Raw genomic sequence first — 144,179 nt, forward strand, 5'->3', positions numbered from 1 at the left:
ATGTCTGCCTTGTAACACTTTTCATTTGTCTCTTACCAGTTTCCCTACATGGCTTAAAGTGGAGGACAAGAAGAAATCCACCTAATTTGCGGCAAAGGAGGTTTTGGATCAATATGAAGGAAGATTGGGACTGCTGCCTTCGGTGATGGAGGGGCGGTGGACTCTTGTCCACTGGAAGCTCTGGAAAGCAGATGTGATGAACATCTGTCAGGCCTGGTCTCCCAGCCCTGAACCAGTCCTGCGTTCCTATGGTTAAGAGAGCAGCTGTGGATCTCACAGCTGCACCGAGGACATGTGTCTCTTGAAGACCCAGAGGCTATTGACTATTTTATAAAACCTACAGCTGGATTTTATTGAAAAGGACAACATTTCCCATCTCTCCCTGCTCAGAGGCAAACAAGTCATGTTGCATCTGTGCTTTGGTCAAAAAGAAAAGCTTCTGCTACTCAAGACTGATTGTATTCACCTAGAAACTCTTCAAAGGCATGTCCATAAGTGTACCTTTCCTCTAGGTACCTCTGGTTGCCATTTCAAGGGTGTTGTGGTTTAACCCAGCAGGCAGCTAAACACCACACAACTGTTCACTCACTCCCTCGCCCCCCCAGAGGGAGGGAGGAGACAATTAGGAAAAAAAAAGGAAAAAAAAAAGTAAAATTTGTGGGTTGAGATAAAGTCAGTTTAATAGGACAGAAAAGGAAGGGGAAATTAATAAGAATAAGGATGAGAAAATAAGAATGAGAAAATAAGAATGAGAAAATAAGAATGAGAAAATAAGAATGAGAAAATAAGAATGAGAATAATAAAAAAAGAATATACAAAAGAAGTGATACACAATGCAATTTCTCACCACCCACCGACCGAGGCCCAGCCAGTTCCTGAGCAGTGGTTAGCTCCCCAGCCAACTCCCCTCAGTTTATAGACTGAGCATGATGTCATATGGTATGGGATAGCCCTTTGGCCTGTTTGGGTCAGCTGTCCTGGCTGTGCCCCCTCCCAGCTTCTTGCTGGCAGGCCATGAGAAGCTGAAAAGTCCTTGACTAGTGTAAGCACTACTTAGCAACAACTAAAACATCAGTGTGTTATCAACAATGTTCTCACACTAAATCCAAAACACAGCACTATACTAGCTACTAGGAAAAAAAACCTAACTCTATCCCAGCCAAAACCAGGACAAAGGGCAATGAAGAAAAGTGGATATTTTGCACGCCCCACTGATCTCACACAGGACAGCTGTAGAGCTGGAGCAATTCAGCTCAACCAGCATTTTCACTGGCTGAACTAGTCATGCCAAAGCTTGTGCCGGGCTTCCCAACAGTGGAGAAAAATTGAAGGTGGCTGCCCCAAGAAGGAGGGGCAGGTCTGGAGCCCTAAGGCCTTATCATGCCTGTCACAGGAGAGAAAAAGGGAGGGAGAAAGAATGGCAAGTGACAATCCCCACAGCTTTCACCTTCCCATACCTCCTGTCCCATCCCTTCAGAGGTGGCAGACCCAGGACAGAAAAAATGCACAGTGGGTCCTCAGCCATTTTGCTGTAATCAGGTGTTGCCCTCCATAACTAGCCCTAGAACAAGCCTAGAGTTGCACTTGTCTTACTTTGCTGTGTCGGTGAATTATGAATTATTTCCATTACACTTTGATAAAATCCTCCTGGCACATTTGCATAAGCAGAGCCCAACTGCAGGTTACAGCATCGAGCACACCAGCTGCGGGAGCTGGGAACTAATTCACCAAAACCAAGTGCTGCAAATACCATGATTCCCTGCATATGATGTGGTGCCTGGCTGAGTAGCCTTTGAATGCCGTATCACGCTCTGGAGGAATGGCATTTCTACACCGAGCTGTCAGCCTGTGCCTCATTGGTAGGGTGAGGTGGCCGCAAATGGGAAATCCTGGGAGCAGCAGATTTTCGGCGACCTGTGTCCTGAGGGGTGGCAAGAGCCCTGCCGTGCAGAAGAGACACCGCAGCTTTAACCTCACTGTAGAAATGAAGAATTCCTTTGTTTCCTGACCTGGCTCCTACTCTGCCTGTCCGAGTGCCTGTGATGGCTATTTCAGAATCCATGAATACAGATCACTGTCATTTTACCACTCTTAATGGCAAACCGTTCCCATGCTGCTAGGAGTGACGGGGTATAAAATCCCATAGAGCTGAGTCATTACAGCAACACAGATAAGGCCGTGAAGGCCATGTTCAAGTATCTAGTTAAGTGTATAGCACAAGAAAACAGCCTTTAGAAATATAAATCCCTGTATTCCTACAATTAACAAAAGCTTCATTTATGCCTTGGACTTTTACGGATCTGGCACTCCTTTAGTATTAATCCTTCCCTGTTTTTCCACATGAGCAAAATTCTCAAGAGGCTTTTTAAAAATGAGAGCAAACTGACTGAAGGAAGAACATCAGGCCAATCTCACTTGTTAAAAATAAGTTTTCTCTAGAACATGGAAAGTCTCAAATACTCCTATGCAATCCATTTTGGTATCTGAAGATGCTTGTTCATTCAGACCTAAGCATTTCAGTTTAATAAAAAGCTTGGCAGCACCCTAACATGATCTAATTTGATGGCATTTCTTTCCTGGTCTGCCAGCATGAAATTTAAAGAGGCTGGCGTCTCCATGGCTGTGCCTGCGGGTGACTGGGTATCTCAAGGGACTTGTCAGCAGGTGAAAAAAAATCATCGTATCTGCATCTCAGCTCATCACTGAGGTTAGAGTTATAGGAGGACCATTCAGTAGCTGTCACCAGCTGGAGGAGCACCAAAGATGTTGAAGGGATGGTTTGCAGGAGATTGCATGGGACTTGGACATCTTCAGTTCACTGTAAGCTAAGCTACCCCAGGAGATGCTAATTACTGTTTATGCAGCCTCTCAGCAAACTTGGCAGCCTGCTCTGAACTGATCCTGCAAGCTGGCAGCCCCTGACGGAGGCAGGGTAAGGCCAGTCTCAGTCGGTCACAGTGCTGCATGCGTCCCTTCCCTTTGAGACCACAGTGGTGCCTCTGCTCCTGTCTAGCCAAAAGCCACCAGCAACGGAGACAGTGGTTGCTGTGCATGGATTGTCATCCGCTCCTTTATATTTTGGAGCCCCACATGCTTGTTTCCCTCAGACTCTTGAGATTTTTGCAAACTGAGACCAAGAGGGACACTTGGAAGGAAAGATGTACCCTGTGTGACCTAGGCAGGGGAGTGAATTGCACTGCTTTCTCCTGAAACAACTGTCATTAGCTCTTTCCTTTCACTCCGTGGTCTTTTGCATATGGACTGCAGGGGCTTATTACCAAAAAGAAGGCATTTCTCATATCCAGCTAAGCCACCTTCAGCACATCTTTACACTCCACCCCAGCTGCATGCTTTCCCCCCATTATTCTTCTGGTATCAGCAAATGGAAAGGTTGAGGGATGACTGTGGCTGGACCTGACACGCAAGCCGGCTTATTTTAGCGGGTTGCTGTAATTCTGTGGTTCAACACAGGCAGCCAGACAGGGAGACAAAAAATGAATTCCCAAGAGTGCATTCAATTAGAGAGGTGGTTTTTTGACCTTTCACAGGCTTCATTAAAGCCCTATCACTTCTCCAGAAAAAACAACTTTGAAAACAGATGGGACTGAATGAAAAATTTATCCCTGCAATGCCACACAACCAAAAATCAACAGTCTTGAACGATCTCTGCTGAGTACCAGTGTGCAATTAAAAGGATGCTTATGAAGCCTTCATACTCTGAAGTACAATTACTTGCCTGTAACCTACTGGGAGCTGCCTCACAAGAGAAAAACCATACACTCTATTAACTCAGCTGGTATGGAGTTTTGCATGTAGACTATAGAGTGACTTAGGAAGGGGAGTTTATGGTGGTTGGCATTAATCAGTATGTGATGATACAAAGCAGGAAAAATACAGGCAAGAATTATTCCTTAGCAACAGCTTTATAAAATACCTAGGAAAACTCTGAGAAAAGGTAGGAAATTGGTTCGGGAAAGACCCGAAAATTTATTTCAGGGGCTTGAAATCTAAGAAGTGCTGGAGGAATAAGACAGTTGTCAGGTCAGTAGTGCAGGCTGGTACTCAGAAGAGGTGCCATTACTTACAAAAATTAAATACTCCTTAATAGGCACATGTGATCCTGCATTATTTTTTAGCCCATGTGTGAGTCTGCTTAAATCCCTTTTGGATCTAGCCTTGAGGCCCTTCTGATATCCAGAAGAGTTGTTTTCCAGCTTGTAGAGCTGGAATGTTTTATTGGAAGCACTCTGCATCCCACCTGCGTGGTGCTGTGTCTGTTACACACTCATGGCTGAGCAACGCTCTCCTGCGTGTATGTCATGACAAGCTGCCGTCACCAAAAGTCAGCTGTGGCCCATCTCTACTTCCTCCCTTTGAGATGAACTTAAATCGAGCAGTTCAGACAGGGAATAAATTTAGGTTAGGTTCCTTTAACTCATTTTATCTCTATTCCTATCATATGCTCTACTTAATACATTGTTTGTGTAATAAACTGTGGCAGAAAGAATTAAGGTAATTTGGACCTGCTCTGCAGACAAAACTTTCTCTAAGCTACTTGAAATGTGAGAGTGAAAGTGGTCAGAGTCTGTTGCATTCCAGGTAACTACAGAAGAGCTTTTGGATGTCAGAGCAGGACCAAAATGTGGGTTTACTCCTTGTGGAAGTCAGTGTAATCATACTGCTATAAAACCAGGTGAATACTGTGCAGTCAGGTCTCACTGAGCAAGCTCAGAAGTTCAGTGCTTCATTGCATAGGTCATTCCTGTGCTAGGACTTGGCTGTCCACCTATCCTTACACGAAATAATTTGACCTTTGGCCACAAAAGGAGCATACATCTCTGTAACAGCTTCACATACAGAGAGAATGGCGAGTGCACGTGTTTAACTGTCTGGAGAATATATGAATTAATTTCCTTGTACCCAGCTGCTTGTTTTATTTCCCTGCAAATATTCTTTTGGAGTCATTAGTGCCCATATGACGGAAGGTTCAGCTAACAGTGTGACTAAATTGAGCTTCATCTGGAATGAGACTAAAAGTGGTTGTTTTATTATGCCAGCCACAGCCTATTTCTGCTGGGTGAGATGCGTTTACCAATTCTTCTGTCATGACCAACATTAGATCACGCAGTCCCATAACTCTTGACATTTTCAGCTGTGTATATTTCTAAATGTCAATTCTAAATATAAATAAATAAATAAGCCCAAGACCATGCCTTCCTATGGAAAAAGACACTTCTTAACATTTGGATTTTTAAAGATCTTCATTTAATGTGTGAGCATTTTAAAATCATTCCCTGACCTAAGACTTTCTCTGTGTACTGTTACAAATAGTTCCTAAACAAATTTTAACAGTAATATTTTTAGGGAGGAAAAGAGAATAGGGTTTAGAATTGATCCTAGCTCCTTCTTCTACTGCTTATACGTGGCCAGTCACACCGAATGGACACGAGCTCAACTGTACGTAAAAACAGTCACTGCGTCCTGATGGGGAACGGCAGGGAAGAGGGAAGGAGGAGTATTTGAACCTGCTCGTGCCAGGCTGACGCTTGCAAAAGGAGGCTCCTTAAGCTTATAATAATTTCCTGCTGCTTCTTAATATCACCCTGTAGTCTATCTTTTAAAAGGAAACAAACAACAATAACAAACCTAAGTTCATAATTGACAACATCAGTGAAATCTGCTCCTCCGGAGATGCCACAGGCATGTGCTCCCTTCCCCAGCTCGGCAAGTGCTCAGAGACTTTCTGCCTCTCTTACCTGGTGGCGTGTTGCTGGCCGGGGGCTGCCCGGGCGTGCGGCGCGCTCCTGTCCGTCTCACGCAGCTGGTTCACACGAAGAAGAGATCAGGAGGGAGTCTGCCGAAGCCAGTGAGGTCCCCCCTCGCCGGGGGGAGAGGTACAGCCGTCGGTGCTTTGTGTCGTACCCCAAACTAAATTCCCAAGACCTTCCTCAACAAGCGTGTCTCTGGTCTCATGAGTTTACCCCAAGGAGAAAAATCTGCAGCTGGACAGAGCAGCCCTAGGAGGAGACCCTTGCTATCCTCAATGGATCCATGTTGAGGCTTGGCACTTTTCAAAACTTTTTCCAGCATGTTCCTTGTTAGGCCTTTGTGTGTCAGAAACCATCCAGCAGACACGAAACTTGAAGAGAGGCATTGAAAGACGTACCCAAGGCTTTAGAGTGTATCATCAGGCCAGTATTAAAATTTACACTAAGTGACTTCCTATGCCATCCCCATTTCTTTTCAGAGCGCTATACGTTACAGTGTAAGAAGGGACACCAGCCACCACAGAGCAAGAAAAGGAAGCTGCTTCTTGTTAGCTGAAATTTAGCAATTGAAACTGGGAGAAGATGGAAGGAGTTCCCAGAAGAAATGTGAATTGCCTCTGGTGAGACCCAATCCCCCTCAGCTGCAGGGCAGTTCCCACTGGGGTAGGCAATGTACCCTCGCCCACAGCTGAAGCTCATTGCAGTGGCATGCACTTCTGCAGGCTTTAGAAACTCTAGCTAAGTCTCCTCTCTTTGAGGAAAGCACGTGTAGCCAGTAGAGATCCAAAGTTATTTAAAGAAACACTATATAAAGAGGAGGAAAACATTTATTCTGTGCATCTAGCCATCCAGCTTCTTCTGTTTACATTAGCCAAGACTTTGGGGAAATACCTAAAAATGGAGGTTTATAACTGCATTAAGTCCAACCGTGTACCAGTGAGCAGCATAAAGTTATTAACACTTCATACCAGTGTTTCCCCTCCTTCGCGTGCTTCTTCCACATGATCCAGAAGCTTTGGGACAATCACTATAATTCAGTTTTTCAAAGAGATGACAGGTTACATGGCAATGATATTATACTTCTTATTAAATCTCTGAAACTGGCACATTGCTTGCTGTTGATTCATTTAGTAACCCTTGTCTTGAACTGAAACAGATGGAATTAGCACAAATATGGTGTTGTTGAGGTTCAGCACTTGGCAAACAAAGGTGCTTTGTTGCTAGGAGAGCAATTTCTACCAGCACATTTTTAAAACAGAAATCAATGTTTTATCCTTTGCATGTTGTGATCCAATGTCATGTGTCTCTAGAAATCCACTTCTCTCCTCAGAGCAAAAAAATCCGCCCTGGAGTCCAAACTTTCCTGTCTGCTCGGGAGCCATGAGAATACAGCATACAGGAAAAAGTGAGGCTCATCCAGAAACCAGCCATTCCTCAATGTTAAGAGCTGGATATCGATTGTCTCCCTGCTGAAACACCTCTGCAAAAATGAGCATAAGTTGTTAGTGAGGAATCCAATCCCTGTGCCTCTGATCCGTGGGTGTCTTGCTGGGATTAACTATTGGCCCATAATCAAATGTGGCCAACAAAATGTACTTGTGAGAAGAACTGGAAGAAGTCGTATTACTCCACTCTGGGCCATTTGGAAAATGACCGTGAAAAATGCACAGATCAAATCTGATTATGCTCTCCAGAGCTGAGCACAATGAAGGTGCTTACAGGACATGACGGAGGCAGGAAAGTGCTTGCTATGCACCAGCTATGTTGAGAAGAAATCACGTTAAACAGACATACCCATGTATGAGATTTACCTCAGAAACTGGGGATCCAACTCCAATACTGCCACCAAAGGCCATGTGGTTATGCAGCACTGAGAGAGTGTATGTGAGCACCGCGGCAGGCTGCGTAAACAACACTGCTTCATGATAAATGACTGTCACTAGGAGGCAAAGCCCGTCACTCAAACACTTGCTGAAACAAGTCCTGCTGACAGGTAACAACATATCTGTCAGAAAATTAAAAACAGAAGGAAAGATCAGCTCCCATAACAGCCATGCAATAATGCCCAAGGAGCGGTGCAAGCCTGCAGAGCTGAGGTGTTCGCTGGCCATGGCAGGTGGAGGTGCAGAGCATCTCACTGAACCGGGTTTCAGCATCAGCCACAGCTCGGCGCGGGAAGCCCCCACTGCCCGGCTCACCGGGGCTGGCTTTGCTCCCCTGCGCACCCCTGCCCCAGGAGCACCTCAGCAGCCAGCAAATTGAAACTGGGGGCAACCTTTTGCTGCCCCTCAAAGTACATCCCTCATCTCTGTTTTCTGGGAATATTAACAAGGTAGCTGTTCAGATGGAGACCTGCAACAAAACCTGTTTGCAGGGGCAGGCAAAACCAGGGCCCAGGGGTTTGCTCCAGGCCTGCCTGGTATGGGGCATCTCCAGCCCACAGTGCCACTGCTGGGCATGCAAAGAGAGGGCTCATGGTTTTAACGCGTGGACAGAAGGTTACCCACCGAAGCGGAACAAGGCAGGTGTGAAAAGGGTTTGTTTCCAGAAGTGTGGTCTGTTCCTGGTCTGCAGGATGGCTGGCACTTCCGATCCAAGGCACCTCTGTGAATGGCCAGGAGTGCCAGCCCAGGGACCCCTGCGAGCCTCAGGGGCACCAACAGGACACCTCAGAAACAGCCACCCTGTCACTTGCACAAGTTCTGTGTGGGACAGCAGTGAAATCCTGGCTGCCTTGTACTGCCCGGTTTGTGCATGATGCTGCCTGTTAAATGCCTTGCCAAGTGAGACAGCTCGTAAGCCCCTTTCCACACGCCCTCTGTCTCCCCGACTCCCAGTTCATCTGCATTCTTTGAAGTCCCAGGAGCTTGAGCAGCATTAACTCTGCACCTGGCAGCTCAGCCAGCGCCTTTCATCTCAAAGCCCCCATGGATCCACTTGCTACGAAAGTGCAGGAGCTGTAATGGAAAGAGCTTGCTGGGGGCTAGGACCCCACAGGGATGTTTCCATTACACTGTTACAATACAAAAGGCCCAAAAGAAAAAAGCAAAATTAGGCACCCTGCACGAGCCTGGTAGACGCGTTGGAGGTCTCTGCAGGCTCTCTGGTGAGCAGTAACTATTCAATGCATTTGCAGTTGTTATTGATGAGTTCAGTGTGCCTGAGCAAACCAACCAACAACAGGGCTCAGCACTGAGATTGCCAGAGCCCGATTCAACAAAGAAATCTGGAGAATCCCTTAAAATGTCGTCATGCCCAGCAAAATACGACCCTAGTCCCATGGGAAAGGAGCAGAAACCAGCACTTCCCATGCTAAAACAAGCAACAAGACCAGTAGCCCACCGACACACCATGAAAGCTGCAGGTGCTTGCAGCATCTGACGGCAGAGCAGACCCCCCTGCTCAGCTCTGCCTACCACCCCATGCCTCGGTACTGCCCCGGCTGTTTTTCTGTTGGCTTTTGAGGCAAGGCAGCCACAAACTTGGCACAGACCTGCTTCATTTTGCCACCCCAGAGCAGAGTGAAGCACAGCTTGACAGTTGGCCCTGCATGCGAAATTACCTTTTCTGCTCTGATAACCTGCTTCAAACAGAATCAAAACTTGTCTTTCCTGTGAGGAGTTCTCATTTATCAAATTCATCTCAAGGCAAGGAAACCCCATGAGGTGCTCGACATATAAACACATTGATATCAACACGCAGTCATATATGCCCTGATATTTCAAAGCTGCTCTCTGAGACTGTATCCAAGATGTCACAAGTTTTGTAAAAGAAAGTTGGCTCCATTTTGCTGAGACATCTTTGCTGTCATGAAGTTGCACAGTTTGAGGCTCTGAGACAGCAGAGTACTTAATCACTTCCCTAAGTCGAAGTACCTGTGTAGTGCTGTGCTGAGCCTTGGTAGGTGGCTTCACTGAGCTGAAACTGTTTTCTGCACTTGGAAAGGCTCCTGGCTGTTGCTTGCTTAGCAGCACGAGTCTTCTCTGCTGTGGATCTGCACCCGTGTAATTCAGTCAGATTTAAAAACAAAGGTGATTTGAAAATGTACTTGGACTGACGTGCCATTTGACTGACCTGGCTGTGCAGGCAGGGCCATTGGCCATGGTACGACCAGCGCCCTGCTGCTGCTGCACGCCCTGGGCTGGGGCTGTGCTGGCAGGAGAGTGGACCAGGCAGGGAGGGAGATGGTGTCTGGCACCACCTGGGGAAGGGAGTAGGGGAAAGCATTATGGGGGGTGGGGGAAGGAAGAGACATGTGGACCTCCGTGGGAGGACAAGGAGGTGCCTGGAGCCAGCGAGGAGAGAAGAAGTAGAAGAAAGTCACAATTGAGACACTGTGGGAGAAGAGAGGGTGTCTGAGAAAGGGAGGTCAATTTGGCAGCCAATATAAAGACCCTTTCTTTCCCTATCCAATTACTGGCTGCTTCTACAGTCCAAAATTAACTACTGTAGTCCAAGACAATTACAGGCTTCATTAAAGCCATGGGAGAACGAGCTGTCAGACTGAAGAGCTGTCAAGCCCTTTCGTCTAAGGAAAAGAGTGGGAGGCTCAGGCTTGTGCAAGCCATGCTGCAGGCAGCCTCAGCAAACAGGCAGGGTTTTTCTCTGGTGATGGGCTGGGGGTGCGTATTGGAAAGGCAAAGCCAGGAGGATCTGTGCCCAACATGGGTGGGACCTCAAGCTTGACAACTGCCAGGCCATCAGGTTTGGGAACAGCTGAGTTGGCAGGCACTGCTGCTGCCCCTGCCTCCTTGGGAGATGGGGCTGCCATACTTCCCTAGGGATGCATGGCGAGGTCATGTTAGATAGCCTCCATTTGTATAACTGGTTCTCACCCTAATGGAAACTGTCCTCCAAGTGACTTCCTCCAGTCACAGCAGCTGGAAAGTGTTGCTGGCTGGGCAATGCAAGGCAATGCCCTTTAGATGCGTTTCAGCCTACAAGAATAGCTTTATGTTCCTTGGGGTGGGGAGGGGAAGGCAGGATTGATCACATACATACGCTATGCCAAGAATAACTGAGATGTGCAAATAGATGGCTCTGCATGTTGGCATGAACACACTCCGGTTCAGCCAGTCTCACATCAGCCAGAAGTTGGTACCATGGCCTGCACCTGCCAGATAAGACATTCAACAGCGTGTACTCAGCACAGTATCTCTGATCGCCCAGGGTGCAAAGGTCTCCTTGCAACCAGACTGCAAGTCACCAGTTCCATCTCCTCCATCTTCCCAGAATTTGGCCTGCATATACTTCCTCTTCTCTGGGACATGGAATGGGATTTGAAGACTATTTAATGCTTAAAAAATCCGTGCAGCCGTGTTCTACTTAACAGACAAGTTTTACATGGAAAATGTGTTGTTTTTTCCATTATGTTAACTTCTCACAGCTCTGCCTGCCAGTTGTAGCTCCTTGCTTTCAAGCTACTGATGAGCTTCAGCATCTGTTCTTCTGGGCATCCAGGCCATTTGCAGATTCTTTAAAAGCAAAAGCCATGAAATGCTCTTTTTGTAAAATGACTGGATGTCTTCCAGGGTTGGAGTCAATTAGTGAAACGGGCCCTCAATGTATTGCTGACATGATGTTGCAAGAAGAGTAGGTTGAGGGCTTGTCCATTCACTCTAAGGCTACCACAGCCTTCCTCTGTGCTAACCCGAACAGCAGAGTTCCCCAGGCGCTGGGAAGGGAGTGGAGAAGTCAGTCCTTCTAGTAAATGGCAAGTTGGAAAAATAGTTTTGAATACTGCTGACAGCCTAGCTGCTCTTTAAACCTGCATTAGAACAAAGTCTCCTGACGTGGAAAACAAATCAAACTTTTAACAAGGCAAAACTGCAAGCAAAACCTCTGGATAAAACCCCGACGGCATTTCGAGCTGGTAACGCTAGAACCTTACATTTTATGGCCAGAAAGAAAAGTATTCAACAGCTGTCTGGGAACTGAGCCAAAGTTTTGTGACAAAGATTGTCACTCCGTCGCTATCCAGCCAAGTTTTGCCCATGGAGCTTTTCAATGGTATTGCTTTCAGTCTTTAGTGACTCCCACACAGGAAAGAGCATGTCTTATCCATTGCTGTTAATATCCAGGTAGGCAGGAGAGCCCGCAATGAGAGATTACCTATTGCTAAGCTTCTCCAAACGAAGGCTCAGCATTTCTTCTGGACAGCAGAGTTGAAGGTTTTCCCAAGCAATGCACAGAGCCCTGCACTTTCACCGCTGCTGAGGTGTTGTGGGGCATGCCATTTTTTCATACTAATGACAAGTCCGGGAAAGGCACAATATGATGCCTAAATGTGACTGCGAAGCAGTTTTCAGTGACTGCAAAGCAGTTTTCATTTCATTGTTTGCTGTGGCAGTGTTGCCTGTTCGTCCTGGGCCACAGTCACTTCAGGGACACAAGGAAATGGAAACTAGTATGCTGGGAATGGGGACATAATCCTAAGGTTTATCAGGGCCCCCTTCCCATTCCTGCGCAGATCCCGCTTGAGAAAGCCAAGGTAGGAGAGATGGCAGGGCAACTCGTGTCTGTGTAACCACCTTCTTGACACCGCTGGCACAGCGGCAGTGTGCACATGGCATAAACTGGTCAAGTCCTACCTCAATGAAGTGAATGTGCATCAAAATGGGAAATGAATGGGAAATGAATAGGAATGCATCAAAGCACTTCTCAGTGTATCTATCCCTTGGCCTGGATGTGAATCCATTAATCAAGCTCTTTTTTGTTCTTCTTTTTTTCCCTTTTCATCAAGTTAGTCTTCCACAGACATTTTGTCTCTCTCCATTTTTCCCCTTTTAATCGCGCTAGTGACAACAGCACTAAGATAAATGTGTTTACAGACTAGAACTGGGCTGGTACCTCAAATTTCTCTCCGCTGCAGACAATGGCATGACTTCACCCACTGGCCACACAGCAGAGGGCCGAGGGGCTGCCAGCCAGCGACGTCAGGCAGTGTGGAGGCAGCAGCAGCTCCCGCTTCACTTCTGGCACCCGGAGAGCTCGAATGCAGCAAGGGACACAGATGCAGCATGCCTCTGGCAAGAAGAAAACCATGGGGAGCAGGTGGGGACAGGCTATGCCTGTGTGTGTCTCCACCCCCCAGTTCATCCAGCTGGGGGGACTCTGGGCAGGTTCAGGTGCACGTGGCAAATTTGCACCATACCTGGGCAGCCACAGCCTGGCACGCGTGCACACACATAGGCATGTCATACCCTGCCCCGGGGCACTTTAATGTGGAGTAAAGTCTTGCTCCTGGTCCCTGCAGGACAGCCCTGCCAACTATTTCTGACCTCTGAAGTGAAGAAAGGGAAACAAAACCCCTTCTGAACAGACCGATGCAGCAGGCAGCTCGGTGAGCATCAGTAACACAGATTTGTTTCCTCAAGGTTTCAAACTTAGAGATGGCAGAAGGGCAACTCCAGTTGTTTTACAAACAGTTTCCTTGTAACTCTGGAGCAAGGGGAAATGCCCATCTCTATTTTAACTTCATAAATTCTCTGCTGTTGCATGGACTGAGGACACTGATGGTACCTTTGATCTTGCCTTCTGCTTTCCTGAGGCACGTGGTCATTTTTTTGGCTTCTGGTTTCACCTGCTGAAGGCTTGGAGTTTGCTGTAAGGTGTTGGGCAGTACGCTGTGGCTGCCAGCATACGGCACGTGGGGTCTGCCAGCCCTCCCAGCACAAGCATCTCAGCCACCAGCTGGCCCCAGGGACAGGACCCAGCAGCCCAGGTGGTCTTTTCCTGACCCAGTGTTGCCTAATTGTCCAAGCTAACAGCAGATGTGGGTTTCACTGATTCAGGATGCCCCAGAGGTTTACCAAGGCAAATGAAGTTGAGTATTCCCAGTTTGGGAAAAAGAAGAAAATTTTATAAAGGGCATTGTTTTTATCCCACAGCTTTCCTTAGAAATGTCCTCTAAAGCAATTTCACATTTCAAGTAGTTTAGGAACACCCAGATTTCATCTCTTTGTTTTTAGACTCTTCTGCCCCACTGGGGGAATATGATGAAGGCTGGTTTGCATTCAGCCAAACTCAGACAGCTGAGGCAAGGGTTTTTGTTGCCTCCAGTAGATCTCCCCTTTTGCTCTTCTACCTATTTCTAAGAAAATCTCAATGACAGATGATCTTGGGACAATTTTTTGCTTGGCTTTTCCCTGCTGGTTTTGTGATCATTTGTAGCCATGCCATATGTGTGGACTGGCAGTCTTATTTCACCTCCTTCATTTAGAGTGAATTGCCACCTCAGGAGCATGTCGCTGATAGTTGGTCCCCTCACGTACCTGGCTTTTTGAATCTCTGTCTCTTCCTGGAGCAGAGTCTTCACTCTTGCAGTGCCTACTGCTTGGACAGGGCTAGGCCAAATGCACGTTTTAATGGATATCACACAAATGCAGAAGATAAACCATATTAAATTATCAAATGGGTCACTGTGTACTCTTTCCAACACTAGATCTAATGCTGAATGGGGTGTGTGAAAATATGAAACAACCACAGAGAGCAGAAACGAAAAGTTCCTTGCAGAGGTATACTAATAAGAAGGCCAAATCTAAGATGCAGCTTTGCACATCCTTCTCTCTCAACTTCCCTTACAAGCTTTTAAATAATAAGAGAAACACCTGAGGTTTCACCTGATAAACTTCAGCTTGTCCTAGGGATTTAAAGTGGTCACAGACTGCGTGGTAGAGGGACAGAACAGAACACAATTAAATGAGGTATTAAGAAAAAGATTTTTTTATACACTGTTGTTTCCCCACAGAAAAGCTATTGCAAATGAGGAATAAAGAAAAAGTGAAACTTTGCACAAATAGGTGAAGAAACAAATCTAAGGGAAACAGGTGCCTGGAGTCAAAGAGCCTTTCACAGGGCTGCATGGCTTTTCATAGATCTTCCACCCACCAACATGCAGAATCATCATCTCCACCCACGAGGGCAGCTAAAAGTGTTTATAAGCCATTTCAGTATTAGGGAACACAGAGCTCTCATGCAGAAGAGGTCAGATCCCAGCATGAAAATCCTTGATAGCACACTGTGATGAAAGTGAGTATCTATATAAAAATGTGCATAATTCCAAATTGTTGTACATGTCAACAAATTATAGACACCCTGCTGACAATGTCTTTCCGGTGCCCCTGTAACAAAATCTAATTTGTAATTCAAAAGAGCACTGTCATTTCCAGTCCGATCTCCTCCAAGTTTTCTTTTCATATCCAAAGCATAAAGTCAGAAGGATTTCAGTCTGGGAAAGCTGAGTTTCTTTTATTTTGTGTACTTGACTTTCTCATCTTTGCTATTGAGACCCAAATCCTAACTGCTTTGCAAATGGAGATTCTTGCATCATTAAAACAAGTGGGACCCATAACTTAGTGAACTGAACAATGCTGTTTCTAATGTGAATGCCACAAAAAATGAGAGGTGAAGACCAATATTCAAAAGTGCTTAAGTAAGTGACTTAGTGATGTCAGCTTCACAGGAAAAAGCTTTAAGTAACTGCTGACAAATGTTCCTCATGACAGAAAATATTTTTAATGGGTATGACCATAGTGTAAGTTTGAGCAAGACCTTTCCTTGCTCTGCATTTAAAAAGTAAAGGACAGATATAAGTAATATACTGCACAAACCCAGCAGCTTGTGCCTAATATTCTAGGAGTAGCTGCTTGATTTGTCAATGACTTTGAGTACTAACCAGGTTAGAAAGAGATTAAGCTACAGACGTTTGGAGAAAAGAACTGAAACCTTGCAGTCTGCTCCATAGGCCTGATCTGCACACTAAGGCGCTCCATTTAGACTAAACGAGACCAAGACTGTAATTCCCAGCTCAGTCTCTTACATCGGTTTAAAACTGGCTCGTGTCAGTTTGAGTCCGGTAAAATTCCTGGCAGCCATGTAAGAAAATAGCCATGCAAAACACTGTGTGGGTTTAACTAAACTTGACTAATATCATTGGCCTGTCTTACAACAGGTTTTTTGTAGTCAATTGACAGCTCTTCAAATCAGACATCATAGAGGATGGATGTGGACTTAGTGAGAAGGCACCATATTTCATCAGGGATGACTCTTCCCCCAAGATTCACTAAATATTAACAAAATCCCAGCTTGTCGTTATTGTCCTATTTTCTGTACTACTTCCTTGGCACCGGCATGTATTTTACAGTTATGTCAAGACCCTGCTTTGACATCAGTGAGCCTTCAGAAAGATCCAGCCTGGCCAATGAAAGGCCCCTAAATAATACAGTGCTTTGAAGGGGAATGAGCAGTTCAGGGTAGTTGGAGTTTAGTGCAGATGAGCTGGTCAAAAGAGCAGTAATGAACTTGTCTGCTGTGTCTTTGCATCCTGTAATTACAACACTTTCCAGGAACTGCAGACTTTTGCAGGGACCTTTGCACAGAAAACACTGACGTCTGCATACTGGCCTCTGCTTTTGGGGAAAGGGCTGACGGGACCGAAGTGGAGTATGTTTGCCCACAGCCTATGGGGAAGGGGGAGACATCTCAGCTAGCTTCACCTCAGCTGAGCCCAGCATCTGCAAAGCAGTCAATGGGGACCTTTGTGCTTCAATGGCTGTACTATTTCTGGTACTCAGGTCATCTTGTTCAAGGCAAGCTTATGTATCTCTGTACCATACTGTGGTCCATGTAGCTGTTCCCCTGGAAATCTAATTTCCTGACTTAGGAGAACAAAAATGGAAGCCAGACTAAAAGTTTTTTGAGATTTACTCCCTGGCTATATTTAGTTCTGCATTAGCTTTGCAAAAATTCAAATTTCAATTACACTCCACCATCCCCCCAAGGAAAAGAAATCAAACCAGAACCTTAAACTATCCTTTGAAATTTCTGTCCCATTCAAGGGTTTGGCAGGGCTTGTGAAATGTAACAGTTTCCCAGTGGGGCATAGCTCACTCATTACTACCTTCTCCTCTAGGACTGTGGAAGGTTTAAAAGGATCAGGGAAGTCCAATCAATATAAAGAATTTTTTGTTATTTTTCCAGCGTTAATTTCCTGTTCTCCTTTCATGTGAAAACCTACCTGGACAAAGCACAGTGCATGATTGGCCTGGTGTGCCTTTCCACATTATTGTAAAATATCAGACCAGAAGCTATTCAAGAAGGATTAGTACCAACCAAAACGAAAGGTTTACCATGGAGACCATCCAATAGAAATTTCCTTTTTCTCACCACAATATTATATGGGATTAAAATAATATTCATCAGCAGTTTTGTAAATGTTTTTCACTGACATTGCAACTGATGTTTTCTCTTACTATTTTAAACATCTTGATCGATTACCAAGCACAATAAGTTCCTCATAATCCCATCTGTGTTATAAGAAGGAAGGTGTTTTACCAAGGTTTGGAAATTTCTGTTTGCCGCAGCCATCTGTTTGACATAGCCTTCCCAACTTTTGGAGCCACAGTGGTTCATTTTCTTCTTCCCTGGCAGGCCGCCTGGTCATAACTGAGGTTTTTTTGCTCATTACCCCGTTGGTGCATGTGAGGACTAATACCGCTTCTACAGATTTGTGAAAAATCGAGGTTTGGAAAGTAATGAAAGAAGAGTGAGGCTCTGCCTAAGGCTGCAGTACAGTTTGTGCCCTGCGCAGCCCTCCTGCAGCAGGCAGTTGACACGCAAGGAGCCTTCCCTGCCTTGTTCATCCTGGGCAGTGCTGTTCTCTGCAAACCATCCCTTCAGCATGGGCAGTAGCGTGTTGCTCATGGTGAACAAGAATGCCAGAACTGATCCTGTAACGGGTGCAAAGCTCAACAGGTATCTATCTGTTTTGCAAGGTCTGGAGAACAGTCACTAACTTTGAATTATAACTGGTGATTGCATGCTATAAAATGGAGTGAACAGCAAAAACATCCTCACTGTATAACACTGGCCCTCTTGCCCCTCAACTCTGGTTCTTACCTGTCTGTCCAGGACCCCTGAGCTCTCCTGGGCATTTGCACTTGCACCCTAGTCTCCTAACATTTGCACCTAACACCCTGTGCAGGGTCTAGCCAGTCCAGCCTACCGATTTTTTACACTGTCTCCCAAATCCACACAGGGCTGGTCATCATAAAGCTGCTCCATACTTGACAGCAAAGAAAACAACTCTTAGATAAAGGGTTTTTACCTTATCTAAGTCACAAGTCACAAGCCACAGTGAGCTCAGCACGCTCTACCTTCTCCCAAGTAAAAAGTGGTGCCAAAGGGTGAATGATACTATTTGGGATCCAGGATTTCCTTCACTTACTCTGATCCTTTATTGCATGGATAATGCCCATACCAGTGACATAGCTTTAAGGATATGTTGTGTGAGGAGAGATGGTGGTATTGAGGCATCAAGGTAGTCTTGCTTGTCCTCTGGAAACTCTGTCAAGAGACTCCTGTCTTATTTCTGGGTCAGATGCCCCAAGTTGGATGGTATGAACCACCTCTCCCTTGCCCAAGAAACCCTGGGTTCTCCTCCTGCAATATTCCTGTGTAATTCCTCTGCCAGCTGCTGCTGGTTGCAGCTAAGACCTGGCTCAAATCTGTCTTTAAATTAAGCTGTGACTTTAAGTCCTGACCCAGTATTCATGGCCTCGCTATATACAATCCCAGTGTCCTCTTTCTAGGCATTAAGGTCCCATGAGACCTAAATCCTGGCACAAAAGGACTTTGCATTGTGGAAAAGAGAGCATGGACTGACCTACTAAAATGAAGCACCGCTCTTAATGAATAACAGCTTAAGCAGCCTTCCAGAATAACTTTGAGAGCCTGTTCTCCATATACTGCACTGAATGTGCAGAAATCCACATCAATTGCCACCACACCACCTCCTACTGCCACATCCACTGCAATTCCTGTTCCTAGTTTTGTGCTAACAGGTAACACAGTTGAGGTATCATCTCTTCTAGACCTCGGGAAACACTTGTTCATCCTTGAGGTTTGGATAAAACTGCAAGGAGAAGAAAATGTGATGTTAACTGGGATGTGACCACCAAATCCATGAGTGGTGTATTGTTTTCTGGTGTTATATATAGAAATATGACCTCAAGCGGTTGACCGGTAGCTGTAAACCAGAAGAATGGGGAAAATGCTCAGGGATGTCATAAGAGCTGTGCAAAAGCAGTGAAGAAGGTTGTTGTGATTAGGTGTAGTCATAAACAGCCCGGAACTGAGCAGAACCCCTCTCTACTAACTATAATCACCTTCTCAAAGAGAAGTGGCTTTGACTTTCATTTCTTTTCAGCTGCTTCTGGAGATACTTTTCCCCTTCGCGGCCTCACCGCCCTCTGTTACTTTGGTCAGTTTTCCAAACCACATTTCTCATATGAAAATAAGATGATTTGATCTATAAATATGAATCTTGAGAGGCATGGAGCAAACAAACAGGCTGATAATATATCATAAACACAGGCATGTATGAGTTCAGACAGCATGGAAACAGCCAAAGACAAATGTAAACCAGCCTTGGCTCCTGGTCTGGCCTAGGGAACCACGCTGGATCCAGCACTTGGCATCCAAAGTGCTGTGTGTCTGCAAACAGGATACTGGACAGCAGGCTGCAAGCTGAGGTCAGACCAGTCTTGCTACGAGCTGATTTAAAACCACGACGTGTTGTTATGGCCCTGTGCCCCAGGCTGACATCCTGCTATCCAGCGACACCAGGCACTGAGATTGACTAACCACGGCCATGTTTAAGCCTTCACGTCTTGACTTCCCTCTTCCCTGTCTTTCCCCAAGCCTGCTGCGCACCATCCAGTTGGTTGGAGGGACTCAGGGAAGCTGGCCATGTGCTGAACAGGCAAAAATCTTCACCTGAAGGTTTTGTATTCACTGATACCCTGTTTCCTGGAGCTCAGGAGCAGGAAGGCTGTGAGTAGCTACGTCACCTACTGCTATCAGGGAGAGCTGGCCATGTGTCGACTGGCCACCGATGCCCCAGGGTCTCTGGGCCACGAGGCACATTTAGTCTCTCTGTGCCTGGTGCGTGCAGCCAAAATGAGCCAAAATGTGGGTTCCCTGTGCCCTGGCTGAGAGAAGCTCCCGCCACACCCCTGTGGGCTTACCAGCCTTATGAAGGGGCTGCTCGGAGCCAGGAGCAGCCCAAGCATCCTCCCGGCCTGGGCAACACGAGGCTCCCCTGTGCTGCAGGTAGGCAGCTCTGGGATGGGGTCTCACCAAGGTCCGTGGGACAGGCTGAGTGGGACATGGCTGGGGTCTCTCCAAGGTCCGTGGGGCAGGCTGGGCGGGACGTGGCTGGGGTCTCGCTGAGGTCCGTGGGGCAGGCTGGGCAGGACATGGCTGGGGTCTCGCCGAGGTCTGTGGGGCAGGCTGGGCGGGACGTGGCTGGGGTCTCGCCGAGGTCCGTGGGGCAGGCTGGGCGGGACGTGGCTGGGGTCTCGCCGAGGTCCGTGGGGCAGGCTGGGCGGGACGTGCAGCCACTGCACCAGCAGGAGTGCGTTACTGCTGCCATCACTGGGGCCAGGCCACTTCATGCTCAGCATCTGACTGAAATCCGAAAGCCCTGTGCGTCAGGCATGCTCAGGGGTTGGTTTTTTGACTCTGTTCCTTTCTTTTTAATCCAAATACCACAGGGTTAGTAAAGTATCGACTTACTTACTCAGCACGCAGGGGCTGCTGCTGTAAAAACAACCTGACGTTGCTGAGCCTCTGCAGGGCTGTTGTCAAAATGTTTGATGCGACAGTGTGAAATGTCCTGGCCAGACCAGCCCACATGTCTGCTCGGTGTCCAGCTGGGCTGCACCCCGAGCCCTGCCACGTGCTGTGCCCCTCTCGGCAGGCACAAGCCTGCCTGCCGCCCTGCCCGGCCAGGGGCAGACACTCCGGCTTTGCCTCTGCCCTGCCTGAGCTGCAAGGCGAAGGTGTCGCGCCCCCCACCCCAGCCCCACAAGGCCTGTGCTCCTTTCTCATCCAGCTTGAAATCTGATAACCTGTTTGTTATTTTGTGATGCACATCATTATGTTGCCTATTAGCGGCTTACTGTCTCTGCAATCACTGTTAAGGCACAGCTGCCATGTGCTGTGCCACGTGCCCTGCACAGCCTACCTGCCTCCTGCCCATGCGGGAGCTGATCCAAAAGCCCCTGCCGAGTCTACATGGAAGTCAGGGATTTTTTTGAATCTTCTTTGTCTCTTCCTTGTGTACCTTTTGCCTTTTTTGCTGACTCTATGTTGTGTCCCTTCCAGCCACATCGCCATTAACAGGTGACTCTGCTGCCTCTCTCTTGATGTTTCTGCTCAATGATGTTACACATCTCTGGTAGTCTACCAGTCTCTACAGTTCTGTGGCAAATAAATGGCAGGAGCAACAGGGGCGATGTTTCCTGGAGAAAACTAGTCTTTTTGCCATGTCAAATAAATAATAGTGCAAAATAATTCCGTTATCAATCAACTCACAGACAAAAGAAGGCATGTAAGTTCATATGGCTGCACCAACTTCAGCACAGTTACGCCAGTTTACCACAGGTGAAGAAAATCAGTCCCCATAACCAATTGATCTGAGGCCCCAAGGTGGATCTGGATTTCAGACTTTCCATACATACAGTGTATAGTGCATAGAGGGTCAGGTATCCCAAGAATGGATCCCAAACTGCCAGTAAGTCAAGCAAGGCATCCTTCAAGGGCAGTGTTTGCAATGTTCACTTTCCAGACCTAGACAGTCTCCTACCACTGAGCACTGTAAGAGCTCATAAGTATCAGTTCTTTTCTATGCGTAGGTCCTTCTGCTTTGAAAGACTGGAGTGGGGCTGAAAGACTTACTAAATAAGATGACAAGCAAGAAGAGACAGAAGCAACTGAATAAACAAAGAGTAGAAAGGTTTAGAGGAATACACAGAGGAAATAGGAGCTCAGGGCCAATCACAAGATCAGAGAAGAAACTCGGATATTTGTGCAAAGAAAGATAAGCATAATAAAGAATGTCAGAGCAAAAAGTAAAAGAGAGAAAGAATATTTTGAGGAGCTATAAGACATACAGAATACCTCTTGATCCATCCTACGTCTATGTATTTAACAACTATAAGTGATCATTAGGAGCAGTGCATCCACTGCAGGGAAAGGGAGAAAGCACAGCAATTCTTTCCATGCAAAAATGTGCTGGCCTTTTCCCTGTGGAGCTTCTTTCTAAGTGCCTGAAGTAGTCTGTTTGGAAGAGGTGCTTCTCTGTGGCCACATCAAGAGAATGTGAAAGGGCATGATATTATTTCCATTTACCAGCATCAGCAACATGCATATGCCTGGCTTCACCTCTGCTGCCCAGAGGGAGGGATGGGAGCCAGGTTTACCCTACATCTCTGTGCATCAGACTATATGATTAAGGCAGACCAGTTACACTGGACATCTGAAGGAGCAAGGTGGCTAGCTCTCCTCCCTTCTTCCAGCTTGAGTAAGATGATACTCACAGCTGGGTCAGGCTTCAGGACAACTTCAGTGTGAGACAAATTTATGAGAGAGGTTTGAATGCATGCTGTGCTTCTGGCTTCCCACCACATTCTCCTGGATGTTGAAATATTTATGGGGAAAAGAGTCTTACGGGTTGAAAGAAAGAGATAATGAGCTACAAAACTGCTGATTACTATAAGGACTCATCCTCCTTTGGCTGACTTGAGTTTCTCCCATTAACTTGCAGAGATAGGCTTAGTTCTTCTGGCATGGAAATGTCTGCAGTCCAAGATTTCACTTGTTTGATGAAATGGGAATAAACACCTCTGAGCCAGTAGCTCTTGATGAGATTCATTCTGTCATTATTTTCCTTTCCAGTTCAGAAGGGTGGGGTATTGTGATAAAGACTGGAATGCTTAGGCTTGCTTTCCAAGTCACAGAACTTTACAGACTTAACATGCCATACCTTAATTTTTTTTTTTTTTTTTTTTTTTTTTTTTTTTTTTTTTTTTGTGGCAGGAAAATATTCCTTTGATTGATAGCAGAACTCAGGCTCCATCAAAGTTCAAGCCATAAATTCCCTGTGGCAGCCAAAACCACTGAGTATGGGAGCCCGGCTTGGAAGGATTTAGAGGAGAGAGGTTCTGGGAACTCAGATCTGGGGTACCTGGAAGGTGCTGGGAATGTGATGCAACTCAGCTGAGGGCTTTCAAGCTGTCATGAATCGTGCTCCAGAGGAGGAGAGCTGGAGAATCATTGTTTCTGATAGGCAGGTGGATAAAACCGATGAAACTGTTTTAAATATCAGTCTGAGATGCAATCCTAAAGCTAAGGAATCCTGTCTTAGGATCAGTTCAGAAAGTCTTTCATATCATTAAAATCCATCAGGTGGCTACTTTTCCCTAGGAACCGAGAACCTTTCCATGGCAGCTCCACATGGTCCTGCAGGCTGCTGGACCATCCCTTGCCAATTTTCTCTCAAATTATGCAGTGGCAGGACACGTGAGCAGAGAGCAGAGAAGCCCCTGTCTATACATGGAGTCAATGTCCAGGTCATGGCTGAAAGGGACAGGAGGCAACACTCATCTTTTAAGAAGGGCTGATGTGGTCAGAAGCAAACTGGAATGAAAGAGGACTGTTGAGGACCATAAGTACCTCCAGCTGTCTCTGCTGACACACAGCCGCTTTAGGTCAAAGCCCCACTTGCACATACCTTCTGCATGGCCTGGGAGACCACTTGGGTAGCGGGTGTGCGTCCTTTCGGGGCTGGCCTCTGCAGAAACAGCCAGCACCAGCCTGGTCACTGGAGCCATGCCATGGGCAAACCCCTGCCACTCCCTGCCTCTAGCCATCCTCACGCCTCGCCAAGGAGCTGCCGCTGCACAGAGCTCTCACACCTGTGCAGTGTCCCGGTGCGAAGAGAAAAGTTTGGGGATAGTTGGAATATTTGGACGCTCCAGCATCCCAAGGATTCACTTTCTAACATTTGAAATGGCATTTCCTTTTGAAAGGTTTGGTAAGTTATTTGAGAAGCAAAAACAATTGGAAACATTTTTAAAAGGTCAAAATCAAAATAAACATTTGGAAAATAGAGAATCTGCTCACCCAGTCTGAAATATTCATTTCCTTTGGATTTGCTGTGCATAACTTTATTTTTTCCAGGGCTTCAACATTTCTTCTTTTCTGGTTAGAAAAGAATGTCAGATCCTGACAGTCCTTGTGGGGCTGGAGGAGCCTCTCCCACTTGGCCCTTCTGTGCATGCATCATTCATGTGAGAAATGGGCCCTTGGACCGTAAACCAGCTGAGCAATTTTCTTCCAAAAGGAAACCACCACCAGAGTAGAAAAAGATGTCGGGAACAAAAGTTATTGTTTAATGTGATAAAGGAAATCAGTGTTGAAAACAGCTTCCACTGTATCCCATTTCCTACAGCTTTGTCATTCAAAAACAAAGATCCCCCTCTCTTTCCTCCTCAGGCTTGACCTAAAGCTTATCTTTCTCCCAGCTATGTGTCACTTGAATTCTGCGAATTTTACACTCCCTGTAGTTTCTCTGACTTTGCTTGTCAGGTCCACAGGGCAGGGATACATTTATTACCCACTTTCCAAAGCACAGCGGGCTACTGCTCCCTGATGCAGGCACTATACCAGTACAGATAATAAATAAAGAGGAACGTGCCAAGCCATACAAGAATTGTAACTTTGAAGTTTTCTCTCTTTCTGTTTTTCTCATTGTAATTTTAACGTAGTTATTTAGAAGTCAACGTATTTCACCCTTGCTGCTCACTAAATATTCTCAGATCAGCAGAGAGGTAGAGCTGCTCAACACGCTTAAAGCAAGAAGGAGAAATTGTTTGCCAAACAGATGTAGAACATTATTACTAATTTCTTGTTTTTCATCATTCCTCTCCCAGTCAAGAAAAAAATCAAATAATTGAAGTCTGAAACTGGTAACAAACCTTACGGCATTTGGATTCTGAAATAAAAGACAAATCCAGTGTCTGCAGTCATCCTGCAATTTGTCCTTCAGCCTTCACGTGTTTGTTGTCCTTGGCATTATCTTAAAAATGTCTCTATTTCAAAAGTTATCTTCTGACAAGTGGGGATTTCTAAGGAATTGGCAGTGCCCTCTCTCTGACCCTGTGAAGGCAACAGCATGAGATGGCTGGGACATCTCTAGGTTTCACTCACAGGGCTATCGGTGAGTACAGGCTCACTTACCCTGCATTTATTCTCACTGTGCATCTGATATCCTAAATGCAATGAAAAAGCTTTGCTCCCACTATAGTGCAGGTTTCCAAATTCCCAGTGATGCTCCCTGCGCACTAGTGGTGCTGCCAGGCAGAACTTCAGCTTCTCAGACCACTTGTTCTCTGCTAATATTATGAGACTTTCTGAATCCGTGCCACATAGTAGGGTTTCAGAGCTGGGCCAAATGGCCAGCGTCCCTCCCCAGAGGCAGGCATCCTGTGTCCGCCACCCTGACAGTTCAAAGGGCCCTACAAGCTATTGGCTTTGCTCAGAATGCATGAACTCTTCTAAAATAATAAACATGAGTGTCTTTCTGCATGGCCAGCCTCTGGCACCCCAAGCCATTCACTTTGAATTGCCAAGCTCTGATCCCCAAGCACGGAGGCTACGACCTTACCTGATTCAGAGGTGATGGCTAAGATTAAAAATGGACTGAAGGGAAGCCAGCTGCAGGCTGTGCAGTGATCTCGCAGCAGCCGCTAAGAGAGGCCATGCCCAGGTTAGCTCCCAATTCCTGAGGCTGCATCCTGGGCCTTTCCCCAGCTGTGGAAAGGGGCTGAGGGAAAGGTGTCCCAGAAGAGCTACCTTCTCCATGTAGTCTGCATTGCTCCAGGCCTGGATCAGGACCAGATATAGAAAGAGTTTGACCTCCGGTCTCCCCAGAAGGCACTCATCTCACCTACCTTGAGCCATGTGTTACACTGCTGCCTAAAAGTAATATTGTGCAACATAACCTCCCTGCACGGGGCAATAGAAAGCATCAGGAAATCTTAGGATAAGAGCCATCTGACCAACTTAGGCATCTACAGTGGGATTTATCTCCAGATATGGGCACCTAAATGTTTGTGTCCCTATATACGTGCCTGTGGTAACATTTAAAGCCTTGAGTGAAGAACTACCCCATGGAGCCAGCAGAGCCTACAGAGCCATGCAGTTCACCTTCATTCCCTTGCCTAAACATAGGTGTCTAAGGGTAGGCACCCTGCAGGGCTGGCAGGTGCCACACAAGACCTATGGGTGATGCACAGCCTTCCAGGATCATGTCTAGGGACCACACAAGATACGTTATTGCATCTCAGGGAGATGCCTGTGTTTAGGCAACTGAGTCCCACCACTAGAGAGCATGTAAGCACCAACACTCAGGTGTTTGCCTAGAGCTAGATCCCTTCCCCGCTTCAGGATGGGCCGAGTCTTTCCATACACGTGCCTATTTCTCTTCTTTGACTGCACGGGAAATCCGCCCAGCTGGGCAGGTGTCGGCAGCTGGGCTGCAGATGCTGGAGACCCCCCATCTAGGGGCATGCCACAACCACCACTACACCAGGTGAGCATTGAGGGGCTCTTCACATTTGTGTGAAAAAATCCTTTGGAAGTATTGACTTCTTTCCAATGAAATGTTTTAACAATTTGGGGTGAGAAGAAGGAGGGAAATTATTTTATTTGTTCTGAAATAAATATCAGGTTGACAGATTTCTTCAACACCGGCTAGCATGCATTTCTTGCCTATTTCAGGTTTGAAGCCTATTGAGAACTTTGTGGCTGCACACTGATCCCTCACAGTGATGCTAAAGGCAAGCAGTGCTCCAGGATGAAATCTTGTCCAGCTAAAAATGATGGAAAGTCTTCTACGAACTTCAGTAAGGGCAAGATTTTGGCCCTAATTTTTGTGGTCAAAGTATTTCCATGGGCTTTATTTCTTCCCCAGCACAGGATCCCCAGCTGAGGTAGATCAAGCCACCACAGGGAAAATTAGACAAGTAGCTCTGAGATCTCAAAGTGAGGCAGAAATACCCTCAAATGCCATGCACTTACATGGGGATGCTACAAGGGGATTTGAAAGCAGCAGAGCAATGAAGAGCCGGACGAGGCTGTCAGGAGCAGAAGTGGTTTGGGAGGAGGTCAGAGTAAGGCAAGGTGAAGACTTTTCTTTGAACTGCATGAAACTGCAGCTTGAAACTGGGTGAAAGTTCAGGGCTGTGCTGCTTTTATCCAAACCAGATTTTCTAGCTTCACTCTCTGTGTGCAGGAATATTTTTTAGTTATTATTTCCCAGCTTTCTTGTTGCTGTATGTAATCACTCTGAGGAATGTTTAGCTATTTTCAAAACTCTGAGCTTCATAACTGAGGTGGCTTTGTCTGCACCAACAAGCAGTGCAGCACAGTTGGAGCAGATGTGCGGAGTGGGTCAGTGCTGAGGACCCGCCTCACACTACTCATCACCTTGGGGTTTTCTGCTGCCCAGCTCCAGCCTGGACCTGGTGCCCACAAGGAGGTGGCACATGCTAGAAGCACTCCCAGGAACCACTCTCACCCTGGTTTCACCTGGCAGGAGCCCAGTTTGAGCTCCCTGAGGCCAGGCTGCACTACAAATCCTTGCAGGTTGTGCATGGGGAAGGCATGATACTTCAAAAGCATGCTCCTGCTCCAGCTAAGTGCTGGTGTCAGCACAGCCCCACGTAGCTGTAAGGCAGGGACAGCAGAATAGCTCCCGTCTTTGCCCCCGTCAGAGCAGACTGAACCACGGTGCTCCTAGCTACAGCGATGCCGTTCGAGAAGTGCTGGTGCGTCACCAGATGGGAAACGAGCCTACAAGGTCAGATGTGGCTGCTGTCAAGACATCAACTGTAGGCAGCTCCAACTATTTTTCCCACAAGCCACAGCAAACCATGCTGATACAACCCATCCAGAGCACCTGGGGGTACAGAAATGAGTGTGTAGGAAGTGGTTAATAAACACTGGGCTGGCCTTATTAAGAAAGGGAGAGGGAGAGGGAGAAAGCTCCTTTCCAGTCACCTCCCCCTAACAGGTGCTAACAAGCTGGGCTAAAATGCACGAGCTTAGCTTGTGCTCAGGTGCTGACAGCTACCTGTTGGGATGTGAGTAACACCTGCCGGGCTGTTTGCAGTTCATCCAGCCTTGTAAAAACATAAATCACTTAACCTCTGGACTGCGTTTGAAGGGAGTCACTAGTTCAGGCTCATTTTAATTGTCATTTATATCATTATTCCTGCTTGGAGGAGCCGGCAGCAAAGAGAGAAAGCACTGAAACCCCCTCCTTTCCGTGATCACTGACCCACCTCTAGCCCTACGAGGGTGACAGATGCAGTTAGCACAGTGCAACACCGAGCTGCTCTGGAAGAGCACAGTGCTGCCCAGATGCAGCACTGTCAGCTCTTAAGGGCAAATCTGTCCTCTTTGAGGGCAATCCTTGCAGTGCTTGGTGCTCAGCTTGCCGTGTAACTGCTGGAATCAAGGCAGCAGAAGTCTACCAGAGCTATTCTATTTCTTGGGCCCAGCTTTTGTGATCTCAGAGGAAACCTTGTGAGCGCAAAATGCTCCAACTGAAGAATGGAAATGAAGAAATCTGCTGTTTAAAAAAACACTTAATTTTGTCTTTGGGGTGAGAAGTACAGTGTCACACTTGGTGATTTTGTGTGAGTTGCAATTAAACAGCACACTAAGGCTAAGGGCTAGCTAAAAATGTCTCTCTTTCCAACCTCTCCCCTAAATTAAGTCAGTATCTCCCATGTGCTTGTTGCCTCCTTGTCCAGGAATGGATTCTCATCCCTGACAAGAGTTCAAAATATTAATCTTGAATGACACAAAACCTTATCCTGGATCCATGAAAACATAACTCCTGGGCTTAAGTGGGAAATTTCTTGAATGCAAAACAAATATTTCATGATCTGATCCTGCAAATGCCCATGAGTCAATAAATCTATGGAAGTTGCTCATGCACATAAGTGTTTGCAGAACTGGGTCCCCAAAAAGGATCTTTTTAGCAATGATCAGCAAAATCCCTGCTGGTTAGGGGTCCAGGGCAGAGATTTGGATGCTTATTATACTTATGTAAACCTTCTGGATCGGCAACACTTGGCTGCAAATACAAGGAGTAAGACAGTGGAAAGAATTGTAGCACTTCTACTATTAGTCAGACTCCCGAAGAGCAGAGAGCATCATGGAGAAGAAAAAACACTGGAAATGAAATTAACCAAACTTTGCTGAAATGGCAATAAAAGCTTGTTGCAAATAGAAAGAATATGATACATTACCAGAAACAGCTAGCCTTTCCAGGTCCATTCCAGCGGATTTGTAACTTGAATCTTCTTGTTTTATGAAATGCAACATGTCACCGCTCCAGGCCCCTGATCACACTAAAGCTGCTGTCAATGTCCTGCTGGCTGGTGGCATCTGTCCTCTCAGGCCTCCAGGATGCTGTGGGCAGCTGACCTTGAGCTGGTACAGATGTTTCACAGACAGCACCATGACAGTAAGTGTCATGAAGGAGTACAAAACATTGATGAAGGAATACAAACATTTTCCTTTGGCTCTCACTGACTTCATAAAGCCAGCATTTCACCACATCTCTGAATTTCTGTATCAGTTTCACATTTTGCAATAGTGGATACAGCTCCAGTATGACCAGGGACTCCATACAGTCATGCATCTGGGGACGTGACCCACTTGCAAGGGAGCATGGGGGGCCCACAGGGCAGTGCTTTCGAGGAAACCTAGAGGGGCGTTACAGGTTCCTTAAGCCCCAGCAAACTCATGGCTGGTGTTGTGTGCATTAGTCATATGGGTGTAGGAAAATGGAGGAGCAGTTAAAGATTCAGGCTGAGAGCACCATGGACTTTGTTCTGGTGCTGGGTGGGAGGAGGTGCCTGCCCAGCAAGGTCTTAGTGTATGGCTGGGAATTGGATTTAGCTGTGTGGATCAGATAAATAGCCATTTCCTCTACTTTCATCCCTTGAAGTTTTAGTAGTTAGCAGTTTAAAAATTAATTAGTTTTTGTGGTTCAATGTATTTTAGTTATTTTTTAAACTGGTTTCTGAATCCCTCTGTTGCTGTCGTCCTCAGCTCATGATGGGAGACAAAGCTCAAGTACTGAGGCTGAAAGCTATTTAGTCTGGTCCAAATTCTGCTCTCATGTCCACTGGGATAAAATTAGTGACTAATTTAAGTGTGAGCAATGTCTGGGCTGTTCTCTCTGCCCTTTCTGTCCAAAGGCAGCAGAGAAGGCCAGCAGGTCCATGGGCTGCATGAGCAGGAACACAGCCAGCAGATCGCGGGAAGTGATTGCTCCTTCTACTCAGCACTTTATAGACCATATCCAGAATACTGTGTCCGTTTTTGGGTGCCGTAATACTAGGAAGACATCAATAAACTGGAGAAATTTCAGCAGAGGGCCACCGGTATGGTCAGGGCTGAAGCACTTGCCTTGTGAGGAGAGGCTGAGGGAGCTGGGCCTGCTCAGCCTGGAGAAGAGATGGTTTTGGTGAGACCTGACAGCAGCCCCTGGTACCTACAGGGAGGGCATCCTCCATTGAGGATGGAGCTAGGTTCTTCACAGTGGTGCACAGTGGGAGGATGAGAGACAATGGGTGTAAGTTGAAATAAAAGAGGTTCAGTTTGGATATAAGTAGAAGCTTTTTCAATCTGAGGACAGTCTGGGAGGTGAACAGGTTGCCCAGAGATGCTGTGCAGTCCAAAGCAGGTTGAGGACAGAGTGCATTCCTTCAATGGGCCAAGAGACTGATGGGCTGACAGGCAGACATGTTGCTAAAGGCTTGGACCCAGGTGGAGTCCTTCACTCCACGTCTGTGCAGTGCCTGTACACTGAGGCAATGCCTTTCTCAGGAACAGCAGTGAAACCTTTATTAGCACTACTTTTGTTACTACTATTTTTGGGGCAGGGGTGTGTCATTCTGAATTAGGCTGGATAATTAATTAAAGATTATGAAAAGCCAGCTGCTTCCACTGTGTCTCTAATGAGTGGGGTAAATAAGCAAACACTGTCCAGCTCTGTGTCTACACCAATTACATGTCTGCGCAACTTCACCTAAGCTTCAGTGGAAGGCAAAAGGAAGGTACCATGAGCCATTTGCATCTGATCACAAGCCCATACTTGACATATGGCACATACATACATCACATACATCAGTGGTTTTGTTGTTCCTTTTGCAGATATTTCTTACCTGGCGCTTGCATGATACATGCCTTCTCCCCCCGTGGGAACAAAGTCTTCTGACACAGACCTGAGCGCAGAGTAACACAAGCTTTGGTCCAGCAAATAGTTACAGAGTAAACAAAATATTGCCTTCTGTGCACAAAATGTGTTGGTTTTTTTTTTTCCTATGAATTGAATATAATTCCATATCAGAAAATACTTTATAGACTAAGGTTTTAAAATTAGCCTGGTCCATATGATTCTGGGAAGCAGGAGTAATACTGATTACTAGGGGAATGATGACAGCAGAGCCTTCTGGTCTAATTTGTGGAGGAGGGCGTGGGTGACCAGGTTGGCCAGGGAACAGCGACAACCTGTCTTATGGTCCCCAGCCATCTGACTTCCCTCCATGCTCATGCTGTTACATTACTGGATATCGTTAAGGGACCTGGCCTGCCAAAGTGCTTGGGCCTGTTTGGCTCTCAGCAAGGAAAATGTTCCTCGCCCCTGCTCTGAAGGAAACATCACATTTCAAAAGTTTTCAGATAGCTCAGCATTTCCCTGTCAGAAGATGCTGAACTCAGATCATGTCTGTGGTAACCAGTGGATTCATAGTGAGAGTTAACAGAGAAGGGGAAGCTGGGGCTCAGCTGGTGGTCGCTGTGCTCCATGAAGCTCTAAAGAGCTTGTAATAGTACCTCAAAGTGCCAAATAGGGTATTCAATGTGGGTCTAGGTTTCAATGGCGTTCTAGTTTCTGCATTGTATTTATAAAGTGGAAAATGAGCTACAGTTGTAGAAACTGCTTATTTCAGAAAACTTACCTGTGGCATCCAGGAGGCAAGGGAGATCTGGACCTGGAATAGGATGTCTCAGTTGCGAAGGGAAGTGATTGGGCTTGAAAAGCACAGTGTTACAGCTGCCCTGTACCAGTCTGTGTTGTACTGACAGTACAGAGCAGACACAAATTCATCCTGGCCAGCCACGGTCTGGATGCAACGTGTAGCTACCTGCCTTGGAAATGTTCTGGCTCTGTTAGGTCTTCAGGTTTTCCACTCTTGGCCCTTTCTTTTTCTTCATATGTTTGAGAAGACTCTTTAAAACATGGGTGAGGGAGTAGTGCTCTGGCAGTGGCGTTAATAGGAGCTGTGAATTTTGGAATGCCTTCTCAGCACAGGCCAAACAGTGAAACCGCTGAAACCCCAAACCAAGCTGATGACTTTTCATTTCTTGAGGGATTTCTGTCCCTGTCCCCAACATCCTGGAAATGGCAAGGCTTAGGAATGTAACATTTTTTTTTCAGTTTAAGATTTCCAGGGACTTTTGCAGTGTTCTTTAGAAAAAAAATTGTTCTGCCACTTCAGCGCTTTGAAAGGTTTATTGGGGGGAGGGGGAAGACCAAATACTGGCGTATCAATAATGTGTGGATTACAAAAAGGGTAAATATAAATTGCGCTAAGTATTTTTTCTTATCTCCAGCTCACTGTACTTTTGTCTTCTTTCCAGCTCAGCAGAACTTTTAGCCAGCTCAGATGTTTCCTCAGAGACCCATAAAAGCTCTACAGCCCAGAGCAAGCCTCATAAAATAAGTAAAACCTCCCAGTGTGAAGTTCTGCCTCCCTCCCACTCAGCAATTAACTCTTCTTCCTCCCACTTACATAGAAGTTGGCTTCCCACACACTGAATGCCAAGTTTTCTGCTACTCTTCTTTCATACCTACCTCAAGACAAGGGGAAGGGATTTTTAACCATCCTGTCCTTGGGCTCTGCTGGGTCCTTCTCATCTCCAGGTCTCTTCTGGCACAGCTGCAGTCCGCTATGGGCCTGTCTCAGTTTTCTTGGCCATCAAAGGACACTCAAATGTACTCACTTTCAACCATTTCTTATATGGGAATGTGCCTTACCCATACCTATATGCCTTCATCTCTCTTACTACCACCTATGCTACCAACTTAGAAAGAAACAAACACTCTGGCTGCTGAAAACAAAGTTCCAGTGAAGGTCTTGGCATTTAGCAGCTCTTTTACCTTGCGTCAGGAGCACTGAAAGGTTACAGAGAGTAAAACAAAGCCCCATGGTCTCTGGTAACTCCCACATCTCCCTGCGACACAACCCCAGCACTGTCCTAGCTCACATCCCTCCTTCTCTGTTGATGGTAGATCTGCAAAAGGTCTCTTTGAACATCCATACTAGCTGCCTTAATTTGTTTTTTGCCCCTTTTATTTTCTGGAGGATGAGAAATCACTTCTTCTCTCCATTTCCTTCTCCTGCAACTCTAGATTATACTTACTCACTGTCTGAGCCTGTTTGCTCAGAAACTCTGGAAGTACAGTGCAGTTTGTTTTAAAGACCATTTGCAAGAGCAAAAATATCGAATGTTGGTAACTGTGCCAACATTTATTATATAGAGTTCCCCCTGTAGCTAGTTCATAAGAAGTATTCAGCATGCGACATTGCAAAAAGCTTGTGACTAATTGACTGACTGTTTTCAGAAACAGCGAAGTCTCTTCTAAAGCTGGCTTCCAGCCCCTCTACAGCTGCCCAGCTCCTGCTAGTTTCACAGGGACAAACTGGATAAGCAAAGACATGTGTCTGAATGTGGCCTATTTAATCTCTATATAAAAAGCTGAAAGCTCTGGAAGAAAAGTCTAAGCAAGCAAGACATGTTCAGATGTGGATGCACCATTCCTTGAGATGCTTTCTGGAGTTCAAGAGTGGGTTAAGCAGTCCATGTTGACACAGCCAACAACTGGAGCATCCGTACAGCAAGGGAGTCAAATGTAAACCTGGCACTGGTCTGTTGGCTTCTCTGTGGTTATTCCAGACATTAAGACCCTCATTTCCTACCTAAGTGGAAGAATTTTAATTCAGCTGGGGTTTGACTGTCTCTGTCGAACCACGTCTGCGTGTTCTGGCATGTATTATTTCCCATTAGATCTACTCAGATCTTGGAGGAGAACCACTTCCCAGTTCAACATCATAAAACACAAAGCAACCTAACAGTAGCCAAATAAACATTTCTCATAAAATCAGGAAACAGCAATAATACGCATGTAAAGAAAGCCGCATTTGCTATGCAACTGGAACAGATTCCTAGAATGGGGGAAATGGCACTGTTCACTCTTTCTAAAATACTAAGTTTTCTATAGTGACTTCTGACCCTAAAAGTAATGAGCCTTATAGGCGAGGCACAACAGAGACATCTCTGCTGACACACCGCGTGGGCATATTGTCACGGCTGCTCTGCCCTCCTGGCAGCACACAGAGGCAGAAACTGCAACATGATCCCAAATACAAGCATTTAGTTTATTGCATCTGTAAACAGTTAGCTGTCCAATTTTATATACCAATTCAAATTCAAGACCACTAAATGTTCTTCTCCTGAGGCTTACAACTGATGTGAAACCATAACTTGACCCCAACCCAGTACTGAGGCAATCAACTACTGCTAATTAATGGCATTTTTTATAGGAAACCTCAGCTTTCAGAAGGCAGATTTTGCACTTTCAAGAAGTGAAAAGGTTTTCTACTGCAATCTAGGGAAGGAGGTGGGGATTAATCAGCTGGTCTGGAGCCTCCAACTCCAGCCTGTTTCCTTGCAGCTGTTAGCAGCTGGCTAACACACACCCTGGGTATCCAAAGGACGGAGGAACCTATGATTCTGGCTGTTAGTTGAGGCCCTGAAAAAGGACTACAGACCCCTGTGTGTGAAAAGTGTGGATCCTATACCAAAGTGGCTTTTTACAAAGTTTTTCAGGCTCAGTGACAACAACAGAAAGAAAAGGTGGTGGAAAAGACACAAGATTGAAAACAAGGCCCCATACTGAGGAGCTTTCCCCATAACTGGGCTTCCCAAACAATGCGCAAGCCTCCCAGGAGCAGTGAAACTCAGAGAAACCCATGACCAGATTTTCACCCATGCTGAGAGACCCCCAGGATGTCCGAGTCCAGCCCTGTGAAGCATCAGGAGTCAGTGGGGATTCCAGAAGGTCCCTTTTATACTCCTGTAATTGCATAAAGCAACATTAAGACAAGGATAATATTTACCAGCGGGTTCTCTTATACAGGAAAACCCTCAGAGATGGCTCCATTGAGAGTCTTGCAGTCTCCTTTCCTGCTATTCCTTGGCAGGGTGAGATCCAAGAGGACCAATACAGCCTTAATTTGGTGTACTGCTGTTGAATGAAATGCCAGGTGTTGAACGTAAGAAGACCTCAGGTTTAGTTGCATGCCAAAAACATATATTATCATCATAAAGGGACAAATGAGGGACACATGGCAAAGTCAGCAAAAAAACAGAGGATAACTGGGTATCATACTGATTCTTGCCTTTTTTTCTGTTTGGAAAACAAATGTGTTGTGTTTGAGGTTGCTGACAGCAGCTGATAGCTATAGAAAAATTAATGCATACTGTGCAGAAGCACACAATAACGGTGCCAACAACTAAAGCCTTGAATGGAGAGAGGCAAATTAGGCAACACAACAGCTATAAAAATCCCAGTATTCTATACGCTGTGATTAATCCCCATTACAACATTTTTACCTCCCAACTGATACATGACACGAGTATTTAAAGAAAATGTTTTTCACAACCCTGAAGCTCTTCTTTGGAGCTGTGACCCCTCAGGTGCACAGAACGTTTGCATAAATGAAAATTTGGATGACAAGAATGGAAAACTGCAATTAGGCACCAGGATGACAGGAACGCCCCTCAGCACAGAGAAACTAGACTCTTGTTTTCAGTAGCTTGCTTTTGCTGATGATAGAGCAAAGATCCCTGAACCAAACATGCTTGCACTGGCAGACCGTGGTTCAGCCCTCCCTTTTTGCAAAGGAAGCCAAGGCCTGGGAATCTCAGAAGTTTGAAGGATCACAAGAAGTGCATCACATCTTGATCGCTCAGCTGAACTGACCCCAAGCTGTTCAGGGTCACTGGCAGTAGCAAGGGACATCATTGTGCAACCTCTTGAGAGTGCCGTGGCAGGTGGACCAGTGAAAGATTTCCAAATGTTTTCAGAATTTTCCAAGTTCTTGCAACTCGCACATGGGTTTCCCATGGAGTAAGTCACTCTCCCACTGCTGGCACTTAGCAAATCTTTCCCTTGTCTGAGGAGGATGTTTTTCCTCCCACTGCTGGGATTCTAAAGCAGGTCCAGTAACCTTGCAAAGTCTGCAGAAGTGCATTGTGGTGGGTCTTCAGCATGACAGCAACCCTGTGCCCTCACTCTGTCCTGGGATACAAAGTCTTGGGCAAAATGCGTAAGCATCATAACTCTTCTAATACATACATAATCCACTTGTTAGAAACATTAGTGGATCACTAAGACTCACTAAGAATTTGCTATATAGTACCATGTGTTGTATATCTACTCTATACTTCAGTGCCATACATTTTTCTCCTCAGATGCAATTCAAATCATCCTTATAAAGCCTTTTGTCTCTATATCTTATATGATGGCTTTTTGAAGCAATCCTGTTTTCAGTACAAATTAATCAAATGTGATGTGATATAATGTATCAATTGATGTATACATTATTATAATATCCTCCAGATATACACAAGAATTCAATAACTGTATGAAAAAATGGCATCTCAGTTACTCTGGACAGCATGTTTTTTCTTGTTTATGAATCCTTGGACTTTTAAAGAAAACCAGTCCAAGCAGATTTCCCAGCACATGTGATTCCAGAATAATTTTCGGAAGAAGATTTCAAAAGGGAGAAACCAAAGCAGATTTTTGTTTGGAACAAAAGATCTTAAAGCATATTTCTAGCAGGAAAGCTGAAAATCCAGAAAAGTAATATAACTTAAAATGTAAAATGATAGCTGCAACAGCAGTAAAGGCAACTGGGAAATGACTGGTCAGTTATAAGAAGCTCTGACCTAACCTAGACCATTTCTGTGCAAAAAGCAAGTTCCCCATCACTTTGAAAGTCATGCCGTGTTTGTTGGAAAGATCAGTTTTGAGTCTGTGCAGACAGAAGACAAGTAGAGTACCTGGCAGGAGGCGTGGTGGGCTGCAGCACGACCACGGACGCTCTGTGCAGGAGCCCAGGCTGATGCAGTACAGCAGACAAGCTTACCAGTGTGCAGTTTTGAAAGGTAAACATTCAGAGCAGGAAAGTACCAAAAAATGAACTGCAGAGATAATAATAACCCATAGTGCTACTTGAAATTAATGGACGAGTCACCATTCTGGTTAGTAACCTCTCTGTTGTGTTTAGGCTATGCTGCCTAAAGCCAGTGTTGACAATACCATTCCTTTTGTAGGTCTTTTTTTTTCTCACATTCAGGGAGAGGAAATGGTAACATATTCACAGCTTGGAACCCTTTTCTCTTGTTTGTTCACTGCTGATTAGCAGCATAAACTAAACACGACCTCAGCTGACTTCTATTTACATACTCTGCTGTTTGGGTAGAGAACACAAAAACATAGTGTATCTGCCCCTTGCAGCCTGTGGATCTCTCTCATCTGTATGCTGGTGCCTTTAGGCAGCTCTGCCTGTACAGGTGACCATGTCACACAGATTTCGGCTCTCACCCTGCCCTTTCCTGGGGGATGGGACTCCCAGCATCTGCCCAAGGAGGTCTGGTGGGATGAGGGGTGCAGCTCTGCAGATGGCCTCTGCCTTTCTCAAGCCTGTCCCAACCAAAAAGGAGGGCAGCCAGCACCCTCTGAGGAGCCATCTGGAGCAGCCCCTTCCCTCCTCTCTGCAGCCGATCTATGAATACCCACCTTCCAAGGCTGGCCAAAATGATCCTCACCACTCAGCGTGATGGCACGTGTAGCCTGGGGGAAGGAGGTGACTCAGTAGTGCCTGAGTCTGGCCCATGAGCTTGCCGCAAGCAAGAGACATGATGCCAGCACTCCTGCTCAGTAGGGGCACCCATGGGCAGCATAAGAAAGGCTCATACAGAAGTTTTGCAGCCTGGGCCAGGCAGGACAGGGGACAGCATGAAGGCAGAGATGCTGGGTGAGCTGGAGGAGTGGAGAAGATTCGATCTGAGGTCTACTCCTGTCTTTTATTGCCTCCATTTCATTCCCTCATGATGCTACTGATCACAGGGAAGGGAGAAATGCTGCTGCTGGGTGTTTTGGGGGGACTTACAGAGTTGTGGCATTAACATCTGCTCTGTTTATGCAGGAGAGAAATGTGTGGGCAAGGCAGATGAAACATCTGCTAGAAGACATCGAGTGGGACAAGACGGATCATGCTCACAGGTGCCAGGAGGGAACACCAACCTCTGAGTGCTCCATTGTGAAGCATTTTTGAACATAACTTAGACCATACTTTCAGGACACAGTCAACTTCACTCAACTCCAAGAAAGATTCTCCAATTACAGAAGGGAGAAGGTCAATGAAGGGAAAAAATGGATGTTAATGATGGAGAATCAGTGAAAGTTAATGGGGATATTATTAGCAGTTTAAATAAACACAGCCCATATTTTTAGTGGATGAAGAGGACCTGCAGCTCGCAGAATAAAGACCCCCCAGAAGGATGAAGTGTCAAAAACAATTAGGTGGGCAGAAACACTATTGCAATTGCATTCAAGAGTTTGAAAGCCTCCTGGAAATAGCCTGTAACGCTTTTACTCCTACTGCAAGATAAACTGGTTCTTGCTGCCCACAGTACTGCAGGGAAGATCACAGTGCCTGCAATTTTAGTAAAAGTATCTCCTGAGAAAGCACAGCAGGAGCACATTGTGTGTTTGCACTTTGTCTGTTTCTACTTAGAACCTTCCAAAGCTTTAGACATAACAGACTGCAAGTTTTGCCTTGTGAGGAATGGGCTCGCTCTTAGAGATTCTCTCTAAGACCTGGGAATGGACTTTGCTGCTCCTGAACCAAAACTGTGCTCTCATTAAGACAATTTTCTTGCTATGTGTGTGCAATGCCGAATGTACGTGCCATCTGCACTCCTGCCACTCATCCCCTGCTGTAGCGGCCTGCTGCAAGTCCTGGCCAAATAGCATCTCCTGCCATCTAGAGGCTTTTCGCATAAGCATGAGGGTATCTCCAATGCTCATGTTTGACCTGATTCCCAGATGCAGCTGTGAGCTTGCACAAGTCACATTTGGAAAGCATGTGCAGGAACTACTCAGAGCAAGAAACCAAGGTCAGAAATTCTTCACGGGAGCCTAGGAAACTATGCTCCTTCCCTCTCTTGCCCTCATAGCCTCCCTCACTCCCTCATGCTTTCCTCTGGGACCCAGCTTGCAATGTCCATTTAGGAAAAAAAAAGGCATTTTTTTTTAACGAAGGTACTTATTTCCAAAAAAAGGTGATCCTTCTTCTTTATTCAGTGCTGGGAAAGGCCACAGCTGGAGTACTCTGTGTTCAGTTCTGGGCTCTCCAGGACAAGAGAGATAATGGAGAGAGTCCAACAAAGGGCCACGAAGATGGTGAAGGAACTGGAGCATCTCTGATATAAGGAAAGGCTAAGAGAGCTGGGACTTTTCAGCCTGGAGAAGAGAAGGCTCAGTGGGATCTTATCCCTGATGCGGGGAGTAAAGATGGAGCCAGGCTCTTCTCAATGGTGTCCAGTGATAGGCCAGAAGTCAACTGGCACAAACTGAAATACAGGAAATCCCATTTAAACAAAAGTATTTCTTATTGTGTGATGGTGGTTAAACATTGGCACAGGTTGCTGAGAGAGACTGTGGAGTTTCCATCCTCGGAGATATTTAAAACGTGAGAGGACATGGTCCTGAGTAATCTGCTGTAGCTGACCCTGCTTTCAGCAGAGAGGATTGGACTAGATGAACCTCAGAGGTCCCTTCCCACCTCAGCCATTCTGTGAGTCTATGATCATTTCTGTCCAGTAATAAATCCACTGTGAAAATTTTCTGGATTTTGCGCTTTGCTTCTGTGAAATTTTGGTTATGGTTTTGTCTGGCTGCATGATGTAGTGGTTGATATTATTCGTAGACTTGTACATTTCTTCAGGTTGGAAGGAACCTTTGGAAGTCAGGTCCAACACACTGCTCGAAGCAAGGCCAACATCAAAGCTAGATCAAGTTGCTCATGGCCCTCTCCAGGTTGGTTATGGGCACCTTCACGGATGGAGTTTCCCCCACCTCTCTGGGCTGCTGTCCCTGTGCTTGATCACCCCCATGATAAAAATATTTTCCTAATACTTCATTGGAATTTCCCATGTTGCAGTTTGTGTTCATTCCCCTTCATCCTTTCACTGTGTGTCACTCAGAAAATTGTGGTTCCATCTTCTTTACAGTCCCATTAGGCTGTTGAAGATCAATTCAATCCACCACCAGCCAAGCCTTCCCTCCCCAAGGGTGAACAAACCCAGTGCTTAGCCTCTCTTTGTATGTCCTGTGCACCAGCCCGAACCATTGTGGTCACCCTCTCCTTGATCCGCTCCAGTTTGCCTTGTACTGGAGGGCCAATGGTACTCCACGTGCAGGCTCACCTGTGCTGAAGAGAGAAGTACATCACTGAGCCCACTGACTGTGTCCTTGCTAACACAGCTCAGTCTGTGGCTGACTTCATTGCTGCAAATACATGCTTCTTTGGTGTGTGCCATGTGGAGGTTCCCCCAGCTCTTCTTCTGCTGGTCAGGCTGTGTTTGGAGCTGGGTGACACAACTGGCACTGAGGAGTTATGGCAACTGTTAGCACCTGAGGACCTGGCCCCCAGGCTGTTGTCATAGCCTTTAACACTTGACATCCTGATGTTGACACCATGATTCTCGCACTCAGCTATGATTATGGTGTTACTCTGCTCTGAGTGCTCATTCTCACCAGGGCCGTACTTTTCACCGACTGTTGTGGTGCAGCTGGCACAGCAATGATGTGGCACAAGTCCTGCGGGAGCGCTTCCTGCTTTATGGGACACAGAAGCACGATGAGAAAGGCAGCAGCAGTACAAGGCATGGCTTTGTTTTCAGATGTTACCAGCTAAGGGCCCTCAGGCAGACTGGCAGCTCTCCAGGGGTGGGATTTTTTAGACATCCACGGATGCCAGCCTTGCCTCAGGAAGTAGAGCCAGGCTGCTGCAGCGTTGACCTCATTCCCTTCTGCATTTACCTCATTCTTTTCTGCCAGAGGAAGACAGCTTTTCACATGAATAACATCCATCTGCTTGTTGAGAAAAAAGGACATGGGTTTTGGGGACAGAAAACCGCATAGTCTCTTGTAGGGGGGAACCACAAGGAGTGTTTCACATTGTTCAGTGGGTTGGGTTACCTCCCGCAAAGGCCTTCAGTTATCTTTCCAAGTGACGCCCAGTGCTTCCTTCATCACCAAAGAGCTCTTCTGTTCACATCCCAGGTCCACATGCTGGGCTTTGGCTGCCCCCGAGAGCCCTTGGCATTTCTCACATGCTGGATGCTGGCAGTTGTTCCTGCTGCCTTTGAGGCAGAAATCCCAATTCTCACAAAAATATGGTACAGTGATCAGAGATTAGCATCTGGAACTGACCAGGGCCAGACAATGCTTCGAGCGACTTCTTCACATGTCTTTTCCTCCCCGCCCCTTCCCCTGTTGTGATTTTCTCCCTTTCTTTTCCAGCTTTATACAATTACCCACTGGGCAGGGCCCTGGCATCTCTCTACCCCGGAGAGACTTGGACCAGAGGCAATGCAGGCACAAGCCTGAATTTTCTTTCTGTGGGGATCCTCCCTCTTCTCCATCCTGTTCCCTCAAGGATCATTCAGACAAGAAGACAGGGTTGGTGCAACACCCCTCAGAGCCTCTGAAGGGACATGGCATTTTCTGAGCTGGCGCCGAGAGCTTGGAGACCAGATGCAGATATGGCTTTGCCAGCAAGAGGGGCATGGGAGAAGAGCTGACGGAGGGAAAGACCTGTCCCTCTCCCATTAGCACCATCTGGAGCCATACGATGTCGCCTGGCACACAGTGCAGTCACAAAGCTGTACAGCTGTTTCGATGGGGACAGCGTTTACCTCTGAGCAGGCACGCTGCTTCTCCGATGGTGGCACAGCAGGTCCAGTGTGTTGTGGGGACAGCAGGAAGGGGGGAAGGAAAAGGAAGGGTGGCCTGGTGGTCAGGGCACTGCCAGGGCCTTGGAGAGAGGATCTGGATGGGAAGTGGCTTTCCCGACCCACATGGCTTTAGTTACCTCTTTAATCCCACCACCTCTTAGATATAAACAAAGAGCAGCATGCAAAAATAATATCACCTCTTCGAGAAACTACCTACTATCACAATAATGTGCTACCCTGTGCGTGGGGCAAAGGATGCAAATGTGTTGATCGGATCACCTCACGCAGCACAGAGGACTTATCCAGACCTCAAAGTGAAGGGAACAGACTGTATACCACTGCATTTCATGTGTTTCCCCGTTGTGTCCTACTGCTGCCTCTGCCTCTGCTGGTTTCTCCTCAAAGATTTACACTGGAGGGGAAGACTGTGCCGTGCCCTCCACCCCTGCCCCCAGCACCCCACAGTTCCTCCCCAGAGGAAGCTGCAGAAAAAACGACGGCCTCAGCTCCTCACCCATGATGACATCCCTGAATGGGACTGTCCCACCCCGAGGGTATTTCCAGCAGGGAATGAAGGAACCATACCTTTGCAGATGAACGAATCAAAACCCACCTGTGGTCTCTGCAGGTAAAAACGCAGAATCTGTTCAGAATGGACCCCCAAGTCTTCTTCTGCAAAGCTCTTTTCTAGACAGTCACCCCAGCCTGTATTGCTGCAAGGGGCTATTCCATCCCACGTGCAGGACTTCTCACTTCCCTTTGCTGAACTGCGTGAGGGTCCTGGCAGCTCATTTCTCCAGCCCATCCAAGTCCCTTTGATCGGCAGCTCTGCCCTCCAGCACATCAACCACTCCCCAGCCCCAGTTTAGTATCAGCTGCAAGCTTGCTGATGGTGCACTCCATCTCTGCACTCCATCCATGCACTACATCCCGTTGCCCAGGTCATTAGACAGTATTGGCCCCAGTATTGGCCCCTGGGGGTGGCACTTGCAACCAGCTGTCATTTGGACATTGCACTATTTTTGATCACAACACTTTGAGCCTCATGTCTCAGCTAATTCACCTTAAAGTCCAACTATCTAAGCCATATCCCACTACACTGCCTACAAGCACACCATGGGAGACTATGCCAATGACATCCACTTTTCTCCCCTTGTGCACAGAGCCAGTCATCTCAACAAATATGATCAGGCTGGTCAGGCATGATTTGCCCTTGGTAACTCCACACTAGCTGCTAACCACCTTCATAAGGGAACACCACACTCACATGTTTGTTAGAAAAAGTTGACACCAACTTAGAAAAAGTTGACACCTACTCTTCTCCCAGGCAAGACTTTTTGAAAGCTAATAATTTGTCACTTTGTCAGATTACTTGACACAGATGACCAGAAAGGATGAAATAGAAATGGAACCATGTATCATAGGTTTATTAGGGAAAAAAGTTATACTTCAAGACCATATATTTGGCACTGTACTGAAGCAAAAATATGTGAGAACAATTAAAATGTTAAAACCCAAATCACCATGAAAAATAATATGCTCTTTTAATCACTTTAGTTCCTTTTTTTCATCCCCATACAATTTACAATAACTACAGGAAGCACTGAAAAGGTGTTAGACCTACACTACATGTAAGCTAGAATGAGAGTGAGACGGACCAGAGGCCGGATCCGTCCCCCAGGTATGCTGCTACTCTCCCAGGCTGTCAGAACAGTGGAGTCTTATTAACGTGAGCAAAGGCTGTTGAGATGCTACCATGAAATGATAAGACCATGAAAGCTACTGAGTAAACCATTAATGTTAGATTGCCCAGAAGGACTAATAAAATCCTACCTTATTGCAAGCTTCCAAATGCCTGCTAAAAAAAAATCATCATTGTACCTTTCATCCATGTCAGCTTTTGCTTTCTGATCTGAACGGAAGAGATTTCGGTAGTATTTTAAATGAACTGTATCCCAGTTTGTCCCCAGGATGGATCAAAGTCAAAGGAGTTTCACAGAATCATAGAATGCTATGGGATGAAGGGACCTTTAAAGGTCATCTGGTCCATCCTCCCTGCAATTGGCGGGGGGGGGGGGGGAATGATGTTTCCTGCTAGGTGACTCTTGTAGTGGTGGCTTGGGCTTCTTTTTGGAGGGCGTATAAGTTAAAAGCCATTTCTAATTTGCAAGTTACTCATCCCATGCCTCTGCACAGTGAAGTGAAAGACACTGACAAGGAATAAATAACATACCAAGTAAGATGAGAATGGATTGAAGAAAAGTCGCACTAAAACTTTTAGATAGTAAAGGACAGAAAGTTTAACTCATGCTGATAAACTGCTGAATATGTGATTTTCCTGGACTATACAGTGCCACTCTAACATGGATAGAGGGGTAGATTCCATTGAACATCCAGTCCAAAGGCTGCCAAGGAAGTGGGACACAGGTCTTTGATCAATAATTCAAATGTTAGATCAACAGTACTCACAAGAAGGATACAGCTCTTTCCTTGGTTAATATATTGTGCATAGCAATATCTCAAAGAATTAACAGCACCTTTTACATAAAAGTTCCAAACATATTTATCTAGTGAACAAGAAAAACTCAGCATCTCTAAGCAGTACTTCTGCAGATGTACAGTACTGTATTTATATAGATATAGATATATATATATCTCTCAAAGTGAATTTACACTGTGACCTGGTGATTAGTCCAGCAGCGGGCAAACACACAGGGTAAGTCTTCAGGCGAATGTATTGCCTTTGGTGGGTGGCTGGTTACGTGGCATGATTGCATAGGGGAGCCCTGGCGGGCAGCAAAGGACAGTTTAGCATCCCATTAAGCAAGCACAGCATGCTTAGGTCGTTCCTGCAAGATATAAGAAACTTCCAAATTTTCATGGCTAATACAGTTCTAGTTTTCACAGGTCGCGCACATTGCAACCGCCTCTCCGTGCCTTAAAGACCCAGAGGAGGAAGGTAAGACATCAAACTTATATCCTGTCCCTGCTTCCAAGCAGAAATCAAGCAGCACCACAGATTTAGGCTGGTAAAGTGGGGACCATATTTGGCTTCACAGGGGTTTCTTGAGCAGCTGGTCTTCACTGGTTTGCCTCACTTCTATTTTTTTTTCTTTTCCAAATCAATTGCTCACAGTCCTCTGGTAGAAATCATTTGAAAAGCATGGTCTGCCTAAGACAGGAAAGCAGACTGCTACCATTTCCCTGGGATGGGCACGCCACACTCATACCAGCCCACATAGTAGTAGGGTGTTGTGTGTCCAATGCGTCCAAATGATACAGGCTCCTGGCGGTACTGGCGGTAATACCCTGTCGGGAGAAAAATGCCCGTTTGCATTTCAAAACAAAGACACAGTAATTTAATAAAAGTAACAGACGCAGCAAGAGTCAATCCTACAGCCCAAATGGAAACTTAGAAGCTGTCTGGTAGGGAGTTTTGTCAAAAGGGTATTTGCTAGCCCTGGTGTTTGGCTGAGGTCTTTCTTGAATGATTTAGCTGTGGTCCTTTATATTTCTTGTAGTTTTGATTGGGTTTACTGTTCAAAATCTCTTGAACTATTGTGTAATGCTGTGGTCTGCCAAAGCACTTCTGCATTTCACTCCAAAAGGTGGCTATATGTCAGCTGTGTTTATGAAGTTTGCAAGTCAGTTTAAATATACAAAGGACTCTGGGGCAAAAAATACCATAAAATTGTATTATCTCATAGGGCTCAAGAGACTATCAACAAACATCAGCTTTTCCCAAAACAAAAAGGTATCATTTCATGCAGTAAATATGGAGTTAAGCCCTTTCTCCCCCTTTTTCTTCATCTGCAGAAAGAATGTGACTGCTTAAAGCATTAGGAGAGGTGCAGCATTCTTCTCCGCATAGCTTGTGCACTGGAACATCTGAAACACTCAGGTCTTCTGCCAATAATATAATTTCTGTATGCTCCCTATCTCTGTCTCCTAAACCTAGTAATACACATCTGGATTAATCATCCCTCTTTGGAACTGAGAAATGCAGTACTTCCCAGTGATATATAAATATCGGTGACTATTTCAGTTTCTTCCTGGTAACGCCACCATGAAAAGAATATCAACAAACAACTTAATATGGAAACCATTAAAGCCAACTGAATAATTTAAATCAATTGACTTATTGAAAAGATTGGCTGACTTTCATGACTGGGTTCGTTTCACGGAGCAAGCCATCACCCTCTTGGCTATGTGAGCTGAGCAGTTTACTCAGAGGAACTCCTTCAAGGTGAGAATTTTCACTCAGAGGGAGATACCTACCAGGCCAGAATAAAAGTCCTGCAGTCTGACCTTAAGTCACTAGACATACTCCTATGTGGTTTGCATTGAAAGAACTGGTCAAAAATCATTTGCCAAAGCCATATTTGCAAAGATGCAGCTGGTCCTTTGTGGCATGTGGAAAAGTTTGCACCTCTGTTCAATGAGGCATGTCTTATAATTGGGAGAATGGTTTCATAGACTTACATAATCTTTTTCTTTCTGTTTTTGCGTTTTGTTCCTGTAAATTATTCGCATCGTATGCCCCTCTCTTTCTTTCTGTCCCTCTCTCTCTCAACACCTACATGTCCTTCTGGGACTTTCATAACCTGTTCAGCTAGGCCTGAGTACAAGACCATCAGTCTCATCACCGGCTGCATCAGCAGGACTCCTCAGAGAGCTGCCAGCAGCCAGGGACAAAGGGCCCCACTCTGTGCCCCGCTCCCTACCCCTTAAAGCTACAGACGGGACGACAGGCACCTGGCCAGCGCCCCCCTCCCACACTGCTGTACCTCGGATGGTGGGCAGGGCTTCAACGTATGACTGAGGTCCCGTTCTTCCGTCCAGGTGTGAATCCACAAACTGGCAGTGGTCCTCGCCCCTTCCCCAGCTATCCCCGATGCTGTAGAAGGTGTCTGAAGGGTGATACAGACAGGTTATTTGACTCAGAGTTATTTTTGTTTGGGATTCTCTTTACCACCAGAAAAATAGATGTGGAAGAAAGCAGGAGAAGTACTACAGTGACAAACACAGTAATACCAATGAACAAACAGTGGCTGAGAAGAGGGAAAACGCTACCTTCGCAGTACGGAAGGAGAAATTACGGAAAAGAGAAATGGGTTATAGCTCAGTAAGGAATATTCTCCATTCTGCAAGTTCATGGACACTGCACCACAGGTAACAGGTGGAGGGAATTTCAACCAAACCAGTCATTTCAATACCTCATGAGAAAGTAAAAAACACTCCATTTGTCAATACCATCAGTTTGACTGCAGTCTCAAATGCAAACTAAAAACTGTGGAGCTCTCTCTCTAGCAGATGAGGTGGGTCCTGCTGCCGTGATTGTTTCTTATCGCATATTCAAACACTGCCTTTAAACTATACGAATGCATTGCAATAAAAATAACGCATCGGCATGATCTGAAAAGCCACTGACATAATCTCAATACCCCAGATCAACAATATGGAAAGTTTTCTTCGTTATTTCTCAGCAAATACAGCCGTGTAAGAGTAACCTTAACCCTTAGGAGTACTGCTCACCCAGTCACTGTAATACCAGTCTTTCCTCCACCATTCCCCATTTCGATCTGCCCTGGGGCACTCTAGGGTTTATTGGTCTGTCTGACTGCATGCAGCTGGGGCTCACCCGCCTACGGAGCAAGCGTGGGACATCCCAGGGAGATGTGTGGGGAGCAGAACTTTGTTTTCACAGTACAAAGCACATTGCTTTCTCAGGATACAAAACCACACAGGCTTTTCAAGGGAAACTTCCTCCTGTCCAATGCCTAAAGAGCTCTGCTTGAAAGCTAATGCCAGGGCGTGAGCGTAACGCTAAAGCAGGGCAGTTTGGCTATCACATCAGACCTTCTCAAGAGAAGGATGCCCAGACAGCCATCACACAATTCTTTCACAGACGAGGTGAAGGAAGTGAGAAGATGGAGATGACAAATCATCATATATCAGGAAATTAATCTTGGTGCCTACCTTTCAGGTCATCGCTGAGGTAAATCTTGTATCTTAAGGAGTTGCAAAGAACCACTCCTACAAACTTGCGGTACCAAGTTCGTTTCACGTACTGCTTGCCGCTGCAGTCTGAATAGGTGGGGTCGTATTTAAAAGTGAACGGGATCCAGATAGGCTCACCACCTTGCAGAAAAAAAAAAAATCAACATTAAGGACAGACTTCAGCATTTCAGTCGGAGTTTTGCTGAGGTTAACATCTGACAATATGTCTTACAAGAGATGCTGCAGCAGATTAATGCATGACTTTTCTACATCCAGAAATACTACTTCAAGAACAAATATTACAAAAAAAATTAAAAAGCAAGGGACTTGATTAAATCCCTTCTAGGCAGTGGACAATAATAACTGTTAAAAAGATAAAAAAATTTGCTTTCACGTACTGAACCACAGTTTTAAGTAAACAAATAGTCTCACTGTTTTTAGCAAGACATTCTCTCTACCTAGTGATACTCCGTTTCTTTTCTGATCTTAGGTCTGACAGTGACACTGTCTAAATACAGTCACTTGCATTTTAACACTAAGTACAAAACTTAATCCTTTTGCTAAAAAACAGATGTTAAAAATTCTGCAGTAACAGTCTGTGATGTGAATTAAAGCCTATTCTTGCTATTTGGTTAAAAAGATCAAATCAGAAACGTACTTTTCTGTTTTGTTTTCCCACATTTCATCAAAACAGATGAGGTTCCAATAACAGACAAGCGAGACCTTTCTGGGGAACTCTGTCCAGAGCACTGCTGCAGAGAAGACTGCTTAACTGTATTGCAAAAGACTAAATAGTCCTACTGGCTTGCCTAACTGTTTGCTTTATACTAACCAAAACAACATTAATTTCTTTTGAAATTGCTGTTGTAGTAACGTATATAATAATTACACAAAAAGCTTCCAATGTGATAATTGGTATTTTTCTCTCTAGCTACAGCACAAAGACCTGTGTTTACTGTGCTATTTTGAGGTGGTTTACAAATGAGACTGAAATTTTTTTTTGTTAGTCATTCTTCCTCCCTCTCACTAGGCACATGGACCAAGTCCTGCAAACACTTACATGTGAGAAACAGCCACTGATCAGCAATCCTCAGAACTCCACCGGTTTGGACTCAAACATAACTGGACTGACTTCATGCAATTAGTCACATGGTGAAAGGATTGCAGGATTTTGGCCATAGCTTTCTCTAGAATAAAGCAATAAACTGTCTGTTTCTTGAATGCAGTTTTATTGCTGTGAATAGTCTGCTTTTGTCCATCACTTTTGCCCACCTCCAAAAATCCTGAAGGATGAACTTAGCACGTCCTGTAAGAGCTGCGCTGGAGGGTCAGAAGCTCTTAATTCCACAGGTTCCCAGAGCTCTGCCACCTCTTTTTGGTCTATCTTATCTCTACCACTGCAGCTACACAAAAATATTTTCTCTTTGTCCAGTCGAAGCAGAAACTACAAGTGAAAAAGCCATCACCTTCCAAAACCTCCTTTCCATGAACAGACCCACAAAATAACTGACAGCAAAAAACCTGAAGGTGACCGGGGACACGGGAAGGCCACCACTCTCAGAGGCCTCCCGCACTGACCGCCAGAGACATAGTGTGCTTGTGCTCTCCAATACCTGTGCATCATCAGAGACATCTGAGAGGACATGGAAAAAACAGACTAACAAGGTACCAAGACCTAGACAGGAGACTTGGCATTGGACGTGACACTGGACATTGTTTTCATGAACAATGTCATCAAAAACCCTGAGAACCAATCGTTTGAACTGCTTGGGAAAGCTGACAGAGCGTAATAACGATGATGAGGTCTTTTTTCCTGCATCTCTTCCAAGAGCACGTGCTGCCTGGGTTACCCTACCAATGTACGTGTCAGCAAGGTTGGTCCCAGCACCAGGAAACCGCTTCTTCTGATTAGGGGCTGAACTGGCTTACTGCAAATTTGGAAATGCAAAGCAAGCTCAACAGCTTCGTGGCATATTATTCAGGTCAGTAACAAATCCTTGAATTTTTTAGTATTTATAAGGGCATGATCTTTACAAGATTTCTTTTCAAAGATCAGAATAAGGGGTCCTAAGACAGAAAAGGTTTTGTGAATTAGCACAATGAATTACTAACTGTTCCTGCTTAAAACTGTAACTCAAACTGTGTGTTAATACGCTTCTAACACCTATATTGTAACTGTTTTGCACAGGTTTTATGCACTTCATGAAAGAAACAGCAGAATAAGACTTACCAGGTGGTCTGACAATGAGGAGGGGATTATCTAAAAGAATGAAACAAATAAAAAAATTAGTATTTTACTCCAAATCTTGTTTTATAATATGAAACATACAGTGCCACTCAAGAGAATGTCAGTTGCAGAGTAACTGCTTTTAGCTACATTACAAAGGTGGGATTTACATGTCTCCTCAATTTGCAGAGCTAATGAGTGTTTGTTATTCCACTGTTTTTCTCAGTTGATGAAACTTGCCACAGGATTGTATATTTATTCTGATACTGTAAAAACTCTACTGAAATTAGTACCAACGTTCAAAGCCAGCTTTGAAATAGATTTCCTCTTCTCAGAAGGTCCTCAGAGCAGGAGGACGGTTTCACCGTAGGCTTCTGAATATATAGTGTAAGCTACACCTGCAGGCCTGCCTTCCAAAGCGAAGTGTAACCTACCTCTTGTATGCAAATCTCAGTCTCTGACATCCATCATGTTTAGTACAGTTGTTTAGTGGTATTCATAAATATGTGAAATTTATCACTTTAACTCTTTTTGTCATAGTGATAGAATTTTTGCAGGAGCCCCCTGGGCAGTGCAGGGTGCAAAATTCCAGGGAGTTTTTACAGTTTGATGAAAGGGAACAAAGGTTTTCTGTTCTCTTCAGTGGGTTACCAGGGGTAAGATCGAACATTTTCAATAAGCTGCTTGATCCTATGACGGCATTCTTTATTGAATATGCTCATCAGATCAAATCTTTCAATTGCACTAGAAGAGCACTCTGAACAAACAATTTCTGTCTCTTCTGACCTACTCCATCACTGTAACTATACCATCTGGCTTTAGATTTAGCAACTGCTTTTGTACTTGTGCCAGCTGGAAAGCCACCTTTGGCCACATGACAAACGAAAGATCAGTGCTGCAAATAAAACTTTAAATTTGGTGGATTTAACCTGTTAAATAAAGCTCACAAGGTAGCTGATTTTGGATAGGGAAACTAGGCATTCAGGCCCATATACTGGCAGCCAGCTAATCAGCAAAATTCCCTGCAAGATACAGCATGCCATATTTGTTAAACATTATCCTTGGATTTACACTTGAGCTTCTTGCTCCTTTAAAAAATACCTGAATATGTTATGCAGGAACATTTACTTATCTTGCATTTTTGCCTCCCTTCTGTGAAGACTTACTTCCATGGTTCTTAATGAAGCTTCTGAAGCGAGCACTACTGGGTGAAGTCAAATGAGCAAAGGCAGAGACTGCATAAACCCCATGTCGTCAAAAAGGCAAAATTTGCAAGAGACAATAGACCTTTCGCTCAAGTAAAGACTGAAAAATTTGTCCTTCGTTACTCAGTGGAGTCATTGGCCTCTGGCTCAATGGAAGAAGAAGAAGAAGAAATGGGTAAAAATAGCTCATTTAACGTACTATTTTTAGAAGGGGGTGTTGCTCTTGAATGCACTATTAGCCCTGTGAAAGAGCAGCACGCCTTGTCAAAAAAAGAACGGAGAACTTTGCCCGTCTGATGGAACAATTGTTTCCTATATTTCTTCCAGAGACAACCGCTTCCATCTGTTCAGCTGTTCACCATTAGGAAACTAATTCAGTAAATGTTTGGTCAATCTATCAAAGACATTAAACTTCCCATTGCTTCTGTATTGTTGAACATTAGTAGTCTTTTGTATTTTAAATTCAACTTTCTGTTCCCCTGAAGCTCACTTTAATGTCACTTATATTTTCATAGTGGCATTAGGAGTGCATATTATTTTCCTAGCTTTACTGAAAACAAATAATTAACCTAAAAAAAAAAATCTCAAAGCAGCAAGTTCAGGATAATCACCATTATTACTGTGCTGGTTTCAGTCATCGCCCTGCCACATCCGTTATTAGGAATTCAGTTTTGAGATGAAAATAAAAAGCAAAGCATACCAGATTCTGTGATAAATGAGACTGAAGAGCTAACAGGTCCATAACCAAAGGGATTCTTTGCTTGGACTTTAAAATAATATCTGAAACAAAAAGAGAGGGAAAATAAGATTAAAACATTGATTCCACTGCAATGGCTAAATTCTAAATAATACTAAAACAGGGTGAGAATCAAACCAGCAGAATTCCACTGAGTTCAGGTGACTTTTGCATTAAATGGAGGTGGATACTGAGCCAGGGTATGAGCTGGCTGTTACAGACAAATTTCTCCTTTTTGCAATTGCTCCCGTGCACATTTTTGGATCATTTATTTATATCATCCCCCTTCCAAAAACCACACACATCTATATCCACTTTATATGAAACAACCAATATCAATAGACTAAAAGTTGCAAGGAAATTAAATTCTGATCTCAGCAACAGTTTTAAAACAGATTAACTCCTATGAAAGCAGTGGTGTAAACTGCAAAATAAAACTGGATCAGATTTATATGAGATCAGAAGCTAAGCTTTTGACCTTTCTGTAAAAACTCTAGCAGCATTAAGATCACAATACTTGAGTAACATGAGAAAGCTTCACATGTTGCCTTATTGATTCCCCCAAAGTATTTAAATCACATGCTTAACTCGAAGCACATGATTCGCCACTAGAACTCCATTCTTTGCTCCATAGAAGCAAAATTATTCTCACCCTTAGAGAAGAATATATGTAAGCACATTTTTAGTTCATTCCCGAATACAATGATTTTTAGTTGATGCCTACCCTGACATTTTTCCCCAGATTATTGTTTTCTTCTTTCCCTTTTATCTTTATATCCAGTCCAGCAGAAACCAATTAGAATGGAAGATTACTGTAAAAATTTCCAGCACAGCATTTTTAAAGTGCCTGAGTCTAGGTTTTCCTTTCTTGCCTGCTTGCTCAATTTCATTCTTGTAAAGAAATTAATTAAAAAAAAAAAAAAAATTACTGGACCTCTGTAATACCCACATAGCATTTGGATCTTGATGTACCCTCTCATCCAAAACCAGACATCTCCAAAAGCTCCATACATGACCCACATAACAGGGCAAGTACTCACTGGTGGGGACAGTCGCCACTGAGCGCTGGTTTACCTCCTATGGCAATGTCCCATCCGAGTGGCAGGCCTGACGCTCCTCAGCTGGTGAAAGTGAGCCTGCCCCATTAAAAACATCAGGCTACTCTTGGCGGCAAAGCTCTCCCCCATCCTGCACAGAAACCTGCCAGTGCTGCTCCGCTTGCATGGCCCACGCTGGGCTGAGACAGCGTGGTTCATAGCAAAGGCGGTCTGACATCCCGGGAAGCTATTGCCACCTGCTGCAGTTTACGCACCAAGCGTGGACACCATCCACATTAAAAACTTCACTCCCCTGTCTTCCCTTCTGTCCACAAGAGATTACAGTAGCCCTTGCAATGTAGGTGTATAACGTGGCTTAATGCCACGTAAGATGCTCATGCTTTACAGCCTACCAGGCAGCAGGAAAATTCAACACAATCCTGTTGTGGGAACTTTGCTGTTTTCAGTCTGCCACTCAGTTTTTACAGTATGCACTTCCCTGTACCATCAGATGTATCTGTTCCTCAAGGACTTAGCCACAGAGCAGGGCCTGGAGGTTGCTTGTGAAAGGACTCTCTCTGGCCTAAGCACCAGCTAAGCACATACGAAACTATTCACAATGATAAACCAGAGGGGACCTGGTTGCCCTTTGACAAAGGTGAATATCTTTTTTCATTAAAAGGAATGCCGTTTTTCATGCAAAGTGAACTGCTTTGCCTCAAAATCAAACTGCTCTCTAGGAAAAGGCTGAAAAGATGTGCAAATAACATCCACTTCTTCAGCAGAAGGGTGGCAGTCATGTGAACACTGGGTTTTGCTGTGAAGCAAGCTGGTTATCTCCAGGGCACATGCCAGGGCGTCTTCTTGTTCACTCTGTAAAAATTACAGGCAGGTCCTCTAGGTGAGATCAACGTGGAAGCTACAGGAACTGAAATATTCTGGGCTTCATCCGTGGCACAAGCTTTACCTCCCATCTGTGCCAGACCTGGAGCACGTGCATGGTCAGACTCTCTGCAGGACACGTTCCCACCCCTGCACGGGGGACGTGGCCCCTGTCCCTGCTGCGTCCCACAGCTGACACCAGAAACCGGCTCCACTCCTGCTTTTTGCAGCCAGTTCTGCCTGTAATTAATGACTATATGATGCTCACAAATGACTCGCGGCTTTCTTTTAAAAGACACACACACTGTGGCAAAAAGAAACCACGTTAAATAGCAAAATGTAGCAAGGCTGTGCTTTTCACTCATGCCTAGCACAATCCTCTTGCTGGCAGAAATATTTGTCTGTGGTTTTAACTATTGACCTTGATTTCTTGACCGCAGCTTCTGAGTGTTTAGCATGGATGGAGAAAGAGGAAAGGGGAGGCAAAGTGCCTCCCATGTGCTCCTCAACTTCTGGCCACCCGAGCAGAGCACGACAGCCTGAGCACTGCTTTAATCCCCCGAGTTGCCAATACTCTCATGGGACACTTGCATCCATCCACAACTCCTTCACCCACTGGCACCTTCTCCACCCGGATCAGGGCAGGGGCCGGCGGCACAAGGCTAAGCACAGGGATGGGACACAGAGCAGCAATTCCTCACACTGGCTCCCAAAACGGCCGCAACACAGCACCAAGCTGTACTGACTTAGCCCAGTGCTTGGTGTAACTACTTCAGAAGAGTGGGAGAAAAATGTTTTCCAGCCCACATCTTTTCCGTAATGCTTCAAAGCATAGTGAAAACACCTGTACGGATGCCTGACTTCCCACTGCTGCAAGAGGTATAAGGAGATACCACCTTTGCAACACAGTGGCACCTTCTGAGCAACCCTTTTGATGCACTTAATACGTGTGTATTAATGCTAGCTTCAAAACATTCCCATGAGATACATAAGTGCGATGATCCACATCTGAAATAGGAGAGAGCAGCCCAAGAGCCTCGTGCACCTATTTAAGTGGGGAAAAACATGCAGTTTTGTATCTAATGCGTAATGCAGGAACAGATTAGCTACACAGTCAGGGCAACTGTGCATTCAGGTGTCCTGTTACGTACATAGAGTGTACATGTGTCTGGGACACATGATTGTTCAAGTTGCTTGCCTGACTGTCCAGAAAAAACAGCAATCAAGTTATGAGTGTTTTTTTCTTCGCTACATTGGAAAATTAATTCCTAAGCTTTTATATACACAAGAAGCCTCTAGCCGTGCCAGAAAGAGAGCCAGGTCTCATGACTTGCTGACCTGTGATTTAAACATAGACGATGCTATGATTGCTGTATTAAGAATGTCAATAAAATAATGCAGTAAGTATATATTTCTTTCTCAGACATGACAAATAAAAAAGAAATTGCCAAAGCCTTTCTAGGTCCAGGCATCTGACATTTTCATTAGTCAGAATCCTTCAGTGGATGAATTTGCCAGGAAAGCTCAAATCAGTGTAACTCAACTGTTCTTCATCACATAAATACATGAACAAAATTTGTAATATATAAGTTGATTGTGCTTTGATTACACTTTGCTTAGGCAGAATTGCAATGAATTGTTACCAATAGGCACAGAAGAATCACAACTGTAACAGATGCAATACTGTTCATTGTTCATTTTCAATACAGACAAGAAAAAAGCTTTTCCTCCTAAGAATAAACCTCCTTTGAGATTTCATATACCACTTCTATTGACGTGTCAAGAAAGGACATAGTAAACTGTAAAGGCGCAATGAGGATGTAATATTTTTATTCATTTAGACTATATGACTAATCGTATCACCATACCTGTCACTCGGAACAAAATGATTTTATGGCTTAATTCAAGGTGTCTCCCTTCTGTTGGAATTAAATAGCCAGCACTTGCAGCCACAAAGTGAAATAATCACTCAGCATGCTAATTAGGGAAGCAGCTGTTTTTAAAACAAATTAGTTAGCTGTAAAATCCTTTTTCCAGCCTCTCCGAAGGCATGCCTGCCTGGACCCCCAGCCCCGTGCCCCGTCAGGTGGCAGGCTGAGATGGCGGGATGCCAGCCAGCCGGGGGACACACAGCGGCACCATTCGCACGTGCTGCAGGTGGCAGGGCGGGAGCCATAGCACCGTGACCGCGTGCCAGCCACGGGACGGTGGGATGGCTGCTGCGGACCTCCATCGGCACTGGGCGAGAGCCAGGGTGGATGCACAGAGGATACACGCAGAGCACGTGGCTGCTGCCCATGGGAGGGGAACTGGCATGCCTGGCCTGGTGTCCGGGAGGGAGAAGCAGGTGCTGCCCGGGGAAGGGGAGGGGATGAGTCGACGTGACAGCACCCCACAGACCCACTGCTCAGCAGGATCGGTAGATGAGGGGGAAAAGAGGCTGGGAGGGGGTCGGGAAGGACTTGGCAGTGATAGGTTAACAGTTGGACTCGATGATCTTAAAGGTCTTTTCTAACCTTAATGATTAATCTTAATGAAACCCTCCTCCTACAACTGCACCATGCCTCCAGAAGAAAAACACGTAAATCAGCTGCCTGCAGGTTCACAAGCTAGCACGAAGTGTCTCCCTCCATCAAAAATGGCCTAGCACTACATCCATCATGAATATTTACAACAAATATTATAATAAGACACTAGAGCAGAGCTGGAAGAGGAGCTTCCTACACAGCTGAGGTGAGGTGGGCATGTGCCACACAGGTCTACCACTTGCCCAGGACAAGGGTTTCATTGACATCTTACCTCTTTTGTGTTGCTCTGGTGATACACAGCAGCCAGCTGTGGCTGATGTTGCTTGTTGGACACACTGCAGTTTTGCTTTGACGGAGATAAAGGAAACAGAAATTTTTGGTGCATCTGGCCCCCAGAGCCAGAAGATGAGGCTCTGTTTGCAGTTGTGACCCCTGAGTAAATGTTTGAGAGCCTGCTATGAAATGCTCTGTACGACACTGGAATTGGTAGCAGGCACTGTGGGATCAAAATGTCCCTGGAGGGAACTAAAACAGAAGGGACAGACGTTCTAGCAGGGCCAATAGTGATAGAACAAGGGGTAATGGTTTTAAACTAAAAGAGGGTAGATCCAGAGATATAAGGAAGAAATTTTTTACAATGAGTGTGGTGAAACACTGGAACGGGTTGCCCAGAGAGGTGGTAGATGCCCCATCCTTGGAAACATTCAAGGACAGGCTGGATGGGGCTCTGGGCAACCTGATCTAGTTGAAGATGTCCCTGGTCATTGCAGGGGGGATGGACTAGCTGACCTTTAAAGGTCCCTTCCATCCCAAAGCATTCTATGAAAACCAAGTGGAGAGGGAAGAAGATTTGATGAGACATGGAGATACGGTGGTAAAGGACGGTGTTTTAAATCATTAGACTATCTAGCTGCTCCCATCAGGCACGGACACAGCTTTCCAGCAAAAAGTCAGAAAAAAGCCTAACCATGCTCAAGAAGGAGACTGAAATGTTTATGATGAGGATTATAATGTTTCTGACTGCAGGAAACTGGATTTAGTGGTTGAGTGGGTGCTGTCCAGTCCTTTGCATCAGTCTTCTGTGATGGCTGAGAATTAAGGTTAGGGAAGGGACATTGTCAAGACTGCTGTTTTTAAGACTTAATAAGGTTTAAAGTAGTTTTAGTGTTTATATTAGCATGTCACAAGGAAGCAGCTCCTGTGCCCACTGAAGCTGACCAGAGTTTCATTAATGGAAAAACTTCCACTTCTCAAATGGAGGTTAGACCAGGCGTCGGAAGAAAATTTATGACACGAGTTAAACATAGACTTCCGTTTTGTTTGTAAAATCTAAACACCAGGCAGACGTTTTCCAGGATATGTTGACAGCTTCAAATCTTCCCTGGGGCTGACTTCTGCCAAGATGCCAACCCGTTTCTGATATGCTGCACATGCCGCAAGATTGCACCACCAATAGCCCCTCATGGGACGCCCAGCAGTCCATAGCATCTGCATACAGTAAATCCAACTTAATCAGAGATTTCTCACAAAATGCACTAACAATGCAAACACAAAATTTTTAGACTAACTTCAGATTTCACAGCACATTTTCTTAGTTAGGCATGGGGTCTTTTCCCAGTGGTTAGGAAGTTATTTTTGAGACAAAAACTATGCAATCAATTCAGTCTGTGGATTTGGAGAATGTAAATGAGATTGGCTGATACACACAATTTCTCTGTTGTAAAGAACCCTTCTTCTCCACCACAGACCCCACATGAAGCCTTTATTGCCTCCACAGAGCATACAACAGAGGCCAATGGATTATACCATTCTTCAGTAGGATGGGGAAATAATAGGCTTAAAACAAACAGCACTTGCTTGAACCTCCCTACTTTGAAACAGAACCTTAATATTTGACATGAGAGTTACTAGGTTCATGGAGATGCATGAACCTATAACCTTGCTGTTCCTATAAAACTCCATTCAAGTACAGCCAAATTGTGACCTTCTGAAGCCTGGAGTTAATGTACATCTCAGCAGATGTATCACAGGTTGACAGCTCAATTCCCACCAATTCCCCGGCACCAAGCATGGCTGGGACAGCAGCTGCAGGGCTCCTGGGGGCTTTCACTGCAACCGCTCTTTCTGGTGACCTGGAGCCTTTGAAATGTTGGGCACAAGAAGCAGAGAGCTATCGCTGGCCTTCCATACTGTCCTTGGGGCAGCAGGAGAGGGAGAGTTGACTGAAAGACAGTGAAGAAGCGAGGAGCTGCAGCTGGAAGGCGGAAATGGCAGAGAAGCAAGAGATGGAGGAGCCCGGCTGGGGGAAGCTGGGGCATACGGGCAGTGCCTCCCTGGCCTGCGTGAGGGACAGGGTGAGAGTGGAAGAGCAAAAACTGGTGAAGGGGAAAAGGGCGGGGGATGTACAGGAGTCTGGGATGTGGAGGTAGGAACTGGGACTAGTGGCAGGAGGAGAGAGATTTAGGGAAAGGGTGTCCTCAAGTCACTAGGACATGGACATACAAAGGCAGGAGGGTCTGTAACTGCTTTCCTCACTGTCCAGGAACAGAGTTTAGGAGATCTCAGACCTCTTCCATCTTGTTATAACGGGTGAAAACTACAGATAACCTGTGCCCCATACCTCCCTCCATATATTTGTAACAATGATGTTTTATAACAAGAGCACTACCAGATGAAGAGCATACAATTGCAGCTCTCTACTGTGTGAGTAATATTGCTTTAACACACCATGAACCACTCTAAAGGACTTGCACTGTGGTCTAGATTATTAATCTTCAGGTTGCCTTTTTTTATCTCTTGGATACGTAAGAAAAAGCCTCATGAAGTGTGTGACTGACAGCACTGTAGACAGAACAAGAGAGGATAAGATGGCACAAAGTTTTTGCTGTAACGTCTTATTTCTGTTTTAACTCTTTGGGTGTCCTGTGTGTGCTTCTCCTGCCTCTCCATACACCTTTTGCTTGTTAATTTCCCTTGTCTTTGAAGCTGCAGGTGTCCTCTGGTGGATGTGTCCCTGGTGCACCTGCCTAAGGAACTGCTGCTGAAGTTGCTCTGGTGCTGCCTCTCCCAAAGAGAGGCCACGTCCTCAGAACTCTTCGGTCGGAGGGAAATCTCCAGGGAGGAGACAGGGGAGCAGCACCCCCCTCTTAACACATAGTGTGATTTCTTGGTGCTTGGATGTTTCAGGGCCAGCAGGAGCAGCAGCAGGGGCAAGGCATATGTGAGTCTATGCTAAAGTCAGGGCTGTGCGGAGAAGCACTGTAATGTGGTCAGAAAAAATATGCCTGGTCATATTTAAGGCTGAAAAGCTACACTGCACTGACTTGTCATAATTTATTTATTTTACCTGATTTTATTGTTTAATCTATTAAGATTTTAGCTCAAGGCTATGCTCAAACAATTCTCTGTTTTGTAGGTTGAGGTGCTCAATCAACTGCTTTTAACCCACAGAACCTTCCCTTTGTCTATAAATCATCTTGGACAGAAAAGATACTTCAGGTGACACCATTTCTCTCTTCTGTGTTGCCCTTGCACAAACCCTGTGTGCCTGTCCTAGGAGTGGATGCTCTGATCTGTAGCTCCTCATCAAGTGGGGCATGCTAGTCCCAGCCCACAATCCCATGTTACCACATACGTGAGCAACACTCTGCCACCTGTGTCTAAGAGACTGTAGTCATCAGCATGTGAAGAGCAATCGCCTAGCCCAAGGCAGCACCAAAAGTATTCCAGCCTCAGAATTTGAGAGAAAAGCATGAGAGACACTGAGCATCTGTCAAAAGAAGTAATTTTAATGTAGTCCCTTTGTGACCATTTACTTCCCACCCAATTGCTAGGAATTATTCCAATATCACGCAAAGCATGCATTCTTGTTCTGCCATTTCAGTGAGAATTTTTGCAAGCTCCTGCCAAACTGACTTCTGAGCAACTGCCACGGCTTCATTATACACCACCAAGCCTTCTCTTCCAGCACAACTCGTGAACAGACAGTGAAAACAGACCAGAGAGTGGCACCTTTCTCCACCAGCCCTTAGGTGTCAAATCTTGGCCACACCAGTACGTGGGAATGGCCACATCACATCATACCAAGAGTATACTTCAGTATACTCTTCGCCCCTCCAATTTGATTCAGTTATGCATAAGACTAGAAAACACATTTTTAAAATAAGATTTTCTCTGTTACTGGCAAGTGTTTTTATATACACAAACATATATGCATGTACACACAGTCATATACTCCAGGGTTAATACGGTAAGGATATCACGTAAGTAGCTGTGTGATTTATAAAATGATTTGCTGTCAAACAGAATGAGTAAAATCTAGATCAGATGTAAACATTTATACTAAGGCCAAGAAAAACAATCGATAATTCTCAAAATTTGTTTTACTTCCCCAACAGAACTGAAAAAGAGTGGATCAAATCCTTACCGTGTGTTGGGCTTCAGGTTCTCAATTGGCAAATGAGTAGTCCCTGCAGTCCTGGTTGACCACTTATTCTTTAAAAAGTCATCATAGGATGCACTGTAAACCAGATAGCCTGTAAACAGGAAAGACAAATAATTGTGAGGGTTCTAAATAAATTTTAAATAAATAAATAAAAAGACAACTTACATAATCTTTCCAACAGGAATTTGAGATTCCGGAGAGACAAATGCAGCAAGTTGTTTTATTGTAAATTTATAATAATTAGTGTCTCTATTTCAAACAGATAAAGGTGGAGAGCAAAAGGAAGTGTTTTCAACACCATGTTCATTACTCCAAAGGCCTGGGTATCTTCTCAACGCAGAGCTCAGTGAAGGAAAAAATGAAGTTTAGGTCCTGCTGCTACTGAGGGAAAAATGTCTTTATAGGTTATGGAGGGCTTTTCCTAGCTAAAGTATTTCACGTGGGACACAGGACTAACACACAGACAGCTAATATGAGGGACAGGCTTCTACTTTTCACTGCAGAACAGCTGAGGCAACAGAACCTCTTGAGGAGAGGAAAATATTATTTGACCTTAAGACTGAATACAGCCTACTGTATTCAATAGGTAGAAAAAGTTACCAGTCTTGATGTTAGTTGTGGTAGATTTTATGGGTTAAAAGGAGTGGAAGCATCTTTGAATATGAAAGTGATTCGATGCCTAACTCTCCTGGAAAATCCCAGGCTACAAGAATTTCCTGTCATTAGCTAATAATGATGGAGCATTACATCAGGGGATGGTACCCAGGTGCGAATTTTGATTTAAAACACAGTGATAAAAAAAGATGACAGAGGTAACCCATTCACCATTTTAAGTGACTGTGCAGAAACTAATAGAGTTAGAAATACCAGGGGGTTTTGGGGGGAAAAAAAAATGTTATGCAAACTGCACTCGGTAAGGTACTGGATGAACAGCCTTGAAGAATGAAGGGACAGACCCCACAGAGCCTGTTCAAGTGCCACCTTCTCCCTTCCCAACCATCATCGCTGCCTCGGCTCTGCCAGCTCCCACCCCTCTGGCACGGCTGTCAGCTGCAGAGCTGGGCGAGGCTCCTCAAAAACTGGACGTTAGCACCAAAGCAGTGGCCTTTTCCAATGCTTACTTCAGATCTTTTGGGTCCACTGAGAAACAAGAGTTGATTAATTTCTAAAATACTTTGGTTATTTACTCTAGTGTTTTTCCAGCAACTTTTGGGATTTATTCTTGAAGTCAGTTGGGCTTCTCTCTGGCTCTTAAAAGGTTTAAAGACATTAAAGGAGATCTAATTTAATACATTTGTTTAACATATTCCCCATCCTTGAACCTCACTTGTCAGACTGATATCTGAGCAAAAGGTAAGCATAGCCTGGGCCACAGACTCCACTGGAGATAACAGACTCTGATACATTCTTTTCCTACCAAAAAAGCAGACTAGAAGACCGCCAAGCCAGAAGCCCCTCTACAGGCAGACTGCTCCTGTAGCCACGCTCACAGCCAGGCAGGACCCAGGCCGGCTCCGGCCACGCGGTCGCCTTTGCTCAGAGTGGGCTGAAGCAAAGCCTGAAAGATGCTCCCAAGGCTTGGGAGGTGCCTGCGGTGGAGCTGAGGGCACTACCTGGGGGCAGAAGTGCTCAGTCACAGCTACCATCCAGGCAAGAAGCGGTGCCTTCAGAACCACCGGCACAAAATCGGTACCAAAATCTTGAGATATCTGGACCAACATGGGCTGGTCGGTCTGGCACTGAGGGACGACAGAGGGACCTTTCTCACTTATCAGAAAACAGCTCACCTCCCTCAGAAAATTGCAGAGTGAGAACTTCATGAGCCGTTGGCTCAGTTTAAGGTAAAAATGGTCATTTAAGAAAACCTCTCCCTTCCCTACTACCCCATCAGGAGAGCAACCCTCAGGAGAGTACCTGTTACCATGTCTCCTCGAGCAGGTTTGGCCCAGTCCACGATGACAAAGGAGTGACAACCTTCAACTGCCACGACAGTGATGTTGTGAGGGGCTTTCAGGGGACGCAGATCTTTCTCTCTGAGGTCATTAGGGATGATTTCATCGAGGCTCTCCACTTGGAAGTGCTCCAGGGCCTCTGTCAAGGAGCAGGGGGCTGCTGGATCCTTATTGAGGTAGGTCACATAAGGAGCTGGAGGAGACAGGGAAGGGTGGCGTTTAGTTAGCAGTTTGTAGGTACCACAGAGTAGCACGCAGGCTGGCAACTTCCTGAAAAGAAGAGTCAAGTTTTGTGATGCACCTTAAAATTCCTCCCCTTCCAGCCCAGAGATGGTTCACTGCTGCCAACGAAGCATGGTTCGCAATCAATTTGATTGAGTAGGAGGAATGGGATGCCAATATTCAGGTCTACCCCACACTCACAACTGTACCCAATGATGCAAAGACAGAAGGATCGTCTTTGCTCGGAGAAGCAGAAGAGAGCGGTCTGACTGCAGGACCCTCTGCACGCTACCTCCAGCTGCTCTGGAAGGTGGGGTGAAAATGTCACCCAAACTCTCTGCCTTTCCACAGATCCCTGCCAGGGCCTTAGATCATCTAAGACTTTACGGGTCTAAGTGGTTGGTTCTTACACAAAACATCCTGAAGCTGGAGTGAAACAGCAGAGGGAACAAGAAGAGTAATTCCAAGGTGAAGTCCAACCAGGTTAACTGAAGGGATTATTGCTGTGGTCCCCTGGGTACTAAGGGATCAGGAGTCATGAGTCCCTACCTTCCAGGCACGTGCTCCCAACCTGTAACTTCTATTTTTAAAAGCTTTACGCTGACTGGAATTGCACTTCACTTCAGGAAAAGATTAAACCATCTTTTTATTGCCTTAAAAGTCACTGTAACATTCAAAGTAAGGACTATAAAACTTGCTTTGGAAATGTTTATTCAATTGCAATAATACAATTCATTGAAATGGTAATATTATTTCCCTAGTGCCTTGAAATGTTCATAAACCAACATTTCTTGGTTTATCTTATTGGATTTCATGCCCTAAAGGGATTTTTTCCAGATCTTGCAATGAAGTTAATTTTAGCCTCTCCAGCTAAATGAATCAAGAAGCACTGTCAGTGAGAGAGCCGAATAGAAACATCATGAAATTGTTTGGACAGGGAAACTGAAGATGCACTGGAAAAAGTCTTGGCATATATAAAAACAAATCTTTTACTCCAGCAGCAGAGCTCCACTCTAAGCCACGTGAAGCTTGTGGATATTGGAAGGCAAGGCAAGACATGAGTCAAAGCTGACTCTCCAACCCTTGAACTCCCATCTGAAATGCCAGGTGAGCCAGCAGCTGACCTGACCTCATTTCAAATGCCAGAGGTTTGTAAAAGGCTGCGGGGGGGTCACCAGTCTGGGGTGGAGGTTGGACTGTAGTGCCCTACCACCTCCAAATCTCTCTGGTCTGGCCCCCAGCTGCTTTTCTGACAAAGAGGCAGAGCAGCTCTGAAGTCAGAGCTGCAACCCCTACCTACACACTTGAATGGCTCAGGTACACAGGAGCCAGCCTCATGGCTCTTATCAATGTGTTGGGGGTTCCTTCACCAAGTTCCTTCTACAGAGCAAAGATACAAATAGCAAAGTCAAATTTATCTCTTTTGGGTTTACTTTTTCGAAAGTTCACATCCAAAATACTATTTATTCCTTGACTTTGAAGCACACCTTTGACATACGTGCTTGTGCAAGGAGGGTAAAATCATACCCCACGGTTGCGTGGGTCAGTGGAAAAGACTTAGGTCCCCCAAAGGAAGACTCACATCTACATGGAGACTTGCACTGATTGAACTACTGGTGTGAACTTAAAATGATGCAGTTGAGCTGAACCAAGCACCAGAGTAGATACTCTTGCTCTCTTACCAACTTCAGCTAAACCAAACACAATGCAGAATACAAAGCAGAGCACTTTTACACTGGAAGAGTACAAAGAGGTTTGCACTGCTTCAACAAAATCAGTGTGGGCCCACACGTAGACATGCAAGCATTGAAGCTACGAACAAAGTACTGCTGTTTGGGTTTCCCAGGTGGCAGTCCTTACAAGGACCACACGCTAGTCTGTGGGGTGTATTTGTGCAAAGGTCTCAGCTTAAGGGCTGACCTTGCTAGAACAAGAATTCTTTGCAGCACAAGTAGTAAGCTACATAAACCAAAGGACATCCTTACCAGTGAACCGTTTCTTCCCAGCAATATCATATTCTGACACAGGGCCGGTGCCAACAACACTAGTCTCTGGATAGACAACTTCCGATTCTGTCGTCGTAGAAGCAGTGGTGGTGGTGGCGACAGTGGTGGTGGTGGGTGGCAAAGTGCTCTCAAAAAACTCGTAGTCTTCAGAGGAAACATAAGATGAAAATGTTAGCTTGCTTCATGATATTTTGGCTTAACTATCAGAAGGGAAACATTTCTGTCACCAGCCACAGTCCCAAAAGAGTGCCATGCACCCTGCCCTAGCTGCTGCACACTCCTTACGGGCCTCTAAGTCAGGGTCGGTCACACCTCAGCCTTGCAAGGGTTTCTACCAAACTGATGGACAGCGATCACAAAGTCTTTGCCTTAGAATACTAGTGCTGGTGCTAATTTAGACCTTGCTCACACAGGTAAAAAGGATAACAATAAACAAATGTATTCATACAGCAATATCCTGAATGCGCTTCGTCTGTCATCTCCCATTACAACCCCTAAGAGAAGACAGCACAGTAATTGAATCCCTGGCCACAGCCCTCAGATGCCAAAGGAAGGAGATAAGGGAGTGAAAAAATAGCTTTTTAAGAAAACTCTGTGTTAGTATTCTAAAATGCTAGAGCTGGTTCATGCTGCTCTTAAACCTTGCTGCAATTTAAGAGGCGTGGAGTCTTGTACTTGCCATTCGTGGTCCCATTAGGGCTATGAGGGAAGGCAAACTGGCCCACATGAATCTCCTGATATTCAGTCCTCCTTGATATTCAGTCCTGTTAAATTCAGTGCTCTTTGAAAAGCTACTGCACTACCAGATTGACACACAAAATTAAGGGAAAGAAGCATTTGGCATCCCTGCCATGTCCTCCTACAGGCTGTGGGACTCAGCTCATGGCTTTGAGCGTTTTCTGCTTTAACTGCTAAAGAATTTGTTTTCTGCAGGTGACCTGCACCTAAGGGGAGGCCTGGCAAAAGACCTGTGAACTGAGGATACTCCACTTTCATGGGAATGTAAGGAACATGGGATGTAGGACTTGTGCAGTTTTTAGTTCATCTTCGCCTCCCCACATGCTAAGTGTTGGCCTCAGTATGACGTGATCAGAATAAAAAGCACAAAAGTCTATGGTATCTTCCTCTCAGCTGCTGCACTTTCTTTTTAAATGCTTTTCTGCTGTTGGTGGTGGTTTGACTTAAGATCCCAGCACTGCAACCACAAAGAAAAAAACCTTTTATTATTCTAGAGCCATAAATTCTACTAAAAAGCTTTGAGTTTAACAGACGTCTGTACTTATCCGCTTTAATATGCGGGGGTAGGAGCAGGAATCTGAGGATTAAAAGGAGCAGAACATCAGAAGTCAGTGATGGCAGAAAACGAATGCTACTTCCAGTAACTGAGAATTTGCATTCCCTATGCAAACTTATAACTAAATGCTGGGACTTGAGGCTTCCTCTTCAGCTAAGTTTTGTGTGTCCTGGATTATAATATCAAGATGGCATGAATATAACTCTGCAAAAATCTTTCCCTCTTTTCCTTTTATCTGATTTCAAATCTCTTTTATTTAAATTCCACGTGAATTCAGCAGATTACTTATTTTACATGTAGGTGACCTCATTCAGTATGAGCATGTTTTATAGTCTAAATGCAGACTACACATCAAAAAAAAAAGACAAAAAATATATTCACAGTGCTGTAGAGTGCTAAAAACTCACTAAGGTATTTCAAGTTTCCAGGACTCAGATGTTATTTGGATTTTCTATTTTAGAAGAGTTCATTGACTCTGACTGGGCTGGAGTTCGAAGTTGCACCAGAGAAAGTAAATCTAGGATTGAAGCGGTGACTGTATGACCCAGCTTGGAACACAATTTATTTCCATAATAGGTTCCTATTAGACTGCAGGACCGACAGAAAGGCACTTTCGTGTCCAGAAACAGTTGCCTTTGCACCCTTGCTCTTCATATGTGATACAGGACTCTGGAAAGCTTTTCCAGCTCACCATTGCTTGCTTAAGCTCCCAGTCACCAACCTGCCCCTCGAACCCAATTCCAGAGAAAGAAGACAGGGAAAAAAACAACCCCAAACATGCCCCTTGCAATAGACTTTTACAGTTAAACAGTACCATCATCATATATCACATATGCCTCTGGAGTTGCTGTCACATCCGAGTCCAGTCCTGAGAACGTATCTACTGAAGGAGAAAGAAAAAAAAGCTCTAAGAACTCAATGGTCTCATCCCTACCCACCTAGTAAAATACTTCTGGAATAAAGTTTAAAATAAAAATCTTTAGCCAGTTGATTTGTAAAGAAATAAGATAACTGCCTAGTTTCCAGATAACACAGTGACAGTCTGCTCAGCATATTTAGAATAACAGATGAGTAGCTAACTGCAGTAGCCAGGAGTTTTGCTGGGGGAAAATAGGTTCAGGGCTGCTACTCAAAATCCAGAGCAATGCACCTTCCAGGAGCTCTGCCCCAGGCCCCAGCAGCTCTGGAGCAAAGGCAGGCTGCCAGCAACCATGTAACGCTCGGGTTAGGATTGGACAACATTTTATAGTCTCAGGAGCAGCAAATGTGAGAAATTTATACACAAAAAAACAACCGAGCAATTCAAATAAACTGGAAACTTCTATTCAAATATTTTTGCAGGGGAATAAAAATCAAACAACCCAGAGAGCCATGACATTTACAGACTGTGTCTATGCTAGCAAGTAATGCATCCCAAAAGGAATGGATTTGTAGAATGAAGTAATTGGTGCTGGATTTTCTGGGGTTTTACTTTGCACTAGCTCTAGTCTGATCCTGTGGACTGAATGTCCATTACAGGGTGGGGCACACACGTGTCGTCCTGAAGCACTGCTGCTTTAGTTTCATCCAACAGGAATTCACTTTGTGCAAGCCAAGATTGCTCCATGATGCAAATGAAAGCATAACAAGATGATTGTGAGGTGCACATCAAAAACACTCTCCCAGTCCACCCCAAAAACCAATGCAAATGCACCCGCAGACTTCCCAGATGCCTGTCCCTACATATGATCTCAGTATCTCTGCAGGTCACGTATCCAGCACCAGATAAATCAACCATCAAGTACCTCATCTTGTGAATCCTGGAGGCTTCCCTGCAAGCTCTGAGAAATGCATTTCTCCACGTTATTCAGGGAAGCCAAAGAGTAGACAAAGCTCAGATTAGCTACGAAAAGTAATGTGAACAAAGCAAAAGCATTGTGCTGGAACCCACTGCCGGTACAATCAGAAGTCTTCAATGAAATGCAGGGGCTGGGGAGAGGCCAGTGTGTGAACAAAGACAAGAGAAAGACAGCTTTGACCTCAGGATACTACATAGAAACTGGTCATGCTCCTGTAACACTTGATATGAAAGCAACAGTGTTGTTTTTACTAAGCCAGTACTACGAACAATGTAAAATCGCAACTGCCAATGTCAAATAGTTCACAAATATAATCTGAATTATACATTTTCATTTTGCAGGTTTTTTTTACTTAGGACCAACCATTATTGTACAAAAGACTGATTTTTTTCTACTACAGTAAGTTTCTTTTAAATACACAGTAGTGATTTTAATGCCAGAATAAGCTTTGAAAACACAGGAAATGGGTTAATTCTTGTCACTTTCATATAGCAAAATCTGACAATTTCTCATGGTAGAGTTCTGCAGCCGCTCTTCAGGAGATCATCCACTTGGAGGCCACTTGACTTCTCTGAGGCTAGTCAGTGACAAAGTAGATCCTTTGCTGAATTCTGCAGATCTTCTCACCACAGCTGGCCAGCATCAACCAACGTCTACAATGTATGCACTTACCTTTGATTACATCCAAGTAAACAAGAGGCTCAGATATGCAGAAATTTGAAGTCCTTCACAGGCAGACTTCAACTCATTTACATCTATTAGCTAGTCAGCCTTTGGCCTACGTACAATCCAGCAAAACCAAATTTTATTTTCTATTTTTGTACTTGTTCAGTCTCTTCTACTTCACTGTCTGTGCTTCTTTAGCATCAGCTGTGGCATGGCGATGATAGGATTATTTCCCAAAGACCTCTCACTTTATAATTTTCTGTACATACACCAGCTGCAGTTCTCCAGCTTGCTCCATCACCACCCTTCACTGCAGCTCTTCAGTGAACCCTGCCTGTACCAAATGAGGCTAAGTCTTGCTACGACTGCTTGCCATAGTCTTTTGGCATCTGTAAGGACAGCGGACTGCGCAACCATCACTTGATTTTATCACACATAACATGTGGTTAAGACTCCAACTTTTTTTCTCCTGTGAGTTCATGAAAAAGTTTAGCTGATTTCACTGACAAATCATGCTTGTTTGGCCAAACTCCTTCTTGAAAGTTAAAGACTGCTGAATCTAGTGAAATGTTGACAATAAATTCTGCTGGGTCGAGCAAAAATCCTGCCAGAGAGTAAGCAAATTTGCCAAAGCTTAAGTAGAACGTTTGGCAGTGGGATTTGGCACTTGCAGTCCCCGGCTGTTTGTGAGTAAAGCACTTAGCAACAAATATCAAGCTTTGGCAGAAAAAGTATTTCATTACATGATCTGGAGTATTTTCCAGACTCAGACTAAAGGGAAAGACAACATAAAAATATGATTTGGAAATGGTCAAGGGAAAACTGCATTAAATGTTTTGATAGTTCAAGTAGTAGTTGTTTATCCCTCTTTATATAGACACTGCACTTGTTAAACAAAAACTGCCATCATTAAATAAATACCACAGAGGTGCTTTCTTTTCAAGCAAGTTCCTCTGTGGAACAGGTAGGTTGTTTTGTTGCGTTTGTCAAATGTGGACGCAGGTCACCAAGATGAAAAAAAAAAAAAAAAAAGGAGAAGATCAAGAAAATCCTAATAATTACTCTTCAGAGAAACTTTCATAATTGCCAGGTAGGGACTAATACTGCTCAAGCTGTAAGAAGCAGAAATCCAGCACCATCTTGTCCTTTCAGCCTCCTACTGTGATGTGTTTGCAGACATACTGTCGAAATGCCAGGCAGTTTAGGAGTGACTTAAGGGTCATTCTCACTGAACACCCAGCCTGTGTAAAAAACTAGGTTTCATTCATGCCTCTAACAAAGTTCAAGGATTCAGCAAGCCCATCTTGTAGAAGGCAAAAAACCCAAGCAGAATGTTTTTAAATGTTCATAAAATCACATTAAAATTCCCCATCCCACAACTCTGCTAAAAATAATACTGCAAAGCTTTTTGTTGTTAAGCTTCTAGAGCCTACTCTCACATTAACTGCAGGCATATTTCATGAACTCTTACTGTTGTTATAATACGCATTCTCAGAAGGGGTCCTTCAGGTATCAAATAGCACAGGCCAAAGAGAGGAAACATTACAGGATATAAGCAACATTTAAGGTAAGCAAAAGGAGCTGGTGGGAGCGGGAGGGACTCTACCAAAAATCACGGTCCCCTTTAGGCAACTTTGAAAATACCAGGGTGACCATATAAAACGGTATCTGTAACACTTTTGCAAATATAATTAAGAACAATGAAAGCACCAAGGGAAAATCAAAAATCTTCAAAGAAACATTTAACGATGATGGTAGTTTTTATATACATATGTTTGTGTGTGTACACATCCATGCATAGGCACATATGCAAGCACACTTCTATAAGTACACACTGTCAAACATGGGGCTAATTGTTAGATAAATATTAACCCTACAAACCATTGTAATTCCACCTTCACAACATCTCTGACTCATTACTTACCCAGGGTAGCTGGTAAGGGAATTTTCAGTCTTCTGCTTCAGAAATCCTTTCCAAAGATGTCATCCTTAGACTCACTGTGAGTTGCTGAAGCCACATCTTTCCATATCTTTGCACTCTTCAAAGCGATACTTCAGCTCCCTAGGTCATGGTTACATGACCTCTTGTAAATCTACTTTGGCTTCAGAGATACAGGTGTATAGGGGAAAAGTAAGGGGGTTTCATTACCCATTAAAACTGGCTGCTGCAGTTGGCAGACGTCTGACTGCCAACCTGTTGTTTAGGTTATGGCCATGGTGCTACTGCCCATTTGTAGACTGAGTTGGGGATTAGCTATAAATGGAAAGGATAAAGACTACCATGGTGCTCCCTGACCTGGTTTTGCCAAATAAGCAGCTAACTGGTTTGCAATGCAACATTCAGGCGATAAAAGGGTAAAACGTGGTAGGAACAGGCTCAACACCCAAAGACTCTCGTGCATTTATATCTGTTTACTTTGGATTTCAGTTTGGCACCACATCCTAAGCTTGTATAACTGCAACAGGGAAACAATGACATGCAGCGACACTGTTTTGTATTTTCAGATGAGAAAGAAATTAGTGTACAACTCTCTACCTTATCTGTGCAGAGCCAGGGTTGTGTTTCCCCAGCTTCATCTGTGCTGTGCCACATTCCTGCTAGACAATATCTATCTCTGAGGGCTGGCAAGAGAACAAGAATCTTATTTTGCAAAAGCTGGTTCCACCATGGCTCAAAAGAGAGACTTTTCAGAATTTATTGGGAGAAATGAACACAAAATAGACAAAATCTATAGTGCCTTCAGATCCTTCCCTAGCCTGAACTGGAGTGAGGACTTCCTTATATGTGAGTGCTTTGACCACAAAACTACTGCCTATACTTGTGCTCACGTGCATGAATACGTGTGACAAGACTGGATCCAACACAAGGTAAGAACTTTGCTGAAATCAACGTATTTCCATGAAAAACTTCAACTTTGGGGAAAGTCAACATTTTCGAATGAAAAACCATTTAACGCCCAAACCCTTCTTCAGCTGCTCTAATCTCAGCTCCTACCTGATCACATGGACCAAAATCTTCAGAGGCAGATTCCTTTCCACTTTACATTTGTGTAACTGAGCTGTACAAACAGCACAACCAAAGACGTTCAAACAGCACAAAAGGAAGTTACCTTCTGCATTGCACTCTGGCAGGCCATCGAATCCCAACAGCAAGTTGCCCTCGTCATCATACTGTCCATAGGTGCCTGGAGGACAGGTTGGGGGTGGTTTCTCAGTGGGTGGTTCTGTGGTGGTTGGTTCAGGAGTGGTGGTAGTAGTTGTAGGAACAGTTGTTGTAGTGGTTGTGGCAGTTGTTGTGGTAGTTGTTGGGGGTAGTGTTGTAGTAGTAGTAGTTGAGGGAGTGGTTGTTTTCTTAATCATTTCAAGACCAATCAGAGGTTTCCCTCCAAGGCTTATTATTGGTTTATCTTGTGCACTCGCTACAGGTTTACTAAATCTGCCATGTCCAAACAAAGGTAATCCATCAGGACTCACCATTGGGGCACCCTTTTCATCTAGGAGGGAAGAACAAAATGAACAAATCTCACCATTAATCCATTTCAGGCTTATACCATGGTATTTATCAACAGTAGATACCACAAGAGCACTGTGAGTGTGATTACAGCCTCCTGTAACTAAGCTGACAGAGAAGAAGGTTGTTATCTAGGAAAGAGCCATGGCTAAGGAAGCTGGAAAACGGTTCAGAAGAACCTCAGATAAACCACAGCGGTATTCACTTTTATCAGCTTTTTGATAAACGCTTCTTGGGAAGACTGCAGGGAGGTTTCACTTCAGAATCACAACGTGCAGACAGTGCCTGCATTCAATCTAAGTCAGTCTCGTCACTGTTGATGAAAGGTACGATGAATCTATATTCTGCTTCCTAATGTCAAACATGTGCAAGCAAAAACTGGGCTGAGCTGGTGAGATGCTGTCATTGCAGATACACTTTTGTGCCAAATTCTGGACACTGCAAATATTCATGGTAACCAGTTTAACAGCAGGCACTGAATTGGCATTCAAGAGATCTGTTCAGGTGGACTGATATGCAGACAGCAGTGTTTTCACAGATGACACACAGGGGTGATCACCACACTATTTGTGGTCAGTTTCAGAAGAAAAAATAAAGTAATCACATACGTATGGCTGGTACAGTGCTAGTGCTGGGGAATAATTATTTCTATGTATACAAAGATATAAACAAGCATCAATCCTTAGTCTGGCTCAGTTCTGCAGTCCTTTCTAATGCTGATACAAGTGAGATGGGTGATTCTTGCTGCCTCGTACTCCAGAGCCCCACGAGATGCCCCAAAGCCTCCCCAGGTCCTGCAATGGGCTGACTGCCTGATGAAGACCTGAGACACAAGCAACTCCAAATGGCTTGCGTGGGACCTGGGGATGCCTGAGGTATTCAACAGCTCGAAGACTTGTACCATGTGCACAGCAACTGTAGATTTTTTTCTGTAAGAAGGAAGCTGTCACTTACCAACAATCGTACGTCCATCCCCTCCTAATTTCACTCGGAGAGGGTTGCCTTGGGAATCTTGGAGGTATTTTCCTTCAACATTTAACACTAGCCCTCGGTCAAGATCTACAATCTAAAAGCAATAGATGGACTCAAGTTTAGCTAACACAAGAGGAGGTGAAATGAAATGTCATAGCAACAGAAATCCTGGGGAAATGCAGATGCTAAGAGTGATGTTCAGGAGTAGCTACAACACCCACAGATTTTTAAAAATGAGTCACTAATTGGATAGTAATCACTGAAAAATCACTGCTGAAGAAAGCAAATCCCCAGGAGCTGGCCTGCAGAGTTGCACACAACCACATTCATATCGCCTACTGCAGCTCTCACGTGCAGAGGAGCAACTCCCTTGATTTTCTTGGGCTGAGCAACTCCTAAGGTGGATTCCTGTAATACTGATTTCAGTATGACCCTGAGTCCTTTTGAAGATGAGATTTAAAAGTATGTCTACTACTCAAAAAAAAAAAAAAAAAAAAAAAAAGGAAAAATTAAACTAGTTAATTTAGATTGAAACAGCAGTGAAAACAAAGTAGCTAAGACTTTAATTGTGGTAGGAGACTGAAGAAAAGCCTCTCTCTCATAAAACAAATCTGTCTGAGAGCCTGGATTGAATTCAAGAGGTAACTGCAGTTAAAATCCAGTCCTCATCATTGCTATTTCAACCCAAAATACCTGAATTGTGTGCTGTTTTAACCTGAGGTAACACACACTGAGCCACAGAACACAAAAATGCAAAAGGTGTTAAGTGCTGGGAAGAAACTGGGAAGAGGACATGAGCAGCAGTTCCAGGTTGGCAAGACAGACTTACATTTGGTATTGGGGAAAAGACTGTAGCAGGAGGGACAGTAGATCATGAGATCAGTCTCTGAAGCCCTCCAGGCCCCAGACGTTGACACAGATCCTCTTGCTTTACAAGGTGTTCATCCTGCTTGCAGCAAAGCCTCCTCTCATGGGGTAGAGAGAGATGCCCCATGGCCTCCCAAGGGCCTTTCAACCCACTTTCTGGAGTCTATTTAAAGGGCTTTGGGCATGCTTTTCAAAATGCCGCCCTTGAATGTGACTTACCTGGTGCACATTTTTGTGTTCCTCTAATGCAAATGGTAAGATTGAAGTGGCCATAAAATAAATGTCTGTATGTGTCATGCCATGTGTGAGTAGCTCTACTGACGCCAGGGAGGCTGGTCACAGTCTCCTCCTGCTTAGCATTTGGGCAAATACACAGGAAACACCAGTTCCTTCCCTGCGTTGGTTGGTTATAAATTCACTGGAAAGGATTTTAAGACAAGGTCTCGGCATGTAGGCACCTAGTGGGGCTTTCCTATCAATGGTATCCGAGCTCTTCTGAAAAGACCACTGGAAACATGTCTGTACAAACAGCAAAATGCTTAGATACCTACATATGTGCATTTAAAACATTGTGACACTTATGGAGTTACTTTACATTTCAATATTCTTGCTCATGAGCTTCTCCCTGGAGCGTGAGTCTGGGAGAAGCATTGCTGAACACGTCTTTCACAGCAGCTATCCCAGGGAGTCCCCACTCACACTGCACAGCAGACAAGCCCTGAGTCACTGGGGAGCGTCCCACTGATGTTGAGGAAAAAATATTTCACTACATTTAATTTGTCCTTAGATTTCAATGGAACAGTGGAAACTAGACCACTAAATGTAACCTCACTTTACAGCTTCATTGACTGAGGGCACTGTTCTCCTTCCTTTTCTTAATGAAAATCTAAGTACAATAAAAGGCCAAAGCATTTGAATTTGGAGAGAAGGTCACCCTACCCACTTTGTTCCTTGAGGGCCATTGATTACTCTCTGTCCACTTGGTTTTCCATTATTACCAGGTATTATTTTCCCATTTCCATTTCCATTTTTCGTTGTAAGATTAGGTCTACCATTGTAACCTGAAACAGAGAAAACAACACACTATTCTGAAGAAAGCTGTGCAGCCTACAAACCACATTATAAAATGCAAAGAAATGCATTTTCTGACTGATCTGGACATAAATGAGAACAGAAAGAGCCCTCACCACGCTCAGCAAAACAGATATTTCATTTCTGCTTGGAGCAACTGTTGTGACACTGTCAGATCCCCAGAGCTGACAGAAGCATCTGAAATGGTTTCTTTTGAAGAGGTTAAACACTCATGGTTTGTTTCTACCATGTTTATTTCGTCTCTTTATTCCCTCTTGTTTTTTAAAAAAAGCAGGGCAACGTTTCTAGACAGCACTACAGCCATTAAAATGTTTGTGATCTTTGTAAACATTTGAGGAGTGGGGTGAGGGAATAAGTCATTATTAAACGCAACCACTTGTTCAATCCTATCCTTATACAAAGCTGTAGTGACAAACTGAAAGGAGAGGGGATGGGAATTAATTACCTCCATTTTTTTTTTAACCCATAAACGGAAGGACTCTCCTTCTCTAGCTGAAAAAACACTGCTACACAGAGGCACACTCAGCTCAGAAGTGAGAAGCAGTGGCACTGAGCTGCAGGGCCCCCCAGCTCAGAAAGGGCAGCAATTTTCACATCCTAGCTCAGAGACTTGCTTCCAGAAAAATATATATGAAAATACATACATATATTAACTGAAAATATATACATATATTAACTGAACACTCCTTGGCTATTAACTTTCCAATTGCATGCCTAGGAGTCAGCTGGTATACAACTCCCATAGAGAAATCTGTTATGCTTTCATGCCATGCATCTCATCCTCCATGGTATTATTTAAGGTCCACTCCCATCTTAAAGCTCTGCAAGCTGGTGGACCTCTACACAACATTGAATCTGACCAAAGCATAGCAAATACAATAGCCCAGCTGCATGGTCCTCACTGTATAACGGTGAGGCCACATTGAACAAAACATTGTTATCTACATATAGCATAGAAGGTATTTCCTAAAACGCTCAGGTCACTCAATACTATTTTGGATGTCCACGCACTGGAGGGAGAAAAAAATATTTCTACCTAGCAAAGTCACTGAGACTGTCTGGGATTCTCCACAGGTGACATAGGGAATCAACAGGTGACACACCTTGACATGTAGTGGACTCTCTGTTCCACTACCCAGGGTCAGCAGATATTCTGCCAGAAAGCAAGCCTCTAACATTTGGGGTAAATCACAGCCATAAAGGTATTAGAAGTCCTGACTGTGATGTGCACAGTCCTCAACAGTAATGTGCAACCTTGAGCTGTCACTTAGAAAAAACAGGAAAGTGGCTTAAAAATTAATTAAAAAAACTGTAGAATGAGGAAACACCTTACTGCCTCGGCATGGGCAAGGTAGCACTATATAACCTACAAAAGCCTTTTAGTAATCCATATGATGAAGAGCAATACACCTGAGAGGTTGTCATACTCTGAGTACAAATGTGCTTTCAGTGAGCTATGAAGTCATTGATTCAGTGAAGTCATTGCTCAATAAGGAACATAGGCTTTTTTCCAATTTAGTACCTAACTCTGTCATCTCCTCTATGGATCATGGGATCCTGTGCAGATCAGACCACAGGACCAAAGGTCTGGGGCACCACATTACACTGATAAGGCAAAGTCCTCAAGAACTGGGTTCCCTGAGAACCACCAAAAGAAAAAGTAATACATTATACTAAATAACTGAACCTGCATTCTGATGGAGGACTTTTCATCTAACTGCTGATCTTAGGAAAAACATAATCCAGTGAGATTACTACAACAAAGACAAGATACCTTGTCTATAAGGAGGTCTAACAAATTGCCGTTGGGAAGGGCTCCGTAGCCTGGAGTTCAATAGTCGCTGGCGAGGGGACAAAGTGGAAGAAGAAACTGTTGGAGAAACAGTGTGTGTGGTGGTAGATGCAGAAGAACGTGGCCAGACAAAGCTCGGTTTAGATGGGGTATGCTTCTTAGAGGACTGAGTAATCCGTGATGCTATGGCAGAGCTTCCTGGTGATTCGGGAGAAGATATTTTTAACGTTGGAGTTTCTTCCTTCTCTTCCTCTTCAGAGCTTACTTTGTGAGGTAGAAGAGTGTCCATAGATTTCCTTTTATTGTTAGTAGTGTCATCATATGTGTTTTTGTTACCTCTAGAAACAGAAGGGGACCATTTTGCTGCCAAAGATGTGGGTTTCTCTTCCACTTCTCTCTGATCATATTCACTGTAATAATCGTCCTCTTCATTAGAAACTGACTGACGAGATTTAGATGAAGAAGAGGAAGGAACTTTTTGAGGAAGCTCAGCTTTGGACATTTTTGAGGGCAACAGGCCATATTTTTTTTCTGTTTGGGACACTGTTCTTGTAGCGACCCCAGAGCGAGTAGGTAATGAAGGACGAGCTTGTCTCGAAGAAGTGGATGACAACCTTGGATTGTACTGGTTGTCTTTTGCTGTATCACTGGCAGAACTGGAGCCTGGCTGAGTAAGTTTTGGTTTGTAGGAAGGTACCTGAGAACCTGGCTGCTGTTGCTTTGATAGAGATGAACTTGAGCTTCCCTGAGAGAAAGATGCAGGTAATCCCCTAGAAGAAGGCACCTCTTGAGGAAACACAGAGTGGCTGCTTGCTCTGTCATTGCCTTCTGTTACATCCTCATCATCATCTTCCTGCAATTCTTCATTACTCTGGGATGAGACATGAGACGGGAGGCGCCGACCCCTTGAATGCAGTAAGGAAGGACTGGTTTGTGCCCTCTGTGGAGGCTCTGAGTGGGAGGCCTTCTCCAATGGAAGATGAGAGGGGAACGTCTTTTTAGGCAAAGATACACTTGGTTTTGATCGAGCAAGCATTTCTTTTACCTCTCGATTGTCCTGCTCTTCAGGCTTATGTTTGGAAAGAGAAGACTGCAAAAGAGAATGCTTTTCTGGAGCAGCCGCTCGACTTTGTTGTTCTTCTGAGTCAGAGCGGGGTGACTTTTCACCCTGTCTCTCTCTGAGGTGAGAATCAGAATCGACCTGAGGATTTCTTCTCTTGGAATAGACTGCTGAAGAAGACTGCCTGGAAGAGGGCAGAGAAGGAAATAAGGGGTTTGCATCTTGTGAGTCCTCCCTATAATTCTTATCAACATCCTTTCTGTCAGATTTGGCACTGGTGGAGGAGCGAGAGTAAGGTGAAGTGTGACCAGAAACGGCAGACCTCGATGAGGCTGCCACCGCAGCTAATTTCGAATCCTTCCACGTGCGAGAACTGGAGCCTGAGGGAAGCCTCGTTTGCTGTGATCTAGAACTGGGCTGTCCTGCTCTGTCCTCTGCTTCTTCACTGTCAAACTCATTATGGCTATCATGAGCATGGGAATCTGCTGATTTGGAAGAGGGTTGATGTGAATGACCTAGAAAGCCAGACCTACTGGGATGGCTTGGGACAACCTCATGAGAGACAGCAGACGGCCGATTTGATGGCAAAGCCAGGTGACTAGGCTCTGAAGTTTTAGAAGACACTTTCACCAGCATGGGGTCTGGCTTTCCTTCCACATTACCCACAAGATCATTATTTTTGGCAGGCAGAGGATGGGAAGAGGTTTTAGAAGGCACATTAGTGTTGCTTTGCCTCAGTTGCTTTGTTTCATTATCTGTGTATTTAGGAACAGATGAGGCAGAAGACTGTTGTGCTGATGATGGTAACAGTGCTGGTGGCTCATGTTTCTCTGTGCTCGTCTGCCGTGACACCTCTGATGTGTGGGTTCGAACAGAGGTCCTTCCTGAGGCAAGGACAGGGTGGACTGGCCGACTAGGGGACAAGGGTCTGACATTCCTTCTCTGATCCTGGGCTTTTGGTGGTGTCATTGGAGCTTCTTGGGAGGAATCATGGTCATCTGTCACCTCAGTGGATTGGAGATCAGGTTCCAGCTCTCCTGTCTTTCTAGAAGGTAACTGAGATTTACTTAGGACCCCTCGAGTCAAGATTTTATTCTTATATTCAGAAAGAAGACTCTTTTTATCACTAACATTAGGTGAACGAACAGACGACTGCTTAGAGGAAAGCGATGGCTGGACTTTTGAAGAAACAGAAGTTTGAGAAGGAGATGAGCCAGCATTCCCATTTTTTTTAGCCTCTGAATTATCTTGAATATTTGTTTGTTGCTGAGCAACTGAATCCTCATGAGCAGCTGGGGGAAAAAAAAAAGTGTTTATTCACAACAACAGAAGAAGTACAAAAAACTGACCACGAGAAGAAACTAGCAAGATAGCAAGAACAAAACAACTTATGAGAATATGAGACAATAATTATGTCTGCATTAACCAGCCTGTGGAGTCCAGCTGAGTAAGTTTTGGGTTGTAGGAAGGTACCTATGTGGAATTATTGTAGGTTGGGTAAAACTTAGAGCAATTAAAATCAAATATCTAAAAGCAGGGACTGCAACATCCTATCAGCAGAACCAAATCTTCAGCAGATCTTAGTCATGTTCATGGCATGCTGCTGCATTATCCCATCTGAGGCTGTGGACCACATTTTTAGTTAACTCAGCAAATCTTCTGTCCCCACAACAGCATCTTTTTGGCAAGAACCAAACACAAGGAGTAGTATCTGAGCAAGCCACTCTAAGTGACTTTCAAGAGCGGGAGTTGTCAGGAATAGCACAACCAAAGACCCAAAGAGTTGTATTCTCTGGCCTTTGGATAACAAAGCATATAGTGTTTTCATGCAGGAAATAGAGCATGGTGTGACATTTTAAGATGTTAAAAATAAGATGTTAAAATGTCCATGAAATGTCCTTTCACATGCTGCAGAGTGACAAACGCTTATTTACAAGCATCTCTTTGGACAATATAGTGATAAAAAGAGCTAACAGAAACAGTATTAAGGAAGTAAAATCCCATGGGTTAGACGGAGTGCAGAGGAAGCTAAGTCAGTAAGAATTAACATAACTGGGACCAAAGCAAGAACAGGCGGACTACACAATCAGTGCATGGCTTGGTGCTCACCTGCTGGGATGGCGACACTGAAGGCTTTGGACTGAGGACCTGGTCCCCTCCTGTTTGCTGCACGAATTTTGAAAATATAGCGCTCCCCAGCCTGCAGACCATCTATTATGGCTGACGTTGTAGCTCCAGAGTAGGTGATGGACTTTGCTCCAAATGGCTTGAGAGCCGGGGCGTATGAAAGAATGTATTCTGAAATGATTTGGCAGACGGTTGGAAGGAGGAAACTGAAAACAGTCCTGTTTCCAGCGGACAGACTGTATGGGTAGGATGAATTAGAACGTGCATTACTAAAATTAATACACTAGCAATGCACGCCAAGTCAACAGCTGGAGTACAAAGACATGAGAGAGAGATATATACATATATAAAAGTAGGTAAGTTGAACATTTGTTCATCTTAACAGACAAAACCAAATCACATCAATAACCTAATGACTGAGACAGAATATGTTAGCTATACCTTTGTAAAAACACACAAGCAACCACGCCCATCAGAGTGAAGTGTCACCAAGAGGAGCTGGACGACAGCCGTGCGCACTTCCAGAGAAGGTGTGGGGGACATGAGAAAGTTACAGCACCGACTACTGCGCGGTTTGGTGTGCTGCACCAGGAGACTTTTTTTGTTTCTGGATGCCAACTAATAAAGGGAAAAAAATGAGTCTTCTGAAAAAATTAACTGCCGTAAATCAGAAATAACAGAGGAAACCTACAAAGAGAAAATGCACTGGAGGCAGAAAACATGTATGAACGTTGCCAGGAAAATACACACTGTCCTACTACTTGTGGAAATCTAGTCTGAAAGACTGTACAAATGTTAGGTAGTGTGGATAGCTACAATCAGAACACCTGTGCTGTTATGGCTGACGAAATCACGAGCAGATTTTAGACTTCCCAAGACAAAGAGAAATTTTAAACTTACTGATTAGCTACCAAGATATTCACAATCAACAACACATGATCCAGAGAATATTATTCTAAAATGTAACTTGCTCACAATGGTTGACAACACACGATTGTGCTGCTGACTGTGGCTACGTCCACAGCAAATAAGAATGTTAAAAAATTTTCTTTCCCACAGAAATTATTAGGAAGAAGAAAAAAATGGTGCATTCACATAATTATTGTTCAAGACATCAGTATTAAAATCAGGTGACATTATTCATTACTATTAATTACTTTCTTATCTTACATTTCCAACAGAGCCTTGACACAGCTATAATTGCACTGTACTTTAAGACCCTAGTCATGCAAAAGCAGCTCTGCCAGTCCACTGTGATGAAACTCTACCAGCTCCAAAGACCATACACTCATTCCTCAGCAGTGCTGGAGCCTGAGGGGCATCCCCACGAAAACGCCAAAGCACTTACTTTAATCTTGGAAACAATATTACTGCAGTCAAATATAAGTGTTTCCAGCTGAGTCATTGCTTAGAGGGGTTTTAGCTGTAATCTACAGGCCAGTAGGTAAAATTCATGCCTGGATGATTGAGGTTCTTATTCAGAAAAGATACTTCTACCAGGAAATAACAGCACTGCATATTGCCAAATGGTAGCAATAGCATGCCTGTCCAACAAAATCAAAATCTGACAGACTGTGCTTAACTATAGCCAGGGCAAAACACCACTGCAGAGAGAGCAAACAAAGCAAGGTCTTGTTGCCACTTCAAAATTCACCCTGCTCTCACCTTTCGATTTCGGGTTACTGTGGTACCTGTGCTCTGTATTAGCTTTCTGTATTGAGAGACATTTCACCCCTATAGGAATAACTGGAGGCATGAAGAGGAGTCTTCCCATTACACTCCCAAGGAGTGCAGGTAAGATCTCAGCCACGTGCAGGCTTCCTTTTCTTTTCAATCCTCTGTAAGAGGCATGGGTATCGGATCAAAACAGGGTTTTGAAAATAAATTCCAAGGGCTGCCAGTTTTCTCTCTCTACACAAAGAAACACAGTAATACTTGAGGAGCCACAGTGCCATGATGGGAAAACTCTACAACATAATAACACCTCTAAAAACAGGAAACTTAATTTTTTCTGAAAACAAGCCCATATTCATTGTGTTAAGAAATAAGCCATGCACAGGTCATCAAAATCAAGGAAAAAAAAGAATCATCAATATTTTATATACAAATGCATTTAATGCTCAGTTGAAAAAATCAATGTATTAGAAGGCATGGTAAGCTTTGGATTTTTTTTGTTGTTGTTGTTTTAAGATACACAGGAGTTGCTTTAATTGCAGAGGCACTGGTGTCACTTCTGGTAACTCTCAAACTGCTACTGGAGGGCATTTTCTCCTGTTACTTTTTCTCCTGTTACTTTAATATGTGGTATAAATATATAAGGGGACAGGGTTGAAAAACAGAAGGACCAAAAGACAAAAATTGTCAGCTACCACGTGCTATCAAAATGACTATGAAGTGCTAGTTCAGTGATTTCATTTAGCCAGTATAATTTCTGTCATTTTTTTAGTTTAAAAATAAGACGTCTCCTGAATATTTCATACTCAAGAAAAACAATGATATATTAGACACGTATAAGCATTCAGCCCTTGAATATCAGGTATCTTTAAAATGATTGCCTTGGATGAATCATCTAAAGATCAGCAGACAAAAAAGGACAAAGGGCTACAGACTGCTCAAAATTAGGAGCATATTTGAAATTTCAGATAATGTCCCTGCATGACCCTACTTTAAGAAATAATAATTCTTGGACACAATTGCAACTCCATTGAAGCGATTGGCAAGACTCCCATTGACTTCAAAGAGGAAGGAATTCCACCACTGCCCTGAAGAACACATAAAATAGGTCTTGTATGCAGACATGGTCCACTTCCCTCCAGGCCAAAGGTTTTTTAAATCCTGAGATGCTACAGTGCTGATAAGGCACTTCCAGAAACTTGTGTAACTCGAGAACACAATCCCGGCCACCACTGGAGAATGGAAACAGCCAAAAAATCAGCCTGTTTGTTTTCAGAGGGGAAAAAGGGAAAAACAAATCCCAGAAATCTTTTGTATTTTTTAAATCCTATGCAAGTAAATAGCCACTGACAAATTAGCTTTATGACCATGTACAATAACGTTATAGTACACAAGGCTTATGCGTGATATCTGTTGAAATCACTATTTGCGCTTGCTTCTTAAGTTGAGGCTTTCCTTCCACGTTAAACTAGAAATAAAACACAACATAAACCCACTCACTTTCTTGGCAACTACCCAACTTTTCCTTCTTCACCTAACTGTTACAAATCCTTTGGGAAACTTCCTTCTCGAGCTCCGTTTCGACCTGCTTATTAACGGAAGAAGATGTAAGCGTGCACGCGTGACACCCTGGGAAGCTCTGTGACATCCCAGGCACACGGTGACGATGGCTTCCCAGTGGTGGTGCGGAGACAGTGGTCTGGAAACAAGAAAATCTTGCTTGGGTACAAGCCATTAACAAGTGAAAAAATCCTGGCACAGTCAGCAGTTCCAGCTTGCTGTGGAGCCGCAGCCTGGCTTCGAGAAGACCAGCTGCTTGAGGGGGTTAAAAACCAACAGTGATGACCTACCTTTGACTTTTCCTTCACTCTCTGGGAGAGCATCCCAGGATGCAGCTACAGAGGTTGGTTTCCCCTTTAGTGGCCAAACATCCAAATTCTCAGGTGCACTGGCAGGAGCTGCGAAACAGCCATACACAGAAGAGGCAAGTAAGAAAAGTTGACCTACACAGCATGCACCTTTTGCTCATTCTCATAGCAGAAATTCCTATACGGCCATTTCAAAGGTAAATGTGAAGAGCACACATGGCTCAGGTCCATGCATGCCTGTATTACATCTCTGTATCAGACTCCTGTTGTGAAATTCTGTTCCGTACTTCTAGGAACAGGCTGTCTGCACAAGACTGCTACTGTGGCTTAGCTGGAACGACGTGGTAATTCGGTTGTTATGGACCACTTCCCTGTACCAAAGGGGCCCCACAGCTTCTCCGTGGTGGAGGCAGGATTTAAATTTGCCGCCCACAGAGAGGGACAGCAGCCAGGCTGCTCCTCCCAAAGGAAGGGGCACACCCAGCTGCAGGGGTCCAAGGTGCTGACCCATCCCCGAGAAATAGCCAAACCATCTCCCCCTGTTCTCGTCGTGCCACAAGAGCAGCCCCGGTGTGCTCTCCAGGGCACTGCTGCAGGGATGCAGGCAGCAGGACTGAGGCTTTTCCCCTGTTCCCAACCCTCTGCTGCCCCAGGCAACAGCTTATTCTGGCTTTCTCTCAAGTCAGCCCTATTTCACAGCTCAAACCCTAAGACTTGTGTTACCCCAAGGACCTTTTGAGTACATACCTGCCTCTGGGGTCCGCTGGTAAACAGACACGCTCCATTTGCCTTCCTTTTCTCCCTCCAAGATTTGGACAGCAAACTCGTACATGGTGTCCGGCACCAGATTCTCCACCAGCGCCCGCCGGTTGGACACCTGCTTGTAATCCCACCTTGCTGATTCCCCCTTTTCCCGATAGCGAACACTGTACTGCCTGGGATTAGAAACACAGGAAAATAAAAATTCACATGTCAAAACTTAGCATTAGCAGAACCAGAGAGGGACGGGGCTGCTTTCCCCTCAACTAGCCTGCTGGGGCTTACTGGGGAGCCAGGGGGAAGCCGCAGGGCTTTCCAAACCAAGCCAGGCATCCTGGGGGGCTCCACGCCACCATCTCACTGCCCCATGGCCATGAGCATGGCTGGACGGCCGGGAGCCCCTCGCTCCCAGAGCAGTGCCGGTGGCTCAGTTCCCACGTGTCTGCCCAGATATCCACTTCCACAAGGAAACTGAGAGCGTCTAAAATTACCACTTCTGCTGCTGTGCCCCTTGGGGTGTTTCAGCGCTGGGTTGCACAGCCCTTCAGTGTTCCCAGGCTGAGCAATGCAATCCAGCACTTTCAGACCATTGGCAGTTTCCAGCCCTTTTCTGTTTATTTTGGTCTCCAACTGCTGAAGCATGCTGCTGCGAGCCAAGCTCTCCTGCTCACAGGAGCCCCCGACTTGCTCAGCCTCTGCTGCATGGGGTTTCTGGATGGTCAGTGGATGCAGGGGGCACTGACGGGCATCTTTCCCATTGCAGTGATGCCTCCTTCACCTGCTGTATGGTCGTCTCGAAGCTGTAGTCTGTTCTGATAATCCAACTCAACACCTCCCCTCTGTGGACTGTGCCCGGTCCCCCACCTCTTCTTTCCCCATGCACGCATGGGGATTTGCTGACCATGGTGATATACCAGCATTTGAATATCAAAATATCACCAGTTGGTGCTGACAACATTTCAGAAAGGATCTAAATCCCTGTAGTCCAGCAGTTACACAGACATCTAAATACTAGAGACCACGGCACAGGGAGGCAAGGAGAGTACATCACCCCACATCCACCCATGTCAGGTTTCTAACAGCTTCTCTGAAGCATCCCCTACCAGCCATTGTCACACGTAGGGATATGCATGTTCCTATGCCCTAAGCTAAATTATTCTCAGAACCAACTGTAATTAAATAAATGCAAAAGCAATCAGTAGTGCATTGGCAGCAGTTCACCTTCAGTATGCATTCAGAAAAGAAAACACAGGACTAACTACCTATTTGCTGCAACCTTCTGTTTTTCATACAGCGGGTCTGTCCAAGCAACGAGCACAGACTGAGAGGACATAACTCGAACAGTTATGTCTTGTGCCACCTCCACCTCTTCCTCCTCTGAAATGGCAAAACAAAATAGCATATCAATAACAACATCGTAGTTCCCATAAAAAATAGTAACTGTCTTCAACTGACGTCGTAATACGCACACAGCACAGATGAATAACTAACACAGTGGTAGTGGAAAGACAAGTATATTGATCACTGATGGTACCTCATGGAAACATCATTTCTTCTGTTAGTTGTCTGCTTTTAAGACCAGAGTACTAATATATTCTACAGTCCTTCAATATTCTATCAGTCCCCAAACTGTTACTTAGAGCAAATGTCTTATTAACCTACTGACATTCACCGTCTCTGGCAAACTCACTGCCAGAGATGCCTGGACAGCAGAAATTTTGCCTTACGAAAAATTTTGAGATTTTAAAATTTTCTGACAAAGGTGTTCTCCATCACCATCAAAATATCCAAAACACTCTGCCACCCCCACGGCACTCTCATCGCAATGCAAGGGGGTGAGAAAGTGACACTGGCATGGAGATGACTCAGAATCTCGCTCATCCTTTTTAACCTTGGCAGCAGTATGTAATGTTTTCTTTCCAAAAGAAAGTGAAAACTTTTGCTGACTAGGTTTAGGCTTCTGGAAATCAACCCTTCAGAAAAGGGGGCGGAGATCTGACAAGAAGGCATACCGTTGTGGAGTTCCTGGCTTTGATTTAATCAAGTCTTCTCATGCGGTTATTGAAGTGCATAACATTTTCCAACAGCTAGAGAGGAGGAGATTTAAAAAAACAAAACAAAAACCACAACAACAGAAACCCAACCAACTATCATTTTATTGATCCTGCTTGAATTAGAGAAGCAATAAGAGATATCCATTGAGCTCACACAGCACACACAGAGAAAAACCTAGCAGCTCCAGCACCAAAAGACTTGCAGTCTAAAAAATCACAAAGCTACCTCATTGCCTTCAAATGTTTCCATGAATTGACAGCAGATGTGAAGGAAACATACCTGTGACTTTTCTTTTAGTTAAAGATGACCTATAGACAGGTTGGCTCCGTCCTTGGGAGCTCCTTGATGGCAGCGAAACCACATGAACTGACTCAGAGGCTGTACATGCAGGAAGAAAACAGAGGCTTTCCTGTAACCTTTTTCATTGAAAAAAAAATCTAGTCTTTTCAGGCAGAACTCTGTTTTATTCTTTTCTGATACAAAAGGAGAGGCTTACTTGAAAGTTAATTTATTTACAGTCACAGCATTTATGTCAGAGTGTGCAATGTGCATGCAGTAAGAACAGTAAACTTGGTATTTTAGAAGCAGGAAAGCAAATTATTAACGTGAAAAGACCATTACAAGAGTCCTATATTCTAGGACTGAGTTCTTCTCCTGATAATTTGATTATTTAAACAACATTTATTCTCCCACTTTAAAAAAACATAGTATAAAAGTAAAGAAAACAAGAAGTAGATGCTCCAAACCATGTTACACAGTATTTCTCATCAAGATTAAGTTCATTACTGAACTCCCACTACGTCCGTGACAAGATTTCCATTGACTTCTGTACCGCGTGGACAGGCTCTCAACCTGCAGAGCAGTGGTACGTGCTGGGCATCAAACAAACAGGAGAGCGTCTCCCACACATACGTGTCTCGAGCCTGTCACCTCAGCACAGACGTCAGAGTGTCCCCTCCACAAGTGGTGCACAGAAAGATGAAAAAGTGAATACGAGAGAAGGCGTGAGAAATAAGTATGAGATTCTTATTAGGAAAAGGGGGAATAACTGATAAAGGTGATTGAGGAGTTCCCTCTCTTTGGAGAAACGGAGATAAAGATGCGCGTTTAATACAAAACCCACAAAGCAGAAGGGGAAATAGACATTTACACTGCAAAGCCAGGGATTCTGGCAGCCACGTGTGATTTTGCAATCATCACCCATTTTGTAACCCAAGACCAGACTACCTGTGGGACGGGCTTCCAGCCTACAGGAGAGATTTTGAGAGAAAGAAGCCTGACCTTGAGCAAACACACCTGAACAGCACAGGAGCAAAGCAAGACTCGTGAGTGCAGACCTAGCACCCGCTCAGGCGAGGAGCGGAGGCAGCAGGACAGCGACAGGTTAGCCGTGACACAGGCAAGTGACACAAATAGCGCAAAGGGAAACGCTCAGCCTCGGGGGAAATAAAGCTGTTGCAAATCCCATTGATACCGTTAGATGGGAAATCCTTTAAATCGAGGGCAGGTGATCTAGGGCATGAGTGCAAACCATCACAGCACAGCAAGGAGCACAAAAGAGGCCAACCTGACTCTCTCAGGAGCCCTTAGTGACCAGGACCTCATGAAGGAACCAGAGAGAATATAGACACACGAGTGTAACACTCCAGTATGGAGCCCATGAAACAGTTTAAATGGTAAGCGTGGATACATTTAATTAAAGCATTAATTTTTTCTCCACTGTCCTGAAATAACGTAGGGACACAAAGTGTAAGAAGAGGGCAAGAAACAATGGATTTCAGAGCAGTCCCACTGCATGCAAGGCTCTTCTCCCCAGCCCTTCCCTCTGCTATTAATATCAGTAACTCACACATGGTGTCTCTTTAACACAGCGTCAAGTTCTGCTACACTTCCTACCCTGGTCATCATATTTTTCTGTTAAGAACATGTTACAGAATGCAATTATAGGGAGCATTTTCATTTATAGGAAGAAGTCATTTTGATGGCTACACCACCACGGGATCTGTGATCACCTAGCAGCCACGGGGGATCACAGAAGTGTGCTAGCTCAGCTAGATGCTAGCAGGGAAATCCGACTCACCTAGTTTTCTCGCTTCCTGGTTTTGTCGCTCTTGCTGCAGCGGAGCGTAGCTCATCCTTCGGCTGCTCTCTCCATACCCATGGAGGTAACTTGGGGATCTGCTGCGTGGACCCCTGAAGCCTGCTCCATAAGGTGGCTTCCACCGAAAAGATAACTTGCCATCTGGAGACTGGGCGCGCACCCTCAGAGGTCTGTTTGGCATGTCCTTCCCTTCAAAAAATAAGCAAACACACACACACAAAACCCATCACTGTTATTATGAAGCACGTGACATGTACAGCAGCCCACATTTGTCTGTTGCAAGCACATCTATTAAATAACATCAGAATAAAGGGCATAATTTTATAGTTTTTTAATTTTGCTATAAAACTCAACTGCAGTAACACCAGTTTTTCCAAGCGGGATGTACAATACTCAACAGCACCTTTTCCGAGGCTCTTCAGACAGACTGATGCAAGACACCGAAAGTGAAAACATATCGTAATATAAGGATCCCTGCCAGAAACTGGGGATGTCTTGTAGCTTTTCTGTTTAATCTTTTTTTTTTTTTTTTTTAAATCTCCTTTCCCTAGTTCAGGCACACCAGTACATTATTTTTTTGGCAAGTGCTAAAGGTCAGTATAAAATGAAGCACAGAACTGTTTCACTATTTTTAAACTTTCTTTTAGAAAGCAATCCACATTAAAAGGAGGTTCTCTTCTAAACCCATCACTAATGGTTCTGCTCTCCGACAGCCTCATATTTAACGGGTCTGTTCTACACATGCTTCAACTCTTGACTTCACAGACTCCCCTTATATGATCCCTCGAGCATCCAGCACTGTAACAGGTACCTTACGCAAGTCGTTTATTTTTACATTTGCTGGCCAGTTGGCAGCATTCTTTTAAGAAGTGACACTAATGCAAGGATGACTCAAGCAACCAGTCTGGTTGCTCTGAACGGCATCTCCAGTTTTTGTGGCATTCTCCATTGCATATGGCCTGCACCATGCTACTGCACAGGCTGCAAGCAGAGCAGGCAGCAGGGAGAAAGGTGCTGGCAGCACCGGCCAGGACTGAGATCTCCCACACTTGTAGCGATTTTTTGCCTCTTTTACATTTTGCAGTCAAAGTAGGTCTGTCTCAGTTTCTTCTAGCAATATCAAGCACCAAGCACAAGGTTGCATGAACCCGCCAGCACAGAGGTTACACTCTGTATTCAAAGCCTCTCACTCGCTGGCTAAGCCAGTCATTGCAACCACAGCAACCTCAAGAGAACAAGAGACTGGGAGAGCAACAGCTGCCAGAGACCCCGACAGACAGCAAAAGACAATGCACCAAAGTACCCCCTGTCAGAGCAGTAGTGAGATCCACTTTCTAGCACCAGTTCAGGAGCTCATACTTATTCATGACAGCACTTAAACATGTTACTTCAAGTATGTATTGGTGTCTGCATGTCTCTATATACACCAAAAGCAAGTCCTTTTCCAATATTTCTGCTCAGTGACACCTTCTATAACCAAACTGCTCACTGGTCTTGATCTGCTGATAAGGTTGCCTCTTACACACTCCCAACAAGCATTTTGCTATTAAATTACCCTTTGGAAGGGATCACAGCAACTCTCAAAGCTGTTTGCAGAGCTTCTCTTGAAATCCCTGTGAGAAATGCAAGGTTTCAGTGCTGATGAGGTATATAACATACGCAGAGAACCACACGCTCCCAGGGAACTCTGCTTTTCTACTGAAACACTGGGCAGCAGCTCAGCACGGTAAACCTTGCCTTTTTATTTTGCCTACAGAGAGAGGGATCATCAGTTTAAACACATGAACTTCAGCTGCATCTCTCTTCTGGCTGCTCCTCACCACCCCAGCAAAATGAAGCAGCTATAAACCCAGATTAATCAGCCAATTAAGCTCATTTTACAGACGCTTTCAGTTGCCAGAGCAGTGTATACTAGCTGGATCACAGCAGTGGATCCGGTCCTAAGTGTTTAACAAACAATAAATGCTTTTTGCTATACAATAAATACAGCTGCTTTCACGAGACTCCCTGACCACTTTTCAAAGAATGTTCTCAGTCATGCACTCTGTTAAAAACACCTGCTCCCACATGGTTTCTTTTTCTTGCTCTCCTGAGCAGTTGCTCAACGCAGATTTCAAAAGCCCCTTAGTCACTGATCATGTAGGCTCACAGCCTTCATGCATAGCACCACCATGAAGAACTGGATAGAGGGCAAAATTCAAGTTGGAAGGGACCCCTGGAAGTCTCTTCTCAACCTCCTGCTCAAAGACAAACTATCGCCAACACTGTGTGAAGCCAGCCCTGGTTTTCCCTAGCTCAGTCTTCAAAACCTTCCAGGATGGAGACGGCACAGCCTCCCTGTGGACCTGCTCCAGCGCTGCAACAGCTGCCTAGGGTGAAAGCTTTTATCATAAAATCATAGAATCGTTTAGGCTGGAAAAGACCCTTAAGATCATCGGGTCCAACCGTTAACCTAGCACTGCCAAGTCCACCACTAAACCATGTCCCTAAGCACCACATCTACATCTTTTAAATACCTCCAGGGATGGGGACTCAACCACTTCCCTGGGCAGCCTGTGCCAGTACTTCCAGACAACCGTTTCAGTGAAGAAATTTTTCCTAATATCCAACCTAAACCTCCCCTGGCACAACTTGAGGCCGTTTCCTCTTGTCCTATCACTTGTTACTTGGGAGAAGAGACCAATCCCCACCTCGCTACAGCCTCCTTTCAGGTAGCTGTAGAGAGCAATAAGGTCTCCCCTCAGCCTCCTCTTCTCCAGGCTAAACAACCCCAGCTCCCTCAGCCGCTCCTCACAAGACTTGTGCTCTAGACCCTTCACCAGCTTCGTTGCCCTCCTCTGGACACGCTCCAGCACCTCAATGTCCTTCTTGTAGTGAGGGGCCCAAAACTGAACACAGCATTCGAGGTGTGGCCTCACCAGTGCTGAGTACAGGGGGATGATCACTTCCCTGGTCCTGCTGGCCACACTGTTTCTGATAAATTTTCCTAATGTCCAACCTAAACCTCCCAAACAGCAACTTGTGGCTGCTGCCCAGCGTTACAGCGTCACACGTGGCCTGCTACCACCAAGAAGTGGTTTCCTTGCAGCCCCCAATCAAGCAGCTGTTGGCTGCTGTGGGATGTCACCCTGTCCTCCTGTTTGTCAGACTGGGCCAGCCCTGCTCCTGCAGCCTCTCCTTGTAGCCCACGTGCCATAGGTAGCCACCACCTCCCCAGATCTCAACATCATCATAGGATGAGAGGAAACGGCCTCAAGCTGCGCCAGGGGAGGTTTAGGTTAGACATTAGGAAAAACTTCTTCACCGAAAAGGTGGTCAAGCATTGGAACAAGCTGCCCAGGGAAGTGGTTGAGTCTCCATCCCTGGAGGTATTTAAAGAACGGATAGATGTGGTGCTCGAGGACATGGTATAGATGGACCTGGCAGTGTTAGGTTAACGGTTGGACTCGATGATCTTAAGGGTCTTTTCCAACCTTGACGATTCTATGATTCTATGATCTCTCCTGAGCAGCCCAGCCCTGGCCGGAGGGGAGTAACACCTCCCCTTGACCGGCCATGCTCTCCCGGGCACCTGCGGCTTGCCAGGCTGCGGTGAAAGCACACTGCTTGGGTTTCCTCTCGGTGGCCCCATATGGTACGGAGCACCGAGAGCCCACTGGCCCAGGGTGGCCGGGAAGGACACTGCAGCCCATCAGCTCTGTTCCCCCAGTCAAAGCCTCAGCTTCCAACTGGAATTAAAACAGAGACTTGTAAGGGACAAAGGATACAAAAGGAACTAGCCCAGCGAGAGAGACATATGGAAAGTACCCAATCTAAAACAAATGTGGCTTTGGGCAAAGAGAAGTTTATCGACCCTAATGCTGAATGCAGGGGATCAGCTGAGATTTTAAAACCAGGGCTTTCTAAGGCTTCGATTACTTCCCTCATGGTAGCACCACACTTTACTGCCCATTGTCCCCATTTCTCTACAGTTAGCTCCAGTTTCTATTTGCCTTTCCTTGTCACAGTTTGATCGGCAGGAATCTGAAGGCATCCAGGATGGAGCTATCATAGAATGGTTTAAATGGCTTTGCTGGTAACTGCTGATCCATCAAAACCAGTATTTTTGTGTGAAGTCTGTGCCAGGCTTGACAAGAAGGGATTTGTCATTAAAAACAAAGAGCAGCAGCAGGAGCTTGCCCACCCCGCTGTAGCCCACGGCCCGGGAGCCATCAGTCTGCTCTGGGACAAGGCTGAAGGCCCCGACCTCAGCCACACAGAGGAAGAAGGGGAAGCTGGGCTCAGGCCACCTCGTACGAGCACCCACAGGGCTGCCGTCCCACCGGGCTCAGCCGTGCCATAGGGACAGCACTCCCCAGTCAGGACATTTCTCACTCCTTAAGTCTCCCATGGGACAGCAAGTCACAGCCTCCTGCTGTCACAGCCCCTGCACCTGAGCTCTCTCCTGCCCCGGCCACCTCCTCTCGTCTTGGCTCCAGGAAACAGCCTGGATTTCCACAGGGAGGATAACCCTGGGACTGTGGAGGTTGAGCAACAAGAAAAGCTCACTGTGTCCTAAGGACCAGAGTTTGGTCCTGCTAGCCAGGGTCATTCATCTTTTTTTAAAAAAAAAAAGGGGGGGGGGGGGGGGGGAACATTGTCCTAAACAAACTACACTCATCAGGGAAGGGGTAGGAGAAGGAAGAAATAAATCCCATGCATCGTTTAAGTCATTCAGTTCCCAAAGCAGCCCCTTCTTGTGGGGACACTGAACTCCCCAGTCACAATAGTCTTGAACAGCTCACAGCTAATGAAAAAAGAATTAGATGATGCTGTCACCACAGGTCAAGAACTATGAGGACAGATCCCATCACTCTCCTGCATCACTAGGATCCCATTCACTGCACATCTAGGTGCCGGATGTGAACCTGGAGATGGCAAGATCTGAACCTGCTCAGGAGACTACACAGTGGACTTTTTTGTCATGCTGGGCTAAAGAAAGCAAAACCTTTTCAAAAATCAAGGCATTGTTTCAATCCTAGACCAAGGGAGACAAGAATAGGTCCAAGAAAAGGGGTGATTAAAGTCAGTGAAAGAACTACTCTAATAATATTAAAGGTGACACGGAAATAGGAACACCCATGGGAATCTGATGCAGACAGGGAAGAAATGCAGTGCTGAAACTAGGAAAAGGCTACCAGTGAGGTAGCATGGGTGGAAATGAGGGAAGGACTAGACAGAGCTGTAGCCACTGGATGCTGGGCTTCATCTGCCTTCAATAGGACCTAGCACAAATCCTCCAGCCTCCTCCAAACAGATTAATGATGTGACAACAAAAATTGCCTTGCTTAAGCACAAATTTCCACTGGGTATACAAGTACACTAATCTCAGCAACAGTGATGCGGAGATCTGTAAATAAAACCTCATCCTCCCAGAGGGAGAAAAGAGACATCAGATTATCTCTGGGAGTTTGCACTCCCAGTGATGCATGAAGTGGGAGATTTACCAACAGGAGGACCAAGCACACACAGAAACGCCAATGTCTTGCTCGCTACCTGGCATAACACACCCCAACATCACAGGATGGATACACCACACTGCTGCTCACTCCCAGCATCAATACCACAGCTCCACCCAGGCCAGCTGAGTCCAACCCAGACAAATGGGCATCCAGAAATGGCCCAGGACACCAGTCACTTTTAGGGCCCCCAAGCAGCGGGGAACATTTCCGCCACTTCCCTGGGCTGGAGTGTGATCCTGCGAGGCATCTCTCCCTGCCTTTTGCAATGGTCTAAACTTGGGCAGTTTGCTTGAATCCTCAGCAGATGATGGCCCTAACAGGTCCCAAGACAAGATTTTGGATCAGCATGAAAGCTGCACAGCTGACATCTACTACAGTGCCTGCAGTTTCTCCTATCAATCAGAGACAGTAGACATGACCTTTACGAAAGCGTACAGGACTGCATCTGTCTGTTCCCCGTTTAACACCTACTCTGGTACACCAGGAACTCAACTGGATTTCAGCAAAATGTGGATGAGGTCCCAAATCAGTAGCAATGAAAAAGCTACATCTTCAGATGCATTCACTTCCAAACCCTTTTTTTTCAAATAAACTTTGGGAACAGCTACCAAGTGCCTGATTGAACTGAAGGTTGATTCTTCCTCATCTCCCCACTATTTGCCCCTGTAAACATCACGAAGGTTTTTTTCAGTTTTGATTCCAAAACTAATTTAACAGTTTTCTGGACCTCCGCTCTGGCCAAACTAAATCAACTGGTGAACATCTTCCGACCTCATCTAAAGAGCTACCTGCAATTAAAATAAAATCAAATCCTTTTCTATGTTCTGGAAAATGAGAAAGAGTCACTCCCTTGTGCTCTCTTCAGTGTAGAAATCCAACATTACCTACAGCTGCAGGAATTTGTGTATAGTATCTTGGCCCCAAAAATGCAGGGCCGATTAAAGCCTCAGTATTGACTTTTCACAGTTGAAACGTCCACTAGTATTGCCAAAGTTTCTGTGCGTGTCAGGACTGTGGGAGAACATTTTACAAATGATGTAAGCCCAGAGGATGAAGTCTAAGCTGAGGGTAAAACATCCTCTAAACAACCACACAAGGAGGCAGTTTGCACTTGCCAAATCACACAGATTCTTCAGAGGCCTCATCAATTATCTAGCAAAGGAAAACACAAAATAGCTCCAGAAGAAAAGGGAAGTACTGACCCCTAGTAATCAATCTATAACTGTGGGGAAAAATATCCCAAGCAACTCAAACCTATTAAGATGTAGGTGTAGAAAAGTAGTTGAAATATGAGGTCACAAAAAATCAGGCACTTCAATTTACCTCCACAAGTCTGGGTATAAAATGTTTGCTTTTGCCTTCCCTAGTCAGCAAAAACTTTTCTGTTTTCCTTCTATGTGCCATTACTCCAGGACTGGAAAACGGGACCTATAAAATGTGTTCTGCTGTGGACACAGCAGAGAGGACACACACTTGGCACAGTCAGTAGACAACATTCATATAGTCTATAAACATCTACCAACCTCTCTTTTCACTTCAGGCAGAAGTTTGGGAGGCTAGGCACAGTGACCCAGCCATGGGCGAAGCAACAGCTTGAAGACAGAAGTTGTAGCTGCTTAGAGATAACAAACTCAGAAAGCAGTCAACTGCCTTCATTAGAAAAGGCCAAAAATACCAGCTGGCAAATGCAATCCTGTCATGAACAACTTGACCAAAAATCATCATAGTCTACACTGCAACAGCAAACTGGTGGGATTTTTTGCTTATTTAGTTTTGTTGGGGGAGGGGGCATGTTTTGGGTTTTATTATTATTATTTTTATTTTAAAAATTAAGTTCTAAGCATCAAATGAGACTGATTGACTCTGTACCCTGGATTTGAGACTACTGCTGCTTTACCAGACAAAACAGTATGGAAGATTAAATAAAATGTGCCAAACTGCTCAGTTCATTCAGCCTCCTCAAAGAGTAGATCCCTGTCTTAAGAAGTCCTTAACTGCTCCCTAAGCACAACAATTGTCCTCTGAGGTAATAACCTTGCACCAATGCCAATCTGCAAGAGCAACCCAGTCCCAGAGCTGAGCAACTCAGTTTACGAACACTCTGCAGCATCCCTCTCAAAACCCACCACCAGGGCCAGAGAAGTACCTGAGCCAGCTGTGGTTCCTAGATCTCTGAGCTATTTCTTTGGGATATAACACCCCTGTATACCATGCACCCTCATAAGTGTCCAAGCCCTACCACCATGAAGATATCGGCTGTACTTGTAGCAAAAAATGATAGTGAATAAGTGAACAGAAAAAAAGAGGCATTACATTTTGATTCTTCAGCTGGCAACTCTAAAGTTAATTCCATTTGTGAAGTAAGACCTTTTGTAAAACACCTACACTCCTAAAACCTACTGTGTTGGGCTCTCCTAAATGCAACTGCTTGAGTGGTGACGCTCAAGTTCATAGCACACGTGGCAAACATATCCTAGGGCACCTCTACAATTGCCCTTGTTTGGCAACTTGTGAAACCAGGACAGGCATCTGCCCAGGGGTGCAGAAAGACTGAGGGACACCAGCCCCGCAGAAGGCACCAGGGAAGCCAGGGGGGAAAGCCCCCTGCTCAGGTGGCAGTGTTCATGCACCAAGGGCTGTATCACGGCCAGCCCTTCACCAGGAAAAAGAATTTATTGTTTTCAGAAATACTTTGCAACATGATCACCCATCCCTTCTTCATGCCTGCAATGGATGTTGTTTTCCACATGGTGCTCTACCATCTTCCAGCAGGTAAATCACTTTGTGCATTGGCTTTAAGGGTTGGGACAATTCTGATAACCGTTTCGTTTTTTCACCTGATTTGAAATAGATTATGAAACAGAGTGTATTTAAAAAAGGAGAAAGCAGAGCTTTACTGGCAGAGTCAGGCATCTAAAGCTCTGTAGTCCTTTGTGCAACTCAAGGCTTTCAATTTAGTTGTTAGTCATGAACAGGAAAAGAAAAATGGCATTTTACCATAACTGAGAAGCACAAGGGAAAGAGAATATCCCACCTTTCTCATCCAGCAACTCACACGGGCAGCTGCTTTGCTCCTCACCTTCCCATACTCTCACTGTTACCTATCTCCATACAGCTACCCCAAAGCCACATCAGCAGAAGAGTAAAGAAGAAAGAGGACAGATAAAATACCAGAGGAAGATACTTGTTTTCCACCCAAAAATTAATGCACCGTGTCACTTTGGCAAAGTATTACTGGATTTTTTTTTTTTTAAGTTGATGGTTTGATCCAAGCTCTGTTGAGAAAACGGGAGGAATTCCACCAGCTTCAATGAGGGCTGGATTGGGGCCATCCCGAGAAGAGTTCACTCTGCAAAGACATTTCCTGCAGTTGGTGAGCCAGCTCAAACAGTGCTGATGTGGCCCACCGAACCGAGATGTGCTGACTGCTCTCACTCCAGAAGACTCTGGGCTCCATGATTTACTTCAGACCAGCCATGGCACAGAGCATAGCACTAGGTCTAGTGGGGCTCTTTGTAGCACTGCAGCAGTTAACACGTGTAAAAGAGTGAGTATACGATCAGAAAGAAAATAGGATTGAAACGGGAGAACAAATCCAGCCTGAGGCTTACTGGGTTGGTAGGTCCCCTAGCATTTTAAAATGCACTATCAACCTTGTCCCTATGTGGGCTGATCAACTTTTTTAATGCCACTAATTTATACACTCAGCATCAGATCTCCTCCTGGAAATAAGCCAATCGGTTAAAGCAGTGGAGGCAAGCAACACCTAAATCCTTTGTTTCTCACAGGAAAAAAAAAAAAAAATCGCTCAGCACATTTCCACACACTTCTGCTTGGCGCAGAAAGCGGGGACTGGGGTGCTTTAGTTCCTGCAAAGCACAATGGAAAGTGTGCCATAATTCACCAGACTCCGGCCAGGAGTTTTGGGCAGAGGACCAGTATCCAACGGTAATGTCTGATTTAAGCAAAGCAATTCATTATACATCTGTAGAGGAGTTACCTGGCATCCGGAGGACATTCTTTAAATTGACAGCATCAACAGAAGTTTCCAGTGCTCCCTTTGAAAAGCCCTCTGAATGCTAAGCACAGTAGGACTAGGGCATTTTCCAAACTCAACAACATATTTCTACACGATTAACAGATGTATTATGACTTAAGAACAACCAATAGTGAGTTATTGAAAGCTTCATGTTCTCCCACCAATGTCCACGCACACATTTCCTTCTGCATCAGCACCCTTTGAAGTGAGCCCACTGAGCCTGGGCTACCCTCCCCTCTCACACCTGCTGCCTTTGGACGCCTCTGTCCAGGCTTCTCCAGCGACCAAACCACCATGGTGGTAAAACCCCCACAGCAACCCCAAAGGGCCGTGAGAGCACACCGCAGCCATGGCCCTGGTCTGCAAGCGTCCATCCTAGTGTTGTCCAACACCTGCCTCTTCACTGAGTCGCAGGAAAGGTGGTACTGGAGTGACATCGCCTTTGGGGGCTCCTTCCAGGGGCAGAGCAGGTGAAACCAGCTGGCAAAGGCGCGGGGAAGGTGCCAGGTGCATAAGAAGCTGGGAGGGAGCATGGCCAGGACAGCTGACCCAGACTGGCCGAAGGGCTATTCCATACCATATGACGTCATGCTCAGTGTATACGCTGAGGGAAGAAGAAGGAAGGGGGGGACGCTCGGCGTGATGGCGTTTGTCTTCCCAAGTAACCGTTACGCCTGATGGAGCCCTGCTTTCCTGGAGATGGCTGAACACCTGCCTGCCGATGGGAAGTAGGGAATGAATTCCTTGCTTTGCTTTGCTTGCACACACGGCTTTTGCTTTACCTATTAAACTGTCTTTATCTCAACCCACGAGTTTTCTCACTTTTACTCTTCTGATTCTCTCCCCCAGCCCACCAGGAGGGGAGTGAGGGAGCGGCTGCGTGGTGCTTAGTTGCTGGCTGGGGTTAAACCACGACACCTGTCATCGCAGGAGATGGAAAAGCTTCATTTGTATCAGTGTGGCCATCCGGAGCATATCCCTTGGGAGGGGCTTGTCAGCCAAGAGTCACAGACAAAACCAACGATGTACCAAGCACAGAAACACAGGGATGGATCAAAGCCCACCTGCAGAATGACAACTACAAAAAGCATTGATAACGTCTCACGAACGGCCAGCATGACAAGGGGGTAAAAACATGACAGTCGGCAGGGGAGAATGGAGACTTAGTAAGCTGTGCTTTGCTGCATGCATAAACCAAGCAACAAAAAATTCATGGAAACAGTTCTTCCAACTGGGCTCAGAGCAGTAACAGCAAAAGCCATCTGTTCTGAGCCATGCAGCTCCCAGATTCACCACTGTTATAATCTTAAAAAAAGGAAAGGTTGTATTTTCCATCTTTCCCTTTCCACACTCTTCTCAAAAGATGCTGTGGGGAGCTATGCCTTAAGAAAAGCCCCTTTGCATTATTTCACATAATTGTGTCACTATAGCATGTATTTTTCACTTATGATCGTCACTTGGAGACTGACGTTTGTCTCACGAGCACTTAAAAATATCCCTCACCACATGCATTTGAGTTCTTTGATTCAAGACTTTGTCCAAAATGCTCTTTGGTGCACTCCCAGCTGAAACCTTAGTAGCACCCTCTGTCTCCAGCTTATTTTGAAACTTACTCCTGCTCTGGAGGGAGAGGCAGCAAGTCATTGCTCCTTCAGGTCCACTGAGATGACAAAAAACCCACCCTGACAGTCCCGGAGAATTGAGCAGGAGGGTTGCAACCTCTCCTGGCTGCACGGCTCTGGCCCCAGGGCTCCCCGCTGCCACTCACACAAAGCGCACGGCCCGGGCTCCAAAACACATGGTTTACATCAGGCCACTGTTTCAGTTCCTGGAGAACTACAGCCCACTGTTCAACTGAGCAGCCACTTCTGGGAGAATAAAACATGAAAGCCATTCCAGCACCAGGCCTCCTGAAAACTTCCAAGCATAAGGCAGTGAGATGGAGATGGATAGATGTAGCATAGACTGTAAAATCACGTACGGTATGTAGAGCTGTAACCCTTCTCCAACAAAATCTTCAATTGCTAAGAGAAAACGGAGTGACATTTAGTGAAGAATGTACTTTGTATGTCATAAAAACTTTAATTATTCTCCACTCCCTAATAAACAAAAAATGGAAAAAGCTGAACATTTGGCAGACCCATTTTGGAAGTGTTTTTAAAACCTGCTACTTCAAAAGCAGCGTTGGAAAGTGGCTTTTAAACTTGCCACTCAAACTATCCCTTTGTTTAGATACGTCTCCTCCACCTGGCTGTTTAATACTAACTCACGTTGGTATTACTCTGTTTCTCTTGCTAGAACTGCTCTTTCTAATTTTCCTTTGGGATTCTCTTGAATGCATCTTTCAAGGTCCTGATATTATTAGCTTGATTACATTTGAAGTATTTGAAGTTCTTCATCTGGCAAAACCAATTTTATTTCTGGTGGATTGTTCTCTTTGACATGGCTCAACCATATTGGCCAGAGATACTGCCAAAACGACTGACAACGTCAGGATTTGTCTTCCCATGCAGGACAGAGCCACAACTCTGACTCTGGCTATTCCTCAGGAGTCTGGCGACCAGCCACAGGATGAGAGCCCAGCTGGATTAGGTGGCACCATCCACCTAAGAATTAGGCTTACAGCCTTTAAGCTTTTGATAAAAAATAAATGTCAAATCTATAATATTTGAGTGAGTTTCAAATGTATATGTGGGTATCCTTTTTATCTTTGTTTACTGACTTTAAGTCTAACCTTTTCCAGGCTTAAAAATGGAAGGGGGTAAGGAGGGACTGGACCTCTGTGGTACTCCAGGTTTGACACAAAGCTCCCTGGCTTCAGTGGGAACCTCTCCTTTATCATGCCTGTCACTGGAAATTCGGTTTGCAAGAAGGGGGACTCACTGATTTAAGAGAAAAATAAGTTTATAGCAAAGCTAACCTACTTCTTTTACACCATCCATACAACAAAGAGGAATAACATGAGCCGTGAATGGGCCTGATAAAGCCACTGATCCCAACTGATTCCTCCATGCACATCCCTCATACTAAGGAAGGAGGGAATATTAGTGCTTCTCCCCCAAGTGGTTTCCCAGTGCTGGCACTGCACCGTCCCACAGGACTCCTGACTGTCTCAGCTGGTGGCTCCCAACACACTCAGACCCTTCCTAGTGGGCAAGAAACTCACATTCCTTGGCTTCAGTGGATATTCAATTGCAGAAATAGCACAAATATCAACTCACATCTTAAGCCCTGTTTCTGAGATAAATCAGAGCCTAAGGGCGCTTTAAGTGGTGAAGTCTGAATTTAATCTGACTGCAATCACAAACATGACAAAAGCACAGGATAAAGTTAACTGAGCTTGTTTTCCTCTAGACTATCCTTGTAAAGGTTGTTCTCTAGCCCTAGTCAGAAGTTCAGTGACGGGAAGGAAACCTGCCTGAGAAAATCAGAACGTGAACCCACGCCGAGCAACTCATGCCGTGGCAAGACATTGTCTGGAACAAAACGCACCCCTTCAAAGCTTGTGTCTTTCCACGCTGTGCTCATGACTGTAGTCTCCACATTATGTTCACCTCCAATTTGTTCTTTTCATTCTTTATTTACTCAAAAGTGAGGCAACTTCTGTGTTTCTGACAGTCTAAAATGAAGCATACAGTACCTCAAAACCATGTAAGAAAAGTAAAGAGCAAACATGATACTGCCACAAAGCTAGCAGACCTACAATTTTGGTTAGTCTCCTCTTTAAATTCAGGGTCACCTGACTCATACTGCTTTTTTATGCATATTTTGCTGTCAAATCAGGCATTGAAAATTCCCTGTCCATTGAAGAACTGGACACCACAGAGGAGAAATCCGCCACACAGTGCTGAATATGTGGAAGGCATGTCTCTCCTGGGACATCCCTGACTTCCACCTGCATGTGTGCACCATCCTTACGCACTTTGCACAGCCGCCTCTACAACGCCTGGGGCCTTTAACTGCACTGGCCCTGGATGCACAGTTGAATCGATGTTAAACCAGCCCATCGGTATCGCAAGAGGTAACACTTTCCTTAGTGGGGAGAAAGTGGCTTTAAGCCCACTTCGCATTGCTCTCTCTGAGTGCAGGAGAAGAAGGTAGGATAAGAAACGATCCCCTGAGACATTCCCGAGGCAGTAGGATCCCCCTGAGCGACTCCACAGCTCCTCAGGGCAGACCCAAGGGCCCACATGCATGAGCATATCGGCCTGCATGGGCAGGATCCATCTGTCACTGGTGGCCAGGGCAAACCCATGGGCTTCAACGGGCCCTGCCACTGCAAGCTCCTGGAAAGCAGGGCTCCCCTTTCCTCTCTGCCGCCCCAGTCTGCTGCTTGTCCCCAAAACAGTTCAAAGGCTGTCAGGGGCATGGGGCTACTGGAGGTGCCCCCTGGAGCCCAGGCAGGATTTTGGCTGCACAACCTGTGACGAGCAGCAACACTCTCACTCTCCTCGAACAACTTGGCAATTTTGTCCATGACAACAGCAGAAGGCGGCACGAAGATAACACAAAGCTTGCACCAGTATGGATATTATCTCTCTTGTAAAATATACTGACTCCCATGCTGAGAGCTGATACTTCTGAGCCATAACCTCTACATGTGTTTCTACAGGAAAAAATTGACCCCTGGTACAATGCACACGGTAAAATCCACCATGGCAGTAGGAAGAAATTACATCATCTGCTAGCACTGCTCCGTTTAACTGAAATTTCTGATGGTTTCATGAAAACATTGAAGAAGACAAAAAATTTGCTCAGACTGACTTAATCTCAGTGGCTTTCTCATATTCTGTGAAGCTGCCACTGAGGGAAAGCTTTCTTTAGAGATTTCCACACAAGGGAACATATGCAGAGCTTTCTTTAAGTTGAAGATTGAACTGGTACTTTTCCACCCACAGCTGACGCATGCACAGGTATGGCTAGACGGGAAGGGTGACCCAGCTGTCCAGGATCACAAGCCCATGGATGCCCTTCTCGCTAGCAGTGACACCAGCATGGAGCTTGCACGATGCCGCTCTGCCCAGTCTGGACATGGAACCTGGGTCTGGGAGTCACTGCATTGCAGCCTACCCACATTTATTCTCACCCCCGTATGGATGGCTTGCAGGTGAGCCAGCCTATTCCCCTCTAGGTGGGCCTCAAAGGGTGCCTGCAGGAAAGGTAGTAAAAAAAGAGGGTATTGTTTCTAGGCTGTCATGCATCCCCTCCACCACTGCGTCCCTCCCCGCGTCCCAGCGGCCTGAGCTAGCTTTGAAGTGGGTTGGCAGGGGACACAAGTCAGAGCCAGAACATGCGCTCCTGCGAGCCAACCTCTGTCCTGCTTCCTGCAGGTATGGCCATAGATCTACAGGGAGGAAAACACACCTACTAAAATTGCACTGCTCATTAGGAGGCTAACTAAACCGTGGCAGCATCTTTACGCTGTGCACCTGGATTACTTCTTATGAACCTAAATCTTCACTCCATTGCTCTGCTTTCACGTTAGTGCAATCTCGTTAAAATCAGTGGCACGTTACAGAGGCAGTCAAGTGAAGAATGAGGCCCTGCTCATTCAAAGGCTGAAGAAAACACCGTGTGTAATTATCCTGATGGGAGATATGGACTAGGCTTATGGAAAGTCACAGCAGGCAGCACAGTTCTCTTTCTGCACCAGCTTTCACTCCAACCTCATCAAGCAGTGGCTACCCACATCCATAAAGCACAAAGCTTTATATGCTTAGCTCATATTATTCACTTTATACGTGAATTGTATTTTTAATGAAATACTCCTATTCAAACACTTAATTTCCTTCCAAACCTTGCTCAGCTCTTGGCTACTGGGACGTTTTATGGTAGATCCTCAAAGCAGGAGACAAATACTAACCTTCTCTGTATTGGTTTGGGGTGTCAGGCTGTGGGGGAGAACTGACAACTCTCAGCCACCTTCACCTTTACATCCCCACTCTACAGACCCTCTGAAAAACCCTTGGGCACTTTAACAGCCACCAAATGGACTACATCAGTCATTTGTGGAAACAGTGACAAGTCTTATCCAAGCCACAACTAGCCAAAAAGTCATGGCTTCAACTGTTCTTTAGATACCTGGGATTTCGAAAATCCCAGAAAACTGTGATTTTCACACACACACAAAAAAAAAAAAAAAAAAGAAAAATAGGGTCAGTGAGACATTTCTGAAGCAAAGATTAGCTTTGGATCCAAAGTGCTGGCAATCCGGATGGTGTGGCTCTGCTTTTGGTTCATTCCTTTATGCATACCACAGACTTCAACAAATCATCCTCCTTAAGGGCTCTGATTACTTGCATGTGCAGGGGTTTGGTTTACACCTCTCTCCAAAACCACCTCAATATATCTAAACCTGCTCCCTTACCCTGTAAAGTAGCACAGATTTTTTAATCTACTGGAGATTCACATGTTTATGTAAAGTCTTTCCATTCCATCTCTAGTTGAAGTGCACGTTCAACTTTCCACTAGAAACTGCCAAAAATGCCTCAGACTCGCAAAGTCAGAGAGTAGGAATTCAAGCTTCATCATGCATAGAAGGAAAAAAGAAGTTAAAACTCTCCATTTTTATTTCACATTGCAAACCTTTCATAAATCAGAAAAGTCTGAGAGTTTCCCAAGGTACAGGTTAGCTAAGAACAAAACACTGGCTCAACGTTAGTCTCTGCTCTTTCATTAGCAGTTCTCAGAGATTAAGTTTCTTCACAGGGATTGGAAAAAGTACATCCTAAAATAACACAGTCTTTGCTTCTTCCTCTTCATGAAAAATGCAAATAAAAAACCACTAAAACATTATTTATCTACCTGTAATATAAAACTTCTCACAATTCATGTCTTGAAATAACACCAGCCCTGATTCTTCTAAATAACTTTATTCCACATTATTTATTGTAAAAGATCTTTCAAAAGGTACATACATAGCTTTGTACCCTGAAAAGGGAAGCTGGCGGCACGCACTCCAAGTCTCCCAAAGTGCAAAACTCATAGATGGTAGATAAAGCGCATGCCAGGGAAATGGCCAGAATAGTATTCTCGCTGTTCTCAGGAGCTCTGCACTAGGTTGGGCTCAGAGAAGAAATGGATACGCACAGATCTTCATTACCAATAAATGACCTTCTTATTTCATTTCATTTTCAAAAAGCAAACTTCTGCAGTCATATTCAAAGCAATGTCTTCATGCAAAGCCCTGGTTTGTATTACACACTACCCTATAACTAGTCCTACCATAGCTGAGCAGACACGACTGAGGCAAATGGCAGCAGCCACCTGCAATCACCACATCAGTTTAACACATCATGGTCTGTCAACTACTAGCTGGGATGGTCAGCAAAGATTTTACCCAATTAATACGCTTGAAAAGCAGCTGAACATATCGAAAAGATACACTCACAGCTCTTCAGGTTTGTAAAAGAGAATCCATGCCATCTTCCTTGGTGTAGCCCAGGGATATCTAGAACTGAAAACACAAATATCTACAAAGCAACTGATGGTTTGGCCTCCAATGTTGAGGTGCAAAACTTGCGGCTTCTCCCCACGCAGCATAGAGTATCCCTGACCAGTGGGATATACAGCAAGAGGGACATTCGGAGAAGAAAATCAACCCTTCAAGTCAACAAAGCCTCTGCAAAAATCAGGAGAGCAAGACTCGGGAAGGACCACTGTAGACTTTCAGAGCCTTTAACATGCCATAGCTAGCAGCCTGCCAGAGCCATACATTACTAATGTGCATGGACTTCTATTTTGTGTTATTCATGTATCGTTGTTTGAGCACACAAAGTGGGAGATTTGGAAGGAGGGATGGAGTGAAAGGGTGTACTGATACAGTATGCTCTCCGACTGCTGCTAGGTAACCCTCTGATGCTGAGCTGGCATTGGTGCAGTTCAGAGGAATGAAGCTTTCAAATACCAAAACACCCATACGGCATTGCCCGCTTTGCTTGTGAGCTCTGAACATCCCGTCATCAACACTGGCCAGCCCCTATAATGAGCTCCTGCTGAAAACCAGCCCTTACATCTATGACTAATATCTTCTACTGTCACAGGGCTTTGACTAGACCTGCATGGCATGCAAGGAGATGTTACTCAACAGAGTTATGGGCAGCCTGGATCTGGACGTTCTGCATGGCCAACGCTGGGGAAGCAGCCCTGCAGTGACAGCAGAGACAAAGCCCTAGCTTGGACCCTTCAAATCAAGGCTGGCCATTACTAGCAAGGCAAAGAAATTTGCACTGCTTTACAAGTAGCTTAAGCAACTCGCTACTGTCTTCTGGGTTAGCCATCTGCTACCGTTCAGTAGCACAAACATTTTGTTAAAGCAGCAAAGCTTCCTGAAACACACTGATTTCCTTCCATACAAAGGGGCCCCAAATTACTCAAAAGATCCTACAGACATTTCAAAGTTTCACTATTTGCCTTCTCGGTTTTTACAGGGACCACTTGTAACCATAACAAAAGTTTGGGTTTTTTTAAAAATATATATTTATACAGCACAAGCAGCTTAAAATATATATTCGCAAGACGCCCCTCTTGCTGAAAAGGCCAAATGGCTCCTTTCTTATTGCCAAAAATCTTGCAAACCCTATGGCTAATTTTATGGAGGCTCTTACGTTTGTATTCATAGGGTCTGTTTCTGCCACCCTTACTGCAATTATTAGCAGCCTGTTCTGCAAGGCTCCGGTCTTAAGAAAAAACTTGCTTCTCCCCAATGAAAGCAACAGGTAGAATGGTGGAAAAATGCTAAAAATAATCCCCTCTCTCTTCAGGCACACCACCTTCTTTCAGAAACATCCATACTAACCCATCAGCTACTCTGATGCTTGCCCCCACCAGACCCTGAGGTCCATCAATTACCTGAGCTCTCACTTCAGCTCTCTCCACTGGGCTGACATCCTTCCTCTCTCCCTGCTGGTGCTAGAAAAAAACCACCAACTTGTTTTCTCTTGTATTTCTTTCTCCCTCCTCTCCGCCAACACATACATGGACGGTTCCTTCCCTCCATTCCTAATGGGGAGTGTGGAAACCATCCTCTCCCAGACATGCTCCCACTGCATCACTGTGCAGGCACAGCCATGCCCACACCAGCCTTCCTGCATCGCTACGACTGCCCTGTGCCAGCACAACGTGGGACAGCTTGCTTGCCACCACCACAAGGAAAGATCTAAGCCAATACAAAGCCATTTCCCTTTTAACTTTACTGAAGTGGTGGTCTGAAATCTATTTCCACCCCTCCAAGGTTTCGCACTCATTCCCATTCCCATGTCACATCATCAGCTTCAGGTTTCCAGCCCAACCTACACAGCGTGGTACCAAACACGACCAGAACCCCACAATGTCTCACAGCACTCATCATTCCTCCCTGAGGGTAATTTAAGCAGCTGTTTTTGCTGGAAAGTGAGGGAAGTGAGGAAAGGGAGTGTGTTTGCGGAGGTGTCTGGCCCTCAGCAATCAGCACTTCCAAGGGCATGGCACGTCCCCCCACCGGGGACTGAACTGCTGGGAAGGCAGCTGAGGAGCACGTACGGTCTGAGACATCTCGTGGCAATGAACAGGTATTACCTTGCACTCAGCAACTGAAACCCAGCAGCTCTGACCCTGACTGGGAAGGGCTTTCACGAAGACGCACATGGTGCCCGCTGAGCAGTCGGTCCCCTGACACCGATTTCAGCAGGCACTCACGCTCCCGGAGGACCAGCTTGACTTACGGTAGCCAGTAAGAGCGAAGAACAGGAACTCAGCGCCCTGGCACAGCAATCATCACATTGCAAACAAAAAGAGTACAGTACTACACACATCTAACTAACAAGAAAATTTGGCTTGCTAATATTGCTGTTTAAGGTTTAGACTTTCTAGGTTTTCAATACTGTTGCTGTGCCATCACAGAAGAGCTTATTTTTTCTGTTTAATTTTGTTTTCTGTTGGCTTTGTTTCTTTGGGAAGAGAGCAATTTCTTCTGTGTCTGCAAGCACCAGACACTTCAAGGGATGGAAGCCCTTCGGGATCTTCTTGGTGGGTCATCATGGTAGGAAAAGGTATTCAGGTCTTTACAGCCACGCTCTCCGAGTGCAGCTCTTCCCCTCTCCTCTGCGTACATACAGCTTTGGACCTGAGACTCGGGAGCAGGGCTCCAGCATCACCAAAGCTGCCCTAAGATCCTACAACACAGCAAGTATCTAGATCGATAGTAAATCATTTCACTCTCAAAACAAACAAGTTAAGGAACACAGAAGTCAATAAAAAGCAGGAATTAAAAATCACTTTCTAAACAGTCCCAAGTAGACTCTGAAGTTGACTGGCTGGAATGTATGGAAAGCTGGGATACCCTACATTTTCAGGCTCTCCAAGCCTGTGCTTATAGTCTCTTTCACCAGAGAAATGTGACCTGATCACCAAGCTGAATTTATCCTCAAGCACCTCTCTGTGGTGCAGCTGGATTAACATCCCCAGACTGGAGAGGAAGACACCAAGCCTCATCAGTTTGCAGGTTCAATCCAGCAAAATAATATGCATGTACTTCCTTCAGCTGTGTCCAGCTATTTCAGGGAGTACCACCACACACAGCAGATAAGCATGTGTGTAAGTGTATCGCAAATCACAGCCCAATACACAATAGACAAGAGGCAGTCTACAGCAGGGACAACATCAGAACCCGTGTCCTGAGTCATGGAGGGGAACTTGAGCCCGTGCACCCCTCTCCACCTCAGGGGAGAGTCAGCTCACCGCTTTGCAGGGATGCTACGTGCAACGACAGTACAAAACCAACAGTCTCTTACTGAGGTTTGATAAAACCCTGCAGAGATACTACTGAGCATCTCGGAAAAGATTTCAGTCATTACTTCTTGTTTGGAAAGTTTCAAGCAGAAGAGTACAGCGGCTTAGGTTGGGCAGTTCTCCAGCACCACAGTGCGGAAAAAGCATTCAACTCATTTTGAAACCAGGGCCGATGGAGCCCAGGAAAGGTGAGATGTCACTTTGAAAGTCTGTCTCAGACCTATGAATGAAACCAGGTCTTGTGATCCCCAGCCCACCTCCCCAGTAATAAGACTGCAGACGCTTACCAAATACGTATATTAAAAATACATGCAACCTGAAATCAGGCTGAAGTCTCAGTCCATGGCTCAGACGGACCCTTTCCATCACTGCCATTCGCTCTTAAATTGTTTATAATATATTTACTTTGGGAGACCAGAAACGTCAAACCGATAGCACAGGGAGGAGAGAAGCGGACGCGAAGCTCAGCTGACGCAGACGGTAAGGCTGCGTACACATAACCCAGAGCACCCACTCCTGCAAAGTGCGGCAAGCCTTCTGCCAAGTCTCCGGACTGCCGACGGCTTCATGCTGCTACAGTCTCTCCGTGCGTGAGCTGCGGGGCCATCTGCAAAGCATCCAATGTGGTCTTTAGACCACACAATTATGTCACCAAACTCGGCATGGCTTCAAAAGGTGATGAAAGGGAAAGGCATTCAGACTACGCGAAAGTGCAGCTCAACTGCTCATGCAGGGCCAGATGCTGACACCGTTAGCTATTTCAGCAGGGCTGCCACGTGAAGCAAGACACTACCCAGCAGGAATAACAGCATCTAAATCCAGCCCCCCATCTATCTGGCCGCAGCCTGCATGCTGGGATGCTCTGGCCCAAGGACCTCAGCAGCACAGGCAAAACTAAATGCTGGCTTCCCAAGGCCGAAAAGATGAGGCCCGGCTACTTCTGCAGCAGGAAAGCAGGGACCAGAGAGCAAACCTCCAGGGCTCGCTGCTTCTGATGCTGCCGGTGGGGCGGCAGAGGTGGGCACGGTGTGCTGCTCCCACGCTTCCCTCGCTCGGCAGCGGGAGCACCCGGGGGCTCTGCGAGGGCTGGCCAGGCGGGTGGCAGGGCTCGGGCCGGGTGCTGGATGCCGTGAGCCACCAGCCACGGCAGCATGGTTTGCCAGTCACATCTGCTGCTTTCTGTTGTGGGAGTTTTAAGGTAAACTCGGTAGTTGTTGCCTGTTACCAACTAAACCCCTTCCTGCCACATACGCCCTTCCAAGGATGCCACTCTGAGAGGAGGGATAAAGCACTTCTTTACAGAGTACCACAACAAATTATGTTGACTATTCAATTGCTCTTATTTTTGCCTTCTTTTCAGAGACAAACTAACATTCCAGCTCCAGCAGTTCTGCACTTTTTCCCAAAAAACAGTTTCAGCCAAAATATGGCAGCCAACTATACAGTAAACATGACGACAAATAACCATTTGAAGAGTTGCCTCTTATTTTACAGCAGATGTATATATTAAGAACGACCAAATCCTCCAGTGGAAAAAATAATTAGTTTTAGCGCCAGAAAAATACAACAGTCGGAAAGATTTGCTGGAACCGGGAGCGTTGCGAGATGCCCAAGAGGACTTGATGAGTAATAGTGAAATAGCTGCGCTGGAACAATGAAATATGAACACACTCCACAGTCCTCAAAGGGTAATTTGCTCTGTTTAATGAAGAGCTGATTTGATGATCAAGTTACTCAGTGAAGAGGGGTGATTTAAAACGCACACTTCTCCAGACCGCTTTCTAATACCTACATAGTTAAATTTGGATGTACCTTTTAGGTCTTCTTCCAGGGCAAGAAGAAGCTTGGACTGCTTTCCTTACAACAGGATTTCAGTATTCCAGCTCATGTAACTAACAACGTTCCCTTTGTTTAGGAAAAGCTCTCTGTTTAGAGCACACAATTTCTACAAGACTTTGGTCTTTCTTCCACCTTTCCTCGTTTCTCCACTCCTCGGGGCTATCTGCTTTAAATATAGACCAACTCTGCCAAATGCAAGCACCTACACCAAAACGGGGCCACACACGCAGACTGATTTCAGAGGCACTGAAGCGCGGTCGGCTCTTGCCGCAGCAGGGGGGTGCGACACAGCCGGGGTATGCACATGAGAAGAGCTCCCACGTCCCGCAGCGCAGATGTAATTCATGAAGGGCTAACGGCGGGCTGCTCGGGATGATGACTGCTGCTCGGGAAACATATGGTACAACCTACACAGATTTTAACCATTCCAAAAATGCTGTGAATGGTACGATGATCTTAAGGGTCTTCTCCAACCTTAATGATTCTATGATTAAAACACACTGAAGCCTGAACATGCATTTGCAGAAACTCTGAAGGGCAGAGGAGGAGAGAAGACCTTACATTACACCCCAGAGAGCAGTCCTGGGGAACCGGGGAGGAAAAATCGGTGTCTGCAGAGCTACGCGTGCCAGAAACCCAGAAGCCGTGTGCCTTAGGAGGGCAGGACACGGGACAAGAGGTCTGGAGAGAGGCAGGTACCAGGATCCCCTCCAGGACAAAGGAGGCGGAGGAAGCTCAGCAGCCTGCACAGGTCTGGCTGGGGACCAGAGGCACATGAGCTGTCAGCACAACCTCCCATCTCCCCAGGCAAGCCAAGACCACGCAATGAAGGAGCCACCGTGTAAACACCATTTGATGTTGCTCTTGTTAACTCTGCTACCAGTATAGCAGTTAAGCACTCAACCGTGTGGTCCACCGTAAAAAAAACTCTTTTTCATTACAAGCTTGTCTAAGGTTTAGAGGAACCAGGGAAACCTGACACTTTCCAGGTGCTTGTATGTCCCCAAAGGAAATGAATCCAACTAAGGAGGTGCTGCAGGCAAACACTGCTGGTGCCCGCAAGTAAGAATAAATGCAAGAGCTGGGGTCAGAGCATCAGGAGTCCATCTGCCAGGTGCAGGGTCACTGCAAAATGCCCTTGCTGGTTTAAATGCCCCTTTGGTAAGAGGCAGGCAGTGGAGATGCAGGCTGAACCATACCATCCCTCTAAATCCCTAAACATCCAGGGTGTGGAGGAGAACTGAGAAACGTGTGTCCTAGAGGCTCAGGGAACAGACAGCAAAGCAAAAGATCTCAGCAGCTCTTATTTGTTAAATCTTGTGCTTTTTAAGCCACTGTCTTGATCTTGGCAGTGCTTACTTTGGCACTGCAGTTTGTGAACATTCAACACAGATTGTAGGTCTTGCAGCCAACAGCACAGCAGAATAAGCAGCAGTATAGCAAACACATATAAGAAAATGTAAATGTGATTTCAAAGGCTTTATACTGGATCACACACAGCGAAGGATCTTCCAGATGACCTCCCACTTCTTCCAAATACCCATCACTCCTCTATTGCCCTGAAAATGTAAGCCATACCACCCCTCAGAGGCTATGGTGTCAGTGCAAACACAGACAAAACGCAAGTTCTCAGCCCACATGGAAGCAAAACACTTGGGCTTCTCACGAGCCAGAGGGAAAGGATCTCCCCAGCTTCAAGATCTGCTGCTCCCCTCTGGGTTTCACTGCCTCGTAACTTGGCAGTTCATCCCTCCCTCCAGTGCTGGGCAGGGGCACAGGCTGCAGGGGTGAAGCGATCTCTCATCTTGGGGAATAACAAAAAAAACACTCATAGTTCCAAGCAAATATAATTTCAACTGCACTCAAAGGAATAAAAGCAATCCTGTAGCACAACACACCAGTGAAATCGTCGCTGCTTTACGGGGCTGTAAAACAGAAAAGACAAGTGGCGATAAAAGACAAGTGGCGATAAAAGACAAGTGGGGGATAAAAGCACAACAGGGAGCGCTGGTACCTGCCTGAGGGAGCAGCGCAGTGTCTGCAGCGCTGGGACTGCCCGCTCAAGGCTGCACAAGAGCGCGGTACGCCTGCAGCTTCGGGGAGCAAACAGCAGCACGGTGCTTCCCGAGAGGAAGGCTCATCAACGTCTCCACCATTCCCTCTGGAAAAGCAACCACTTCACCTGCTTAGTGCCTTAGCAGTCTACGGGAGGCATAGCTAAACATCCACGCTCCCTCCTCTCCCTGAGCAGAAATCACACACAGAACAAGCGGTAAATGTTCCCGTGATACACGCATGGACCTCCCTATGAACGGTTTGCTTGGGCAGGCAAGGGAGGAGTTAAGGAATACTAATTCATGAAGACAGGTAACTCAAGTTAAACAAGATAAGCAGATCCTGACATTTCAAAACTAAAAAAAAAAAAAAAAAAAAAAGGTGCTGGTTTTGCTGCAGGTTTTTGAGTACTTGGGATCACAGTCAGGCTACCAAACACAGGCTCACTCTGGAGGTCTTTGGTCAGGAAAAGGTTCCAGTCCTGGTTATACCTAAACTGCAGCAGTGTAAATTTAAGAGACCCAAAGCCTCATGCCAGCACATCCCGATGCCACCTTAGCCACACACCTGAGCACTTCCCCAGTGATGGAGAGAGGTGGGTGACACAGTGACACAGCTGCCAGCTGGAGAAGCCATGGGTCCTCAAAGAGCACCAGAAATTGAGCCTGGTGAAAACACTGCTTTGCTTTATTGATCTGAAGATAATGGACCACCTGCAGATGGCTACAGACTTGCAGCAGACATAAAGTCCAGCCTCAGTTATCTTGAGATTCAGAAGCCACATTTACCATTTCAGTGTTCTGCCTGAGAAATGTCAGCATCACTTGAGCACTGAATGTGTCTGAGGAAGGAGCTGTATTTTTGGGGCATATGAATGCTCACTCAATGCACTGGATCATACAGACAAGATCCCATTCCCTCTGCAGGCAGAGAGAAAGCATACCGTGTCTTTATTTTGCTCCACGATCTACTCAGCCCCCCTCTGTTTTCTTTCTGTATAGCTCAGCTTCTGAAAGCATCTTCTTAACCACATGTCCAGCCAACCTTGGTCCATGTGCTGTCTGAAGAGCTGGAATTACAGACTTGGACAGCACAAGGGCTTTCGTACCTCTGACACACCCAGAGGCTGGTGCGGAGCTATACAGTTAAGATCATTACAGCGTTGTCCTAAATAACTGAGAAGATACATTCCTTAGAGCTAAATGAAGTGGAAAATTCCCTTCTGCTTTCTCTGTTAATGTCACACAGTCCAGACAAGGAGGGAAAACGAGAGTTAGTGCTGCTGTCAGCAAAGCTCTTGTTCTGGGCTCAGCCTCTTCTTAACTTTCCTCCCAAATTTCTCCCACTGGCCACAGGTGGTGCTTGAATATTGTTTGTATAAAAGCAACGGAGGAGCGTTTCTACAGGAGGACTGCTTTCCGCTGTCAGTATGTGCTCTACATCCTTCCACACGCGGGATCTGGCAGCAAGCAGCAAAAATCTGCCTTGGCAAAACACAAATGGGATCTGCCCCTAAACTGGCTCCAGCACAACACCCTTCTCTTACGCTTCCTTGGCCCGAGACATAGCATTGCACATAGCATTCCCAGGCACATGCCCCATGCTGACTTTCCATTTTGATAAACAGAAGCAAAGTCAAGGACAGCACCAGCCCACTGCCAGACCCTCACTGGGGAAAAACCTTTTCTTTCTTTCCACAGACAAAAAAACGAAGGGCTCTTTCACTTCGTTTGTTGGAGCCCCTCCGCTGAGCCAAGGCAGCCTCCCCATCTCCCAGACACAGCACTTGGGCAAAGGCTCCAAAGCGCAGAGTGAGTCTGGGACAGGTCACCTAGACAGCGCGTGCTGGAAAGGCGAGGACAGGAGAACGGGAAGGGACCATTTCAGACATGGCAAGAAGATGAGAAAGCAAGGCTAAGGGCAGCAAAGACACTCAGCGATAGCTTTTAATCCCTGAGAAAGGACTCCAGCACCCACTAGCCCTCCTGCCTGAGACTGCACTTCTTCAGGGCACAGTCTGGGTTTAGTGGCTTATAAACCACTCTCTAGACTGGAGAAGGAAAGCAGTGCCTGCCCAGCGTGGCCAGCACACCACGAGGGACAAGTAGCACATGTGCAGCCCACACCCGCGTCCCGTACAGCCCCTCTGGGGGTTAACAGCACAGCGTTCCCACTCAAGCAGGTTTTGGTGCGCCGCAGAGGTCCGTAGCTGGGAAGCACGCAGCACTCTGTGCAGTACTATGCCAAGACATTTGGGTTTGTTCAGAAATTGGCTTGGTTTTACAGCACATTGGTGTGGGACTTGCAAACGAAGAAAGACTGCACTGAAAATTTTGGATGTAACATCCATAAAGTTTCAGACTCCCCTAGAATCACTTCAGACATTACACAGTCAGAGAAGCAAAAGCCTGCCTGTGCCCATCAGCTAACTTTTCCTCAGAGACTACGACGTTTCCCATGGATGTTGCCCATGCTATCAGCACACAAACTCCCCTGCTCCCTTCCCTCCTTCTCCTCTCACTTGCCAGCAGGCAGCCCCAGGGACAGCAGATCCGGTTCCCCCTCCATTTCCCACTGCCACAGAGCAGCGCTACTACAAATCCACTTCCAGGAGAGTGAACCCAGGCTTAACCTGGACGGGCACAGCACGGAAAGAGAGACATCAGTGGATACATGGGCACCTGTCAGCAAAGCTGCTCTGTGCTCAGCCTCCTGCAAATGCGCTCTGCCGCTACCCTGCGACTGCGCACCCTGCGAGCCACACGCCGCCAGCAGCCCACGAGGAGAGGGCTGCGCAGGGTCTTCAAACCAGGCTTGAAGATGTTTTCCTTGCTCTAGGTTAAGCAGATTTTCCAGTTTGTTTAGCTGCACATTGAAACGCACCAGGAGCCACGGGTGACATGAGGTCCTGCCCAGCCCTGAGGTGCTGGGAGAGCAAGATGCTCCCGTCCTTGACTGGCTCCTCTGCAGCTACAGCATGGGGCTGGAGATGGGGCAGCCACCGCGTCCAGAGCCAGGGCGCAGGTGTCCCCATACCGCCCTGGCCACTGCAAGCCAGCAGTTAAAACCCGGTGCTGAAATGCCTCCCCGTGTCCCTGTATACCCTGCCTCTAGCCGGGCGCTGGTGCAAAGACCTGGCGGGCACAGGCTGAGGCAGACGCGGGACTCGGCGCTGCCTGCGGCGCCGCGGGGGCTGCAGTTAACCCACACCGCTCCCACGCGGGAAAGGAGGGGGAAGATCCGCCACCCCACGCCAGGACCCCACCTCCAGAGCAGCTTAAACCGGAGGCTGAGAGCCCGGGGAATCCTGACAGCAGCCCCAGCCTCGCCCGGGCTGATCCAGGCTCCGATCCACAGGGCTCCGGCGGCGGGAATGAAGCAAAGGGCGACCTCGCCCGACTTTCCAGAGGGATGCTCGGCGGGGGCTGCCCGGTGTCAGCCCCGTCCACCGAGCGAGCGGGGCCCTTCAGCCGACCCCAGGCGGGGCGGCGGGACCGGCACCCGCTGCCAGCGGGAGGAAGGCAGAGAGGGGCTGGAGGCAGGAGGGAAGGAGCCCTCCGGTGCCCTCAGCGCCCGTGCGGCCGGGAGCGCCCTTGCGGGCTGCAGCCCCGCGGCGGTCCCAAGCGCCGCCGAGCCGCAGCGGGCTGACTGCGGAGGGCCCCGGTCTCCGGCAGCCGCGGGGGTCCCCCCGGCCCTCGGCGCCGGGCTCGCCCCGGCTCTGCAGACCCTCCCTGCCCGCTCGGGTCTCCCACCCCAGCCGGCGGGAGGGAAGCGCTGCCGCGGCCGCTCCGCCCGCCCCGGCGCCGGCGGAGGGACGGGCAGAGGCCCGGGGCAGCGGCAGGTGCCTCGGCCGGGGCGCGGCGGGCGGCCCGGCTCGGCCAGGCGGGGTGACCCCCCGCGACGCCCCGAGGCACCCCGTCGCCCCTCAGCGCTGCGCCCCGAAACGGCCCCGCACCTCCCCGCCGCGCAGCCCGCGGGGGCGAGCGGGGCACGCCGGCCGCGGGGGCCGGCAGCCGCACGCGTGGGCCGGCAGAGGCTCCCCCACGGCCGCGCGGAGCGGAGGCGCCTCCGGGCGGGCGCCCGGGGCGGCTGCCTACCTGGCGCGGCGGCGGGCAGCAGGGCGGCGAGGAGCAGCAGGGCGGCCCAGGGCCCCGCCATGGGGCCGGGGGTCGCGGGGCGCGGGCGGCGGGAGCGGCGGGGCGCGGAGCTGCCGCCCGCCCGGCGTCCGTCTCGGCGGGGCTGCCCCGCTGCCTCCTGCGCGCCCCGCCGTCTCCTCCTCCCGGGCTGCCGGGAGACTGCAGCGGGGCGGCCCCGCCGAGACGGACGCCGGCCCTCCGCCCCCCGCCGGCGCCCCGCCGCCCCGGCCCCGGCCCGCCCGGCACCCGCTGCCCGCCCCGGCCCTGCCCGCTGCCCGCCCCGCCCCGCCCCGGCTGGGGGTGCCGGCAGCGTCCCCTGCCCTCGCCTGCGCTCACCTGGCGCCTTCGGAAAACTTCTCCCCGGGCAGCTCGGAGCCTGTCCCCCGGCACCCCGGGGAGGCTCAGCTGGCCCACGCCTGCTACACACGCACCGTGCTCCCTTCTGCCTCGTCCCCCGTGGCCCTGCGCCCTCCCGGCCGGGGTGGGTGCTCAGCCCCCGGCGGGCACAGGCAGCACCGCCTGCCCGCAACCTGTCTCCTGTGCGGGGCTGGGTGCCCGTGCCTCCCACCCGCGCCTGAGCTCCCGCCCGAGCCATCGGGAGCACACGAGGCCGGGCTCAGGCCCGGGTGTGGGGGACGGCGTGGGCACCGCGTCCTGCCCGAGCCTCTCCCCGGGGAGCAGAGCGGCACGGCGGGCCCGCCCGCGCAGCCCGGCCTTCCCTGGGTCTGCTCCGCTTTCCCCTGGCCCGCGGGTGCTGCACCCGCAGCAGCTGCCCGGCAGCCGCACAGCAGTCACGGAGCCGTGAATATCGGTTCTCCTGCTGTGGGGCCACCACCACCACCTTGCAGCCCAAATATGAACGACTGTACAGGACTTCTACGCAGGGTTGTCTTTTCTTTTTCATACCATCTTCTGCTCTTTCTGAACTTCCACCCCACATCTGGCCAGGGTTTTTGCTTCAGTCCAGTCTTGCACTTCTCAGTCAGACTTCTCTGGTTCCCCCCCGCCTCCATCTACACTTTGCTGCATTGCTGAATGAGACCCATATTTTCACAACAGTCAATAATGGGTCCTCTGCTGTGGAAACCAAGCAAAAAAAAAAAAAAAAAATTAAAAGGGGGGGGGGCATTGCAGTTGTTGCCTGCTACAGAGGGAGAGGTAAGATACAGGAGTTTCTGCAGGCACTGGGAAAAATAAACACCACATTTCCTGGCAAAAAAACCCTCAAACAGACCAAACAAGCAGAAGCACAATTCAAAGAAAGGCAAATAACATGGCCCAGCTTTGCACAGGAATCTGCCAGGTGCCAGCTCTGCACCTCCTTCCGCCCAGACACCCATCCTGGCACGCTGCTGCACAGCCCCGTGGCCGAGCGCGTGGGGGACCGGCACAGAGCCGGCTCCGATATCTCAGGCTACACCTCTGCTGCTGGACGTACCTGCTCCAGGGACTCCCACCCCACTCGCTGCTCCGGCCCTCGTGCCCTCGCTGCTCAGACCCCCTGCCCACAGAGCACACGGCCGCTGTCTCCACTGCTAACAGCGGGCACGCAGTCTCCGTTGGGCCCCGCATGTTACACGTGTGCGCTTTCCTCGGCTTGTGGTGTCCAAAATGAGGAGCTGACAGTGTTAACTGGTGAGCTGAATGGTGCTTTCAGAGCAAAACGCTGTGGGCGGCATACCCTGGTGATGTTACCGTGGGGGTGGTGTTGGAGGGCTCTGCAGGGCACAGGGAGCCAAACCTGGTGCCCGCTCACCCATACTGGGTATGGGGCAGCCCCCTGCAGAACTGCACCTGGGTTTTGTTTCGGAGCAAGGCGACCACTGCATCGCCGTCGGTAGCCTGGGAGCGAGCTGAGATTTAAGCAGCCATGTGCCAGGTGGGGACTGTAGCCCCAAAATGAAGCAGGGAGCCAAATAATGCGACAGCATAGGCACACCGTGACAAGCAAAGGGAGCCGGTCCCAGCCCTTAGATGTGGGGGTCTCCAGAAGACTGTCTTTCACCACTCTTGGAATATTTCCTCCCAGAACCTGATTGCTAAAGCCTGGGAGAGGCTTTTAAAAACAAAGCAGCATATTAAAAAGAAGGAGTCTCTAGATGACAGGGTTTCAGACAGCTCAAGCTACGGCACATCTGTAATGCTAGAGATTCAATACATCGCTGCCTGTTGCAGCCTGTTGGCTCCACATTGAAACGAGCAACATTGGTAACTTTCTTCTCTTCTCACTTTTCACTGTTCCCCTCATTGCTCTGAATGCTGCCCTTGTTGCCTGAGCATCACTGCTTCGTTATCCCCCTTCGGCTTCAGTTCTCCCCTTCCTGAGGGGCCTCCTCAGGGACGGGGCCTGCGGTGCAACAGCAGCAGTCGTGCAGCGGGGTGCTGAGCTTAGCTAACCTTGTATGTTAAATGCCATCTGCACCCCGAGTGCAGCTTTTAAAGGCTTTTTCTGGATTATGAATCAAGGACTGACTTGAGCACTGACTAGTTAACTACATGTGCAGTTCTCACCTGGGGAAGCAGCTATTCCCAAGAGAAGGTAAACTCTGCTAGCAAGGCATGACAGCTGGGGGAAAAAAACTCCATCCAAACTGAGACATCTGAATATTTGGGTCAGAAGTTTTAGCAAATAGAACTGGGTGAAGATCTGTTAGAGTCTGAGATCTCAGTGTCACAGACATCCAAATCCTGCCCAAAATCTGTAGCAAGAGCATTTCTGTGTGAGGAAGATATTGTTGAACATGGTGGCCATTTGGGAATTGCAGTGGATATAGATACTGGACAATGTAGCTGTGCCAGCACTCCCTGACAGGGACATCTGAGCTTGCTTTCAGGAGCAAGTGGTCCCTGGCAAGGCAGAAGGCACAACTTCAGCGTGCCCCTCCAGCACCCACATGTCCCCCATCTCCCCCAGGCTGGTCATGGGTGGCGGAGGCAACGCAGGGGACCCTCCATGGGAGCTGACATCGCTCAGCAGGCTCAAGCCCACTCGCTGCTTTTTAAATAATAGGTTTGAAAAGAACAAAACACTGTGATTTCCAGCTGGAGGGAAAATGGTATATAGATGTATCGGAAAGGGTGAATCTTTGCAGAGTTCACAAATCTGAAAGGTTTTATGTTTCCCTCAGGTGTTTCTTCACAGCTCACCTGGTACAAGTGCATCCAGGGGAGACAGAGGATTGAATACGCAGGCGTGCAGCCATCCGCCTGGATGAAACTACCCACCCTGCTCACCTGCACGTGCTGTGCAGCCTTGGAGGTTTTTCATTTAAAAGGCAGAATTCCATCGAGAATGTGAACAACTCAGGAATCAACCAAGATGCTGTGCTTCAGTGAGTATGGACTTGTTCCTATGGTAATGTGGAATTTGTTTTTTTGAAGGAAAGGCATTTTCTTTAATTAGCCCAGCTGACATTAGTGTAACATCTGAGATCAAATTATAGCCCAAACCAAGACAAGGGACATTTGGGATTGCTGATACTTTCTCTCTTGTTTATGCAAATGCTTCTCTTTCAAGCCACATGAGGCCAGACAAATAATCACTGTACACTGGAGAATCCCCAAGCAGAGAAGGTGCAGCACACCAGCAGCTTCCTTTCTGGATTTCTAAAAAACTCATTGGAGCAGGTCCTCACCTGGCACAATCTAGCAGAGCTCCTTGCCTCATTTTCTGTCATCCTCTTTTGAGCTCTGCTAATTATACCAGCTAACGAAACAGCTTTTTGCATTTGGCAAAAAACTTCTTTGCTCTTGACTTCCAGAATGTATGTCATTAATGCAAAGGAAAGATAGCTGCAGCCCCTGGGGTAAAAGTGGTAATCCCACCAGTTTGTAGAGGCAGGTTTATAAAGAGAAGAGACAGACAGAGGCATGTAAAAAAAGAATTTTAGTAAGCCAAATTGCCCAGATATTTATAGGCAACCTCACGGGTTGCACTCCAGAGCACTGGCTGCAGCTCACTTGGACATAAGCAAGCGGGATTCGGCCCCAGCATCAGTGCAGGTATGGATGTGGCAGCATGGGCTGTGATACAGTCATGGTTCAGCACCCAGCTGCTAAAACCACATCTGCTGTGACGAGTGTCTAAGAGAGCTAGTTGCCACACAAGCTGCAATCACAGCTTTGGATCCAAGTGAAAAGATAGCAGCCTTTCCCTAGATTCCAGTAACATTTGCTTTATTTATGCACAAGAAAGTAGGAACGCTGCATTAAACACTGCTAAGGGAGTTTCTGACCACTTATTTTAATGATGATCATTGCTCAGCACAACTTTGTTTAAATGATTTGAGACCCTTGTCCTGTAAACATTTTGCATCTGTTTAACATTAAACCTGCACAAAGTGCAAGGATTATTTAAATGCATAAGCCTAAGCATCTATTTTCCTTCAAGATGAATAGAAACAGTTTTAAGCATGTTAATCATGTAATGCTTTTGAGTTGAAGCGTACAATTCTGTTGAAGGCCACTAACAGAGAGAAAAGGGGCTGGAAGAGAGCCAGGAGATGCCTTCCAGCCATGCAAAACTCCTGTGAGCACCTGCTCACCACCCCTCTTCCTTGAAGGTTGTCCTGTTTCAGCGTGAGCATATGCACAGGTTGGTAGAAGCACAAGGAGCTGCATCGCATAAAATAAATGCTCATTTTTTAAAAAGAAGACAAGGCAGAATATATAGTCGTTATGGGCAAATCACTAGTAGTCAATAATTTATTTGCTGCATTTTGCCTCTTCTTCTGGTGATCACTTGCCTGCAAACAGTTTCTTTACTGTATTTGTTAATTACTTCTGTTTATATGCTTTAATAACTCCCCAGTGAAACCAAAAGAAAGATTTTGTGGTTCTATGCTTCTATGATTTCCATTGTTTTAATAATAAAATGATTCAGGCTCATGTTCATGAAGGTATTTGGGGTATTTACCCAATTCAGCTTCTAGGTACAGGTTAAAAAAAAAAACTGTCAGAAGAAATTGAAAAGTTGTTTAAGTTAGAGTTAAATGAAATTACCAGATGAATGTTGATGCAGTGTGAATTCTTGTGTGCCCATCTGTTAGACTCATTTAAACAAAAATGCAAGAAGAGGAGATTATGTCATTAACGAATGCCTGCACACAAACAAGGAGCAACTCAGGTTTTTCAGGCAGCTGTAGAGCTGGCGCTCCATTTTTCTTGAGTCATTTATGTCTGAAACCGTATCTTTTCCATGCCATCCTCCTCACAGAAATGCCGATGTTTTGACTTTTAGGGGCAAAATGCCCAGCACTACTTCTCTCGTGCTCCATTTTAGCAGCTCCTCCTTCCCACAAAGCCAAGGCAAGGCAGTTTGGTTTCCAGCCCTGTGGCACCAAGTGCCGCGACATGAGCTGTCACCTCCTCCCCTGAGCAGACACTGTTCTGCCTGCACGTGCCGTGCAAGCACGCCTTCCTCCAGACAGCAACCCCGTGAAAATGGCTGTTGAGCCAGCTGGTCAGGCCGCCCAGCCAGGAGGGCTTTGGTGAAGGCTGAGCCGACCACACGAAGCAGAGCAGCATGAGCAGAGCAGTTGCAAAGCACCGTGGCTCGATTCAGGCCAAGGGTTTTACAGCGAGAGCACGCTGGGAGTTAGGGGTTTGTGGGGTTGCAGCCTTGGGAAGCAACAGCACCCCAGCCTGCCGCCTCCAGGAGTTAGTTATATTAGTCTATTTATTCTAAGATTCTTTCATTTGGTCATTTTTCTCACTTTTTTATCAGTCTGCCTCAGGAGGAGTGTCTCGGTTATTGCTACAATGGTAGCATCCACCTCCAAATCCTGATTCTCCATCTTCTCTTTCCAGTACTCTGCCTATATAGAGACTAATTATCTGACATGATGAGAGTGGGTGGCGGTAAGAGATCACTGCTCCTCTCCATTAAACAGCTTCAGCTTCTAGAGCAAATGCATGATTTCCTTTGAGTGTTGATGGACATGGAGATAGCACTGTGTTACTCTACAATGTGATTTTGTCAGAACAGTGAGTGCAAGAATACGATGGCATGATTCCCCATTCCTCATCCCTTGGCGAGATTGAGTTGATGTAATTCAGCCATGTAGAGCTGTAGCCTTTGCTGCTTCACCAGACTCTTTTCAGCACTGCAACTAGTTAGCAATAAAATAGCAGAATACAAGTTCTGCTTATGAAAGTCTTTGCAAAATTTACATTTAAAGCCACAAGAACAAGTTCCTTGTGCTCTGGTGTGGTGCCACAAAACCTGAGCCCAGTTCTGGGACTGGCAACTCAATGAAAAGCAAGGTCAAGCTTGTCAAACCTGGGTGCTGTTGACTGCCTGAAGCTCACAGTCCCAAGAGGTACAGGACTTCTGCCAGTGTGATGCCTGGACATCAGTGTTCATGCCCTGAGGACTATCAGGAGACTAACTGACATGAACTTCGATGATGGGCACCATGAGAGAAGCAACCTTGGCTGACCAGGTTCAAGACCATTTCAACTGCTAAAGCTCACGGTCAGTACAAAGAAGTATTGAGTCCTGAAAGCTTCATCTTGGCAAGCAGCAGTCTCACAAAAGGTGTGTCAGCTTGGCCACTCTTACCATGGGTTCTTCCAAATTAAACACAATCATGGCTGCTGCTAGAACAGGAAAAAATACCTCATTCTTCTGCACTGAGCCCCCCACAACAGAAGATCACTGAACTGGAAAGGCATGGGGAGTTTCAAAGCTGCAGTTCCTGCAAGGCTCTTGTATCTCCACGTTGCAGCTGGTGGTAATGTTGAGACACTGCACTAGAAAAAAAAAGCCTCAGGCAGAGACAGAGGTTGGGGATCTGAATGAACCTCTGACTTATGCCACTTTGCCAAAATAAGCTGATTTCCATCATAGCTCCAAGGGGTAGAGGGCATCTGAGCCGCATGGATGCGCCCTGCAGCACACCCTGGCTATGTGATGGAGAGTTTAGGACTTCTAGACCCCCGTTTTCACCCTCCTCCCCTTAACTCTTACAGCAGGAGCTACAGCACTCTGCCAGAAATCAGGAGCGTTGAGGACACAGGAGGGGCTGCCCTTACTGCTCCTCTTTGCCTGGTGACACCACGGCCAGCAGCTCAGAGGGATGATTGCAGGAAAGCTCCTGCTCTGGCAGCCGGGGGACAGGGACGGGAACAGGGCTGGGGGCAGGGACCTCTGGTCCTGGAAGGAAGGGCTCTCGCCAGGCTCAGCATTTCCAGGGATTGTGAGAGGATCAGGCATGCTTCATGAAGATGGGAGTCTCCAAGGATTCAACTCCCAACTCTAATAAGTCTGCTGGACCCATATAAACTCCGCTGATTTAGAGATTTGTCCATGCTCGTTTTCCCTCATGCTCCCCCTCTTCCCCACCAGGGAGTAAGCGACAGCCCGCTCCCGGTAGGCACCTCCAAGAAACTCACATTCCTGGAAACTCGGGAGTGAGAAGGCAACTGTATTTTTTACAGCAGTAGAGCATATTCCTTCTCTGAGGTCCTTCTGCTCAAAGACCAGGCTATTGTTATGTCTCTATTTGGCAAGAAAAAAACTAAGATTGATCAATGGCTTGGGGTTACTTTTTCCTTAATGACTGCAACTGCTTTGCTCTCACAGTGTTTTTTTAGGGATATTGTTTACTCCAGCTTCAGCCCCACTCAGAACACTTGGAATTCAAATAAACTGCATTGCATTGCATTTTCTGGCAGGCACCCAGTGCAATGAATTTCAAACTAGTGTTTGATTTTGTCAGCTACAAGGCAGAGAGGCATCTCACTAGTCAAGACTAATTCTCCCAGTTGCTACACGGCATGACCCCATGAATTTGCTGCCAGTCACATCGCTGAGGTCACATTATCCCTCAGTAACAGTACCCCAAAAACGTGGTAAAGTGCAGATGGTGACCTGCAGAGTTAGGAGACTTTGAACCTGTGGTATTTAATACCTGGAATTAACTGTGGGTGTATCTACTGACATTTGGAAGAAAGATAAAAGATTTTCAACCTTTAGGGTGATTCACAAAGATTTAAAATATTTGGAGTTATTTGTGGTTGCAGATCTTAAACAGATAATTCAAAAAGTGTTGACCGGACATGACTTTTCATTAATTAGATAGACAAAAAGAACAAATGAACTTTTTTGAGGTCAAGAGATCTTCCCAAAAATATGATTCCTCCTCCCCCTTGAAAAATTTATGTTATATATATTTTCAAGTCAAGGTTTCCCAAAGAGCTTTACAAAATGCTACACCATGAGCACAACACAAAGTATCACTCAGACCTATTAAACATTCTGACCCATGCACAGCACAGGCTATTTAACGCTAGCTTTAAAGCAGGATCCTGGCCAAGGCCTCCTCCCTCCCACTCATTTTGCATACGGGATTTAGCTGGAGCCCCCCTGGTTCCTCACACGCTTCAAGCAAGGCTCCTGCAGCACTGAGATGTTTGCGCTTCCCCTTCCTCTTCAGAAAGAGCCCTCCCACCAAGCAGCCCGATTGCCTAAATCTTCCTGTCAGCCTGGCGACTGGAAACAATACTGCTGTTGCACAAGCCGACCCCCAAAACATTGAAGGGTTGTGCCTGATTTCTTCATGAATGGCCTTCCTGTCACCAGGGCCATGAGGAAGGCCAGATCCCCGCCCCAAGCCCTGGCTGCCACCCTACAAGAGCCGGGTATTTCTGCTACAGTGCTCGGCAGCAGGCACTTAGGGCTCATCGCCTGAAGAAGGTTTCCCTGAACATGCAGTTACCATCTCCGTTGGACCTGTAGGCTCAGACGGATAGCCCCAAAGTGGCACAGCATTGCCTGGCTGAGGGGGGCAGCTCAGAGGGCAGTGTGTCCCACCAGGCACAGCCGGATGGGGCTGGAAGATGCTACCGACATGCTTGAGCTCTGCCTGCGACCTGGGAACAAGGAGGATGCTTTGCTGAACATACATAAGACCACGCGCTGTGAGGGGCACAGCTCTGCTGCTGCTGCCTCAGGAGAAAGATTCTTCCAAAGCATGATGGCTCTGCATACTTGAAGCACCAGTTTGGAAACACAGCATAGGGCCACCCTGGCAAAGCTCTTCTGCAGTGTTTGTGTTATTCACGGTGTTTTATCCTTCAGCTTTGCACTGATGAAGTTCTTTCTCTGCTCCAGGGACAGGGTGCTTTTATTTGAGACACCTGGCCTGGGACTGTGGATTATGGACTGTTAGGATGCCACAAAGGGTGATGGAGCTCAGCCTGGCAGAGGAAGAGCTGGTGATGGTTTGAGCACGCTGCAGCTGCAGGAGGCACCTCTGAGTCTCAGGGACTTGCATTTCCCTCCCTTTCTGTTAGGAATTGCAAGCAGCCTGGACTCCAAGTAGCATTTTCAAAAGGTCTTCTCCAACTACACCCACCTCCCTGTCCTCTCCAGCACTGTTGATTTGTCCTCCCTCAGTTTTCCTTTGCCTAGTCATATTTCCTCCCTTTTTACCTTTCATCCTTCATCCTCAGATAGCATCTCACCATTTCTTCATCCTTATGGTCCTCTTACTCCTTTCTTTTCCCTCCCATACTTTTCTTAGCAACTAGGTCCAGTCCTCTGGTCCAGGCAGAGGAAGTGGAGGGAAGCCGCGGGGCTTTTCTTCTTATTATTACTAATTCCAGCACATCCCTGCTCTTACTCACCCTCTTCCCATCATCATCACTTCACCCAACTCTTCTTCCTGCCCCATCCTGACATTGCTGTCCCATGGTAACTCTTGGATGACCTTCCTTGGACTTCAACTTTCCCTTACATCACTACCTCCCAACCACATCCTCACCAACTCTCACCTCCACACTGGCACCCATGTGATTACCTGCCATCTTTCCTCTTTTCCCTTGATTTGCCCTGCAACTGTGGTCTATGTTTCATACTTGCTGAAATGGATCTCACCTTTGCCATGAACTGCTCCTTTGTTGGTCTGCTTGACTGCAATGTTGATACCTGCTTTAGCACTGCTCTCCGTGTCTGACAGGTCAATACCAGCTTCCTCTAAGTCCCCTCAGTCCTTTTCCTGGATATCGTCTTTCATTTGCTCCCTCCTCTGGATATGACTGTTTCTATGTCTCAGTTTTCTTCATCTTCTGCAGCATCTCTAAAATCTGTCATTTCTTCTCGCATCCTTTCACAGCCCTCCTCCTTTCCAGTTTTGTCTGCTCTTGCACCCACTCCCTTCAGAGCGTTACTCTAAATCATTTCCTTAACTCTCTATTTTTGCCCTCTTGCTTCCTAGCACGCACTGGCTCCACCTCATCAAAGACTTCTCTTTTCACCTTTCAGACCTTCCCTAGGTGACCATTCTCAGCCTCTATCATCCTTCAGCCTTTGACATTGCCTTGCTTTCTCCCATATAGACTTTCTGCATGTGACAAATTGCTGTGAAGGGCTGGTCTCCGCTCAAGCCTCATCTCTTTAACAAGGCATTCAGTGCTCTCATTTCTGACCTACTGTCTAAGCAGAATGACTCATCTTCCTTCTGTCCTTCCTTCCTCTAGGCCCAGCCTGGAAAAGGGAGTTGTACCATGGCCTGTCCACACTGGGACACTCAGAAAAATTCACTGGAATTCATGAAAATTGTGAAAGGAAACTGGCTTGATAACATTAACCAAGTCATCTTCACTTTGAATGAGAACACCCATGCAGATAGTTTTAACTTTAACTATTTAACTATTTAACTTTAACTCTTTAACTATTTAACCATGGAGATGAGTTTTAACTAATTCCCTTCACATTTATACTTCCAGGTAATCTAGATTACCTCCGCAGGCACCCGCCTTTGAAAAACCCTCACCGCATCGTGGTCATTTCTCAGCGGTCTCTGGTGTCTGGCTGTTGTATGTGTTTCCTTTTTCTGCCTGTAGGCACTTCTTGGCAGGGTTCATCTCTTTTCTCCTGCTGTATACCACGCAGAAGAACAAGACCTCAACCTCCATGGGGCTCTGGCAGCACCAGAATTAAAAAGGTCTATAGCTGCTGAGCCTCAGAGTCAGGGCTGCGCTGGGTGGCAGTGCCCCATCCAAACCGTACTGCAAGGGGAAGAGGCATCAATCTTCTGGAAGGAGAAGAGGCTGCCTGAAGGGAAACCACTGCTGCAAGTCGGATGCAGAACTCAATATTTCCTCATACTTGGGATACTTGGCACAGAGGTTATGAAAATAAAGGACAATCAACTCTTTTCTAGGGAAGTGGGTACAAAGATAATTTTGATGCAAATTCTTTTCAGAAACCAATTTTCCCCATGAGAATGCTGGCATTTAAATGCATTTTAAGAGCTAAGAAAAATGCTTAATTTGTTCTTTGCTGCCAGACAGGAACACTGTGTTTCAGATTTGTCTCAAGAACTTCCTGAGCAAGTGGGTTTGCCGTGTTAACCTCACCCTTAGTTGTGGTTAACTTCTGCTAAGTGCCAATATTGCTATGAGTGTATTGATTGCTTTTCAGGATGCAAAAGAGAGGAATGTTTTGAATACGCAGTGGGACTTATCTTCACTGTTAATAAACCACGCACTAATTGATATAGAGATAAGACTATTGTTTTGAAATAAAATATGCAGAAAATTATTTCTCATTTCTTTTTCATGAGAGGATGCTGAAACACTCATTCTGATTCAATAGGTCAAATTTTTGACCACCCCTCTTGGGTTTTGCTATCTTGAACAAATGGTTTTGTACCATTCATCAGAATGGTGTAAAACTGAAAGAACTGGATCTTCGCTAATCAATGTTGCCAGCACCTAGATGGGTAAGCAAAGGAATCTGTTGCATTCAACACTGAAGTTATTTCCAATGGGTCCATTACAGCTAAACATTTCTCAAAGTGTCTCTACATTGAGGTGGTGGGAATTTAGCCTTAGGACAAACAGGGGCTAGGAAAACTGCCCACTAGAACTGATCGAAGTCTCTAAAAGGGCAATCAAACATAAAGGCATCATCTCTTGTTCAATGAATCCCTCAGCTGGAAATCACTGCTGGTCAGAGGAGTACTGTAGGGAACAATCACTGTACATTTGCTCTATTCTTATCCTGTTCCCTAGGCATCAGCCTTCGGCTATTGCCAAAGACAGGACACTGACCTAGGTGAAACTTTAGTGTGACCCAGCAAAGGCATTTCTGTGGCTGCGATGTGAGTTGCCACTACAGAGAGCAGCTGCTCTGGTCACCCAGTTTCAGTAGAAAGTTCACATGTTGGGAAGGTGTCAACACCTCATCCCACCCACCTCCTCCAGAAAAAGGATCTAAATGAACTTGCACCAAAGATGTCTGAACCCAAGCTGCATCTTTCCAGCCTGTAAAAAAGGACCATGAACAAGGGCTTTTCTGAGTCAAACACTCCCTGCATCACGCAGAGAAGGCAGCTATCCTTCCCCCCAAATACAGCTGAGGAAAGCCGAGGGAGATGCTATGTTTTTAGTCAAGTACTCTTCAGCATGAAGTCTTAGTCCTGAGCACATCCCTAAAGCAGGTAGCCAAAGCTAGCCAGCTTCTAGTTATCTACCTAAACATGACCTAGCATGACCCAGAGTGGACTTAAGCAACATTGTGTATCTAAGCAGAAAGCCATGAGAATGCTCCTGTTCGTGCAGCCCACTGTTGTGCAGCATCCTAGTAACGCGGGTCACTGCAGGCACCCTCGTCCACCCCCGTTGCTCTGTCATGGCCTCACAGAGAATTGATTCAGGTTCAATACCCGAGACACTTGTCCCTGAGGCACTGGGGGGTTTGGGTCTGTGCTATCCAAAAGGCTTCCTGCTACTGCAGCGTAACGATTGCCGTTGACGAGTTAACACCTCAGCACAGGAACACTATCCACTGCAAGGCAGCAGTGGTTTGGGTGCCAGAGAGAGCCTTCTTGAGAGCTGGCGTGAGCCCAAGATTGCCGAGAGGCACATGGAGTACAGCACTGCGACCCACCACGCAGGAATCAAGCTGACCAGCTTCTGGCCCGCCGGTAGGCAGGGACTGCGCTCGGTGCCTGCTGGGACTGGGGCAGAAACACGAGGCGAACGCTCCTCTCTCTCCCATTCATTAGCTTCCCAGTAATCCTGAAGAAAGTCAGTAGCATCTCCAGGGACACAATGATTCTTGCTCTTGGGACAAGGATTCTGGACTTTGATGTGTCTTAGGTGATGATATTTTGGCTTAATTAGGTTGTGCTGGGACGAGAGAGGCTGGGACCATTAAGACTCCCGATTTTGACGTTTTATGGCCTGGGGAGCTGTCATGCTGATCCAGAAGAATTTCCTGTGCAAAACAGGGAGGAGAGAAAACACATTTCAAGCCCTCAAATCCAAAGGACTTTGTAAAAATTCTTTCAATTCGAGTTCACTTATAATACATTAGGCTCCACCTTCTGGTGAATGGCTAAGTTGCAGGAAGAGACAACGCTCTAGGTCAAGTAAAACGGTGAAAAGTTTTCAAAGCAATAGTATTCAAGTAGAAAAATGCCTTAACTACACTTGAAATATTTCAGGAGAATGCACTGATCTTCAACAAAGTGTAAAAAAAATAGTTTTAAAAGGCATCGTAGTGGTTTATTTCAAGTGGTTTTATTATGTTGGATTCCATTTTCTTCACTTGTTGTAAACTGTCATATTATAAAATAAACTTTATGTTTCAACTATCCCTAACCAAAACAGTTTGGAATACCTTGTTGCACAAAACCTGCCAGTATTTTGTTTTTTCATTTCGTTGAAGTGAACAAAAATACACGTTGAAATGTTAAAGTTTCTCTGAGGACAGGGGATGCTCCCCAGGCAACACCCCAGAGCCTTGAAGTTTTGTGTTGCTCGTGGCCAACCACTTCTTCTCTTTTCTGCACACTGGAGCAGGTGCAGAGACCAGCAGACATTGCCGACGTGGGGGTCCCCGGCTTGTCGGCAAAGTCTTTTGCATCACCGACTTCCTCCCTTAGCTGCTGTTCAGCAAAGGCGTAGATAATTGACGCGTGGAGGCCAAACCAGAGCACCAGGCATGGATGGCGTGGAGATATGGGCAGCAGGATGAAGTGCTCAAACAGGCAGCTGAACACCGCGACCTTGACCATCAGCCTGGGCCTCTCCCTTCTTGCGCTTCTCCCCACACCTCCTCCTGCCACCTGGCCCAGCCCAGGCTGCTGTGAGCACCGGGACCAGTCTACACCCGTCCTGCAGCCTGGGGTCCCTGGCTGCCTCCTCCTCCAGCCACAGCTTCCCCTTCCCAGTGTGTGCCAGCAGCCAGGAGGTGCCAGGAGAAGGTCGAGGGTTGCCGGGGCGAACCCTCCTGCACCCTGCTCAGGTAAAAAGGTAAGGGCACGTGGCAGAGGACATGCTGCTGCTCAGCACAGCCTCCCCTTGCCGCCTCGCTCGCCCAAAACTGTACTGCTGGCTGGGAGGCCTGTACGGGGCTGCTTTCAGGGCAGGGAGCTGGAAACACCAGTGAGCTAACTACTCTGCAGGTCTCGGAAAGGGGTTGCATACATGTATGGGGCAGAAAGGTGGGAATGGAGGGAAAGACTGGGAATCGTGAGGGGGGCAGCCCTCTTTTCAGGCAGCTGCTGGTGCAGGTCCTGGTGCAGAGGAGAGATGACTGGATGCAGGCCTGCCAGCTGTCTGGGGGATGTGTCAGCTCCCTGCAGCAGAGACGTGGTGGCAGTGGTGGCAAATGGCCAGGTATGGAGGGGGCAAAAGGAGGCTTCCTTGACATGAAGATCACGGAGATTGCTTTGACATTTGCCAGGGTCAATAAGATTAAAAAAGGAGGATGAAGAGCAGAAAAAGGATGAGGAGGAGGAGAAGAAGGAACAGAAGAAAGAAGAGGGAGGAGAAGGACAAGAAAAGAAGGAAGAGGATGAGGATGAGAAGGAGAAGGAGAAGGAGAAAAAAGGGGAAGGAGAGGAGAAGGAGGGAGGATGAAGAGGAAGGGAAAGAGAAGGAGGAGAGAGAAGAAGGAAGAAAAGCAGGAGAAACCTCTTTTATTGCTGTCCTTGAGTGGAACATATTAAGTAACAAACAGGTTTCCACAAGAGAGGAAGGGTATCCTAATGCACTCAGGTATTACCTTGGCAGAGCCCACAAAGACTCGTTACAACACGTTACATTTTGCCAGGGCCGTAGCACTGACACCTTCTATGCTCAGCCACGTTGTCAGCTTTCCATTAATAGCGCAGTGTCTGAATTGAGCCACAGTACGTGCATGGGCAGCTTGGCAGCGGATGGCCAGAGGAGAGGACTCCTGGCTGCCTCTTAGCCCCTGGAGAGGCCAAAAATGGGAGCAGGGTAGGAGCAGGGTAGGGGTTTTGTGCCATCCATCCAGGGCACAGCAGAAGCCAGCAGATGCACAGGGATGAGCAGCTCAGGAGATGCCTGAGGTCTGGCTTGGACCCCACTGCTGGCAGGGTGGGCGCTGGCAGACCAGAAGCTGTGGGAGCCCCCTCCATGTGTGTGTCCAGCCCCACCATGTGAGGGCTGTCACCCTGCTCCTGCAGTGGGGACCAGGGCTTCCAGCTACCAAGAGTGTGCAAGTCATTTGGCAACGTCATTGCAAATGGTGGCAGCCCAGCTCTGTGCATTAAAATGTGCCCCTATGGTAAAAGAGTTCCTAAGCAACCGAGTGGTACAAAGCAACTAGGCGGTATGTTTGAACGAGGAAAGACACACACGAAACACTGTTGAACCAATAGCTCAAATCCCATCTAACCAACTACCCAAATAACGCAAATCAGACCCATAGCCATCAACATGGGATGGGCATGGAATAACTCTAGAGAGATGTGAAGAGCATGAAGAAACAGGGAGACAGCCCAAGAGGTGGCCATCTCACTCAGGGTCTAACCACGGTTAAGTCTCTCGAATTATTATAAAAGAGAAAAATTTTGAGGGATCTGAAGCTGAAAATAAGCAGACATGAGTGTTACAGGGTCCTCCTCCAGGTACACACGTCAACGAAGGAGAAATCACAATGGTGAGTAACCTTCCCAGTAGGTACAACCACCTTGTTATGTTAAATCAACTAGTTTGAAAAGCAGGGTAAAAACAGAAGGACAAGATTTGCTGTTGCTTCAGAGTGCTCGAGCTCTTGCATTGTCCGTGGTGCCGACTCCTGCCCTTTTCAAGTTTTTTTTCTGGCACAGACTTGTTTCTGGCACATCTGACAAGCAGTTGCAGTGTTCTTATAAGAAGGAGAGGGGGTTGTTTGTAGGCTCTGCACATCCACAACACATCTACGCAATGTGAAATGATAAACAAAGCAGCATCCTTCGGAAGAGTGTGTTTTCATAAGCTGCAATTTTAAAGTGTCTAGAAAACAGATTTTCAAGATGAATCAGTCTTCCTTTGGTTTGCAAGTGAAGATAGATATCTGGAGTGTGGCAAAGTGATACTTGGAAGGAGTAGCACTTAAAAATACATTATCCAACTGCTGGCCCAGTCTGTGTATAATACACACGCACATACACACATGGAGTGTCAGCTCATCATCAGATTTTTTTACTGCTGCTGCTTCTAAAAGCCCCGAGGCTCTCTGTTCCTATGCCATGAGAGAGAAAAGAATAAAACCTAGACAGCTTTCAGGAGCAATTTGGATGTGTTTTTTGGAAGGTAGGAGAAGGGCTGGATCGAGCCACCCCATGGGACTTTGGGGCTGGACCATGCAGCCTGTCCTCTGTTACACCATACGGACTGCCGTCTGCACTGCCTGGTGCCCAGGGCTAAAAAGGGCTTTGTCCTCACCACTCCTCTCCTTCTTTAGTGCTCCCTCTCCCTGCCCCAGGAAATCCATGCTGAGGTAAAAATTTCCTTCCAGCTAATCAGCTTCAGTGATGTCTACATTGATACCTTCTGATTGTTTGATTCCCAGAAACGGGCCATCTTTCCCATGCTGTACCCCACCTACCAGCAGTGCATGGGGAAGAAGCTGACTCTCTGCAAAACCACACTTCCCTTGTTGCAGAAGCTGGAAGGTGCAGGGAAACCAGTCAGGGCACTGCGGGGAGCTGAAAGATGCTCCTGTGGTCCAGGAGAGGACACTTAGCCCTGTGGGAGTGGCCTACATGCAAGCAGATGCTGCATGATGCTATAGGTTCCGAGCCTGGTATGGAGACTGCGCTCCCAAGGGCCTGACTGCAGGATTTGGGATGATTTCCAGAGGTACCACAAGCAGAAAAAGCAATTAGAGCTGTACACCACTCATCCAGCTAAGTCCCCCAAAAGAATCCAGCCCTTTGCATCCCGGTGTGGGCACCCACAGCTGGCAAAGCGCCTGGCCTTCCTCCCCTTGCAGCCACGCTCCCCGCCAGTCAGGCAGCCGCCAGCTGCCCGGTGCGGCGAGAGATGCAGGTCCCGGTGGGATGCGGTGCATCAGCAGGTGACTACAGGCTCCAGCGCATCATGCCAGTGCCCAGCCTTGCAACGAGGGCATGTGGGTTTAACACCGCCTGGAACGGGACAGACCCTGGCACCACAGAAAAGCTGCTCGGAGTTACTGCTCCCAGTCTAAACTCCATGGATGGCATTTTGCTGTTTACTCTAGCCACAGCGACTGTGGGGGAGAGTTCAGTTCTGGAAGGTCGCCAGTCCAGCTTTGTATCTCAAAATGTGTATACATAGAATTAATTTGGAGCTGCAGTCTTTCCCAAATTATTCCTCTCGGCAGTTGACACAAGCCAGTTGCTCACTTACAGCCCAAAGTAGAGTGATTATTCATAGGCTAACGGGCTTTGCCAAAGTAAGATTGTTTTTTCTCCTCAAACATCATTAAGAGAAGGAAACTGAGGTATCAGCACCAGGAAGAAGTGTTGCATGGCTGGGATGTCAAGCAGTAGCAAAATAGTACTATTGCTGTGGGTGCTGTGACACAGCATAACTGGCTGCTTACAGGGGAAAAATGGGATGGAAAGGACAGACAGAAGACTGAGTAAGGAGGGGGGTGTGGTGGTCTGCACTGAGGCTACACCAAGGACAACAGTCAGTCAAGCTCGGCGTTGACCGCTCGCTCCAAGACCCGTTGACATCAGGGATACAGCGATTAAAAGTGATACATGAAGGAGGTCACAGAGAGGCCTGGAATTCATTAGTTCCCCAGTTTGGGGGAAAATAGTGGCACTTTTGCTCTGCTCCCTGGGAATTCAGCTGCAATGCTGTCTCCTTTACTGCAGCAGCAACAGCCTCTTTTCTTTAATCCCCCTGTGTGCTAACACGGACGGGACACAACTATCTCTCATTAAACCCTGGCAGGTAACAGAAGAAAACCTACAAGCAGAGCTGCAGGATTACATGAGGATAGTCTCCAAACCAAGCAGCAAACTGGAGAAAACCCGGTTACTCCTTTGATTCACCCTACGCACCCCATGGTAGCTCAGTGGGAGGCAAGTCAGAGTGCTCGACCAGCAGGGAAAGGGAACAAGCCACCAAAGGCTGTAGCTGCCCTCTGAGGTGTGAATCCCTTCCCAACAACATAAAAGATTTACTGGGTCAACTGCTGGCTTTCAGGTGCCCCAGGTGGGTGCCTGCGGCTTGGTGGGGTAAGCCGAGTGCTGGTGGGGCATGCGGGAGCAGCAGGGGTGCGGTGTGCCCTCGGAAACGCCCCACGGTGCCCCTGCCCCATCCTGCAGAGGTGAAGGAAGCCCACAGATCCACCTCGCTTGGCAAACAGCAAAACCAGCACATTCTGGTTGTGACCAGCAGCTACTGCTTTCCTAAGAAAAACTCTTTATATGACCCACCAAACATCCCCAAAACCAAACAGATGAAGCTGTGACATACATGAAGGGAAGTATTCTTTCATGGGTATGTAACCCTGGGTCCCTTGAGCCATCTGCTCACCTGCCCACTGGGGAGAAATGGGAGATGACTGCAAGGAAGGACTGCCCCGCTGTCTTAGCTGCCATCCCCTACATCTTCAGGACCCAGTCACAGGGCCCTTGTAAATGCTCTGCAACCCTTTGCTCATGGGTCTGCTGAGGCACTCTTACCCATCAGCAGGAGAGGCTTATCTTGAATACCGCGGTTGGTTTCCTAAATGGTTCACACCAAGGACACGCGAGTTATGGCAAGGGAAATCAGGGTTTGAACTTGCAGCACACTGTAGTTAACTGATTTGTGGCAGCTGCCTGAGGGGTTTTTCTCCCTTTTTTTTTTTTTCCTGCAGTGCCCCAGCAATACAAGGAAAGTGCCTCCAATGAAAGAGGCAGAAGACATTTTATTCAACACTGAAGTAAGGATGTGCATTGGACACTAGCTAAAGAGCAGCTGATGTGTCCTCACAGTTACTTTACTGCAAGTAACTTCTTCCTGAGTCCTTATCTTCAGTTTAAGATAAGTTTATTGCAGGAAAAGAGCATCCCCACAGAGTGAGAGCCAGGAAAAGGCATTTTACTTTCCATTCACATCCTCCCTTATTTTCTTTGTGTAGACAAGTCCTGAAGTTCTCCGCTCAGCTTTGCCAAGAAAAATGCTCTGTTCCTGGTTCATGATGTTAGCTTTTCTGGTAGCATCCTTGGAGAAGTGGAGGAGGGGGAGATAAGCTTTCAGCAAAAGGCTTATAGCTAATTGCCATATGGGCAGCATGAGAGATGAAATATCTTCCTCTAAGAATTATTAAGCACTGTAATCCCTTAACCCTACTGCCCGTCACCTCCTCATTTCCTGGTAAACATATATCACGCCCAAAAGATAGTGCTTTAACACAGCCCTCATACATCGCTGCCTCCAGCCCACTTTCTCCCTGCTGGTGTTGGCAGTCTCACTGGTGAGGTGCATGTGTTGGGGAATGATGCTTCAATTCATTTTCAGAGTTTTAAGTTTGGCTTTTCATTGCCTCATCTGCACCATGCCCCATATCTGGGAAGAAAACAGCAGCTCAGAGTGATACCCTTGGCAGGACGAGGCCCGTGTTCTGGAGCCCTCAGCCCCAAGATTTTGGTACAAAGTCCATTCAGCTGGAAAGAGATGTCCCTGGCCCTTATTCCATCAGCTTTCCTAGGGGACCCTCTTTTCCACGGGGTTTCACATATACATTTCTTCTGAATAGATTGCAAGCCCTTTGGGGGCTTCTACCTTGCTTGCAAAGCACCTAGACAAGGCTGGTGCACAGATGGCAGACTGTAAGAGTGAAAGCAGAGAAGGGATTGACGCTGATCTGGAATAGTTTCACAGGGAGGGGAACATTTTCTCTTCAGCATGAGTTCTTCAGTGTGCCAAACTGCCAAATCTTGGAGTGCTTCATCTCTGCTTACTGACCAAAACAACCCCTGTGGTCCATAAGGCACCTTGATGAGATGACCACTTAGTTAACACCAAGCTACTGTGACGCTGGATATCTGAATTCACCGTATTTAGGCTGTGGTAAAGGCAGCTACAATAGGATCTGCTTTTTCCAAAATGAAGATACATATTCTTGTTCTTTCACCTGATTCAAGAGCAAGGTACAAGACTTCATCAGCAGAGATGAGACATCAACTAAATGCCTGATCCAGAGAGATGCTGAGTAGTTGAAGCTCTCTCTGTGACTCAATGGGAAGCTCCAGCTAAAATGGCAAAAGCTGGATAAGATCCAGGTCTGGATGACTAATAGACCGACTACCCAAGTGCCCTGCTCAGGTCGGTAAGTCCTAGCCTGCAAGTGAGCAAAGCCTCGCAGGGCCAGCCTGTGGCCCTGCACTGCCCCAAGTCTTGACTTTCCACCAAGATAGTCATCCCATGCTCTGCTGAGATCCCACAGGCCTAGCTGCTTTCTGGGGCTTGCTTGATGAGCATATGGATCATCTCTTTCCCTTAAAGCCTCATCATAAACAAGCAGTCAAAATACTGGGAATAAAATCACAAAGCAGAGTGCTGGGGGAGCTGTCTGCCAAGGCGCGCGCTCGCTGCAGCTTCCCAGGGTCATCCCAGGACAGCAGCAGTTAGCTCTGCGGCGCAACAAGTTAAATTGCTCACAGATTTGTCTGCAAATAGCTGCTCCAGAACCGATGTCTTAGAAGGAAAACATTTTAACAAGTAATGAAAAGCAGCGTATAGCTCTTTAAACAGCACTTGTACAAAGGCCTGTTGCAGCTCCTTAGCAAAGTCCCAAAGCTCTGGCATGGGTGCAAGCCACTTTCCCAGCCTGTGGATGGGTCTGTCACGCTCAGGCCAGCCCATGGAGGCCCTGCTCAACCAAGTCTGACCCAGTGATACCTTGCAGAGTCCAGCCCCACGCTTTGAAAGGTGCCCCAAAGGCACTGTCAAGCAGTTGTAGGTGAAGCAGTGAGCTTAGCCGTTCTCATTATGGTCATCTCTTAAACCAACAGTGGTCTAATAATGCCAAAGGCACCCTCAGCCTTTTTAATATATGAAGTACTGAATCTGCATGCATGTCACTCAGATGTCCGAGTGGGAAGTGATTTATACTGGTAGCACCCTGTCAGCAGTAAACAGAAAACACAAGCATTTACTATGCATTCATCAGCATCATACATTTGTTTTTTCATAATTATTTATACCAAATAGGGCATAAAATATGAATGCTGCAAAGTTCAGAAAATCCTGCACTAGCCCCAGCTCAGCCCAGGGCTAACCATCAGCCCTACCTGCAATCACAGGAGTGTGCCAGGAGACCAGGCTATCACGCTAAGATAGCAGAAAAGAGCTTAGTTTGGTTTTCACCGGACTGTTGCTTTACAGACATACCAGAAAGAGGAAAGGAATACTAAAGAAATATGTTTGCCTCTAGTTGTCGGGGGGTTTGCTACTCCATAGATTGACTACAAGCCAGCTTTCAGACACTAACGTGAAGACTTGTTTGCAAAAGTAAGAGGCAAGGAGGACCAGGTGCTACGTATGCTTGCATCCTCGATCTTTTTTTCATTGTTTGATGAGTTCCATGCTACGGTTCTTCTTCAAAATTGAGATCAGAGAAGTAACAGCTGAAGGCCAGAATGTTTTACGTGCAATGTTGCCTTGGCAGTGATACAGCTGAGGGAAAGCTGAAGGACAGCTATGTCCTTCAACACAATCCATGAAACCCTGCTTTTCCACAGCTAAAAAGTAATGCTGTCACATGCCCTGCGCTAGAAAGACATGAGAGAGACATCGAGAGCATCCCCATAACCTTAGCAACTGCTTTGATCCTTTTCAGATCAAAACAAAGTACTCTTTGTTTTGCTCAGCTTGAAAGGTACCGACTACGGCACTTTGATAGATCAGATTTTCCCCCCTTCACATTAGCAAACACGGACTGGCATAGGGTGAAAGAGTCACTTCATTCTCTTCCATGACTTTTCGTTCTAGTTAGTAAGACAGTAACTGTTAAAGTCACCATTTTCCTAATGTTTCTTGTTCCTCCAGGAAATTTTGTCAGAATAATAACATGAATATTTAAACACTGGGTCCATGCTATCACTGGAAAAGGTGGTGTCTGAAAAAATGTGCTTCAAATTTAACTAACTGTAACTAGGTCCTGAACATGACATTGGAAGTTTACTGCTTGTTCTTGAAAAACTACATTTAACAAAAACATTCCACCTCCTCTAAATATCCTTTGGCTTCTCCATTAATTCTGTAGCTCAGACAGTAAGCAAAATACTAACCTTTTTAGTATGTGATGCATACTAAAAATTTGAGGATCGAGCTGATACATGATGGGAAAATTGCTAGGCTGGTAAATATTAGGATTAATTTCCCTTTTAAAAAACTAGAAAGCAGATCTTTTTTAATGTTCTATTAAAAGAACAATACATTCTACTTAAACATGAGGAAATGCAAGACTTGGTTGCTTATGCCATCTGACATCTGCCCTGTTCTGCATTGTGATCAGTGTTTAATGACCGCGGTCTGATTCTTCGGGCTTTATGCGCGCGTGCTTAGCTCTGCCTGTATCCAATTACGTAGCAGCCTCCAGGTCATTACCCCATAGTTTCTGCACAGATTGTAATAACGTCTGGCTCAGAATATACGGCGTTAGGTTTTCTTCCTTAGCAAAAGCAACGTGAAGCCATTTTTGCATCCAGCTGGTTATTCTCAGTCTGTCCACAGCACTTCACTATTCAGTTACGCCAGTGCCACGTGTGGTCAAGCTACAAACCTCACGAGGGAAGCGAGACATTAAACGTAGCCTCATGACTTTGTAGGATGTTTACAAATCCAAACTTGCTAAGTTTAACCTTAACACCACTTCAGCAGTGGGATTTACACTGCAGCCCCACAAGCACCGATATCAGCATTACCCAAGAGGCATCAGACTGCGAAGAGCTTCTAAGCCAGCTGTGCCGCAGAAGAGAACATGGCGCAACTATGCCTCGCTTGAACCCGAGTAAATGCTCTTGTGATTTACCTGTTTAAAAATTCTAATTTCACATGAATCACCTCCAAATGGATTTTTTTTTTTTTTTTTTTACAACTTACATAAAGCTTGAACTGCCATTCATCCATGATCAGAGTACCAATTCTTTGGACTAAATTTCTTTTTCACAAAAACCAGGGAGTCTGAGTAGACATATCTGAGGTGGACTATTGCAGCTGTTTGAGGTGGGTTTCAAAATAAATGCCAGTTATGAACTATTTGTGGCAGAGACTGTTCTCGTATGTGTTAATGAGAGGGGGGAAAAAAAAAAGTCCAGTATATTTTGTGTGCTACTGCAATAAAACGTAATTATCAAGCTGGCATGAAAATAAGAAAGCAAAAGGTTACAGTTCTGAACCCAAGAAAAATGTTATTATAGTTGTATTTTTAGAGCAGTCAGAACCGTTCAGCTATGTCAGCATCCTGACGCATTTCATGATAGCATAGAATGACAGCTCAGTTTCAAAGGGCACCAAAGAATGCACTGTACTGTATTATATTCATAGGGTTTCTGTCAAATCACATCTGATGGAAATTAACAAAAAGAGCAATATAGAAGGAGAATGGCAAATAGACAAGGAATAAGTGAACATGAATGGCATTTTCAAATAAAGCTGTCTAACTTACCGAAACGTGCCACAGTTTGATCTGTTTTAAATGTGTTTAAGTTCTTTTGGGCAATAAAGCTAGCCTCAGAGCAGTGGAAAGCATGCATTTTTACTAAGTCACAAGAGCATAGATTTATGAATGTATTATAATAATAGCACTAAAATGAAATATTGCATGGTTAAATTTTAACGAGCAAGAAACAACTGAAAAAGTTGTAAATGTACATTTAAGCCCCCTTTGTGTACTATGAAACTGAATAGCTCTTCTGACTTCTTTTTTTTTTCTCCATTTTGCTTTAGAAAATCTATGGAATTAGTGGTGCAACAGCACAGAACTAACAGAGCTCTGCCTGACAAGGATTCGGAAACCAGTGATGCTTGAAATAGCTCAGCTTTAAAAAGGAATTATCTGACGTACTCAAGTAAAATCCTGATGCTAAGACAGACTACAATCGTCATCAGCCATGAATGTTTAATATATGCAAATCATCCTAAAAAACAACTGAGTTTTATGCTGACTATGACTAAAGTGAAAGAAGTGGCCCAAGTTTTACAGTTTGCAGAAAATAACTCACTAGTGCAATTGTTTCGCTGTGCAAACGTTAACTAATGTACTGCTATCATTCTGATAAATCAGAAAATTAAAAAATGACGGCATTCAGAACTAGAGAGCTATGGTATTCTGCTACAGCTCCCATACTGCTCTATTCACCCATGGTAAATAGAAGGTGTAATATAACCTTAGAACTATCCCATTGGAAAAAGCTAATTATTTCTGCCTATTGGAAAGTTTTAGCAATTTTTTAAAGTATCCATCTATTTTTTCAAAGGAACTTTGCAAGATAGCATGCAATTCTATTAAGTTATCTGTACCTTCAGTTGAATAGCAGCGTCATTTGCTGCCCTCTGGTGTAGCAAAAAAAGAAAAAATTAATATAATATATAATAACATAATGAAAATAACTTATAATGAAAAGCAACTGGAATATAGAAATTGAGTAAACTGCCAAGATTTCTTAATTTATAAATGATTACTAATCCTCACACTTATGCTACTTGGTGTAAAAGACAGCCACATTACCAAGAGAATGGTAACAAACATAACTAAAAATGAAGGTGGTAGTGCACTTCTATGGTTATATTTTCTGGATTAAGTATATCCCATTTATAAGTAAAATAAACCATCTTAGCATGAAGCTTTGCGTGCTTTTTCTGCAAGAGTCAAGCTTGGTTCTTCTTCTCTTGAATCATCTATAATTAAGGCCCCAGAAGCAAACCTTTCTCCTTCCACCTGCCACCCTCATATTTCTCACTGTATTCATAAATCTTAGATAACATTGTTTCAGTATTCTATTTTTAGCTAAACAGTCATTAAATACTATATATAATATCTATCAGATTTTTTTAATTAGAAGTGCATATATGTTCTACTCTACAGAGAATTTACAAAGATATGTTAACTAGCAGAACACAAGCAGGTGGAATTCCTTCTTCCCATATACAATGCCCATCGTGTTGGAAATAGTTTATATTTCTCACACTTCACGCTACCCGAAATTAAGCTACAGAAACTCAGGAAAATGAGCGAGAAATCACAGGGGGAGGCCCAGCTAAAGCCATACCGCTTGGATGTAGAAAGAACATAACGCAAATATCAAGCCAATTTATAAATAAACAGTACCCTTCATCTTTCAATCAAGATAGAGGTAAAAAACAGATGCCTCCCAGTGGGACACGTAACCAAGTCCATTATTAGGACGCTTTACCCTTTCCAATACTAAAATGGAAAAATGCTCACTGCCTTCATTGGTTTTAAAAATGCTTTGGGATTTAGGAAAAATACCATAGTCCAGAAATACACTCTTTAGTGTCTTCCAATACTTTTCAAGTTTGTCTTGAGTTCTGAGGAATTCTAACTTCCCTTCGGTTTTCTGTATTTCTTAAGAAAGGGTTTGTAATGTTTCACAACCACTACTTAGTACAGACACTCTAAAAACCTTTTCCAGCCACACTGAACCAGAGGATTCGAGCGAGCGTACCCAGCAGGACCAGCAAGTTAACTCACCACGTAAGTCTGACTTGTCCCTGAAGGCTGTCTGGCCTTTATCATGAAGAGCTGGCCTGCAAGGAGGCATTAATCTTTACTTATGAGCCACATACGTGTTCCTCACATTTTAAAACACACTATGAGTACAGAGAATATCCATGGGGAGAGCTAATCGCTAGCAGGTTATACTCAAAAGAAAACTTCCTTATTTTTTTTTTTTTTAAGTTCGAATTTATGCAGGAGTGGATTAAGTTCCACGGTTTGTTTTTTCTTCTACGTAAGAGAAACAAGACTTGTCTTCACAAAACATTGCCATTTCAATTTCCAGCCCGTTACAAAAGCACCTGTATTCTCACTCCACCTCTTCCAGTTCCCCGAGCCCCAGCACTGAGGCTCAAGCTGCCTCGCCGTGAGTGAATGAACCACGGTAGGGCTGTCTGTTCCACACATCAGCTGCCTGTTGGCTGCCAGCAGAGAAGACAACTTCCGGAACCACTCCTGGGGCAACACAATGAAGTAATTGATGCTTCAGTTCTTTTTTTCCTCTCTGGACAGAGTAGCTATGGTACACGTAAGGCAAGAGCAGCAGGAAGAGCAGCTTTCCCACTGGGACTCTCCCACGCCACCCTTCTTCACCAAGCACGTTGCCTGTTTGCACAGGGAAAAGGCAAGATTCGAGGATTTGGTCACAGAACAGCCTTTTATTAAGAATACTACTAACAGGAAACTTGCTTGATTTAGATACAAATTTTGCTTGATTTTTGCAAGACTGCATTGCTTGCCTACTAGTAAGTACCTGAGCTCAGTTAAGGGAAATCTTTCAGCCACGTTCCTCAGCACGTGAGGAACTGATGCTCTTCAGATTACCTGTGCCAGCTTGCATGGCAAGTGCAAACCAGGAGTTTTCTACAAATTCCCCTCATTTATTGGAAATTGCAGTAGTTCCCCACAAAACTTGGGTAAAATTTATTTAGGAGCACTTCATCCTTGCCCTCATCTCAGTATGGGCAACAAAACTAGAAAAATGCTGCCTTTGAATTCTTCAGAAGATGGATGTACTGATCTGGATGTGGCTTCAGGAGCCTGCACGCTTCTTACTTTATTACAGTATTATGAATACCTTAGTTTTATAAGACTCAATACAGAACATGAGAAGATTATCACTCAAATGTTTTGAGATCACTCATTTAAGAAAAAAATCA

The 144,179-nt window shown here is 46.0% G+C and overlaps 2 protein-coding genes across 2 annotated transcripts in view; both read right to left on the reverse strand.

Annotated features, from left to right (window-relative positions):
* Positions 1 to 44,975: 44,975 nt before the first annotated feature.
* On the reverse strand, positions 44,976 to 117,066 carry FNDC1 (fibronectin type III domain containing 1; the record flags this gene model as incomplete). Its single annotated transcript, XM_082308019.1, has 20 exons — positions 44,976 to 45,101; positions 46,580 to 46,702; positions 47,772 to 47,933; positions 50,023 to 50,052; positions 51,925 to 52,004; positions 60,834 to 60,942; positions 62,766 to 62,996; positions 65,011 to 65,175; positions 67,140 to 67,205; positions 71,940 to 72,323; positions 73,295 to 73,406; positions 75,119 to 75,240; positions 77,046 to 79,415; positions 80,233 to 80,421; positions 83,775 to 83,882; positions 84,540 to 84,727; positions 85,814 to 85,928; positions 86,886 to 86,984; positions 88,687 to 88,896; positions 117,006 to 117,066. The coding sequence occupies 20 exons, from the start codon at positions 117,064 to 117,066 to the stop codon at positions 44,986 to 44,988; spliced, it is 5,040 nt and encodes a 1,679-aa protein (XP_082164145.1). The 3' UTR covers positions 44,976 to 44,985.
* Positions 117,067 to 143,697: 26,631 nt separating this feature from the next.
* Positions 143,698 to 144,179, reverse strand: part of SF3B5 (splicing factor 3b subunit 5) — a 2,099-nt gene continuing 1,617 nt past the window's right edge. Inside the window, exon 1 of the mRNA XM_082305900.1 lies at positions 143,698 to 144,179. This exon is cut by the window's right edge and continues 1,617 nt beyond it. The gene's annotated coding sequence lies outside the window, so the exon portion shown is untranslated.

This window comes from Platalea leucorodia (genome assembly GCF_965183815.1).
Source record: "Platalea leucorodia genome assembly, chromosome: 3".
NCBI classification, from domain to species: Eukaryota; Metazoa; Chordata; class Aves; order Pelecaniformes; family Threskiornithidae; genus Platalea; species Platalea leucorodia.